The sequence below is a fragment of the Manihot esculenta genome, chromosome 3, assembly GCF_001659605.2.
Source record: "Manihot esculenta cultivar AM560-2 chromosome 3, M.esculenta_v8, whole genome shotgun sequence".
Taxonomy (NCBI): domain Eukaryota; kingdom Viridiplantae; phylum Streptophyta; class Magnoliopsida; order Malpighiales; family Euphorbiaceae; genus Manihot; species Manihot esculenta.
This window is the reverse complement of record NC_035163.2, coordinates 32,795,011-32,937,685: the sequence shown is the minus strand read 5'-3', so window position 1 is coordinate 32,937,685 and position 142,675 is coordinate 32,795,011. Positions and strand designations below refer to the sequence as shown.

At 41.5% G+C, this 142,675-nt stretch overlaps 9 protein-coding genes across 13 annotated transcripts; 4 read left to right on the top strand and 5 right to left on the bottom strand.

Moving 5' to 3' along the window:
* Positions 1 to 45,025: 45,025 nt before the first annotated feature.
* Positions 45,026 to 49,403, bottom strand: LOC110612011 (protein CHUP1, chloroplastic). The gene is made up of 7 exons (XM_021752630.2): positions 48,473 to 49,403; positions 47,857 to 48,288; positions 47,641 to 47,772; positions 46,062 to 46,243; positions 45,843 to 45,954; positions 45,493 to 45,636; positions 45,026 to 45,411 (listed from the first exon to the last, which is right to left on the bottom strand). Exons 1-7 carry the CDS (start codon positions 49,004 to 49,006, stop codon positions 45,298 to 45,300), a joined length of 1,650 nt encoding a protein of 549 aa, XP_021608322.2. The 5' UTR covers positions 49,007 to 49,403; the 3' UTR covers positions 45,026 to 45,297.
* A 2,270-nt stretch (positions 49,404 to 51,673) lies between these two features.
* On the bottom strand, positions 51,674 to 58,134 carry LOC110610559 (ABC transporter B family member 11). Its single transcript, XM_021750537.2, has 13 exons — positions 57,867 to 58,134; positions 57,096 to 57,451; positions 56,875 to 56,929; positions 56,609 to 56,784; positions 56,289 to 56,510; positions 55,965 to 56,203; positions 55,264 to 55,789; positions 54,800 to 55,073; positions 53,618 to 54,510; positions 53,177 to 53,443; positions 52,768 to 53,031; positions 52,380 to 52,673; positions 51,674 to 52,299 (listed from the first exon to the last, which is right to left on the bottom strand). The coding sequence occupies exons 2-13, from the start codon at positions 57,411 to 57,413 to the stop codon at positions 51,928 to 51,930; spliced, it is 3,900 nt and encodes a 1,299-aa protein (XP_021606229.1). The 5' UTR covers positions 57,414 to 57,451; positions 57,867 to 58,134; the 3' UTR covers positions 51,674 to 51,927.
* Positions 58,135 to 59,067: 933 nt separating this feature from the next.
* On the bottom strand, positions 59,068 to 66,131 carry LOC110610910 (ABC transporter B family member 21). The gene is made up of 13 exons (XM_021750982.2): positions 65,958 to 66,131; positions 65,182 to 65,484; positions 64,845 to 64,899; positions 64,495 to 64,670; positions 64,154 to 64,375; positions 63,828 to 64,066; positions 62,814 to 63,339; positions 62,268 to 62,541; positions 61,189 to 61,988; positions 60,700 to 60,966; positions 60,352 to 60,615; positions 59,961 to 60,254; positions 59,068 to 59,851 (listed from the first exon to the last, which is right to left on the bottom strand). The coding sequence occupies exons 2-13, from the start codon at positions 65,446 to 65,448 to the stop codon at positions 59,483 to 59,485; spliced, it is 3,753 nt and encodes a 1,250-aa protein (XP_021606674.1). The 5' UTR covers positions 65,449 to 65,484; positions 65,958 to 66,131; the 3' UTR covers positions 59,068 to 59,482.
* A 1,204-nt stretch (positions 66,132 to 67,335) lies between these two features.
* Positions 67,336 to 73,979, top strand: LOC110611344 (5'-nucleotidase domain-containing protein 4). 5 transcript variants are annotated; one of them, XM_021751609.2, is made up of 16 exons: positions 67,336 to 67,914; positions 68,020 to 68,117; positions 68,985 to 69,104; positions 69,182 to 69,387; positions 69,680 to 69,779; positions 70,264 to 70,335; positions 70,421 to 70,468; positions 70,553 to 70,630; positions 70,703 to 70,822; positions 71,165 to 71,270; positions 71,651 to 71,814; positions 72,260 to 72,412; positions 72,827 to 72,957; positions 73,388 to 73,450; positions 73,646 to 73,651; positions 73,756 to 73,979. In XM_021751609.2, the coding sequence occupies exons 1-16, from the start codon at positions 67,617 to 67,619 to the stop codon at positions 73,859 to 73,861; spliced, it is 1,869 nt and encodes a 622-aa protein (XP_021607301.1). In that variant the 5' UTR covers positions 67,336 to 67,616; the 3' UTR covers positions 73,862 to 73,979. The 5 variants fall into 5 exon arrangements, with proteins under 5 accessions (XP_021607301.1, XP_021607300.1, XP_021607299.1 ...); XM_021751608.1 differs by having other exon boundaries at positions 67,337 to 67,914; positions 72,260 to 72,394; positions 73,573 to 73,651; XM_021751607.1 differs by having other exon boundaries at positions 67,337 to 67,914; positions 73,573 to 73,651.
* A 594-nt stretch (positions 73,980 to 74,573) lies between these two features.
* LOC110611876 (G-protein coupled receptor 1) lies at positions 74,574 to 79,291 on the top strand. Its single transcript, XM_021752412.2, has 9 exons — positions 74,574 to 74,989; positions 75,554 to 75,585; positions 75,693 to 75,862; positions 76,081 to 76,175; positions 76,545 to 76,646; positions 76,733 to 76,789; positions 77,193 to 77,336; positions 78,004 to 78,074; positions 78,689 to 79,291. The coding sequence occupies exons 1-9, from the start codon at positions 74,810 to 74,812 to the stop codon at positions 78,792 to 78,794; spliced, it is 957 nt and encodes a 318-aa protein (XP_021608104.1). The 5' UTR covers positions 74,574 to 74,809; the 3' UTR covers positions 78,795 to 79,291.
* A 384-nt stretch (positions 79,292 to 79,675) lies between these two features.
* LOC110611874 (protein TRIGALACTOSYLDIACYLGLYCEROL 4, chloroplastic) lies at positions 79,676 to 82,556 on the top strand. The gene is made up of 5 exons (XM_021752409.2): positions 79,676 to 80,205; positions 80,342 to 80,588; positions 80,671 to 81,025; positions 81,445 to 81,782; positions 82,297 to 82,556. Exons 1-5 carry the CDS (start codon positions 79,928 to 79,930, stop codon positions 82,489 to 82,491), a joined length of 1,413 nt encoding a protein of 470 aa, XP_021608101.1. The 5' UTR covers positions 79,676 to 79,927; the 3' UTR covers positions 82,492 to 82,556.
* A 485-nt stretch (positions 82,557 to 83,041) lies between these two features.
* LOC110611875 (tRNA pseudouridine synthase A 1) lies at positions 83,042 to 85,447 on the bottom strand. The gene is made up of 6 exons (XM_021752411.2): positions 85,217 to 85,447; positions 85,016 to 85,136; positions 84,227 to 84,366; positions 83,785 to 84,147; positions 83,533 to 83,595; positions 83,042 to 83,404 (listed from the first exon to the last, which is right to left on the bottom strand). The coding sequence occupies exons 1-6, from the start codon at positions 85,292 to 85,294 to the stop codon at positions 83,165 to 83,167; spliced, it is 1,005 nt and encodes a 334-aa protein (XP_021608103.1). The 5' UTR covers positions 85,295 to 85,447; the 3' UTR covers positions 83,042 to 83,164.
* A 470-nt stretch (positions 85,448 to 85,917) lies between these two features.
* Positions 85,918 to 87,072, bottom strand: LOC110611709 (protection of telomeres protein 1a-like). Its single transcript, XM_021752094.2, has 3 exons — positions 86,943 to 87,072; positions 86,322 to 86,481; positions 85,918 to 86,226 (listed from the first exon to the last, which is right to left on the bottom strand). Exons 1-3 carry the CDS (start codon positions 86,948 to 86,950, stop codon positions 86,041 to 86,043), a joined length of 354 nt encoding a protein of 117 aa, XP_021607786.1. The 5' UTR covers positions 86,951 to 87,072; the 3' UTR covers positions 85,918 to 86,040.
* A 2,081-nt stretch (positions 87,073 to 89,153) lies between these two features.
* Positions 89,154 to 89,942, top strand: LOC110611708. Its single transcript, XM_021752093.1, has one exon. The coding sequence runs from the start codon at positions 89,154 to 89,156 to the stop codon at positions 89,940 to 89,942; it is 789 nt and encodes a 262-aa protein (XP_021607785.1).
* The last annotated feature ends 52,733 nt before the right edge of the window (positions 89,943 to 142,675 follow it).

Here is a 142,675-nt window from a genome sequence, read left to right as displayed (position 1 = left end):
AACTTGGACTTTCGGGGGCCGAACCTGGGTTCATCCAGAACTCAGTTTCGTGCATAAGAACGCCTGCCATCCGAACTTCAACCCTCCAAACATGCATCCAACCTCTCCAAACATACTCTAAACACTTAATCATGCATATAGGAGTCTTAAACACATTAAAACTCCAACAAATAACACACAACAACCACAAACAAAGCATAGGATCCATACACCCTAATATGCACAACTCATGCATACACATGCACAACTCCCCTTTCCCCTCATCAAACTCATTTAAAACATAATTAAAACCAAGGATTCACACTTACCTATTGAAGAACAAAGGCTGGCGTGACTCCTAACTTGAAGAGATGGAGATTCAAGCTTCACAAGCTCCTAAACTCCACAACTTCTCAAAACTCCCTTTAACTCACTTAAAACCTACTTTTCTTTGAAAGATTTGATGTAAAACTATGGAAGATCATTGAGAGAAAGCATGAGCAAGTTCCTGAACCAAAGGAGAGCCTAAGCACCTCCTTAGTCGGCCAAAAGCACCTTTAAAAGTGCACCACCGCTTCACGTTGGGTGGCCAAAGCTCCATGCAACACCTCACCACTTTAGGGGGCCGAACCTTAAGTTTAGGGGGCCGAACGTGGGGTACTTTCGGCAGCCGAACTTTAACTTTAGGGGGCCGAAAGTGGGAAAATCTTCCTTAGCCTTTTCTCTTAAAAACTCATTTCCTTTTCAAATCAAAAACTTAAAACATATCAAAACATTTTAGAAAACCTTCACTCTACCCTTCAGGGAAACTCTGACATTCAAAATTCCACCGGACGGTAGGAACTCCGATGTCTGAACTAGCCGGGTATTACAATCTCCCCCCCTTACAAAACATTCGTCCTCGAATGTTAAAAACAAACAGATAAGCAAGTAAAGCCTATCACTTCTCTCTAAAGAGAGAATCTATACCTCTATTCTCCTGATCTGAGTTTATACTCATAACCTTTTTCTGAACTCCACAGCTTTCGCTGCGCTACTCTGATCCTTATTCTTCTTTTCTTTCTCTTAACTAAACTAATCTCTTTGTGAAAACTCTCACTTTTAATTCTTAACAGATACAAATCTGTAATGATACCAATCCGTAATCACACTGGAATCACAACCAGTTTCCACTAACAGTTCCAATAGATCATCAATCTTTTCTACCAATCTGTATTACCAACCTTGTAATACTGATCCTTGCCCGCCTTTCTTCTTCTTTACTAAACTGACTTAATCTCTAACTCTCAACAGGTATTGCTCCAATCTGTACTCTGATCATACCAATCTGTAATCCAATCTTCTTTGATTAGAACAGTTAGTAGATCAATCAATCCTATCTAGGAACACCTGTAATTGCTTAGTAGTGACCCTGTTAACTGTAAACAGTTATAACAAAATCTCAAGAGTCTATCCTTCGTTTTCCACAACAACACTGGAATCTTCCAGGGTGAGGTACTAAGTCAGATACACCCTTTATCCACTAAGCTCTCTTATACTTTTCTGACTCTTCTGAACTCTCTCTTTCTCTGCAGGTGCCATCCTGTAGGGTAGAAGGAAAGAAATGATTCTGCGGCCAGATATCATTCTCATTCCAACCTCTAATTCTCTAACAGATGGTAAACCTGACAGATCATCTGGGAAACATCTAGAACTCTCTCTCTAGTAAAGGGTACTGAGGCTGATTCCCTGTCCTGACAAACTTGCTCACAAGAGTTAGAACCCTCTGACAACTTTTCCTGTATAACGATGAGCCTGCGGGACTGATATCAACTTCTAGGCATCTATACTGTACTCTATTCCTCTATACTCTGTCCTTTTTAAGGACTAACTATTGATCCATCCTGAGCTCTCAACTCTCCTACCTTGTCTTTGCGGACACAGGTAGTACTATGAGTAGCTAGCCAATCCGCCCTAGGTTGACATCATCAGTCACCCCTAGAACCATAAGGTCAGCTGGATCGCATCGCCTACTCTGTATAAACTCTGAACTAAACTGACTGACTCTGCATCAGATGGATCATATTCAGGTCTACTGACCCTGAGAAAAACACTCTAAGCCCAGAAGTCATCAAATCCACTCTATCAATGGCTCATAAACAACAAGGAAAGTGAAACACTGGGTCCAAAACAAACAGCATACACATCTGAACACTTCCAAGTGAACGCATCTGACGTCACCATGTATGATGTGTTTGCCTCCTACTGAGTCAGGGTGCAGATCCAAGCTAAAGCTAATGGAACTTCCCTCGGGAATTTACTGAAGAAAAGGCTCTCCCTTCTTCCTCAGCCTCACCACCATCTAATCCCAGACTAACTCTAGTCTCTTTCTGAACTTACCTTCCTTTTCTTTTCCTCTTACTCTGACCCATCTTATCCTTCTACTTATTCATACTTACTGTTACTCTTTTTACTTCTTGTTCTATTTTCTGCCTTATATACTCTTATTCTTCTTGAGAAATCAATTCTCACTATGCCTAGGTTTATGAAAACCTGAGATCCTAACATCTCATAATAACTCTCTCTTTAACTCTTCTTTGAAATTCTATCTATTTATCTTTTACTTCGATTACAACAAAAGACATCCTATCAGAATCCTCAAAACACATCAGAACATTCATAACAAAATGAACATACCTGGCACTACTGGGTTTGATGTGGCTGCCTCCTGTTGAACAACTCTACTTAAAAATGTCCGCTGAGACTGAGCTATCCAAGGTGCAGTACGACACTCACGAACTACATGTCCCTCCTGACCACACCTAAAACATGCTGTTGTCCCTGCAAGACAAACTCCCTTATGCAGCCTTCCACACCTCTCACATCTAAAGCTATCCCTATTAGAACTCGAACCCAACCCTGACTTTAACTTATTCCAAAACTCCCTCTTCTTTGACCCTTTAAGGCCTCTGACTTTCTTTTTCCCCCTTTTAGCAGCTGTACTCAAAATAGAGGGGTCAACTTCTCCTGAACTAGAGATCCTGGCATCCTTATTCTGGGTATCCTCTACAGACTCTTCGTCCATATTCACTTGCACTCCTATATCCTTTCTTTGCACATCTAATTCTATCTCTCTCCTTACATCCATTCTTTCCCTGTTTTCCTCAAAAGATCCTTCAGATGGGTCTGATTCCACAGAATAACTAGCTCCACTCATCCTAGTTCTCCTGAATAACAACACATCAAGAAACAAACATTAGCACACATGTTCATATGAAAACACATGAATTTACAATATATACATGCCTTACATAGCATAACATTAATACACATGTATATAAGCATGAGTATTCCACATCAGCATGCAAAACAACTTCCTATCTTAGTGGACATGATTTTACTTATTGTGTTTTGCCTTACTATGACCTCTAGACCAACCTCTTTCCGATGTAAAACATCGTACTAATGAGGAACCTCTGCTCTGATACCAACTGTAACAGCCCGGAAACCGGTACCCTCTTTGTAACGGCCCAAACTGCTCGGCACTAGGATCCAGATCGGCTTAAGGCCGCCGGGACCCGTAGTAAGCCTGCTATGAACTCTGTGTACCTGTTAAAATCCCATACATGATCCGACTGGACTATTACTTTTTAAAACTTGTCTTTAAAACTACCAGACTTAACCTTTAAAACACTGTCCTATAGGTCCAACCATATGAACCAAATGCTCAGATATACTAATCTGAACTAGCCCTCTGGCTATCTATAATACACCAGTGATGCTTTACCAAGTAACCTCCATACCCTATGCGCTCTGCAGCATAGAACCCACTCTGTAAGGGTCAGCATATCATAAGTTAACTTGGTTACCATAGAGTCACAGGAATCAAACCTGGTCTTCTCTAGTGGTCTACTCTGTGGATCACAGGAATCAAACCTGGTCTTTCCTATTGCACTGGTCTTGGGTCAAAGGAAGTAATCCCTGTCTTCCCTCACAGTTATAATTCACTGGGTTTTCGAAACACAACATGTTATTAAGCCTGGTTTGACTCATTGCTCATAATTAAACTGAAAACAGGATACATGCATAGACAAGGGATAAAACATACTATAGACAATAGGCAAAAGCACATTCTAATACATTTATACCTTAACTGACTAACTATTACATCACTTTACATATATCCTTTTACATACATCATGTCCACACTATGCTATACACAAACATACTGAAGCCAACACTCTGATGCTTCTGACTTCCCAGCTAACCCTGTACCTGCAAAACTGGGATTAAGGGAAAGGGATGAGCTTCTAAAGCCCAGTGAGTAGAAACATTGAAAACAGTTCATTCATACGCACTATATATGAAAATGCATCACAACACAAACATCTCAATATATCTTGGATTAGACATGACCCCAAAACTCCCTCGACGGGCTATTGAAGTCGCCTTGGTCCAATCCCCACTAAGGTAGACATGACCCCAAAAATACCCTCTGTCAACACTGGCCCCCCAAAGGAGCTACACAGGGCATTCCAACAAGTAATTGCCCAACTGACCTGACACAATGACAGGAGCCGAAGCTTAGGCTATTGGAGTCGCCTGGGTCCACCTAATCTCTGATCACATAATATGCAATGCTTCACATTCGTGATTCTAATGCAATCACCCTAATACATATCATAGCATTCATGATGCATGAACAATGCTAAAGCATTATGTTTCTTTAATAAAAGATTAAGTTTAGTTCTACTCACCTCTAGCCAATGCTTGGCTAACCCTGGGCTAACTCTGCAAACTCTGAAGCAACACTCACTGCTGCTCTCTCTGGTTCCTCTGTTCTGTGCCTACACAGATGGACTCAAGTGAGGGACCAACATACTCTAACATACCTCTAAACATCTCCCCTTAAGACCCCTTAAAACACCTCAAAACATGCATGCAAAACAAGCAAAGGAAAGCTGGACAGGGCACCTTCGGCAGCACCTTCGGCGGCCGAATGTTTCCTCCAGAGACGAAAGTCAGGCATGTTCGGCGGCCTAACTTGGACTTTCGGGGGCCGAACCTGGGTTCATCCAGAACTCAGTTTCGTGCATAAGAACGCCTGCCATCCGAACTTCAACCCTCCAAACATGCATCCAACCTCTCCAAACATACTCTAAACACTTAATCATGCATATAGGAGTCTTAAACACATTAAAACTCCAACAAATAACACACAACAACCACAAACAAAGCATAGGATCCATACACCCTAATATGCACAACTCATGCATACACATGCACAACTCCCCTTTCCCCTCATCAAACTCATTTAAAACATAATTAAAACCAAGGATTCACACTTACCTATTGAAGAACAAAGGCTGGCGTGACTCCTAACTTGAAGAGATGGAGATTCAAGCTTCACAAGCTCCTAAACTCCACAACTTCTCAAAACTCCCTTTAACTCACTTAAAACCTACTTTTCTTTGAAAGATTTGATGTAAAACTATGGAAGATCATTGAGAGAAAGCATGAGCAAGTTCCTGAACCAAAGGAGAGCCTAAGCACCTCCTTAGTCGGCCAAAAGCACCTTTAAAAGTGCACCACCGCTTCACGTTGGGTGGCCAAAGCTCCATGCAACACCTCACCACTTTAGGGGGCCGAACCTTAAGTTTAGGGGGCCGAACGTGGGGTACTTTCGGCAGCCGAACTTTAACTTTAGGGGGCCGAAAGTGGGAAAATCTTCCTTAGCCTTTTCTCTTAAAAACTCATTTCCTTTTCAAATCAAAAACTTAAAACATATCAAAACATTTTAGAAAACCTTCACTCTACCCTTCAGGGAAACTCTGACATTCAAAATTCCACCGGACGGTAGGAACTCCGATGTCTGAACTAGCCGGGTATTACAGGAGCGGGTTGTTTCTCCAAAATAGATCTAAGATCGGGGTACCATCAGCTAAGGATAAGGGATGAAGATGTGCCGAAGACAGCTTTCAGGACCAGATATGGGCATTTTGAGTTCCTGGTGATGCCGTTCGGGTTAACCAACGCCCCTGCAGCATTCATGGACCTCATGAACAGAGTGTTTAGACAGTACCTGGACCACTTTGTTATTGTCTTCATAGATGATATCTTAGTGTATTCCAGAAATGCAGAGGAGCATGCCCATCATCTGAGGATAGTTCTGCAGACCTTGAGGGAACATGGCTTGTATGCCAAGTTCTCCAAGTGTGAATTTTGGTTGAGGAGCATCTCATTCTTGGGGCATGTAGTGTCAGAGAATGGAATAGAGGTAGACCCCAAGAAAGTGGAGGCTGTGACTAACTGGCCTAGACCCACCACAGTGACTGAGATCAGAAGTTTCTTGGGTTTGGCTGGTTATTACAGGAGGTTCGTTCAGGACTTCTCAAAGATTGCAGCTCCTCTAACCAGATTGACCAGAAAGAACCAGAGGTTCGTATGGACCGACCAGTGTGAAGAGAGTTTCGAAGAGCTTAAGAAGAGGTTGACTTCAACACCAGTGTTAGCTCTGCCAACTAGCAATGAGGACTTCACAGTGTTCTGTGATGCATCCAGAGTAGGTTTGGGTTGTGTGTTGATGCAGAATGGCAAGGTGATCGCTTATGCTTCTAGACAGCTGAAGAGGCATGAGTTGAATTACCCCACACACGATCTTGAGATGGCAGCAGTCATCTTTGCACTCAAGATGTGGAGGCATTACCTCTATGGGGTAAAATGTGAGATCTTCACAGATCATAAGAGCCTGCAGCACATCTTGAGTCAGAGAGATTTGAATTTGAGACAGAGGAGATGGGTAGAACTGCTGAGTGACTATGATTGCAAGATTCAGTACCATCCGGGTAAGGCGAATGTTGTGGCAGACGCCCTAAGCCGGAAATCACTAGGCAGTTTGTAACAGCCCGGCCCCGTACGACCGGCCCTGTTACCGCTCACAGCCCGTTACACCTCCTGGGGGCGGCCACTGTGAGCAGCTCTTAACATCCCTTCACCCTCACGGGTTCCGGGCAGGATTTGTCCCTCGGGGGAGCCATTACGGCCCGCCCTAGCCCGAGTGGATTTGGCCCAATTCCTTCCTCTGGGAATTAGGTCGCCTCCCCCACTGCTCGAACCCTTGACCTCCCACTTTAAGGGAATAGTCTGGTGAGAGTGAGTACCAATTCTTCTAAGTAGAAGAATTGGTACTCACTCTCACCAGACTATTCCCTTAAAGTGGGAGGTCAAGGGTTCGAGCAGTGGGGGAGGCGACCTAATTCCCAGAGGAAGGAATTGGGCCAAATCCACTCGGGCTAGGGCGGGCCGTAATGGCTCCCCCGAGGGACAAATCCTGCCCGGAACCCGTGAGGGTGAAGGGATGTTAAGAGCTGCTCACAGTGGCCGCCCCCAGGAGGTGTAACGGGCTGTGAGCGGTAACAGGGCCGGTCGTACGGGGCCGGGCTGTTACATAAAAAGGCGCCTTTTTATGTAACAGCCCGGCCCCGTACGACCGGCCCTGTTACCGCTCACAGCCCGTTACACCTCCTGGGGGCGGCCACTGTGAGCAGCTCTTAACATCCCTTCACCCTCACGGGTTCCAGGCAGGATTTGTCCCTCGGGGGAGCCAATACGGCCCGCCCTAGCCCGAGTGGATTTGGCCCAATTCCTTCCTCTGGGAATTAGGTCGCCTCCCCCACTGCTCGAACCCTTGACCTCCCACTTTAAGGGAATAGTCTGGTGAGAGTGAGTACCAATTCTTCTACTGAGAAGAATTGGTACTCACTCTCACCAGACTATTCCCTTAAAGTGGGAGGTCAAGGGTTCGAGCAGTGGGGGAGGCGACCTAATTCCCAGAGGAAGGAATTGGGCCAAATCCACTCGGGCTAGGGCGGGCCGTATTGGCTCCCCCGAGGGACAAATCCTGCCTGGAACCCGTGAGGGTGAAGGGATGTTAAGAGCTGCTCACAGTGGCCGCCCCCAGGAGGTGTAACGGGCTGTGAGCGGTAACAGGGCCGGTCGTACGGGGCCGGGCTGTTACATAAAATTGGAACAATTGGTACTCACTCTCACCAGACTATTCCCTTAAAGTGGGAGGTCAAGGGTTCGAGCAGTGGGGGAGGCGACCTAATTCCCAGAGGAAGGAATTGGGCCAAATCCACTCGGGCTAGGGCGGGCCGTAATGGCTCCCCCGAGGGACAAATCCTGCCTGGAACCCGTGAGGGTGAAGGGATGTTAAGAGCTGCTCACAGTGGCCGCCCCCAGGAGGTGTAACGGGCTGTGAGCGGTAACAGGGCCGGTCGTACGGGGCCGGGCTGTTACAGCTCCGGCTAGCTGGTCGAATAGATCATCGATCCTTGGCAGAGGGTACCTATTCTTGGTAGTGACTTTGTTCAACTGCCTGTAGTCGATACAAAGTCTAAGGGATCCATCCTTCTTTCTTACAAACAGCACTGGAGCACCCCAGGGTGAGGTACTCGGTCGGATGAAGCCCTTGTCTACCAATTCTTGCAACTGTTCTTTCAATTCTTTCAACTCAGCTGGTGCCATCCTGTAGGGAGGGATAGAGATCGGTCTCGTTCCAGGCATTAACTCTATCTCGAACTCTATCTCCCTAGCAGGTGGTAAACCTGAAAGCTCGTCTGGGAACACATCTAAAAACTCATTAACCACTGGCACTGCGGCGGGCTCTCTAATCTGACTATCTAGCTCTCTCACATGAGCCAAATACCCCTGACATCCCCTCCTAAGCAACCTACGAGCCTGAAGAGATGAGATCAAACCTCTAGGTGTACCCCTCCTGTCTCCTCTGAAGACTACCTCTGATCCATCCTGACCTCTGAACCTGACTACCTTGTCCCTGCAGTCCAAGGTAGCGCCATGGGTAGATAACCAGTCCATCCCTAGAATGACGTCAAAATCTGTCAACTCTAGAACCACAAGGTCGGCGGACATGCATCTCCCCTCAACAAACACTGGACTACATTGGCAGACTGACTCTGCCACTGATGGATCACACTTGGGTCCACTGACCCAGAGAGGACACTCTAACCCAGAAGTCATCAATCCCAACCTCTCTACGGCCCTCGGAGCAACAAAAGAATGAGATGCACCAGGGTCCATCAATGCATACACATCAGAACAACCAATGATGAGATTACCTGCCACCACGGTGTTGGATGTGTTAGCCTCTTGCTGTGTCATTGTGAAGATCCTTGCTGGAGCTGACGGACCTTCACCTCTGAAACCCGCTGAAGAAGAGGCTGCTCCTCTCCCTCTACCTCTGCCACTGGCTTGAGTTAGTGCTGGGGCTACTGGCTGAGCTACACTGCCTGAACCTGTCTGCTGGGACTGTGCCATAACAGCGGCTCTAGGACAATCCCGAGCCATATGTCCCTCTTGCCCACATCTGAAGCAGGCTCTGGACCCATATAGGCACACTCCCCTGTGTGGCTTACCACACTTCACACATGCTACATTGTCTGCACCTGAGCTCGAGCCACTTCCTAATCCCAGACCTGACTTGATCTTGCTCCAGAACTTGTTCTTCTTCTGCTTCTTGGTGGTACTGCTCCACCTCTTACTACCTGAACTTAAAGAAGAAGGATCCACTTTTCCCCTACCTGGGGTTTTGGACCCGGAAGGCTGTGCTGCTGACTGTTTGACATTTCCCTCGATGATAGCACTAGCCTCCATCCTCCTAGCCATATCCACTATGGCATGAAAACTCTCTCTATCTGCTGACTGTACCAAGGAGGAATACCTGGGATGGAGCTTCATGATATACCTCCTTGACTTCTTCTGATCTGTATCAAGGTTCTGCCCAGCAAATGGCAGCAACTCCATAAACCTGTCAGTATATTCATCTACACTCATGTCATCAGTTTGCCTCAACTGCTCGAATTCTATCATCTTCAATTCCCTTGAACTATCAGGGAAAGCCCATCCTGCAAACTCATTTGCGAAATCCTCCCATGGAAGACTGTCCACCCTCGGTTTGATGTAGTTCTTGAACCACTCACGGGCCTTCTTGCATTTTAGGGTGAACCCAGCCATCTGAATGGCTCTACTGTCATCCGCCCCTATCTCGTCTGTTATCATTTTGACCCTTTCCAGATACACAAATGGGTCATCACCACTATCATATTGGGGAGCACCCAGCTTCATGTAGTCGGTCATCTTGACCTTGCTCCCTCTGGATGAGCTAGGTCTAGGTGGTTGAACCACTGGGGCTGCTGGTTCTGCAGGTGGTGGAGGTGGTGCAACATTTTCGGGGGTAGGGTTTGCTGGATTTGGATAGTAGGGTGGAGGTGGATACATTGGGTACTGAGAGTACGGTGGGTAGTATGGTGGGTATGGCATCTGTGTGGGATAAGGGGTGAAACTAGGATAATCCGATGTACCTCCCATCGAATACCCGGGATTCTGTGAGAAAGGTGGGTAATGAGGTGGCTGAACAAAACCCGAGGCCTGAGTGCCTCCTTGGGACTCTCCCATGGCTTCCTCTGGCATACTCATCCCCAAACTGCCATCCCTCCTCTGGTCCACATCCATGTCATCTCCCACATCTTCTGACATACCACCCTGAATTGTTCCTCGTACTGATCTGCTCCTACCCAGATCCAGAGACCTTCTAGGGTCTCTTGCTACTCTGTCCCTGTTGGACCTGCTAGACATTGCCCTAGGCAATGCTGGAGGACGGGCGCTCATGCCCTCATCCTCTGGTGGCACTCCAGTCAATCTTGCAGATCGACGAGTTCCTCTCATCCTGTTTTCTGAAAACAGTACATAACACATAGAATCATTAGCATCATATGGTTCATGTGGGCACACATGAACCCTCATCACATACATAGCATACATAACATATCATTTATGCACATGCATATAATCATGGCATATCACATCATCATGTAAGACAGGACTCCACATCCTATCCTAGTGGACATGACCTTTCCTATTGTGCTTGACCTTCTAGAACATCTATGAGCCCGACACTCTAGGTCCGATCATGTAAACCGAGGGCTATGATACCATTCTGTAACAGCCCAGAAATCCGGACCGCTACCGGCGCTAGGATCCAGATCGGCGTAAGGCCGCCGGGACCCGTAGCAAGCCTGACATATATCCTGTAGACCTGTAAATCCCATACATGATCAACAAAACTCATAAACCTGTAAACATTCTCATATAACAACCGAGCTCAACCTGTACATAAACATAAACATATCATAAACCTCCACTGGAGCCCTCATCAAATGCTCCAATGGGGTAACTCATCATACATAAGCTTGGTTGAAACATAACCTCATATCTCATATCATAAAGACCATGTACATGCAAGTGGGATTAACAATCTGTATTGGTCAAGCACAACTCTATCCTCAATATTCAAAATTTCACAACATAAATTAAAACTCTTTTACATTACATCATAATACAATTGTCATGTCCACAATCTAACTATTACATAACATCACTTCGTGCTCCGGCTAACCTCCTGGTCTACCCTATACCTGCACATCTGGGGTTAGGGGAGAGGGGTGAGCTATAAAGCCCAGTGAGCAGAATAGAGAAAACATATGTTAAAATATTTCATGCTTCCATGAAATGCAACACATCACAAACATATCACATAAGGATGGTATTGTCACATATAGTCCTCAACATAGTCCAATCGTGTCAGGGGCGTAGAATGGGCCTCACTGGTCTTTCTCTTACATACATAACATAACATAACATTCCAATATGCCAGGGGCGTAGAATGGGCCTCACTGGTCTTTCTCTTAACATAGTCCAGGGGCGTAGAATGGGCCTCACTGGTAATCCGTACCGTATCATCCTCATATCATACCATAGGAGGACTAGAGGATCATTCAATGACCCATCCGCATCCACATCATATTATGCAATGCAACATATTCGTGAATACTAATGCAAACAACCTAGAATATCGCATGGCATATATGATGCATGAACATGCTCCAAAAAGTTATATTTCATTTGATTAAAAACTTAAGGTTCATTCCACTCACCTCTTAGCTGAAGCTCAACAGACTCTGAAGCAGCTATCTCACTGCTGGGGTCCCTGATTTCTCGGGTCCGAACCTACACAGGTGGACTCAAATGAGGGACCGAACATACATAAACATGACTCATAAATACTCCCCAAAAACCCCCTAGAACATCATGAAAACACCACATAGAAGTATGCATGAAATGGCTGAACAGGGCACTTTCGGCGGCACCTTCGGCGGCCGAAAGTCCTGGACAGATCCGAAAGTCAGGCACTTTCGGCAGCACCTTCGGCGGCCGAAAGTCCCAGACAAAGACGAAAGTCTCTTTTCGGGGGCAACTTCGGCAGCCAAATGCTGCCTCCACAAAGGGGGTTCGGCGGCCGAAACTCCCTTCGGCGGCCGAACCTGAGCTTCTCCCGAAGGGCAGAAACTCAGCTCCTCTATGCACATTTTGCCTCCCAAGCTCAAATCATGTAAAAACTAGTTCTAAAACATGCATACCTCACATACATTACACCTAGGGGTCTCAAGCTATCATATACCCCAACTACAACACTTCAAACACACAAAAACAAGCTACATTGTTCATCAAAGCATCAAAACCCATAAACTCAACATATACCCTAACATGCATTTCTACCCATAGATCTTGCACAAAACTTAGTTAAAACACATAAGGAGCTTAAGATCGGCTCTTACCTCTTGAAGATCGAGAGGGAGACGACCTAAACTTGGAGATCCACGAAAATGAGCTCCTGAGTTCCCAAAGCTCCAAAACTTGTTTCAAAAGCTTAAATCTTCAAAACCAAGGGAAAACAAGTGAAAATCTTGAAAGATTTAGAGGAAGAACATCAAAAATGGGTGAGGGGCGGCGGAAAGCTCACCTTGGCCGAAAATGGGGAAAACTCGCCCGTTTTCGGCTAAGGGACCCTTTTATAGTGGCTGGCCAGACCACGTTCGGGGGCCGAATGTGCCTCCGCATGCATGCCATGTTCGGCGGCCGAACATGAGGTTCGGCGGCCGAACCTGGACTTCCCTCACTCATGCTTTCGGGGGCCTAACGTGCCTCCAAAATGCATGCATGTTCGGCGGCCGAACTTGCCTTTCGGCGGCCGAACCTGAGTTTTCCTCCAATGCTATTTTCATGTAAAAACTCATTTTCTTTTATACTTAAAACATTAAAATACATGAAAACATTTTATAAAACGTGTTCTTACCCTTCTAGAGATTTCCGACGTTCGAGATCTCACCGGACGGTAGGGATTTCGATACCGGAGTCTAGCCGGGTATTACATTGAGGTTCAGAGGCCGAACCTGGAAATGCCTCCATGGTCTTTTTCATTTAAAACTCAATTTCCTTCTTACTTAAAATCGTAAAATACTTTAAAACATTTTATAAAAACATGATTTTACCCTTCTAGAGGTTTCCGACATCTGAGATTCCATCGGACGGTAGGAATCTCGATACCGGAGTCTAACCGGGTATTACATGCCTTGCTGGAGAATCCAGGTTCGGCCACCGAACCTGCCCCTGAAGGTTTTAATCTTCGGATCTATAAGGGATCTTTGGCCGCCGAATATGCCGATGAAAGTCCCCTGCCCATCCTCTTTCAGCTCGTTTCCTACGTGTGTCCTTGTATGTTTATAGGGGTTTCTTGGAGGTTGTTTTAAGTATTGTAAAAGTTATGTTTGGTCTCTCATTTAAGTTCGTAGGTGTAATACCCGGTTAGACTCCGGTATCGGAATTCCTACTATCTGGTGGAATTTCGGATGTCGGGAACTTCTAGAAGGGTAAGGACATGTTTTATAAAATGTTTTCATGAATTTTAATGTTTTAAAGTATGAAACTAAATGAGTTTTGCATGAAAATAGCATTGGAGGGAAACCCAGGTTCGGCCGCCGAAAGTCAAGTTCGGCCGCCGAACATGCATGCGTTTTGGAGGCACGTTAGGCCCCTGAAAGCATGAGTTAGGGAAGTTCAGGTTCGGCCGCCGAAAGTCAAGTTTGGCCGCCGAACATTTGCATGGATGCGGAGGCACATTCGGCCCCCGAACGTGGCCTGGCCAGCCACTATAAAAGGGACCCTTAGCCGAAATGGACGAGGTTTTCTTCCATTTCCGGCCACAGCAAGCTTCCGACCTTCCTTATTCAAATCTTGTGTTCTTCCTCCAAATCTCTTCCATTTTTCTTGAGTTTTAAACTCACATTGCAAGTTTTGAGCATTTAAACCAAGTTTTGGAGCTTTGGGAACTCGGGAGCTCATTTTCGTGGATCTCCAAGTTTAGGTCGTCTCCCTCTCGATCTTCAAGAGGTAAGAGCCGATCTTAAGCTCCTTATATGTTTTAAGTAAGTTTTAAGTTGTTTTATGGGTAGAGATGCATGTTTAGGCTTGTTGATGAGTTTATGGTTTTGATGTTTTGATGAACAATGTATGTTGTTTGTGAGTGTTGTAGTTGGGGTATTTGATAGTTTGAGACCCCTAGGTGTGATGTATGGTGTTTATGCATGTTTTAGAACGAGTTATGCATGATTGATGAGTTTGAAGGCAAAAATGCTTAAGGGAGCCAAGTTTCTGCCCTTTGGCAGAAACCAGGTTCGGCAGCCGAAGGGAGTTTCGGCCGCCGAACATGGCTTGAGAGGCAGCTTTAGGCTGCCGAAGCTTGCCCCCGAAAGTTGGAGTTTCGGCTCTGTCCGAGACTTTCGGCCGCCGAAGGTGCCGCCGAACATGCATGAGTTTCGCCTCTGTCTGGGAGTTTCGGCCGCCGAAGGTGCCGCCGAACCTGCCTGACTTTCGGCTCTGGAGGGACTTCCGGCCGCCGAAGGTGCCGCCGAAAGTGCCCTGTCCAGCTTTTTCTTGCATGCTTCCTAGGAGTGTTTTGAGGTGTTTTTAGGAGGTTTTTGGGGGTATGTTTAGAGTTATGTTCTTGTTGTTTGGTGCCTCATTTGAGTCCACCTGTGTAGGTTCGGACCCGAGGAACCGAGACCCCCGGTTGTGAGATAGTCGTTCAGAGTTCGTTGTTAAAGCTTCAGTTACCAGGTGAGTGGAACAACCCCTTAAGTTTTAAAGTAAAGTAAATGAATAAATGAATGAATCATAAAGCATTGCCCATGCATCATCATGCCATGCAATATTTCAGGATGTTTGCATTAGAACTCACGAATATGCTGCATTGCATAAATTGATGTTGATGTGGATGGTTGTTGGGTGATCCATAGTCCTCTGATGTTATGCTATGATGATATGTTATGGAAGACCAGCGAGGCCCATTCTACGCCCCTGGCACTATGTAAGAGAAAGACCAGCGAGGCCCATTCTACGCCCCTGGCATAATGGAATGTTATGTTATGTTATGTACGTAAGAGAAAGACCAGTGAGGCCCATTCTACGCCCCTGGCATTTGGAGATGTTGAGGACTAATGGTGACAATACCATCCTTTATGTGATTAGCTGTGATGTGTTGCATTTCATGAAAGCATGAAAAAAAAAAAAAGTTAAATAAAATGATAAAATAATAATAATAATAATAATAGTAAAATGAATAATAATATACCTAAAAATGGAGGAATTAAAACAAATGTTTTTAGTTTCTGCTCATTGGGCTTTATAGCTCACCCCCTATCCCCTAACCCCAGTCTTGCAGGTGCAGAGTAGATAGAGAAGTCAGTAGAGTAAGAGAAGTTTATGTAATAGCTTAGCTGTGGACATGGTTTGTTGTTAATGTAAAAGTATGAGATGTAATGTAATGTAAGTTGATGATGTGCTTGACTAGAGTCTGTTGAATTCCCTGTACACATGGTCTTGTATGAGATATAATGTTTTTATGATGCCTATGTAATCCAAGCCTATGTTATGTTATGTTACCCCATTGGAGTATTTGATGAGGACACCAATGAGGGGTTTATGTTTTGGTTGTGCATGCACAGGCTAGGCTTGGCAAAGAAATGTTTGAATGAAAGAAAAGTTTTTAATTTTTCTGTATGTTGTTGACCATGTATGGGATTAAACAGGTTCACAGGATGTATGTTTGGCTTGCTACGGGTTCTGGCGGCCTTAAGCCGACCTGAATCCTAGCGCCGATAGCGGTCCGGTTTCCGGGTCGTTACAGATTGGTATCAGAGCCCCAGGTTCATATGGTCGGACCTAGAGTGTCGGGCTCATAGATGTGATAGAAAGTCAAGCACAATAAAGAATCATGTCCACTAGGATAGGATGTAGAGTCCTGTCTAGAATGAAAGTATGATATGCCATGAGATATGCTATGTATATGATGTGGGTTCATGTGTTTCCACATGAACCATTGGATGCTAATGTTTTGTTATCTGTGCTGTTTTTCAGTAAACAGAATGCGAGGAACTCGTCGATCAGCTAGATTGGCTAGAGTACCACCGGAGGATGAGGGCACGAGCGCCCGTCCTCCAGCATTGCCAAGGGCAATGTCAAGTAGGTCCAACAGGGACAGAGCAGTGGGAGACCCTAGAAGATCTCTGGATCTGGGTAGAAACAGATCAGTAAGAGGAACGGTTCAAGGAGGCAGGTCAGTGGATGTGGGAGAAGAGATGGATGTGGACCAGAGGAGGGATGGTAGTCTTGGTATGAACATGCCAGAAGAGGGCATGGGTGAGTCTCAGGGAGGCACTCAGGCCTCGGGGTTTATTCCACCACCCCAGTACCCACCTTTTTCACCATACCCCGGGTATTCGATGGGAGGTACATCGGATTACCCCAGTTTTAATCCTTACCCTTCTCACATGCCATACCCACCTTTCTACTCACAGTATCCACAGTACCCTATGTACCCACCTCCATCCTTCCATCCAGGCACAACAAACCCTATCCCAGGGGATGCCGTACCTCCACCACCAGCAGAAACCGCAGCTACAGAAACCCAAAGACCTCAACCTACCTCATCTGGAGGGAGCAAGGCCAAGATGACCGACTATATGAAGTTGGGTGCTCCCCAGTTTGATACCGGTGATGATCCGTTTGTGTACCTGGAGAAGGTCAAAACAATTACAGATGAGATAGGGGCTGATGACAGTAGAGCCATTCAGATGGCTGGTTTCACTCTGAAATGCAAGAAGGCACGAGAGTGGTTCAAGAACTATGTGAAACCAAGGGTGGACAGTCTGTCATGGGAGGAGTTTGCAAATGAGTTCGCAGGATGGGCTTTCCCTGATAGTTCAAGGGAATTGAAGATGATAGAATTCGAGCAGTTGAGGCAAACTGATGACATGAGTGTAGATGAATATACTGATAGGTTTATGGAGTTGCTGCCATTTACTGGGCAGAACCTTGATACAGATCAGAAGAAATCGAGGAGGTATATCATGAAGCTCCATCCCAGGTATTCCTCCTTGGTACAGTCAGCAGATCGAGAGAGTTTTCATACCATAGTAGACATGGCCAGGAGAATGGAGGCTAGTGCTATCATCGAGGGAAATGTCAAACAGACAGCAGCACAGCCTTCTGGTTCTAAGACCCCAGGTGGGGGAAGGATAGACCCTTCATCCTTGAGTTCAGCTAGTAAGAAGTGGAGCAGTACCACTAAGAAACCAAAGAAGAATAAGTTCTGGAGCAAGATCAAATCAGGTCTGGGAATAGGAGGTGGCTCAAGCTCTGGTGCTGATAATGCAGTGTGTGCAAGGTGTGGTAAGCTACACAGGGGGGTATGCCGGTTTGGGACGACAGCCTGCTACAGGTGTGGGCAAGAGGGACACATGTCATGGGAATGTCCGAGAGCAGTTCCTACGGCACAGCCCCAGCAGACAACTTCGGCTAGCGTAGCACAACCAGCAGCTTCAGCCGCAACACAGGCTAGTGGCAGAGGCCGAGGGAGAGGGTCAGCCTCTTCTTCATCAGTTTACAGAGGGGAAGGTCCGTCAGCTCCAGCACGGATCTTCACAATGACGCAGCAGGAGGCAAACACATCCAACACCGTGGTGTCAGGTAATATCATCATTGGTTGTTCAGATGTTTATGCCTTAATGGACCCGGGTGCATCCCATTCTTTTGTTTCTCCGAAAGCAGTCGAGAGGTTGGGTTTGATGGTCTCTGGGTTAGAGTGTCCCCTATGGGTCAGCGGACCCAAATGTGACCCGTCAGTGGCAGAGTCAGTCTGCCAGTACAGTCCAGTTTTCATAGAGGGAAGATGCCTATCCGCCGACCTAGTGGTTCTAGACTTGACAGATTTTGACGTCATTCTAGGGATGGATTGGCTATCTACCCATGGTGCTACCTTGGATTGCAGAGACAAGGTAGTTAAGTTCAGATGTCAGGATGGGTCAGGGGTTGTCTTTAGAGGAGACAGGGGGAGTACACCTAGAGGTTTGATATCAGCCCTACGGGCTCGTAGGCTGCTCAGGAGGGGTTGTCAGGGTTATCTAGCTCATGTGAGAGAGCTAGACAGAGATGTCAGAGAGCCCGCCTCGGTGCCTGTGGTTAGAGAGTTCTTAGATGTTTTCCCAGACGAGCTGCCAGGTTTACCGCCTCCTAGGGAGATAGAATTCGAAATAGAATTGATGCCAGGAACCAGACCGATCTCTATCCCTCCCTACAGGATGGCGCCAGCAGAGCTGAAAGAGCTTAAAGAACAGTTGCAAGAGCTGGTAGACAAGGGTTTCATCCGACCGAGTGCCTCACCTTGGGGTGCTCCAGTGTTGTTCGTGAAAAAGAAGGATGGATCCCTCAGACTTTGTATCGACTATAGACAGTTGAACAAGGTTACTACCAAGAACAAGTACCCATTGCCAAGGATCGACGATCTATTCGACCAGCTAGCAGGAGCGGGTTGTTTCTCCAAGATAGATCTGAGATCAGGGTACCATCAGCTGAGAATAAGGGAAGAAGACACACCAAAGACAGCTTTCAGGACCAGATATGGGCATTATGAGTTCCTTGTGATGCCGTTCGGGTTAACTAACGCCCCTGCAGCATTCATGGACCTCATGAACAGAGTGTTTAGCCAGTACCTGGATCACTTCGTTATTGTCTTCATAGACGATATCTTAGTGTATTCCAGGAATGCAGAGGAGCATGCCCATCATCTGAGGATAGTTCTGCAGACCTTGAGGGAACATGGCTTGTATGCCAAGTTCTCCAAGTGTGAGTTCTGGTTGAGGAGCATCTCATTCTTGGGGCATGTAGTGTCAGAGAATGGAATAGAGGTAGACCCCAAGAAGATAGAAGTTGTGACTAACTGGCCTAGACCCACCACAGTGACCGAGATCAGAAGTTTCTTGGGTTTGGCTGGTTATTACAGGAGGTTCGTTCAGGACTTCTCGAAGATTGCAGCTCCTCTAACCAGATTGACCAGGAAGAATCAGAAGTTTCTGTGAACCGATCAGTGTGAAGAGAGTTTCGAAGAGCTTAAGAAGAGGTTGACTTCAGCACCAGTGTTAGCTCTGCCAACTAGCAATGAGGACTTCACAGTGTTCTGTGATGCATCCAGAGTAGGCTTGGGTTGTGTGTTGATGCAGAATGGCAAGGTGATCGCTTATGCTTCTAGACAGCTGAAGAGGCATGAGTTGAATTACCCCACACACGATCTTGAGATGGCAGCAGTCATCTTTGCACTCAAAATGTGGAGACATTACCTCTATGGGGTAAAATGTGAGATCTTTACAGATCATAAGAGCCTGCAGCACATCTTGAGCCAGAGAGATTTGAACTTGAGGCAGAGGAGATGGGTGGAGCTGCTGAGTGACTATGATTGCAGAATCCAGTACCATCCGGGTAAGGCGAATGTTGTGGCAGACGCCCTAAGCCGGAAGTCACTAGGCAGTTTATCCCACATCACGGCAGAGAGGAGACCGGTGGTGAAGGAGTTTTACAAGCTCATGAATGAAGGTCTACAGTTAGAGTTGTCTGGTACAGGTGCTTTGATTGCACAGATGAGAGTGACACCCGTGTTTCTGGAGCAGGTGGCTCAGAAACAGCACAAGGACCCAGAATTAGTGAAGATTGCCAGGACTGTTCAGTCAGGCAATGATAGTGAGTTTAGATTCGACAGTAAGGGGATCCTCCGCTATGGGAACAGATTATGTGTACCAGATGACATAGGGCTTAAGGGAGACATTATGAGAGAGGCTCATAATGCAAGATACAGCATTCACCCCGGAGCCACCAAGATGTATCAAGATTTAAAGAAGGTTTATTGGTGGCCAGTGATGAAGAAAGAAGTGGCACAGTTTGTGTCCGCCTGCGAAGTATGTCAGAGGGTGAAGCTGGAACATCAGAAGCCGGCTGGAATGCTTAACCCGCTACCTATTCCAGAGTGGAAATGGGAGAATATAGCTATGGACTTCGTAGTGGGGTTACCGGCAGCGTCCAACAGATTGGACTCCATATGGGTGATTGTGGACAGACTCACCAAATCTGCTCACTTCATCCCTGTCAGGAGTGGCTATTCTGTGGATAAGTTAGTGCAGGTGTATGTAAACGAGATTGTCAGACTGCATGGGGTTCCTGTTTCTATAGTGTCAGATAGAGGGCCCCAGTTCACCTCCAGGTTTTGGCGGAGTCTGCAGGATGCCATGGGTACCAGATTGGATTTTAGCACTGCCTTCCATCCACAGACGGACGGACAGTCAGAGAGGACCATCCAGACCATAGAAGATATGCTAAGAATGTGTGTGCTGGACTTTGGCGGTTCTTGGAGGCAGCATCTACCTTTGGTGGAGTTTGCCTACAATAACAGTCATCATGCTAGCATCGGGATGGCTCCATATGAAGCGTTATATGGAAGGAAGTGCAGGTCACCTGTTTGCTGGGAGGAAGTTGGAGAGAAGGCCTTGGCAGGGCCTGAGTTAGTAGAGATCACCAGCAGGGTGGTACCCATCATCAGAGAGAGAATCAAGACTGCTGCAAGCAGACAGAAGAGCTATGCAGACGTCCGCAGAAGACAGTTAGAGTTTCAGGAGGGAGATCTGGTATTGCTCAAGGTGTCTCCAATGAAGGGAGTGGTTCGCTTCGGGAAGAAAGGTAAACTAGCCCCACGATACATCGGACCCTTTGAAATCTTGCAAAAGATTGGGAATGTGTCGTACAAGCTGGGTTTACCTGCTTCGATGGAGAGAATCCATCCGGTTTTCCATGTTTCGATGTTGAGGAAGTTTGTGTCAGATCCGAGCAAGGTTCTTAGTGAGCCTGATGTGGAGGTCCAAGAGGATCTCACCTATGTTGAACAGCCAGTACGGATCATAGACACCGCAGATCAGAAAGTTAAGAAACAAGGAAATCCCGATGGTGAAAGTCCTGTGGAACCACCACAACTTGGAAGAGTGCACTTGGGAGACACGGGAGTCTATGCTCCAGCAGTACCCTCAGCTCTTTTAAGGTTAGATCCCTATGTGTTGATGTGCTTAGTATGTATGTTATATGTTTGCCATGTTATGTGTTGTTGGTGAACATTCGGGGACGAATGTTCTTAAGGGGGGAAGAATGTAATACCCGGCTAGACTCCGGTATCGGAATTCCTACCGTCCGGTGGAATCTCGGATGTCGGAAACCTCTAGAAGGGTAAAACCATGTTTTATGAAATGTTTTTAATGTATTTTATGTTTTAAACAAAAAGGAAATTGAGTTTTTGAATGAAAAAGACCAAAGGAGGCTTTGCCAGGTTCGGCCGCCGAAAGTGAGGTTCGGCCGCCGAACATGGTGGGGTTTTGGGAGCGCTTTAGGCCTCCGAAAGCCTTGTTTGAAAGACTCAAGGTTCGGCCGCCGAACCTCATGTTCGGCCGCCGAACATGCATGAGATGTGGGGGCACGTTAGGCCGCCTAAAGGTGACAGAACCTGCCCTATAAGAGACCCCGTGACCGAAACAGGCGAGGTTTTCTCTCCCATTTCGGCCGACGGTAAGCTTTAGCCCTCCTATGATCATTTTAAGTGTTTTCCCTCAAATCCTTTAGATCTTAACAAGTTATATCTTGTTTTTGAAGAGTTTTAAAGTTTAAGCAAGTTTTGGAGCTTTGAGGTTCAAGAACTCGAATCTCCCCATCTTCGAGCTAGGATCGTTTCTCTCTCGATCTTCAAGAGGTAAGAGCTGATCTCTAGTTCTATATGTGTTTTAAGTAAGTTTTATGCAAGTTTTTGGGGTAGAAATGCATGAGTAGGCTTGATGGGTTTTTATGAAAAATCCATGGTTTTAATGTGTATTTATGTGCAATGTGGCTTGCTTGTGTGTTGTAGTTGGGGTTTAAGCTTGTTGGAGGCCCCTAGGAGTTTGTATGCTTGAGTATGATTGTTGTAGAATAGGTTTATGCATGATTGGTTGTGTAGGGGGTTGTTTTGGGCAAGAGGAACCAAGTTTCTGCCCTTTGGCAGAAACCAGGTTCGGCAGCCGAAGGTACTTTCGGCCGCCGAACCAGCTTGGGAGGCAGCTTTAGGCTGCCGAAGTCTGCCCCCGAAAGTTTGAGTTTCGGCTCTGTCCGAGACTTTCGGCCGCCGAAGGTGCCGCCGAACATGCATGAGTTTCGTCTCTGTCTGGGAGTTTCGGCCGCCGAAGGTGCCGCCGAACCTGCCTGACTTTCGGCTCTGGAGGGACTTCCGGCCGCCGAAGGTGCCGCCGAAAGTGCCCTTCCCAGCCTTTTCTTGCATGTTTTCTAGGGATGTTTTGAGGTGTTTTGAGGAGGTTTTTGGGGGTATGTTTAGAGTTATGTTCTTGTTGTTTGGTGCCTCATTTGAGTCCACCTGTGTAGGTTCGGACCCGAGGACCCGAGACCCCCGGTTGTGAGATAGTCTTTCAGAGTCCGTCGTTAAAGCTTCGGTCACCAGGTGAGTGGGATTATTCCCTAAGTTTTTAAGTAATGAATGAATGAACAAATGAATGAATCTGATAGCATACTCATGCATCATTAATGCCATGTGATGTTCAGGATGTTTGCATTAGAAATTCACGAATATGTTGCATTGCATAATTTGATGTTGATGTGGATGGTTATTGGGTGATCCATAGTCCTCTAATGTTATGTTATGATGATATGTTATGGAAGACCAGTGAGGCCCATTCTACGCCCCTGGCACTATGTAAGAGAAAGACCAGCGAGGCCCATTCTACGCCCCTGGCACTTTGGAATGTTATGATATGTATGTTATGTAAGAGAAAGACCAGCGAGGCCCATTCTACGCCCCTGGCACTTGGAGATGTGAGGACTAATGGTGACAATACCATCCTTTATGTGATTAAATGTGATGTGTTGCATTTCATGAAAGCATGTAAAGTAAAAGTTATGTTATTTAATGTTAATAATAAAATGAATAATAATATACCTAAAAAGTGTGGAACTAAATCAAATGATAATAATAATAAAATTAAGAATAAAATACCTAAAAAGGGAGGAATTAATATCATGTTTTTACTTTTTACTCACTGGGCTTTTTAGCTCACCCCTCTCCCCTAACCCCAGTCTTGCAGGTACTGTGTAGATAGAGAAGTCAGCAAGAGTAAGAGAAGTCTCTGTAATAGCATAGAAGTGGACATGGTTTATTCATAATGTAAAAGTATGTTATGTAATGTAATGTAAGTTATATAGTGTGCTTGACTAGAGTCTGTTGTAATCCCTTGAATACATGAGATAAATGTTTTATGATGTTTATGTAACCCAAGCCTGATATATGTTATGTACCCCATTGGAGTATTTGTTGAGAACTCCAATGAGGGGTTTATGTTATGATTATGCTTGCACAGGCTAGGCTGGGTAAAGAAATGTTTAAATGAAAGAAAAGTTTTAATTTTTATGTATGTTTTGGTTCATGTATGGGATTGAACAGGTTCACAGGATGTATGTTTGGCTTGCTACGGGTTCCGGCGGCCTTAAGCCGACCTGAATCCTAGCGCCGGTAGCGGTCCGGTTTCCAGGTCGTTACACTCATGCATCACGAATGCCATGTATATGTAATTAGATTGTTTGCATTAGAATTCATGAATATGATGCATTGCATAATTTATTATTATTGTGGATGGATGTTGGATGACCCACTAGCCCTCGAGTATGTTATGATATGTTATGACAAATATGGAAAGACCAAGGCTGTCCATTCTATGTCCCTGGCACTATAGATATGTTATGTTTGAGAGGAAGTCCTGAGGAGCACCCATCGTGGGCCGAGCACTATTGGAATCTGTAGAGGGTCATTGGTGACAAGTCCATCTTGATGTGAATTGTTTGTGTTGTGATGCATTCATGCAATCATATGTTTATTGAACTGTTTTTATGTTCTGTTCACTAGGCTCTTGTAGCTTATCCCTTTCCCCTAACCCTAGGTTTGCAGGATCAGAGTTAGCTCGAGAAGTTGGCTGAGTTACTGGTATAGTATGTTGTAATAGTATAGCTATGGACATGTATTAAATTATAGATTAGAATTGTGCTTTGCCTTAGTGTTATTCCTTGTAATCCCTATTTTATGATCCCTTATATGTAAAAGTTTTTAAGTATATGTCATGTTTGAACCGACCTTGAGGCATATTATGTTTACCATACTGGAGCATTTGATGAAGGTTCTAGTATAGGTTTATATGATTTCAGTTATGATGCATGCTCAGGTTGAGTCTTAGTTCATGATATAGATATATTTTTGTGGTTCATGTGATCATGTATGACATTATATCAGGTGTAACAGGATGTATAGTAGGTTTGCTATGGGATCCGACGACCTTAAATCGATCTGAAACCTAGCACCGACAGCGGTCTGGTTCTTGGATCATTACACCAAAAACCAACGTACACACTCAACATACATAAGGAACACTTAAAACTAACTTAAACCTCAAAATGCATCAACAATAATGCAAGAGAAATCATCCATTAACTCAAAAATCATAAATTTAAATTTAAAGCATAAAAGGGCTTGTATGCAACATCAAGCCATAGCAAAGTTGATGCCTCTTTTAAAAACTCCAAATAACATAAGAGAGGTGAGGATCAGACTTACCTCTGGCTGCAAACACCAACACAGCGACCACGAAGAGAAATTTGGGGGAGAAGAGGGGACGAGCTCTAAAGATTTCAAAGAGCTTCAACTTGAAAGGATGACTTCGATTCTTCAAAACCACAATTAGAATCCATGAGAAAGTTGCTTTAAAGGAGGTTTTAAGAGGACAAGGGTAGGGGACTCACCTCTAATCGAACTGGAGAGAAAGTTCTCTCCATTTTGGCGGCCGAAGAAGCCACCTTCGATGGCTGAAGAAGCCACCCTCGGCGGCCGAACCTTGGTGACTTGAAAAACTCTTCTTCTTTTTCTTCTTCTTTTTTTTTTAAAAAAAGAAACACGTCAAGAAAAAGTTTCAAATTCATTTTATAAAACCCTATTTTACCCTTCTAAAGATTCCAGCTTTGAGATTTCGGATTCTGATGGAGATTCCGATGAAAAGTTGAAATTCTGATGTCATAGTTTAGCCGGATATTACAAAGGTACTTTGATCAACTAAGTCTGCTATCATTGTAATACATGGCTAGACCCCGGCATCGAAATTCCTACCTTTCGGCGGAATCTCCGTTGGAATCCAGAATTTCCTCGGATGTCGGAAGCCTTCTAGAAGGGTAAAATAAAGGTTTTCTAAAATATTTTTACATGTTTTTATGGTTTGATCAAGAAAGAAAATTGAGTTTTGAAAGAAAAGAAAGTTTTGAAGGGAAATGCCAGGTTCGACCGCCGAACCTTACGTTCGGCCACCGAAGGTGGCTCTCTTTTGCTGCCGCCGAACCTCAAGTTCGGCCGCCGAATATGGTGGAGTTGTAGAAGCACCTTTGGCCTCCGAAGGTGGTCTGGCCAGCTACCTATAAAAGGCCCCATGTCCGAAAATGGGCGAGTTTTCTCTCTCCTTTTTCGGGCAAAGGTGAGTTCTTGACCCTCCATGATTGATTTTATGTTTTCCTTCAAATCTCCCAGAGTTTTTATGAGTTTTTACCATGTTTTGAAGATTTTAAGCTAAGATCAAGGTTTTAGAAGCTTGGAGACCTCCGAAGTTCGTTTCTCCACATCTCCAAGTTTGGGATCACATCTCCTCTCGATCTTCAAGAGGTAATTATAGATCCTCCTCTTCTTTCATGTTTTAAGTAAGTTTTAAGAAGGGGTTAAGGGTTTTAATGCATGTTTAGAGTAGATCTAAAATGTTAGGGTTTATGTACCCTTTATGTTAAATGTATGCTTATTGTGATGTTTGTTGGGGTATAGGCTAGTTTTAAGCCCCTAAATGCTTGAAAATATGTTTATGCATGCTTTTGTGTGAGTTGGTATGAATTGAGAGGCTTTGGGGTGGCTGGATGTGCATGTGAGGCTCGGGTTCTGCCCTTTGGGAGAGCTCAGGTTCGGCCGCCGAACCTGCCTGGAGGTAGCTTTAGGCCGCCTAAACTCGCTCCCGAAAGTTTGGACTTTCGGCTCTGGAAGGGAGTTTCGGCCGCCGAACCTGCCGCCGAAGGTTGTGACTTTCGGCTTTGGAAGGACTTTCGGCCTTCGAACCCTGCCCCCGAAAGTGCCTGACTTTCGGCTCTGGAGGGACTTTCAGCCGCCGAACCTGCCGCCGAAAGTGCCCTGTCCAGCCTTCCTTTGCATGTTTTCTATGAATGTTTTGTGATGTTTTAGGGGGTTTTTGGGGAGATGTTTAGAGTTATGTTAGAGTATGTTTGGTCCCTCATTTGAGTCCACTTGTGTAGGATCGGACCTGAGAGACCGAGGAGGTCAGCAGTGAGCTAGCTGCTACAGAGTCAGTAAAGCGTCAGCCAGAGGTGAGTAGAACACGACTCTTTTATTTTTAAAGCAAATAAACTTTTAAGCATGTTCATGCATCATGATTGCCATGTTTATAGGTTGTTGCATTAGAATCCATGAATATGATGCATTGCATTATTCATTGTTGATGTGGATGGATATTGGATGATCCATTAGCCCTCGATGTGATATGATATGATATGAGATGGAAAGACCAGGTGTGGCCGTATCGCCCCTGGCAATATGTATATGTAAGAGAAGACCAAGTGTGGCCGTATCGCCCCTGGCACAGTTGGACATGTTATGTTATGTTTAAGAGAAAGTCCTGAGGAGCTCCGTCGAGGGCCAGGCATTTATTGGATATGTAGAGGACTATTGGTGACAATACCATCTTAAGGTGATTTACTTGTGTTGTGATGCATTTCATGATGGCATACCTTTATAAATTGTTTTATTGTTCTGCTCACTGGGCTTTAGTAGCTCACCCCTTCCCCTAACCCCCAGGCTTGCAGGACCAAAGATAGCAGGGAGTCAGCAAGGGTAATGGCCATGGTTATGTCATGTAATAGAGTGTTAGTGGACATGTAATGTAATGAAATGTAAAATGATGTAATGTAAAGTATTGTAATGAGGATTAGTATTGTGCTTGGCCCTATTGTTTATTGTAAATCCCTGTTGTACATGATCTTGATATAAATGTTTTAATGATGAGACATGTTGAACCAGGCTTGACTTATGAGATGCTGACCCAACTGGAGCATTTGATGAGGGCTCCAATAAGGGGTCTTATGTATACAGTTATGGTGCATGCACATGTCAAGCTTGGTATATATGTGAAAAGTTTAAAGTTTTTATGTAATTGTTTGATCATGTATGGGATTTATCAGGTATGATAGGATGTATGTTAGGCTTGCTACGGGTCCCGGCGACCTTAAGTCGATCTGGATCCTAGCGCCGGTAGTGGTCCGGTTTCCGAGTCGTTACAATTATGGTAACACCAACCGGATAATTAGTTAGACCAGCCAATTTGAAACCATTCGGCTAAGGCACCCAAGGATCTGACCAAATTCTAGTGTTCCTACCATCTCCAATATTCATGTGCGCTCCCTTCTAAAGAATTTCTCTACTAGCTAACAAACTTTGCCATATCCACGAACTACGTCGCTTATGGGTAGCCTACCAAAAGGAAGATCATGGAAGATATACTCCTTTCAAAACCTGAACCCATAAGCGAGTTTGATTATGAAGAAGCCTCCAACATTGTTTTGCTAAACAAGTTAGATTGAAGTTTTCAAAATCTCTAAAACTTAAGCCACACCAAAACTTAGAGTAATAGGAACATTGCCAACTAACCCAGTGAATCTTTCTGGACCCCTCAATATCATCCCACCATAAGTTCGATAATAGGCTATTAAGCTTAGCTGAGAATTACTTAGGATATTGAAAAATTACCATAGATTAAATAAGGATAGCAGATAAAATCGATTGGATCATTGTAGCACAGCCAACTTAAGATAATAATTTCTATTTCCAAGCCTGAGTCTTTGATGGATTCTATCTTCCATAGTAGCCAAAGCCTGGTGACGAGAACGTCCTAAAATCACTGGTAGCCCCAAATATCTATCAGAAGGAAGCAATTCTTGCATATAAAACTTATGGAGAAGTTCTTACTTAAACACATTAGGAGTATGTTTACTGAAAAGAATATGAGACTTTTGAAAGTTAATAGATTGACCAGAGGCCATAGTATAGCTTTGAAGGACTTGGTGTAACGACCCGAAAATCGGACCGCTACCGGCGCTATGATCCAGATCGGTTTAAGGCCTCCGGGACCTGTAGCAAGCCAAACATTCATCCTGTGAACCTGTTTAATCCCATACATGATCAACAACATACATAAAAATTTTGAACTTTTCTTTCCATTCAATCACCAAACTCAACCTGTGCAAGAACTATTCATAAACATAAACATTAACCCCACCTTGGAGTCCTCATCAATGCTCCAATGGGGTGACATAATATAAATTAAGTTTGGTTTACAATAATCATCATTAAATATTAAGATCATGTACTAGAAAGGGATTAACATAATACTATGGTCAAGCACAACTCTAGACTTTCATAAGCATCATTACATAACATTTCTATATCACACTTTTACATTACATCATATCCATGTCCACAACTAGCTATTACATAATACATGACTCTACTCCTGCTGACCTCCTGGTCTACCCTGTACCTGCAAACCTGAGGGTTAAGGGAGAGGGGTGAGCTATAAAGCCCAGTGAGCAGAATAATTAAACATTCAATTTAATTTCATGCTTTCATGAAATGCAACATATCACAAACAATCCACATCAAGGATGAACTTGTCACCAATAGCCCACTACTCACTCCAATAGTGCCAGGGGCGTAGACTGGGCCTCACTGGTCTTTCTCTTACATTACATTCATAACATAACATTCCAATATGCCAGGAGCGTAGAATGGGCCTCACTAGTCTTTCTCTTACATAGTGCCAGGGGCGTAGAATGGGCCTCACTGGTCTTCCATACCATATCACATCATATCATAACGTAGTGCGACTAAAGGATCATCCAACATTCACCCACATCAACAACATATTATGCAATGCAACATATTCGTGAATTCTAATGCAAGCACCCTAGTATATCTCATGGCATTCATGATGCGTGTATCATGCTCAGAATTTATTTATTTACTTTGAAACGAAATAAGATATTCCACTCACCTCTGGCTGAAACTCTAACAGACTCAGAAGCAGCTGAACTCACTGCTGGGGTCCTCGGTTCCTTGGGTCCGAACCTACACAGGTGGACTCAAATGAGGGACCTAACATACATAAACATGACTCTAAAATACTCCCCAAAAACCCCCCTAAAACACCTTAAAACAATCACATAAATCATGCAAAGGAGGGCTGAACAGGGCACTTTCAGCGGCAGGTTCGGCGGCTGAAAGGCCCTCTAGAGCCGAAAGACATGCACCTTCGGCGGCACTTTCGGCGGCCAAAGGTTCCCTCCAGAGACGAAACTCATGCATGTTCGGCGGCACCTTCGGCGGCCGAAACTCCCTTCCAGAGCTGAAGGTCCACTTTCGGGGGCAGGGTTCAGTAGCCGATACATGCTACCAAAGGCAGGTTCGGCGGCCGAAAGAGCCTTCAGCTGCCGAACCTGAGTTCTTCCCAAAAGGGCAGAAACTCAGCTCAACATGCATAAACGCCTCCCAACTCATTCAATCATGCATTTTCCTATTCTACAACATGCATACTCAAGCATACAAGCTCCTAGGGGCTTCAAACTATCCTAAACCCCATCTACAACACATCAAACATGCATATCCAACATACATTGCTCATAAACGCACAGTAAACCCATAAACTCCACATAAGCCTACACATGCATTTCTACCCCAAGAAACTTTATAAAACTTACTTAAAACATTAAAGGAACTATGGATCTACTCTTACCTCTTGAAGAACGAGAGAAGAGACGATCCAACTTGGAGATGGGAGAGATCTCAACTCTTTGGTCTCCAAGCTTCCAAAACTCGCTCTTTTGATCAAATATCTTCAAATCAACATAAAGTTTGTTAAAACATGAAAGATCGAAGGAAAAACATCTAAAATGAACCATGGGAGAGCAAGAACTCACCGTGGCCGAGAATGGGGAGAAAACTCGCCTGTTTCGGCCATAGAGCTCTTATATAGGGGCTGGCAGACCACCTTTCGGCAGCCTAAGGTGCCTCCAAAACTCATGCAAGTTCGGCGTTGAACCTTTGAAACTTTCGGAAGCCTAACTTGCCCCCCTAAACCATCCCACGTTCGGCGGCCGAACTTGGGGTTCGGCGGCCGAACCTGAAAATGTCTCCTTGGTCTTTTTCATTTAAAACTCAATTTCCTTTTTTTGCTTAAAACCATAAGATACATTAAAACATTTTATAAAAACATGACTTTACCCTTCTAGAGGTTTCCGACATCCGAGATTCCACCGGATGGTAGGAATTCCGATACTGGAGTCTAGCCGGGTATTACATTCTCCCCCCTTAAGAACATTTGTCCCCGAATGTCCACCAACAAACACATGTCATAGGATAAAACATAAACATTCATACAAAGCACATAAAAACTCAACTTAGAAGAGATGAGGATATTGCCGAAGCATAGACTCACGTGTCTCCCAGGTACACTCTTCGATGTTGTGGTGATTCCAAAGGACTTTCACCATCGGGATTTCCTTGTTCCTTAGCTTTCTGATCTGGGTGTCTAGGATCCGTACTGGCTGTTCAACATAGGTGAGATCCTCTTGGATCTCCACATCAGGCTCACTAAGAACCTTGCCCGGATCTGACACGAACTTCCTTAACATGGAAACATGGAAAACCGGATGGATTCTCTCCATTGAAGCAGGCAAGTCCAGCTTGTACGATACATTCCCTATCTTTTGCAAGACTTCAAAGGGTCCGATGTACCGTGGAGCTAGCTTACCTTTCTTCCCAAACCGAATCACCCCTTTCATTGGAGACACCTTGAGCAATACCAAATCCCCCTCCTGAAACTCTACTTGCCTTCTGCGGATATCTGCATAACTCTTTTGTCTGCTTACAGCAGTCTTGATTCTTTCTCTGATTATGGGCACCACTCTGCTGGTGATCTCTACTAGCTCAGGCCCTGCCAAGGTCTTTTCTCCAACTTCTTCCCAACAGACAGGCGACCTGCACTTCCTTCCATACAAAGCTTCATATGGGGCCATCCCTATGCTGGCATGATGGCTGTTATTGTAGGCAAACTCGACTAAAGGTAGATGCTGCCTCCAAGAACCGCCAAAATCCAGCACACACATTCTGAGCATATCCTCTATTGTCTGGATAGCCCTCTCTGATTGTCCGTCCGTTTGTGGATGGAAAGCAGTGCTAAAATCCAACCTGGTACCCATAGCGTTCTGCAGACTCCGCCAAAACCTGGAGGTGAACTGGAGCCCTCGATCAGACACTATTGCAACAGGAACCCCATGCAGCCTGACGATCTCATCAAGATACACCTGCTCCAACTTATCCACAGAATAGCCACTCCTGATAGGGATGAAGTGAGCAAATTTGGTCAGTCTATCCACAATCACCCATATGGAGTCCAATCTGTTGGACGTTGCCAGTAACCCCACCACGAAGTCCATAGCTATATTCTCCCATTTCCACTCTGGAATAGGTAGTGGATTAAGCATTCCAGCCGACTTCTGATGTTCCAGCTTCACCCTCTGACACACTTCGCAGGCTGACACAAACTGTGCTACTTCTTTCTTCATAGCTGGCCACCAATACACTTTCTTCAGAACTTGATACATCTTGGTGGCTTCGAGGTGAACGCTATATCTGGCATTATGAGCCTCTCTCATAATGTCTCCCTTCAGCCCTACGTCATCTGGTACACACAATCTGTTTCCATAGCGGAGGATCCCCTTGCTGTCGAATCTGAACTCACTATCCTTGCCTGACTGAACAGTCCTGGCAATCTTTACTAACTCTGGGTTGTCATGCTGTTTCTGAGCCACCTGCTCCAGAAACACGGGTGCCACTCTCATCTGGGCAACTAAAGCACCTGTACCAGACAACTCCAACTGTAGACCTTCATTCATGAGCTCGAAAAACTGCCTCACCACTGGCCTCCTCTCTGCCGAAATATGAGACAAACTGCCAAGTGATTTCCGGCTTAAGGCGTCTGCCACAACATTCGCCTTACCCAGATGGTACTGGATCTTGCAATCATAGTCACTAAGCAATTCTACCCATCTTCTCTGCCTCATATTCAGCTCCCTCTGACTCAGGATGTACTACAGGCTTTTATGATCTGTGAAGATCTCACATTTAACCCCATAAAGGTAGTGCCTCCACATCTTGAGTGCAAAGATCATCGCTGCCATTTCTAGGTCATGTGTAGGGTAATTCAACTCTTGCTTCTTTAGCTGTCTAGAAGCATAAGCAATCACCCTTTCATTCTGCATTAGCACACAACCCAGTCCCACACGGGACGCATCGCAAAAGACTGTGAAGTCCTCATTACTAGTCGGCAGAGCTAACACCGGTGCTGAAGTCAACCTCTTCTTTAGCTCCTCAAAGCTCTCTTCACACTGGTCGGTCCACATGAACCTCTGGTTCTTCTTAGTCAATCTGGTCATGGGAGCTGCAATCTTAGAGAAGTCCTGAACGAACCTCCTGTAGTAACCTGCCAAACCCAAGAAACTCTTGATCTTTGTCACCGTAGTGGGTCTAGGCCAGTTAGCTACAGCTTCCACTTTCTTGGGGTCTACCTTGATTCCATTTTCTGACACCACATGCCCCAAGAAGGAGATGCTCCTCAGCCAGAACTCACACTTGGAGAACTTGGCATACAAGCCATGTTCCCTCAAGGTCTGCAGAACTAACCTCAGATGATGGGCATGCTCCTCTGCATTCCTGGAATACACTAAGATATCATCTATGAAGACAATAACAAAGTGATCCAGGTACTGGCTAAACACTCTGTTCATGAGATCCATGAATGCTGCAGGGGCATTGGTTAACCCGAACGGCATCACAAGGAACTCATAATGCTCATATCTGGTCCTGAATGCTGTCTTCGGTACATCCTCTTCCCTTATCCTCAGCTGATGGTACCCTGATCTCAGATCTACCTTGGAGAAACAACCTGCTCCTGCTAGCTGGTCGAATAGATCGTCGATCCTCGGCAACGGGTACTTATTCTTGGTAGTGACCTTGTTCAACTGCCTGTAATCGATACAAAGTCTAAGGGATCCATCCTTCTTTTTCACAAATAGCACTGGAGCACCCCAAGGTGAGGTACTCGGTCGGATGAAACCCCTATCTACCAGCTCTTGCAACTGCTCTTTCAACTCCTTCAATTCTGCTGGTGCAATTGTAACGACCCGAAAAATCGGACCGCTACCGGCGCTAGGATCCAGATCGGCTTAAGGCCGCCGGGACCCGTAGCAAGCCAAACATTCATCTTGTGAACCTGTTTAATCCCATACATGATCAACAACAAACATAAAAATTTGAACTTTTCTTTCCATTCATTTATTCTTTCATTCATTCACCAAACTCAACCTGTGCATGCACTATACATAAACATAGTCATAAACATTTACTCCTCTTTGGAGCCTCATCATTGCCCCACTGGGGTGACATACCATGTATTGAGTTTGGTTTACAATAAACATCAATAAACATTAAGATCATGTACTAGAAGGGATTTACATAATACTATGGTCAAGCACAACTCTAAACCTTCATAAGCATTATTACATAACATTTCTATATCATACTTTTACATGACTGTACTCAACATAACATATCAATATTTATCATGTCCACACTAGCTATTACATGACCATAACTTCATTACTCTTACTGACCTCCTGGTCTACCCTGTACCTGCAAGAAATAAATAAAAAAAGATAATGAGATAAGGAATCTCCTAGTCGAATATCTCTAGAAGGCCAAAAAGGAGTAGTGGGAACACCATTAACAAGAATAGAAAAACTAACTTTCGAAATACACTGTATAAATCAAATGGACCCATTGTGGAGCAAACCCCATTTTCAATAGTATCATACGTGAAAAAACCCTAATCAATTTGATAATAGGCTTTGTACATATAAAGTTTAAAAGTCATAGTATGCAGATGACTATTGAAAGTCTTTAAATAATGAAAGACCTCATGAGCAAGCACAATATTATCCTAAATGGCTCAATTAGAAATAAAAGCATTTTGATCATCAAGGATAAGAGAGTGCATCCATGGCTTTAGTTTATTTACTACTGTCTTGGAAATGATTTTATACACAAAATTGCACAAACTGATAGGACAAAAGATGAATTCCAAGTGGGCTGTGACACTTTAAAATAAGAACAATATTAGTCCAATTAATTTCTTTTAGCAAATACCTATTTTTATAAAAACTACTAATAGCACTGCATAAAGACAAATCCACTGTAGCTCAATTATGCTGATAAAACAAACCTGAAAAATCTGTCAGGACCTGGAGCTTTATTGGCACCCAATTGAAAAATTATTGTCTTTATCTCCTCATCAGACAGAGTGCCAACAAAGCCTTGTTGAGCTTTGGTGAGACTAAAGAGGGTATCAAGGTGAAAACTTGATCACAACCATGCAAAAGCTTGGCCTGATAAAGATCTTGAAAAAAGTTCCAAATAAGAAAAGTAATCTCAAAGTTCCGCTCAACCCAACAACCCGAAGCAGATTGAAGGCGATTAATACGATTTTGTTGACGTCGTTGTATAGTCGATAGATGAAAAAATCGAGTATTTTGATCTCCTTCCTGTAACTATTACATCAGAGATCTTTGCCTCCAATGTGCTTCATCCTAAAGCCAAAGATCATGAAGTTGAGTGACCAAATGAGCCTCAAGAGCATCATTATGTGAATCGAAAGGTCTGGCATACAAATCTTCCATTTGTTGCTAAAGTTGTTTCGTTCGACCCAAATCACCCATCAAGGCATGTCTATGCCAATAACTAAGCTTAGATCGATATGAATGTGACTTACGCATGAAAGAAAACATAGTAGAACCACGACTAGGAGCATTCCAAGCTCGCTATATCACATCTGCGCATTGAGGATGCTATAACCACTTTGCCTCCAAATCAAATAAAAATTTGTACTTACCAAAACAAGCATCAATCAATAGAACCAAAGGTTGATGATTTGACTCCAGCAGAGATTCATGAATGACTTATGCCCGTGAAAAACATTCCTTCCAGTCAACAGAAACCAAAGCACGATCTAGATGTTGTTGGATAGCCTGATCACCAAAGCGCTTATTACACGAGGTATAAGTAGAACCTTTCCATGTTAGTTCCATCAGAGCACATGATTGAATAAATTCATTAAAACCTTCCACCTAAGAATAGCGTACCTCGCACCTTCCTAACTTGTCCTCTTCAGTGCAAATAGTATTGAAATCATCAATACAACACCATGGCAAGTTGACTCGCGATTGTCGAAGCCGGTCAAAAATAACCTTTCTGGTTATCAACAATTTACAACTGCAGATAGTGGTGAAAGGATCGAATCCACAGAGAATTGAGAACTCACCTATTTCTCTTTTTATGACCAAGAAAATAAACTGAAACAATAATAAACTAAAAATGAGATAAAAACTGAAAGTGGGATCAAATGAGATAAACTGAAAGCAGAATAAAAATAAATTGCAATAAAAGTAAAATGGGGGGTTTGAGATTGATTGTAATAAACTAATAATGAGAAAAATAATGGAAAGCAATAATTAAATAAAAAGTAATCAATAATGAGAAAGCTCTAGTTGAAGTATTGGATCCACTTTAGTTGTTGGGATTGATCACAGACACTTTATTCTTTTGGGTTGATTCAATAGATTAGTTATGGAGATGGAAGACGCTTCTCACCACCATTATCTCTCCTTATTATTAAATTAATTAGGAGAACTCACCTATTTCTCTTTTTATGACCAAGAAAATAAACTGGAACAATAATAAACTAAAAATGAGATAAAAACTGAAAGTGGGATCAAATGAGATACACTGAAAGCAGAATAAAAATAAATTGCAATAAAAGTAAAATGGGGGGTTTGAGATTGATTGTAATAAACTAATAATGAGAAAAATAATGGAAAGCAATAATTAAATAAAAAGTAATCAATAATGAGAAAGTTCTAATTGAAGTATTGGATTCACTTTAGTTGTTGGGATTGATCACAGACACTTTGTTCTTTTGGGTTGATTCAATAGATTAGTTATGGAGATAGAAGACGCTTCTCACCACCATTATCTCTCCTTATTATTAAATTAATTAGGGAACGTCCTCTAATCAATTACTAATTAACAAATTGCCAAGGAACGTCCTTGGGCCATAGGCATCAAAATAATTGTCAATTGCATTAAAAAATAGAGAGATCCAATCCTAACTACCCAAACATATGGAGACAACGCTAGATCATGCAACTTCCTTGGTTTTTATGCCAAGTGTTCTTATGTAAGAATAACCTAAGCAATTACGGACTTAAATTATTCAAACTAATAAATAATTATTTTGTAATTAAAAATCAACGTAGATCTCAATAACAGAATAATATAAAAATTAAGTATGAAATTGCATGAATATTAAACACCCAAAAGTTAAATAATATTTGATCAAGTCTCACAACCCATTAAACAACTAAAGTTTCAACCAATTATCCAACTAGATTAAAGAAATTCAGCCACTGACTGAATTAAAAATATAAAAAAATAAAAATAAAAAAGAAAGGAAGGAAAGAACCGAAGAACTTTTGCCTTGCGCCTGCGGAATTGCCGAGGGAAAATTCGAGGTCATCTCTGTTTGTCTTAAGGCTCTTTATATAGAGTTGTAGAGGAGACGGCCTAATTGGGAAATTGCGATCCCGCGTGCGCGTGATTTGCCGTCCGTGTGCTAGGAATGGGCCGCCATGTGTGCGAAGGTTGTGAAGGCGGGAATGGGCCACGTGAAGAGAGATGCTGGAACGCCTTGGTCCACGTGAAGAGAGTGATGAAGAGCGGGTCCACGCTGGATGAACGTGCGGTCCACATGCGTGGGTTGAAGTGGGAGCGTGAGTGGCGGGCCATGTTGCAAGTGGAAGGTCCATGTGCGTTGGCGTGCTTGGGTTGTCCGCGTCCCTTGTGCGTGAGAGTGGGCCACTGAAGGGAATGGTGAGGTGTGAGCATGTATTTGGCCCGCAATTGTGAGGATGGGCTGTTTGGTCCATGTGCGGGTTGGTCCTCGTGCTTGGCTTATCCACGGTGAAGTGCTGGCCATGTGAAGGTGGCTGAAGTGAGCATTGAAGCGGCGGGGCCCAGGTGTAAGTGAAGATTGGTGAAGGCGGGCCATGCACGAGTATGGTCCGCGTGAAGTGAATTGGGCTTTGCTTTGTCCAATGCGTTGGCGAGAATGGGCTGCCCATTGCGTGAAGTGCTTGAATATTTAAATTTCCAAATATTTTCCTCATCCAGCTCGTTTTGAATCCAACTTAGCAGGCTTGCTCTCTTTTGCTTCAAATAAGGCGGTTTTAGAGAGATTTTCTCCAAATTGTCCTTTTACACCATTTTCTGCAAAATTATATTAAAAGCAATAAATTAAGCATAAATCATGTAAATATTCATTAATAATATTAATATAAAATGGACTAAGTTATGCTCTATCAAATACCCCCACACCTAGCCTTTTGCTTGTCCTCAAGCAAATAAACATAGTCAAATAAGTTCTCTTTCTCTAGATCCTTATTTCCACTTTAAGCTCTTACTCAAGACACCTATTTTGAAGCATTGCAGTGAAAAATATATGCATGAAGATTACTCACTTTCTTTCCTTGTTTTCCTTTACTCACCATGGCTAGGATCTGTTTTCCTCAAGAGAGACCATACATGCACATTTTTGTTAAGATTTTTTCTAGCTTTCGGAGTGACTTGCCCTTACCTTGAAGTACTTTATTCAGGCTTTTTGCACTTTTAATTTTGCTTGAACAAGTCACCAACCTTTTGACGTGAAGGTACATATTTGTGATACCCACCCCCAGTTATTCAGTTAGTCACCTTTCCAAGTGGCTACTAGCTCTGTTCATAGTCTTTTGACTATTGGAACAGTTTTTAATTTGTGCTTTTGAGGTCTTTGCCTTTGCTAAATTTTCTCTCTCAATAATTTGGGCAAATCAACACCAATTGCTAAATCAAATCATGTTAAGTTTATTCACACAACTTTTAATTTATTCTCATCAATTGAGGGTCATCAATATATTTTTCACCATGGAAAACTCAAAGATTCAATTCAAAAGGCAATTCTCAAACATGAATACAACCCACTGCAATTGATTCAACATAAGTTTAAAGAGTCATCACATCAATGGGGTCATGGAAAGAAAAGCTCATCTAACATAGTCAATATGATGAGTAAAGTATCTCAAAAAACGGAAACAAAAATAAAAAAAACTGTGGCTATTTGTGTGTGTTATTGAAAGCAAAAATGAAAAATTTCAACTGATGCAAGCAAACTAAAAATCAAAGCAAAAATAAACTCAAAAAGTAAAAATTCAGAAATATGCACCCCTACACCTAAATCATGCATTGTCCTCAATGTAATAGAAACATAAAAGAACAAAGGAAACTAAGTACTCCCCTGGGTGTGGTGTGCATGGTGCGATCCACTTGATCAAGGCTCAAGTAATTGGCGAAGGGAAAAGCGTCCCAACTGCATTGAGCAAAAAGTGTAACACTCCTTTTGATTTTTTCATAGCCCATCCTATTTTCTCCATGTACTCATGAAGTAACATGATTAGCTTCTCCTCTTTCAGATGAGGTGTGCCTCTAGCTCTTATGTTTGCATTTTTTAGCACTTCTAACTTCAATTGATATTTCTCCATAGGTGGCTGCAATTTGGCATTAAGTTTAGGCAAAATAAATTCTACCTTATCTGGAGGTTTGGGGAGGCATTGATCCACATGTTCCTTTGGTTTGGGCTCTTGGAATTCCATTTGTTTCTTGTGAGCATGGGCTGTTTGCATTGGATCTATGGCTGAATTGGTTTCAGATTGCTCCTTCTGCGCAGGATCTGACTAAAAGGGGAGCTGAAGAGGACTGATCTGCGATTGAAGTTGAAAGGACGCATTTGAAAGGCTTTCAGGTACTCCTTTTTTCGCAAGATTGGTCTAAAAAGGTGCGATTGGAAGTGTTGTAGGACTGTCTTGCTCAAGGTTGATCTGCGCACCAAGCTGAAGCGGTGCGATCTGCTTCTGTTCATTCTGTGCATGGCTGCAGTCCACCTGTTGGATGCAACAGTCAGTTTCTTTCAATTATGGCTCTTTCTGGCTCTCTTTCCTGCAAAGATTATTGCTCAGAATATCATCTTGATTTATATAAAAAACATCTTTGCTCAAATAATCAATGACATCTAAATCAACAACAAGTTTTGTTTGACCAGTTTGTTTGGACAAACAGTTTTCTGGTTGATTCTCTTCAGCAGCTTGTTCTTGTACTTGTGAGCTTTCATCATCTGTCTCATCATCTTGAAACTCGTCCTCTCTTCTTATCATGGTTGCACTCATTGAGGTGGTCAATTGTTCCACCTGCTGTTGGAGAGTTTGCACAGAAATCGCCAATGTCCTAATCTTCTCTTCAAGGTGTTGGTTGAAACTTGGAGGTTCTTCTTGGGCTTGATTTCCTTGATAATCCTGATAGTTGTTAGCTCCAGCATAGCCGTAGTTTGGATGGTCTCCCCAATTTGAATTGTATGTGTCATGGTAGGGATCATGTCTTGGTTGTTCATAGAATCCTCCAAATGCATGTACTTGTTGGTCCCTTGCATAGCCATAATTCGGATGGTCTCCCCAATTTGGATTGTATGTATTATGGTAGGGATCATGTCTTGGCTGTTCATAGAATCCTCCATATGCTTGAACTGGTTGGTCATCCTCATAAAGTGTAGGACATTGGGACGTTAGATGTCCCACATATCCACAGATCTTATATGGTTGAGACTGCTGAAGTCGTCGCTCCTGTAGAGCTATGACATAGCTTTCCACAATAGAGGTTAGGTCAGGAATTTGAGAAGGGGGATTATATGTACTTACCTCATCCATGAATCAATTCTGCGATGGTTTGGGGCGATTCCGGAGGTCCTCAAGCATGATCTGCGATAGTGTGCTCTTTTTTTTTTAATTCAGATCTGCTATATGGTGTTCTTTGGGTTACAGATCAGGTCCTGAAAGAGAAACAAATAAGTTAAATCAATTCCCCGGCAACGGCGCCAATTTTTGACTCGCGGTTGTCGAAGCCGGTCAAAAATAACCTTTCTGGTTATCAACAATTTACAACTGCAGATAGTGGTGAAAGGATCGAATCCACAGAGAATTGAGAACTCACCTATTTCTCTTTTTATGACCAAGAAAATAAACTGGAACAATAATAAACTAAAAATGAGATAAAAACTGAAAGTGGGATCAAATGAGATAAACTGAAAGCAGAATAAAAATAAATTGCAATAAAAGTAAAATGGGGGGTTTGAGATTGATTGTAATAAACTAATAATGAGAAAAATAATGGAAAGCAATAATTAAATAAAAAGTAATCAATAATGAGAAAGCTCTAGTTGAAGTATTGGATCCACTTTAGTTGTTGGGATTGATCACAGCCACTTTATTCTTTTGGGTTGATTTAATATATTAGTTATGGAGATGGAAGACGCGTCTCACCACTATTATCTTTCTTTATTATTAAATTAATTAGGAAACGTCCTCTAATCAATTACTAATTAACAAATTGCCAAGGAACGTCCTTAAGCTATAGGCATCAAAACAATTATCAATTGCATTAAAAAATAGAGAGATTCAATCCTAACTACCCAAACGTATGGAGACAACGCTAGATCATGCAACTTCCTTAGTTTTTATGTCAAGTGTTCTTATGTAAGAATAATCTAAACAATTACGGATTTAAATTATTCAAACTAACAAATAATTATTTTGCAATTAAAAATCAACGTAGATCTCAATAACAGAATAATATAAAAATTAAGTATGAAATTGCATGAATATTAAATACCCAAAAGTTAAACAATATTTAATTAAGTCTCACAACCCATTAAACAACTAAAGTTTCAACCAATTATCCAACTAGATTAAAGAAATTCAGCCATTCATTGATTGAATTAAAAATAAAAAAAAATTAAAAAAAAAAAGGAAGGAAAGAACCGAAGAACTTCTGCCTTGCGCCTGCGGAATTGCCGAGGGAAAATTCGAGGTCATCTCTGTTTGTCTTAAGGCTCTTTATATAGAGTTGTAGAGGAGACGCCCTAATTGGGAAATTGCGGTCCCGCATGCGCGTGATTTGCCGTCCGTGTGCTGGGAATGGGCCGCCATGTGTGCGAAGGTTGTGAAGGCGGGAATGGGCCACGTGAAGAGAGCTGCTGGAATGCCTTGGTCCACGTGAAAAGAGTGATGAAGCGTGGGCCCACGCTGGATGAACGTGCGGTCCACATGCGTGGGTTGAAGTGGGAGCGTGAGTGGCGGGCCATGTTGCAAGTGGAAGGTCCATGTGCGTTGGCGTGCTTGGGCTGTCCGCGTCCCTTGTGCGTGAGAGTGGGCCACTGGAGGGAATGGTGAGGTGTGAGCATGTATTTGGCCCGCAATTGTGAGGATGGGCTGTCTGGTCCATGTGCGGGTTGGTCCTCGTGCTTGGCTTGTCCACGGTGAAGTGCTGGCCATGTGAAGGTGGCTGAAGTGAGCATTGAAGCGGCGGGGCCCAGGTGTAAGTGAAGATTGGTGAAGGCGGGCCATGCGCGAGTGTGGTCCGCGTGAAGTGAATTGGGCTTTGCTTTGTCCAATGCGTTGGCGAGAATGGGCTGCCCATTGCGTGAAGTGCTTGAATATTTAAATTTCCAAATATTTTCCTCATCCAGCTCGTTTTGAATCCAACTTAGCAGGCTTGCTCTTTTTTGCTCCAAATAAGGCGGTTTTAGGGGGATTTTCTCCAAATTATCATTTTACACCATTTTCTGCAAAATAATATTAAAAGCAATAAATTAAGCAAAAATCATGTAGATATTCATTAATAATATTAATATAAAATGGACTAAATTATGCTCTATCACAAGTTCTGTGAGACAAAAAGGCATTTTAAATCATACCACAAAAGATCCCTACTACTCCTATCAGGATAACCATATACAAAAGTCATTTGCCATTGTAAGTCTGTATCAACGATTTGCACATGACAATCTACAAAATGCGGGAAAACAAGTTGTGGTGCCAATGACACAGAGTTATTCCACCATAATGATAAACCCCTTCCCATTCCAATCAGATCAATGAACATTGAAAAAGGATAGGGCATATACTTACATCAATTCTTAGACTCCATAAAGAAGACGATGGATGGTTGATATTTATATAAAAGATCTTTCAAAGCTTTCATTGCCAAGAGATGTCCAATATCCTGACAATTCCAAACTAAAGACATCATTGGAACACACATACACCAATATATACTTATTTATTTACTAAAGAAACTATGACCACGACCTAAAAGGATATAGAATGGGTATGATCACAACACTTTATTTGTAAAATGCTTGAAAAGAAAAGTTTTGATAGCCTTTGAAAATAAGAAAAGCACTAGACCTTTCATCAAATAGGTGGTAGACATATATAAGCCTTCCTTGTACTTTCTTTCACAAAAAATTATTATGCGGGCATTAAAAGGAGGTGCCCACGTTCTTTAGAGAAAACACATTATAGAAGATAAAAGCAACTCAACACACCAAATAATCACAAACTCTATCTATGTTGCACCGATAATCAATCAACCACAGTTAAAAAAAGCTCAAAAAACCTAGTACCATGCTCACCACACTCAGATTCTCTTCACCAACCTCAAATTGACATTACAAGCTCGCTTTCGAGTTGGTTAATCACTTCTCCACTTTCTCCGTCAACTTCTTGTTATTTGTGTGTTTCCACTTATCACTATTTAGTTTTTCTCCGTATTCTTATAGTTGGTATACGCATGTTTTACTTAAATTAAATCCCTAAATGAGAGGAAAAAATAAATAAATAAATTCTTTCATTCTAAATAAATAAATTCTTTCATTCTAAATAAATGAAATGAATAAATAATATCCTAATATATTTTATAGCTCCTCTCACTTGATATAAGCCTCGTAAAAGTAATCAACTTTAATAATTAAAATTTTTTTATCTTTTTACATGCAAAGGAGCATGTGGTTTGGTGCAGTGTAGAGGTAGACAGTGAACCATATGGATATGGTGTGCATTTATTCAATTATAACTGAAAACAACTAACAAAATTCACTTATTTTAATAGAGATATGTTTGATTCAATTATCACTTTATAATATATAAAAGAATTGATCTATGAAAATCGAGAGAATAGAATCCAAAATCTCTCAGATTTATTCAGATACATTTACCATCAGACTAAATCTGTGAGTACATAACCGAACTAACTTTATAATCAAATTTAAATTAATCTAATATATTTAATTAAAATTTTAATCTAACTTTATAATATATGATGAGCTTGTCATTCTCCTTTAGTTTTCTTAATGCAACTAGGGATCTTGAACAATCAGTGTTTTATGTCCATGCACTTCCAAAAGTGTTATTAAGATTGTCTTAGAAAGACCGAATCTTATTTCGATTTATATTTGAATTTGAGGCTTTGTTAGCTTTGTGTTTGTAATTGGTGTTCCGATATCTTTGGACTTTTAGTACAAATTAATTTATATGGTAAAAATAAAAACTAGCATAGTATTTGGGAGATTATGATTCTGAACATTAATTTTTTAAAAAATATATGTAAAAGTATTTTGATACATAGTAGATTTGTAATTCCCTTTGAAACAGAAAAATAGGGAGAGAAAGAAATAAAAATAGATTGAATTGAGAAAAGAAATAGAAAGGAGAGAAGTAATAGAGAGAATTAAAGAAGAGAGAGTAAAAATAGGGAGAAAGAGTTTATCTTGATTACTAATGGTTTGGATATTTTTCTCTATACAAAGTAAATTTCTAATTATGTTATTTTGGATCTCATAACTACTTTCTACTATTACAATTGACTTTTTTTTATTTATTTTTCAGGCATAACATTTTTTTGTTAAAGTGTCTAGGTGCATTAAAAAAAAGTTTGAAATGATATCTTGCATATTCATAAGATATAAAATAAAAATAAAATGGTACAGAACTTAAAAAAAAAAAAAAAAAAAAAGCAAAGTATTGATATTGAAGTTTGTAAACTAAATATTTTTTTCTCCCAAATTTAACAATATGAGCATCTAATTACTTATATCCCATATCCATATCAAAGGAACAATTTAAATATATTGCATATTACGATTTACTTATCTGCAAATCAACATATAATTTCGTCATCTCATTGGCCCAAGCAAATTATTGGTGTTTTTTCCGAAGAAAAAAAACAAGTTTGAGAGCCTCCTGTGCATCTTGGCCCAAGCAAATGAAGTATTCGTCTCTCTCCTATGGCTATACCCATCAAAACTCAACAACATGTAATCCGTCCATCGCTTGATCAACCAAAATCCAACCCCCTTTTTTAGCTCAAAGCTCTTGCAGTCTCTCTCAAGTACAACAACAGTTAACAATAGAACATAAGTACACAAAAAGAAGGAAAAGATGTTTGATTCATTTAATGCACCCAACTTGCATCTATGAATCAACCTGATGATGTATGTGTATAAATAAAAGTTTAGGGTCTCGGTGATTGCAGGGCAGCCACTTATTACATCAATGCAAAACGTCAATCAAGTACCCATCCTTCGTTTCAAGCTTCAGCATATTATAAATCATTTGAAATCCTGTACAGGTAAATTTGTTAGCCTGACTAACAAATTTTCTGATCCATAATTCTACCTTCTCTTTCAATCTACAGTACTTATTACATTAAAGTAAATGCATGTACCAATATCATCTCCACACAGCCATTCAAACCAAACAAAAATCACTAAACAAATGCTTAATCACAGATATCCTTCCAAAAATCTACTGTATCTCTCTAAAAGAAGTCCATCTTATCTGCCATCTGCCTTCTCATGATGATGCTACAGCAGCTAATAGCTCTCGAGATCTTCCTGTGTGTCCTGGAACTCGCCTTCTAATCTCTTCAAAAGCACATAACGTTTCTGAATCAAGACCTCCGGCAAACTGCACCTAAATATGTTAGACAATGTGTATATATATAAAGCATTGAACATCATATCATCTTAATAACAGACCAAGCATTACCTGATGTGTCCTATATGCAAAGTGCACACCTTGAAGCACCAGTGCTTCTTGATTGGATTCCCGATCCGAATTTCGGGCCAGTTCAAGCTCCATTATCACTCTCCTCATATACATCTTCGCCAGCTTCATAGAAGCATGTTTTATCTGCATGACATCATCAGAAACTCTTAATTCATCATAAATGCAAACTTCAAGTGCAATGCTGAAGCACAGATTAACACTGTTTAAAGAACAACCACACGTTCTAAAGAATAAGTATCTCTCAATGCAAACATAGAACTTCAAAATATAATATGCTAAATAACATGGCTGAATTCATTCAACAGGAAAGCCCATATAGAAAAGCATACCTTGCTTACTATTCCAGAATCAAGCATCCAATTGGTTGGTATTTTCCAATCCTGATAAGAAGGCAAAACTGAGCTTCGAAGTTTGGTCAGCCTTCCAATACCTCTCTCAGACCTTATATGAACAGAAGACAGGCCAGGAAGTCAACAAATATGACAGTTTAAAGGGCATATGCTTGGATGCACAAACAAATTACCTCCATTGCAGCATAATGTTCTTACTTGTCAAGCAAGACAGCCATCTTTTTCAAGGCAGCTCCACATGGAATGTCAGTTTCATCTTTGAAGGAACATATCTCACTTTCTAATAGTTTCAGTGCACGATACTCAATAGCAGCTTCTCTAATGGCATCAGCTTTCCTCTCTGGCCAATTGAAATGCTTTAACACAGCTCGCTCATCAGCCTGTAGACAAAACAGAATACAGGCTAACTACTGAGAAAAAGGAAATGTTCCGGAGTATGCTTTCTCAACTCTCTCACTCCAAACCTAACCAAAACATTTTGTTGTATCTTTAGTCTTTACAAACATAACGGAGATGTAGTTAACCTAAGCGCTACCGTAAAATAGAATGTGTACTACTTGTAAGGGCATTGATCAATAACAAAGAATTTTCTAATATCTCCTCAATTTCTATTCTCCCTCTTTTTTATCTCTATTATTCTTTGTTACTCTCTAGAAGAGGCTTTGGTGTAATGGTTGTTGTAACAGACACACACAATCACATTATAAAGAAGAGAGAAAATGAACACAAGATTTATGTGGTTCGATTGTAGGGTTACACCCACAGACAAGACAGAGATGAAAGTTCCATTATACTAAAAAGAGAAAGATACAATCTCTTCAAACTCTTGAGTTTTACACCAATTTGTTTCCTGAAACTCTAATAATATTGCACCAACAGACAAAATACAATATTTACCGGTTTGTACCATGGGGTGTGTTGCCCCCCCCCACACCCCCCAATGAGGTCAGTGGTGGGCTCCAAACCCAAGGTGATAACAAAGAACTTTTCAGACTGAGCCACAATTTGGATTCATGAAAAAACATATCTAGACTCACGTCACATAAAATAACAATGGTAAAGTTACTACATTTCTGACCCAAAGTTCACCGTCTCAAGCCATAGATAGTCTCTCAGCAAAAACCAATTGGTATGGTTGTATACACCAAGTCACCAACCCTCCTTAGAGCCCACACATGTTTTTGCTTCATGTATTAGATAAAACTTTTTTCAATCTCCTTCTCATCTTTGTTATTGCCAAGCCTCTCCAATTAGCTCAAGGCATAACAGGAGATTCTCGTGGAAAAATTTTCTAGAGAAACAAAACAGGTTTCTCACAAGGAATTTGCACAAGTAAGCCAATAAAATGTTCAAGTGAAAATTTGAAGGAGAGAAATTTGTTAGCAAGTACTTGCTGAATTACTCTACTGATTTTACACTTCTTGGTTTACATGAGAAGGGTTTGCTAGCTTTCTATTATAAGAAAATTATAAAGAAACTGGAAAGTTGTTGTAGGAAAAACTCAATGTAAAGTTCATTGTAAATGCAATTTAGAAAATGAAATAAAAAAATAAGTTCAAAAAATAGAAGAGGAGAAGCTGATTAATTAATGGTCTTAGTCTGAGACGCAATTTCCTTAATGCTTAGGTTCGGGATAGCCTTTGGACTACCAGTTACCTGCTGCTGATTGATAGGGTGCACACTTTACATGCCATAAAGCAGCAGTAAATTTAAACCTTCTACAAGCAAACTAACTTATCAGAAAGAAAAAACAAGATGGAAAAGAATTGAGAATTACCAACGTTGAGAGTTCACCATCAAGCCAATCCACAAATTTTAGGACATCTTCAATATCTGTATATGCCACAGCTAGCACTTCTTGGATAAGTCCGTTGATGAAGTCACCCTTTGTTTTGACATCAGCTTTTATCTGCAAATGTTAGCAACAGGTTATGGCTGGGGGGAAGAAAAGAGCACGATGCTATGGGAAGAATTGAAAAGTTTTAGTGCTCACAGCTAACAGATGAGCTGAACGATTTTGAATCTCTCCAACTATGCTGCTGTGTGCACTTGACACGGCTGATTTATACTGATTCCCTGGTCCTGGAATATCTCTCTTCTCCTCTTGCTTTCTCAAGGAGTGATAAAATTCTACAACTGCAGGAGTTTTTGGAGAAGAGGCTGCTCTGGCTAGTGGCCGCATTGGGGGTGGTGGTGGTGGTGGTGGTGGTGGCAAGGAGGGAAATGATGGAGCCTTTCTTTCAGCATCAACAGCTTTAGAAAGCATATTGTCTGCTGGGGGTGATGGTGGTGGTGGTAGAAGCGGCGTTTTAACTGTAGTTGGCCCATTGTACGCCTCCTTTTTAACTGTTGAATTTTCCAATTTGTTTGCAATGAGTTTCTGAATGTACTTAAATGTAGGGCTCTTGTGCTCTTCACTTGACTCCTTGATTCAAAATAATAGGAATTCATACTAATGATCATCGTGTAGAAACAAAGAAGTTATCTTAACATTTGTTGAAAGACAGTTGAAATGAAACACTGGATTCAAAAATAAAAATAAAAACTCTCTTCCCCTTAGCATTACTAAAAGAAAAATAAGAGGAAAAAACAAAGGAAAACCCTCTCACCTGGTCATGAGTGTTTAAAGCTCCAATCTTGACGGCAGCAGCGGAAAGATCCAGCGCCAGCTTCTTGTTCTGCGACTCTAGCTCCTTATTCAAGCTATGCGCTTTATCCAGTTCTGCCTTCAAAGCAGAAACTTCTGATTGCAAATCCTTAATCAAACCCTCTTTCAATACAAGCTTCTCCTGTAATTCCTTCGTGGCCTCTTGTTCATTTCTCGCAGCAGCAGAATCCACAGGCCGGTGCGGTCTTGGCCTAGCAAATTGCTCGACAACTGGGCGGTTCCCAGAGCGACCCACCACTCTAACATCCTCATTATCCCTAGCCTTTTGAGATCCTATGACATACTCTACAGATTTGGGTTTGTTCATCAGCAGAGACCTCCTGACCTTGGAGTGTGTCTTTACATCTGGCGGAACTGATTTTGCTCTTGCATGACTGGCTGGTGACAGCGACCCATTGGCAAGCTCAGGTTTTGGCGATTCCTTAGCTTTAGAATTGAGTCTGAAGCGGGATGGGGTAGTGGTGGGGTGGGACATGACGATGCGTTAGCAGTATAATTTTGTGGCTGTTGTTGGTGACTCTTAGAGGAGAATGGGTTCAATCAGAATAAGCCGCGCCATCAATCTTGGCAAGAATGGGAAGAAAGATTGGAAATTTGCATGCCCAGTGGAATATGTATCGTCGTCTCAAAGAATGAAAAGAAGACTAAAAAGTGAGGTGAAATGTAACAAATGGGCGGCGCAGTGCGACGGACTATAAACTTGAGATGATAAAGTTTATAACAGAGCTCACATTTTGTGAGAATTATCTGACAGTCTGACCGGCTGTGGACACCCGTGGAGCACTGTGTCAGAGCATTGACTTCATTCTGTCCATGAAGAGAAGACAAATACTAACTTCATCTTTGTCATACTAACCCACAAAGGATTCGATGGGCCTGGCCGAGCTTCCGATCAAATAATTGCAGATTAATTAAATTGATATTTTAAAATTTTTATAAATAACTAAAATTATAATAAAATACTTTCAATTTAATCAATTAATATTTATCTCATAGTAATAATTCTTTTTATTAATTTATAATTAGAAAAAAATAAGTAAAATAGAGATGATGAAAGTTGCTTTTGGAAATTTGTAGAAATAATTATTGTGTTGGATACTTGAGATTTGAACAAAATTAATTAAATTGTATATAATGAATATTTAATTAAATGGTTGTCAAGCTTATTTTGATTGAGTTTAAACCCTTCAAAACCTTACTTCTCACAACCTTAATTATTAGAAAGTATAAATTATATACTATCATTCAATATTTAATTTATTATTCCTCACATCCCACTTTAATGATATTAAAAAAAAAAAAACATTCCAATTTAAGTGACGTTTAAAAAAATTAAGAAAAATATTTTGAAACTAATTTCTTCTATCACATTTTCATATAAATGTAACAATTTCTTCTATCACACGTTTTCTCATCGGACAATTAGAAATGTAATGGATTTGGATTTCAACCAACTAAACTAAAGCACTCTGCCCAAGTGTGGGTTCTAAGTCACGTTACTCATTTCCTGTGTGGCCACCTCTATCTCTAGGAAGCTTTAGCTAATGGGTAACAAAAACACTCATTACACTCTTCTGTAGTTGGTAAAACTTCGTTTGGCTATAAATTGGGTAGGTTGTACAATTTGTTTAAATTGTTAACTTCCATCTCATCCTATTTTCAACAGGCATTTGGTGATACCAAATATGCATTAATTTAGACATCAACTAAATGGTTAGTTGTCCTAATCAAGAAAAGAATGTGGATAAACAGTAATCTCCAAATAATGTCAGACAGCAAATGGGTCCCCCCATTCAGATTTCCCAGATGTCAAAAGCAAATTACATTCAAATTCCTTGTGCGAAACAGATGACTCACAAGCCTATAAATTTTTCTTTTTATTTTTTAAAAAACAGCGGTGAATATTTCAAGCAAAAGATGGAAACTAAAGAATTAGGTAATGGTTCGTCCAAGTAGTAGTACAGAGCAAATTTGGTTTAATATCTATTTGTGTGAAAAGCCTTATTCTATAATCATCATGTGTTGGTATCGGTGATTTGGTGATGGCATTCAATTCTTATACACAAATCATCTCATGGTTGTTGGCGAACTCTTTCTTTCTTTCTAATTGATAAAAATTATAACCAAAACCAAATTATACCCTAAAAGTAAATTGTTAATTTATGGTTAGCTACCATTCATATGAATCCATACCTATAGTAATTAATGAACCATCCAATCCATGTCAAAATGGCAGTAGCCTAGCCTAGCCTAGCCTAGCCTAACCTAACCTAACCTAAGAGATGAGAATCTTCCTCCACTGACACCAGAACAATTAAGAGAGGCCAAAAAAAAAAGTAGAATTCGCAGAAGCCAGAATATATGAATGAGAAAAGATGGTTGCCAAACGCAGGGCCCACCCCTCTCCCCAGACAACTAAGGAATTGAATATTGGCTTTGAACTTCAATGCATGATTAAAAAGACCCAAAAAGAGAATATATGTATATGTGTGTGTGATGGGCACCATTATTTGATGATGAAGAGGTAACAAGTACTTGTTAATTAATTAATTGTTATGACTTTGATATACATGTTCATCTTGAGCTCTTTTAAAGTAACAGTAATGGCTTCACCAACGAATATATGTAAAATCTCTGCTCCAGGTCAATTATTTAAGAGCAAGTCTACAGTAATATTACCTGATTATGGATGATTCCTTCTCCTAGAGGCGTTGTTCGTCTTATTCATCAATCTGGAGCTAGAATAGCTAGTATTCGCAGGCAGCCTGCTGGTGATAGAACTGTAGGGAGTGCAGCGGTGGAGGAGAGATTTCCTTTGAAGTAACACATACTTAATGGGAAATTTAGGAAAAGGGCTCTATAGGTTAGGCGTTTCTGTCGGTTGGTTGCAACTTTGCATCATATCAAAGTGTCATTTTTAATTTAGTTTTGATGGAAACTCTCATATCCATCATTAGCTGTACATTTTATTTATCAATGATTGATTAGGCCTGCCCAGGGGGACCAATTCATTATTAATCAAATATACACGTGCATATATCCACATGAAAAGAAAGGTAAAATGGAAAATTTTATGGTATGGTTGCATAAAACAAATTCACAAGTGGTTGGTTGAGATATCTTTTCTGAGAGGCCATACATCTACGTATAAATTAGACAACCATCTTTAATAATGACTAAGCCTAAGATTAAAAGTTTATTTGAGAAATCCACTCGTCTAAGGATATATATATGGCTTTGCATTGCATATATAAAATCACTCATCATTAAATTAGGGCTGAGTTTGCTTAAATATGTAATATATTTGTTGTTTGCTCGTCTTCATGTTCTGGAATAATCCCCAATACTCTTCTCAGAAACAAGACTTGTTATTCATACGTGGTTTTCAGACGGTGATCATGTTAACTTTGCCTTCTGGGATGAAGCACTTGTGTGTAGTGCCACAATGGAAGCATAAACACCTTCCTTCATATTCATCAAAGTTTCGTGCTTTCCTTTCTCTGCAATCACTCCATTTTTTACTACAGCAATCATATCAGCATTCTTGATTGTAGATAACCGATGGGCTACCACCACAGTCGTTCTATTCTCCACAACTCTGTCCAGTGCATCTTGAACTAATCGTTCAGATTCTGCATCCAGAGCACTGGTCGCTTCATCTAGAAGTAGGATTTTCGGTGCCTTCACTATAGCCCTTGCAATGGCCACCCGTTGCTTCTGTCCTCCAGACAACTGGACCCCTCGCTCACCAACTCTTGTTTCATATCCCTGCAATATTTTTGAACTCAAAAATCATATGAAATTCGTTCTGTATCCAAAATGTGCTAAAAAAAGACTCGGCTAGTAACCTGGCGTAAGCTACTGATGAACTTGTGGGCATTCGCCAATTCTGATGCAGCTAAAATTTCAGCTTCTGTTGCATTCCCTTCCTTCCCATATATTATATTGGCTCTGATACTGTCATTGAATAACACAGGCTCCTGCCCTACCATGCCCATCTGCTGTCTTAACCACTTCACCTGCAGGTTTTGAATTTCAATTCCATCCACAGTTATGTGACCTGAATCTGGGTCATAAAATCTCTGCAATAATGAGATCACTGTTGATTTCCCGCTGCCACTTTCTCCGACCAGTGCAACTGTCTGATAAAACAAATATACAGGATACCTTACTAGATAATAGTTTGCATGAATTAGAGTATGGGACATGCATTAAAAGAAACTGCTACCCCGTTACCTTTCCAGCCTGAATAGCCAGGGATAGGTCCTTGAAAATTTGAATATCAGGTCTTATGGGGTATCTAAAACTCACATGTTGAAACTCGATCTGTCCTTTAAGATCTTCTATTACTATACCAGAATCATCATTGGAATTTACTTTTGATTTCTGATCAAGAATTGCAAATACAGAAGCTGCAGCACCTTTTGCTTTGCTGGCATCAGGAGCAAGGGAGCTTGATTGGGAAACTCCAACAGCTGCCATAGTGAGAGCACAAAATGCCTGCAACCAAACAGATGTACAAATGATTAACACATGAGAACTTAAAGAAGCAATTCTCTCACACCATATGTACTAAATCAGGAACTGTTTGAAAAGAAATCTTTTGATGCCTAAATTCACAGACATGAACCCAAAATGACTTAACTCGAAAAACCTCAACAAAAGTTGTGTTGCCAGCCTCAACAAGTTGGGCTCCAGCATAAAAACTGGCAGCATAGACAGAGTAAAGCAGGAAGAAAGATAGTCCAAATCCAAATCCACTTATCAACCCTTCCCTAATTCCTGTCCTCACAGGGCCTTCACATATCTTTTTGTAAAGTGCCATCACCTTCTCTTCAGCGCAAAAAGAAGCAATGGTTCTAATACTCCTTATTGCATCATTTGCAATTTGACTTGCTTCCTCGTACATTTTCTGCAACCATTTGAAATTAATTATTAACTGTAAAGATCTCTTTTAAGTATAAATGATAGTCTTTTTTACTAAATAAATGGAAAGCAAAGTAAAATTTGCTTGAAGTTCAGAAGAATGGATCATAAAAATATACAGTAGAAAAATAGATTGCAGCTGACGAAGTTCAGAACTAACTTTAGCATCTGCACTAAAACCTTCTATGAATTTCATCTGAACATATCCATTAAGTCCTAGAAGAGGTAGCATGATGAGGATGATGAAGGCCAATTGCCAGTTTGCTTCAAAAGCAATGACTAATCCAGCAACTGCTGTTGCAATGTTTTGAACTAGCAGACCAAGTGCATCTCCAACCAGACTTCTCACTGAGGCTGCATCTGCTGAAAGCTTTGCTCCAATTGCACCACTTGAGTGCCCAGGTTCATCAAACCAGCCTACTTCCATGTAAATAACTTTCTCAAAGCACATTGATCTGATCCTTCTAATCAATTTACAACCTCCCACTGCAAAAAAATATGACCTCATTGGATTAACCAACAAAGACATTGAGGCCAGACCAAGAAACATGAATGCCCAAAATCTTGAATCCTTCCGGAGTTGTTCTGCTGGCTCAAAGAAAGTTTTGATCATACTAGAGACTAATACTCCAAAGAGAGGTAATATTACACCATTGGTTGCTGCAGCCAGTGAACCTAGAAGCAACGCTGGGATCTCTGGTTTATTAAGATAAGCTAAGCGGCGCAGTGGGACTTTTGGTGGTGGGGGTGATGATGCTGAGACAAGAGTAATAGAGGGTTCTGCTAATGCTGTTTCTGGGACATTGATTCCAGTTGGCACACCAAATGGAACTGAGAATGAATGACGACTGCTATTTCCAATTCCAGATGACCCCTGGCTTAAGCTTCGTAAAATGGAAAACAGTTGACTAGAATGTCTTTCAGAATCCACAATGATTTCTGTCCTCTCTGCATCATTTAGAGCAATGTTTTGTGGCAGTGGACTCATTTCCTGCATTCTTATAAGCTGAGAAAATGCTCCATCAGGGTCCTTCGTTAGCTCCAAATGTGAACCTGATCAATTGAATGGATGATAATGCAGCAACGTACTCATAAGAAAAGTGAAAGGACTATAGTATTGTTTTTGAGATCTCAGGTGGAGGCATAGAGCCCAGATACAATCTAGAAAGGATTCTTGCGTAAAGCAATCAGAAAGGGAAAAAAAAAGCACGGATTGTTCAACAGTGGGTCATTAAAAATGAGAAATAATATTTTATGAATAACTGGTATATCATTATAAAGTGGAGCAGTTTTGACACAACACTAATCAGTTAAGAGAAACCACTATCTGCAAAAGCATTACCTCTTTCAACAATTGTCCCTCGGTGAATAACAGCAATCATATCAGCATTCCTTACTGTACTCAATCGATGGGCTACAACGACTGTAGTCCTGTTGATCATGATCCTGTCCAATGCCTCTTGCACGATCCTTTCTGATTCTGCATCAAGAGCGCTCGTAGCTTCATCTAAAAGTAGGATTCTTGGGTCTCTAAGGATAGCTCTAGCTATGGCCACTCTCTGCTTTTGGCCCCCAGATAGCTGAGTACCATGCTCCCCAACCATCGTGTCAAATCCCTGAATATATAAAGAGAAAGGAAAAGACAACAACAGATCCCATTACATAGGCAGGAAGATTATTGATTCAAAGAAAAAGAGGCAGAGACAATTATGAAATGAAGCAAATTCTATAAAATTTTTATCATCTTTTGAAGTCTGAAAAGAAGAACGTTATGTGTTTCAACTAAAAAGATTGTGCTAATTAGACCTGAGGCAGTTTATCTATGAACTTAGCAGCATTGGCAAGCTCTGCAGCAGCTACAATTTCTTCAGTAGTTGCATTCTCCTTCCCATAGCCAATATTCTCTTTAATGCTACAACTGAACAACACAGGTTCCTGGCTGACAAGGCCTATTTTTTGTCTAATCCATTTTAGCTGAAACTCTTTAAGGTTAACACCATCAATTAGAACTTCTCCAGCTTGTGGATCATAAAATCTCTCAATCAAACTGATAACTGTGGATTTCCCACTTCCACTCTCTCCTACCAAAGCTGCAGTTGAGCCACTAGGTATTGAGATGGAAAATCCACTGAATATTTGCTCTTCTGGTCTAGCAGGATAGCTGAAATAAATATCTCGAAATTCTATATCACCATGAATTTCGTTTAATGTCAGCCCATTGGTGTCATAAGCATCTATTTGTGGTTTCCTACCAATAACATCAAACATTTTGTATGCTGCAGCTTGGCCAGCAGAAAAAGCAGTCAAGCAAGGAGATGCCTGTCCTAGAGACCTGGAGAATAAATTAGAAGAACGAACATAAAAGGAAAAAAATGCCTTTTATTTTGGGATTCAATTGGTAGTAAGATTATTTAATTATAGCTTGCAGAAGAAAAAAAAAGTTACTTATAATTTGTGCACAACAGACTAATCCTTTAAAAAATGAAAAATGGCAGAGTGCTACTTACAAAGATCCAGTCAACACCACAAAAACAATACTAATGATGTCCCCTCCTTTATATCCTTCATTTATCACTAGTTTTGCTCCAAACCATACGGCCAACGCATAATTGGAGAATACAATAAATGTCACCACTCCAAAACCCAACCCTGCAGCCATGCTCTCTTGAACACCAGACTTGTACGCTTTGGTCAAGGATTTGTTGTATTTATCTATAGCCTGTTTCTCTCCATTAAACGATGCAACCTGTAAAACATTGATGATAAAAGCATCATGATCATTTTTCCAAAACGAACAAAAAGAATATCATACTTTTGTAAGTCTTGCATACAGTTCTGATTGAACCAATTGTCTGCTCTACCACAGTTGCTGCAAGTGAATAAGTAGTTTGTCCACGGGATGCAAGCTTTGATATATAAATAGACATGAGTGCACCAGAGAGGACAAGAAGAGGGATAGAAGATAACATGACAAGAGTAAGTTTCCATCCCTTGATAAATGCTATAACAAAACCTGAGATAAACGTTAGAATTAGCTGCAGGAATTTTCCAACCTGCAATAAAAATTAGCAAGTAAGAGCATATACTAAATTCCATTTAGTCAATATTTTTGCAGAAAATTGGTTTTTGGGATATTAATATTATTTCACACCTTCTCACCCATGGCATCCTGGATAAGAACCATGTCGCCAGACATACTCCCAAGAATTTCTCCTGTATCAATTTCCTTGTCAAAGAAGCCAATTTCTTGCTTCAAGATTGTCGATAAGTATAAACTTCTGATTTTTGCAGCTTGTCTCTGTCCAGTAACCATCCAGCAAGCCACCTCTGGTATATAGCAATCAATGTATTTCAGTTTCCACAAACGTAATTTTTATGGCATGAGTTTTCTCTAAGAAAGAAGCCTGATGAACTTACGAAGAAATCCAGCAACACTTGACCCTAGAGCCAAGTATACATACTTCAGAGACACCTGAAATATGATTGATCAAGCTATTAATTAGTACAAAGATGGGTTTAGGTGAGGTTGGAAGGTTCAGATTTTATAATTGAATATACAAGAACAGCTATTAAAGAATAGAACATTTTACTATAGATTCAATATAGATGAGCAGCTAACAGGCTTTAGTTGCCGATACCTTAGAAACTTCATGAACCACTCCTTTGGTATTGACACTATTATCTCCAAATGCGTTTACTGAATCTCCGAATAATATGGTCAGGAGGGGCATACAGACTCCATTTCCAGCAGCAGCAATTATGCCCACAAACATTAATAGGTAGTCAATGGAGTCAGCAAAGGAAAAAAGCTTGTAAAATGGCAATGTATTAGTGCTCTCCTTTTTCTTCTTGCTTTTCTCTATCGCTTCCTGTAACTCGACGACTTGTGGATCACTCATTGATGTTTTGGCTTGTTCTGTGGTTACTTCACCTACCAAACCACTTTCTTCAGCCATGAGGTCCACAATAATTGCTAGTAAGAAAGAAACATAATCTGTTCCATAACAATAGAAGATCAGAGCCAAGAAGACAGTTTCATTCAAACATTATTATGACAAGTTCTCATAAACTGATAACGAAGGGATAGAACTTCTAGTATTAAATATATATGAATTCTGAATTCTAGCATTCTTGAGTTCCCTGTAGAAGGATCAAATAGAAAAAAGAAAAAGACACTATTACGCTGGGCGCTGGCCATCGTAGAACGTCGTACAAACAGCAAGACTGGCAAACCGTTTAACCAGCTAAGCAAAAGCATAAGAAAACAACAACGAAAAAGGAAGGAACCCAATGCCCTCTAAGAGAAGGAAATTCAGAACTGACTAATTAACTACTTGTAAAGTTAAAGCATGGGTGCTGCACTGGAATATCATAGAATTCACCATAAGAAGTATGAAACTCGAGATTACCTCTTTGTGAGAAAGATAACTTGGCAAAGCTTTTGAACTTGACCCGTAAGAGTTTAATAACTTAAGCAAATGTCAATCTACACTTGCATGCCACTGGCATTTTCCATTTAGTTTTGCCTAATAAGAAGTCTCCCACAAACCCATAAGTAATATATATGCTGAAGTTCTTGGTTACGCTGAAATAATTGGTGGTCCAACTCAATTCCATTACCGATCTCAGGCTTTCAAGGTGATGGCAATATGCTTCCTACCCAAAACAATTGTTATCACTAAATAAATGATTGATCTGGAGATTACTGCATTGCATGTAAGTGGGAAGTTGGGACCATTGCTTCCATCACCTTATGTCTACATATATTATATAGGTATTTATATGCAATGATATAGTATTTTTTTTATATTAGGCATGAGTATGATGGGCATCTCGGTAAAGAAAATTCTATATACCTTCTCTACAAGGGATACTCGCACAAATGTACTCATAACTCGTTTATAGAAGGTCTCGTGCATAAAATTTCTATTTACCCAATAAAATCCAACCGAGGATACTACATGAAAGGCCAATATGAAAATTGAACGTCTCAAGATATTATATTTTGTAAAATAATTGGCTTCAAACTGAACGGATCGATTCATAACAAATCCAGATCTTATTCCAATTGCTTATTGAATCGATTCAATTCCGGAAACGGCTTGGGCGGAGTCTAGCTACAGCCCACAGGCTACAGGTTCCACGTCATCCCTGACGGAGACAGGGGTCATTCCAAAAACAAACCTGTCATCTGCATAGAAGAGCAAGACTTGTATCTAGAATGCAATAAGTATCTTTGACAATGTTTATTTTTGTTTGTCTTGTCTGGAGCAGCTCAGTTCAAATATATGGTTGGCCATTTCTGATAAAATATGCAAGTGAAAAGGAAAGAGCAATCAAAGGAATCGTTTACAAAGACAAAATATATCACCGCGCGCCATCGTACTAATTTTTTATTTGTCAATCGCATTTCTCTATTTAAATTGCCAAGTAAAACGTAAACATCCACCGGCCGGCTAGGCTTGTCTTCCTCCTGTTACAATAATAATTGTCCGGAAATTGAAGAATGCATTTTTTTTTCCACCAAATTATGTATGTTGCCATAGAATATATTTATAAATAAGGAGCATAGAGACATTAAGGAGTCAGATTCCGCCCCAATTATTGACATTTAAGATTGTACACATTCAACATATTCCCCAGTTCCTCCCACCAAATTCAACTCATTGACCATTTTGGACTTATCCCCTCCCCTCCCTGTTTCAACTCATTTGCATTACTTAATTAGATCCCCTTCTAGGGCAGGGCAGGGCAGCCCCACTCATGGACATGGAGAAGCTAATAAAAGTGCTGTCTTTTTAAATTTAATTATGAGAAAGGGAGAAGAAAGGCACGGTACAGTATTCAACTACTTCAACGTAAAGGTACCCTCTTCAACTTAATCGATGATGATAAGTTGGCTAGGCTTTATTCTCTGTGCAATTGCTATTATGCTGATACTTGTGTATTTGTACCTATATTTGGGAAATTCAACAAAATGACAAGAAAAAGAAATTGACACAAAATCAAAATTTTTTACACATATTCACATATCTGAATTCCCTTGAGCAGCATTTGGCTTGGGATCCATTAAGGAGGCATAAATTCCATTCTTCATGTTCATCAAAGTATCATGCTTTCCTTTCTCAACTATTACTCCATTTTTCATCACCGCTATCATGTCTGCTCCCTTAATTGTGGATAAGCGATGGGCTATGACCAGAGTGGTCCTTCCCACCATAACTCTTTCTAATGCATCTTGAACCACTCGCTCAGATTCTGCATCCAGAGCACTGGTTGCTTCATCAAGAAGTAATATTTTTGGAGCCTTTACTATGGCCCGTGCAATTGCCACCCGTTGCTTCTGTCCGCCGGACAATTGCACCCCTCGTTCCCCTACTGTAGTATCATACCCCTGCATTTTTCCAAACTTAAAAGCATCACATCCCCAAACATAGCAATGTATCTTTCATTCAATATTTATGTTCTTCCATGAATTTTTCTAACTAAAAAGTAGATAAAACCTGTTCTAGGCCACTGATGAAGCTGTGGGCATTGGCTAACTCTGCTGCGGCCATAATTTCTGCCTCTGTTGCATTTCCTTCCTTCCCATATGCAATGTTGGCTCGGATGCTGTCATTAAATAGTACAGGTTCCTGACTCACCACACCCATCTTCCGTCTTAGCCATTTTAAGTTTAACTTTTGGATCTCAATTCCATCTAGAGTAATTTGGCCAGAATCAGGATTGTAAAATCTTTGCAGTAATGAGATCAACGTTGATTTCCCGCTGCCGCTTTCTCCAACCAGTGCAACTACCTGATATAAATATTATTAGTTTCCGCAATCCAGTTGACTGTGTTATTTATACATTACAGGAAGAATTGAACAAGGAATCCAGACATGACATGATTACCTTCCCAGAATGAATAGTGATGCTGAGATCTTGGAATATTTGAATGTCAGGCCTTGTTGGATACCTAAAACTGACATTGCGAAACTCAATTATTCCCATCAACTTTTTTATTTTCATTCCAGAAGGGTCACTAGGATCTATCTGAGATTTCTGATCAAGGATGGCAAATACAGAAGCAGCAGAACTCCTGGCTTGACTTGCATCAGGTGCGAGAGAGTTTGATTGAGAGATCCCCAGGGCTGCCATACTGAGAGCAAAAAAGACCTGCATAACAGCAATTAAAACATAAACCAAACAGAACAGAACAAAAATTTAGACTGTCTGGCTTGGTGGATATAGCATAAGTACCCGAAAAACATCGGTGAATGTTGTCTTGCCATGATCCACTAGATAAGCTCCTACATAAAAACTGACAGCATAAACAAGAAAAACAAAGAAGAAGGATAGACCAAATCCTATCCCGCTAATTAACCCCCGCCTTATTCCTGCCTTAAGGGGGCCATCACATTTCCTCTGGTACAGTTGCAAAACCTTTTCTTCAGCACAGTAAGCAGCAACTGTTCTGATGCTGCTAACTGCATCACTAGCAACTTGACTTGCCTCCTCATACATTTTCTGTAAAATTTTAACGAAGTTTTCTATTAATAAAAGAAAATCAGTTGTACTGTAGCTATTTATAACATCTATATTTCTTGGTTCCTCCTGTCCTTCAATTACTTCTTATATTTGTTGTTTACTCATGAAAGAACATTTCCAGTTTCCCTTTTCAACTACTGTGAGGATGTTTAGCAAAAAGCAACGGTTAAGCTATGTTGCAGGGGGAAGATTGGAGCTAACCTTTGTATTTGCATTGAATCCTTCCATGGACTTCAATTGAACATATCCACTAAGTCCCATCAGCGGTAACAAAGAAAGGATTACAAGAGCTATCTGCCAGTTTGCGAGGAAAGCAATGACCAATCCAGCAATACCTGTTGCACTGTTTTGGATTAGCAAACAAAATGTATCTCCAACTAAACCTCGCATTTTGGCTGCATCTACCGATAGCCTCGCACCGATTGCCCCGCTTGAATGCTCTGGTTCATCAAACCAAGCTATTTCCATGTTGACTACTTTCTCAAAGCACATTGATCGGATCCGTTTTATTAATCTACAGCCCGCAATAGAGAAAAAGTATGTGCTTAGTGGCATAGCCAGTAAAGACACTAAACCAAGTAGAACAAACATAAATCCCCAAAATCTAGATTCTTTCTGGAGTTGGTCTTCTTTCTCATAGTAGGTTTTTATTATATTGGCAAGCAACAAACCAAAAATTGGTAATATTATTCCATTGGCCACAGCAGCTATAGCACCAAGCAATAACACAGGGATCTCTGGGCTATTAAGGTAGGCTAAGCGACGGAGAGGGCCTTGTGGAGGCAGTTTTGACTTCTCTGAAGTGGAGGTGCCAAGTGGTTTTGCAGTGACATTTTGGGAAATGCTAACTCTAGGGGAGGCACTCAATGGAACCCTGATCGAATGATAGCTACTGTCTGGATAGTTTATAACTTGTTGTTCCGGCTCTTCGCCAAATTCTTGCAACTGTATGAGCTGCGCATATGCTCCATCAGGATCCTTGAGTAGATCAGAATGCGAACCTGATAGTTAAAAAGGAGTGTGATGAATTATGAGAGTAAATTGGACATTTCATCATGATGAAGTTACAAGTGATGCAAAAAATGCCAAATTAGCAAGGTTGAAAGAAAATGTGTATCGCGACAAGAGGGTGGCTATTTGGAAAGAATATGTGGTGGGGAGGGGTTTCTGTTATTTGGAACTAATTATCGATAACATTTAAGAGTGGTTCAGAAGTTAAAGAAACAAATAAGCTCATGTTGGTCAATTTTGGCTAGAGTTCACTAGCAAAAATATTTCACCTATTTGAACAATATTTCCTTTCTGCATAACGGCTATCACATCTGCATTTCTCACTGTAGTCAAGCGATGGGCTACCATGACAGTAGTTCGGTTGATCATAACTCTGTCCAATGCCTCTTGCACAGTCCTCTCAGATTCTGCATCTAGAGAGCTAGTGGCTTCATCTAGAAGTAGAATTCTTGGGTCCTTCAGAACTGCTCTGGCTATGACAATCCTTTGCTTTTGGCCACCAGATAATTGGATTCCATGCTCCCCAACCAATGTATCTAATCCCTGAAACCATAATGAACAACATTGTCAAGAAAATGACTCTAGTTTTCAAGGAAGAATCTTCGTGATTAAGAATACATACTAATCACTAAAATTATGCTATCCTAAATAAGAATCCAAATACAATTCCGAATTCCCTATCTCTTAACAATGACTAATTGAAAAAGAATCATCCATTATATGTTGAGAAGCACATTTTTGCTATGAAAGAATAATGTAAGTGTTAGAACACTCTGTATTATCTTGCAAAAGGAATTGAAGGTCGAATTATAAACCTTGGGCAGCTTATTTATGAAGTTGGCTGCATTGGCAAGCTGAGCAGCAGCTCTTATTTCTTCAATACTTGCAGCTTCCTTCCCATAAGCAATATTGTCTCTAATGCTTGAAGTAAACAACACGGGTTCCTGGCTGACAAGGCCTATATTCTCTCTGATCCATTTTAATTGAAACTCTTTAAGATTGACACCATCTATACGAACTTCACCAGCTTGTGGGTCATAAAATCTCTCTATCAAACTGATCACCGTTGATTTCCCACTTCCACTCTCTCCAACTAAAGCTGTGGTTGTACCACTGGGTACTGAAAGAGAGAACCCACTGAATATTTGCTCATGAGATCTTGTTGGGTAACTGAAATAAACATCCCTCAACTCAATATCTCCATGAATGTGTTTCAATTTTAGTCTTTTGGTGTCAAAAACATCAATCTCTGGCTTCCTATTGATTGCCTCAAACATCTTAACTGCAGCAGCCCTTCCAGAAGCAAAGGCACTCATGCATGGAGATGTCTGCCCTAGAGACCTTGAATAAGTCCAAATAAAATTTTATATATCTAATATCTCTTCATCGTACAGAGCTCCACATTATTCAAAGAATGCTGAAAAAAGGCAATCATGTCCAAGTAGTTTTCTTTTTCCTTTTTTGTTAATTGTAGATGTAACAGGTACTGAAAATAAAATGAGAAAGTAGTTTAAGATGGTTTGGTCATGTACATGTAAAGAGAAAAATGCACAAATATGGAAGCGTGATAAGTCAGTAGGGGAAGGTGTGAGAAGGGGACTGGGGAGACCTAAGATCACATGAAAGAAAGTGGTTATAGAGAATCTACAAGTTGAAAATCAATGCGGAGTTGGTGTCTAATAGAGCTGAATGATGCCTAAGGGTCCACATAACTGGCCCCAACTAGTTTGAGATTAAGGCATAGTTGTTGTTGTAGATGTAGAGACGTTATTTTAATGCAGTAAACCAAAGGTTTTGGCCAAACAAATATGAAACAGCATGCAACTCACAAGGACCCCGTCAATAGAGCAAAAATCACATTGATGACTTCTCCTCCCGTGTAGCCTTTGTCAAGTATCATTTTTCCACCAAGCCACACTGCAAATCCATAACTGCAGAACAAAATAAACATTAGTGTACCAAAACCTAATCCAGCAGCCAAGCCTTCTTGCATGCCAGACTCATAAGCTCGAATCAAGGACTTGTTGTATTTATCAATAGCTTGCTTCTCTCCAGTAAAAGATGCAACCTGTGCAGAAAATGGCCATTATAGTCATATCTCCAAAGAAAAAGAAGAACAAAATCTTTTCAAAAAAAAAAAGAAATGGCACCATACAGTTCGGATTGAGCCAATTGTTTGCTCAACAATATTTGCTGCAAGGGAATAGGAAGTTAGTCCGCGAGATGCCAACTTGCTTACAACCTTATTCATGATGGCACCAGAGATGACAATAGGTGGAATTAAAGCTAGCATGACAAGTGTGAGAAGCCACCCTTTAGTAAAAGCTATTATGAAGCCTCCCAAAAAAGAAGCTAGCAGCTGAATTAAATTTCCAACCTGCAAAAAGGTAAATAAAATGCACAAGGGAACATTACAGCTTCAATCCAGTGAGGAATCTGATGATCAACCGAGTAAATGACAAATAATTGCATAGTTTCTGCACATGGCAGCAATACCTTCTCCCCCATAGCATTTTGAATAAGAACAATATCACCTGACATCCTCCCGACTACTTCACCAGTACTAGTTTCCTTATCAAAGAAAGCAATGTCCTGCCTCAGTATTGTCTTCAAGTATAAACTTCTTATTCGAGCAGCCTGCCTCTCCCCTGTGATCATCCAGCAAGCCACCTCTGGAATATAGCAACCATGTGGACCTTTTACTTAATTTTCTTTGATTGAAGGCATCTCAGCTCTCAATTCCAACCCCCCCCACAAGAGCTTAGTTTTCAATAATTTAAAAACTGCATCATGCTACGCAACCAGAAAGCTGAAGTTTTAGCGTTCTAAGGGTGCAATGAACTTACGAAAGAATGATGCAAGACCAGACCCCACAGCCAAATAGACAAACTTCAGAGACACCTGAAGTTTCAGTTCATCAAGCTATTAGTACCACATAACTACTAAGTTACTATAAATCAACTCCTAAAAAATACAAATGATGAAAACTTTTTAGCATATGACAGTATAGTTGAATTAGCTGTTTGTCAACAGCAAGGCACATGCATGGAAAGAAATGCAATTGATTAGAGAGAACCAGTAGATAAACTTTCAAGGAAATAGATAATCTTTTCCCATATTAATGATTCAAGGTTTAGTAAAAGCAAAAAGAAACAGTGGTTTAAAGTTATAGTCCCAGGATACCTCAGAAACATTATGCGCCACAACTGTCATGCTTGCAGCTTTGCCAATAGAGTCAATTAATTCTCCTAACAGTATGGTCATAAGGGGCATGCAGATCCCATTCCCAAAAGCAGCAATTGTACCAATGAACATTAACATAATGTCCAAGGAGTCTGCAAATGAGAACAACTTGTAATGAGGCACTGTATTTGTGACTTTCTCATTGCTCTTGTCTGGTAGGTTGCTAATCTTTGGCACTGATGAATTGACTGCACCTTCTTTGTTCATATCTTTACTTGTAGCTTTGTGAGAACTTGATCATAGCTGCAAGAATAAGATGCAGCTTTTTGTGTTAATAATTTTTAGTTAGAGCTTGATATGCTAATATTGCATGAAAAATACATGTATTCTATGTAATTGAGGCTCTTCAGTATAAAAGTGCTTTCTTCACGTGAAGATAGTTTTTAAAAAAAGAGACTGTCGATTTTGGTCTTGAATTCTCAAATTATTAAGCAGAGGAAGGATGAAGGTGTAATTCTTGAAGCATAACGGGCCAGAAAGCCAATACCTTTGTCCCATTGGAATTCCAGGGAAGAGATGCTAGAAATGTGATTTTTAAGACTTTTTCGAAGAAGGAACAAAAAAATCAATTATCATGCAAAGAGCAGCAATTTTGAAATTAAATAATAAAGTTGAATCGACTTTAAAAAGGAGAAGAGATATCAAAAGGAAATGAAGCTACATGTGCAATATAATATCAAGATTCACTAGTGAAGAGAGAATGGTGAAAAAATTACATTGTTATCATATATGTGACTGAACTTGAAGGGAACGCAAGGATAAATAGTGGTGGAGGAAGTAGGCCTGGAGTTTGTGCGAAGAAGTAGGACAAGAAACAGGAAATTTGTAGAAACAGCAGCAAGTCGCCTACTAAGACAGTATAAATGATGAGTCACAAAAAAGAGTTATAGGCAGAGAACATGTTAACGACAACGGTTGATGCTTCCAATGGGACAAGCCAACATCATAACATCATAGGATTCTTGTGTTTAACAATGATACATCCAATGTGATTCTTGTTGCCTGTTTGTTGTTTTTGGAACTCAAAAACATATATATTAGACATTACCAATTTTTTCTAGCTATTTTTGGATTTGAGTTTTACAGGCAGACTACCCACTTTGGGTACTGATGTCTACAAATCTAATAGAATGAATTTAGGAAGTTATAATCGGATTTGGGATGGATTCGGGTTTTAAAAATGATATCCATTGTGGATTCGGATTAAATTCGGGTTTTACTACCCACTACCCGAATTTGTTTATATAAATAATTAATTTAATATAAAAAATACATTTTATAATAATATTTATAAATTTTTTATATATATTTTTATTTAAAAATTTAAATTTAAATATTTTTTAAAAATATTAAATTTTTTAAATGAAAATTATTAATGAAAAATATTTTTTATATAAATTATTAATTAAAATATATAAGATTACACCGCTTCGAATTTTATTCGGATAATAATAATTGAGTTTGTGACGGATTCGGATAGTTTAAATTAATTTTTAATCGAGTTCGAAACGGGTTCGAATATTACTAATATAAATCAGATTTGGGTTTGGATAGTTTAATTTTCGTAGGTATCCTACCTGTTATATCCCTACCACTATTATTCAATCCGTTTATATAAATAATTAATTTAATATAAAAATATATTTTATAATAATATTTAAAAATTTATTTATATATTTTTATTTAAAAATTAAAATTTAAATATATTTTAGAAATATTAAATTTTTAAATGAAAATTTAAATTAATTTTTATTTAAATTTAAAATAATTTAAATATTACTAATTTAAATGGAATTCAAGTTTAAATGGTTTAATTTTTATGGATATTCTATGTTTATATGCCTAGTATGGACCCTAGAAGCAATCAGCCATTCAAGGATGGGTCTGGTCTGGACTGGTTTTCTCCAAAGTGAAAGAACAAAACAAAAAATCCCATGCAACTGTGAAGCATTACAGTTTGAGTTGGAAACAATTGGGCCCTGCAATTGCATTTACAGGCTCAAGTGGAACAAGGAGATGGGCTCTCATGCTCTGCTGTTGTTAGCTAAAGCCCATTTTGATATCATAGACTTGTAGCCGTGTGCCTTTATGGAATTGGGAAGGGGATTGTCCGTTGATGACTAGGGTTTACCTCCTGCTCATACGGATACCACACAAACTGACAGAGACAAACATCTAAAGAAAAGTGAAAGTGCAAGAGAGTCATCCACAAAATCCTGTTTTTTTTTTCTCCCTTCATATATCTCAGCCAAAGATATGTTTCACTTTCACTTTCTCATCCCCTTCCTTTATAATTAAGAATCGCTATAGATATTTTTGTTCCTACCAGAAGCTGCAAGCACGTGATAATTACACACCCAGAGCGCGAAGCCAATATGCACATGGTAGCAGAGCTTTTTGGCAAAGGATCCTTCTCCTTCATCCATAGAGAGACCTTTGGTGGCCTTCTAATGGCTGCTCCAACCAATTATTCTCTTCCGCTTGGACCCATTTCTCATATCAGCTTCCGACCTCCTTTGTCAATGTGTCGGTGCACCCTCGGTTCAAAGTCCCCCTCCACCGTTGGAGAACAAGTGTTTTCGGTTACTTCGTCCAATAAATACGAGTTTGATTATTTGGGACAGAGCACCAAAGGGGATTTGAATCTCAACTATGATCATCTTGATTCTATTGGTAGCCTACTGTTGCTATTGCTACTTGTAAATTATTCATTAAGCTATTATTAGCTGGTTTTCCGTTTTTAATTACTATTCCTGTTGATCTTTCCTTGCCTCATAGGGATCAATCCGCAGATAACTTTAGAAGGTCCAATTGAGGAGGTCGCTAGGTTGAAAGCTCAAGAAGCTGAGGACTTGCTTAGAGACTTAGGCATACTGGTGCTGTGAGCCCATCCTTCTTTCCACTTTTGTTGCCTTTCTTTTCTATTTTTGCACATTCAAGTTGCATAATGCAGCTGTATTAGTTGCACTTTGTTTTTAGGCGATGATCGTCTGGATGAGATGTGTCCACTGTTCGAGTTTTATTAGTTCTTTCAAGTTACTTCCTGGTTCCTGCAATACAGGAGATGGCTAAACTACTATATGGGTTTCAAATAGCGAACCCTTATGCAAATCGTAGCACTGGTTATGCAGTGTGCTCCAGACTTAGAAGATTATCTGTGAAATCGTCATCATTTCTTATTTTTATTTTCTATATATTTTTTCTTTTTCACAGTAACCTTATTCTTATTTATTCCCTTTTTTGTAACATTGGTTGCGCACACATTTTAAATATGATTCACTGGAAGCTGTTTATCAGCCATTTGTAAGCTACTGACGTGTACTTATACAAGCTTTGCGTATTGAAATGGATAAGACAATTTGCACTTTTAAGACTTCAAAGTTTCCTACTTTCTATTGTGGTTCTGATGTCAGTTGCATGGGTGAAGCTAAAGAAAGCACGTACTTATATGAGTATAAAGCACTTTATGAGTATTAGCTTTTAGCCATTGATTATGCATTGGGATGTGTTTATTTAATAAAAATGAATACTTCTGCCCATCTCATACATAATCAATAGCCAGAAAGTTAGTGCTCATATGAGCGTGTTTTTCTTAACCTCTCCACAGCTGCATGAGGTGATGTACTAGTGAGGAGCCACCACTTTTTATTTGCCTAAAATGCTTAAATGTTTCCTACTTATTTGGTTCAAAACATAGCAATGCTATTCTCTCTGTTATGACAACATCTATGATTAATTTGCAGAGTCCTTTTTCAGCAAGGAATTCACCTCGTGGTATATTTTGTAGCCGTACTTTGAATCTTCGGTCGATCAGTGCCATTGGATATGACATGGACTACACTTTGATACATTACAATGTTATGGTAGATATCCGTTCATAATTTATATTAAATTACTCGTTAATAAAAATTAATGAGAGTAATGATTTACACAATCACAGGCTTGGGAAGGGCGGGCTTATGATTACTGCATGGATAATCTAGAAAACATGGGTTTCCCGGTTGATGGACTTGCCTTTGATCCTGACTTGGTAATTAGGGGTCTTGTCATAGACAAAGAGAGAGGCAATTTGGTTAAAGCAGATCGATTTGGTTATGTAAAGAGAGCTATGCATGGCACAAAAATGCTGTCTACTCAAGCTGTCAGGTGTGGATTGAATTATGAATCTCTTCATTTTGTTTATTGATAATCATCTAGAGGGCATCTCGCTTGCCTGTCCTGTGGCAATGGTGGGTTCAATATTTGATTGATGAACAAGCAAGAGAATGAACTGAACACATCTATGCTCATGCAAAAATTTGTGTTAGATGCATGACATAATAATGCAATGAATGATTGGGTCTTCTTAGTTTTGTCAGAATTTCTATCTTATATGCTATATGTAGCAAAACTGGAGTAATATTTTCCGTGGTGGTGTTTAACTTTATGTGCATGGAAGTGAGGTGTATGGAAGAGAACTGGTAGACCTGCGTAAGGAGAGTCGATGGGTGTTCTTGAATACATTGTTCTCCGTTTCAGAAGCTGTGGCTTACATGCAGGTAGGCTATGCATAGTATCAGCTACAAGTTGTAAAATATGGTAACAATCAGTGTCATCATTGCTTGTGTTAGGCTGCTTAGCGTCATGCTTTCTATTGTGACAAGAGTATGTTTTTCATTTTAAGGAGAACATTGTTGATATTGTTAGCATTTCAATGTTCTATGTGTTCCATCATCTTATTTACTAGCCAAAAATATTAAGATGTTTAAGCTCCTACTGCTGCGTGAAATTGCATCATACTTTTTCCTTTTTCCTTCAACAAAATTTCACATTGTTTGCAAAATGCATGCGTCTTAAGGCTTATTGGGGAAATCCTCTTTTTTTTTTTTTCCTAATGTCGTGAGCATTGTGTTATTGTTGTGATCTCCATCTTTTGTGTGAAACCATTTAATTATAACAATGTTAATTCTGCTACTTTTCATTTTCTCCCATAGACTGAAAAGCATTTTAATCTGTTGCACTTCCTTCTGGTTCCACTCTTAGATGGTCGACCGATTGGATGAAGGAGCTATAGCAGCTGAACTTGGTCCACTTGATTATAAAGGACTTTACAAGGCATGCTCTGCAGATTATTTTATTAAAAGAACAATTTTGAGTTTAATTATATTTGTTATCTTTTGGCTCTTGATATGGTTTTCAGGCTGTTGGGAAGGCTCTATTTCGGGCACACGTAGAAGGTCAGCTTAAGGTAACTTTATCCAGGAGAGTTTTATTTCGTGTGTGAATAAGAGTTCCATTCAAAATAATGTACTGATCAATCCCTCCCTCACAGAGTGAGATAATGTCAAAGCCTGAATTGTTTGTGGAACCGGATCCAGAATTGCCTTTAGCACTTTTAGATCAAAAGGAGGTACCGCAATTGATTTGTAATATCGCATAATTGTGATGTTATTTTATTGATGTTAAGATTTTATGGTGACAGGCTGGTAAAAAGCTTCTGCTTATTACAAACTCTGATTATCATTACACAGACAAGATGATGAAGCATTCCTTTAACAGATTCCTCCCAAATGATATGAGCTGGCGCGACCTATTTGACATGGTAAGTGGAGCTCATTTGGCTATTCGACTGCATCTCAAGCTGCCTCACAGTAATTTGGCTATTTAACTGAATAACCTCTAATCTTTGCTCCTGGAAATGATTGTAAATATCACCATATTGGTGTTAAGACATCAGGGCACCATTCTTTCGTTTTAGTATACCTGAAACTTGGAGCCTCGTTTCTTTAACCATTAAGCAGTTGCCTCTTTTAATTTCACCTAGATCAAAGGAGTTGCCTTGATTTTGATGGCATATTTGGTTTCCTTTAACCGGCTGTAAGTTATGCCTTCACATTGTGTATGCCTTTGTGTTGTGATTTATTATTGTCCTTGGCTCCTATAGGTGATAGTTTCAGCAAGGAAGCCAGAGTTCTTTCAAATGTCACACCCACTCTATGAGGTGGTGACAGGTGAGGGTCTGATGCGCCCATGTTTCAAAGCTTGTACAGGTGATGTATGCTTTATATTTGTGCTCTTTTTCATGCCTCTTATAATTTTGATCTTCTCATTTGATTATGTGGCATACCCCTACCCATTCTATTTGTTGTTGGCGGAGCATGATTCAGCAATCTACTCGGAAAAAAAAAAATTAAAAAAAAGCTATTACTTCATTTTGGCCTCAAAGAAGTAGCATCCTAGAAAAAAGAGAAGGAATTACAAACTAGCCATGATTCCATTCCTTAAAACACTGTAGCATGGAGTAATTGATCCTGTGCCTTCAATTTGCCATCTCATATCTTTGGTTGAAATTCAAAGAAATTTACCATACAAGTTGATGACCCATTTTTCATGAAATTTTATGACTTTAAGTGTTCGTTTTCTTCTGCAGGAGGTTTGTACTCAGGTGGAAGTGCTCAGATGGTTGAGAACTCCTTAAATATACATGGAGATGAAATATTGTATGTTGGTGATCATATTTACACTGATGTCAGTCAGTCAAAAGTCCATCTACGATGGCGAACAGCATTGATTTGTCGAGAATTGGAAGAAGAGGTCAGGAAATTAAGTCTTTCTTTATATGTTTGTACATGCATTAGAGTTCAGACTTCCATTAAAATTCACTCACAAGTATTAATAGAATTGTGAAATCTGCTAGAAGCAGTATTTTCCAGAGCCCATCCTCAACTATCTTTTTTGTGCAACAAATATTATTCTTTTTTTATTTTAAAAATTGGCAAATTTTTTATTTAATGATAACATTGATATTTTGAAATATATCACAGTTTATTCCTTGAGTTATTATGTTAAACTACACTTTTTTGCTCAAAAAAAATTTTTTTTTTATCATTGTTAGTAACACATGGACTAAATTTCCTGTGTTTGAAATAATAAAGATTTTTATTCTATAAATTTGTCTTATGCATGACAGTTTTGATAGTCCAGACTAATTAAATTATAACCATGTTTTCTTATTTGTGCATTAAATTCTGAATTGCAGTACACTGCTTTGATTCGTAGTCGGGATCATCGAGCTGCACTGGTCGAACTTATTAATCAAAAGGAGGTTGTAGGGGATCTTTTTAACCAACTTCGGCTTGCTCTGCAAAGGCGAAATAAAGAGCGTCCTGCTCAAGTGAGCTTTGTTTTATGTGTAAACTCCCCACCACCCTCCCCAAAAAAAACACACAGACCCACCTATATATGTCTGCATATGTATTTGTGTGTCTAATAGCTTTCTCATTCTTGTAATTGCATTCTGTGATTCTATCCTCGTAGTTTTCTGGCTGTGTGATGTCTGTTATAGTTCGTGTAGCATTGTCATGTGTTAGATGTGTTTAGAAGTTTCTTGCACTAACAATGTGCTGCTGCTAGCAAAAAGGTGGAGTTTTAGCATAGGACCTAACTATTGCTTATGTCTATGTTTATAAGTTGATTGATATTGTTTACCTAAGTTATATATTTGTCAGCTTGAAGCACCAAGGAACAATAAAATGCCCTGTGCCTAAGCATGGACCCTACTATCTGTTTGCGCACTTTGATCATTAGCTTCTCCTGTTTCCTTCAGACCCTTGCTGCGACTAACATGGATGATCAAGAACTCACAGAAAGCATCCAAAAGCTATTAATTGTCATGCAAAGGCTGGATGAAAAGATTGCTCCCATGCTAGAAGCAGATGGAGAACTTTTCAACAGAAGGTAAGACTTGGAACAAGATTTTGCATTGTGGCAGTTACCCTAGGTAAACTCGATTCATGTCTCAAATAATGTTATGGTTTAGTTCCAGTTTCTTTACTGGATTTTGGTCGTCTTTGGACAAGTATAGGTTGGTTACCCAGCATCTTCTCAGATGACTTTAGCATTGATGAAGAACCATGAAAGAGAATCATAAATATAGAGGATGATAAAATAGCCCTAACCCTAGTAAGAAATTCAGTTACGCTAAATCGCTAAAATAACCAAAATAATGCAACATAACCATTTTCTAAATTACTGTAAGTAAAATCTTTAACCAGAGTTCTGCATCAGGCATTACCTGAAATTGAATGGATCATTTTGCTTCATAACTTCAATTCTTTGAAGACACATTTGAGCATCAAGTTAACCTGCTGTTGTCTTATTCCATTAGGTGGGGGTTTCTTTCGCGTGCAGGTCTGTGGGACAAAAGCCACTTGATGAGACAAATTGAGAAGTAGGTGTTTTTGCCCGTTAATCCAACATTAAATCATACAATACTCAGATTTGTTTAATTGCATTTAATGTCTTTAATCTCCAAAGTTTAAATGTGTATTTGTGTTTTTTGGGCAATGGCAGGTATGCAGATATATATACCTCTAGGGTCTCAAATTTCCTAAACTATACACCATTTATGTATTTCAACTCACAGGAACAGGTAATGTGGCAGACTGTCATTCTCGATAACCTTTTGGTGCTGATATATGTATCAGCATTTGGATAGATGACGGAAATGATGGAGCATTTTGTTGGGTTTTGCAGACGCTGGCTCATGATTCATATTCACACTACCAGTCACAGCATGGGAGTCATGCGGAGGAGGAGCAATTTCCATTGTGATGCTTACAATTGCTACAGTCATATTTAATCATATCATGTAATTGATAAACATTTTGGGGCGAATGATTGTGCAAAAATCGCATGATGTTGGTAAATACTTGTATAAACCTGTGATGAGAATGAAAAACTTCCATTTTCTTTTCTAACTCGGTGACCATTTGGAAGAAAGCCAAGCTTTCACGAGTGATTCAAAACGGGGGATAGGATTACTTGATAAATTTCCAATTATGTAATGTAAGTAATAATCTATTATCCCGAGTCTCAACTCGTTTACACTAGCTGTGTGGAGAAAGCTAAATTTTCATGTCCACAGTGAATTTGACTTTTTATAATATACATATGGAGAGAAGAGAGGGTTTATTTCAATGTGTTTGAACTGTGAGTTAATTGAAATAAAATAAATAAAAAGATGTGTACATTTAAGCTTCTTCCTTAATCATGTCTCCTTACCAAGGATCTATCATGCATATGAAAACCAAAACTCGTCCTGTAAGATTATCTTAATTTGGATTCGATTATTCGAGTTCTGAATCTTAAAATTATTTTACTTATTATTTATTTTCATGAATAATAATCAGTTAAATTTTGAAGTTGATTATTAACACACATCATATCATATCTTTTGAATTCTTGCTTAAATTATATAATTTTTAATTATAATATATATTTTAAAATATGAATGTATACTTATAATAAAAGATAATGCTGATTCTCGTTCTAATTTTAATTTAGTATGGACATGGAATATTCAGATTGATTTTTTTTTTTTTTTTAACAGAGAAATTAAAGTTGAATTCGGTGCAATCTTTCATTGATTTGGTGCGGTTCTTCCATTGTGACCCCTGACCAGGCGCCAGCGAGTTTACCTTCTTTCTTCCTGTGGATTTTCGTTGCTCACTTCTCCGTCTTCCCGCGAATTACTAATTTAGTGGCCAACTGCCTACTATAGTATTTATCAGAAACTTACAGATCGAGAATGGCGACGGTGCTTGTCGCCGGTAACCTCACGGCTCACGATCGGCAGATTCTTACGTCTGTGAACGCAGGAGCGTCTAGTCTTTCATTTGTAGGATCCAGCTTCATAGTTCTATGCTATGTCCTCTTCAAAGAGCTACGCAAGTTCTCCTTCAAGCTTGTATTCAATCTCGCCCTCTCCGTATGCTTTCTCTCTCCCTTACTCTCGCTGCCACACTTTGGATCTAAGTGTTCCATCTTCATCTTTTAACATGGTTGATTTCATCCTATGATCAGTATTTACTTGTCAAAATAACGTCTGCTTTATTGGCAAATGTTTTTCCAACTGTTTAGCAAGTGGATCTTCACCTTGCTGTTATAGTCCCTACTAGTTCACTTGCTATCTTGTGGATTTCGATCTAGGGTATAATATATGTAAACTTCTCTATGAATTAACTACCTGCAAATCTTATACATTTTCAATTGAATTTTGGACCCTCTGTTTGGTTTTGGGTACTAGTTCAATCAAATTTACTGAATGCATTATTTACTAGTTTCAAAATTGTGATGCTATATCCAACCAAGTTAGGTTTTCCATTCTAGCATCTTGATAATTGGAGCTAGTGCCCTCCATTACCGTATTACCTCGTATGTGTTGCAGATACTTGTTCTGTTTATGATAATATGATTCTAATTATTGTCTTTCTCGCATTCTTGCTTAACAGATTTTGAATTGTAAAAACTTGTTACGTTTTCTTGGGTGCAGGACATGCTTTGCAGTTTCTTTAGTATAGTTGGGTATGCCTCTTTCATAGAGCTTAATAATCCTGTTTCTTGTTCTTTTTCTCCCCTTCTATATTATCAAAGTCAGTTCCTTGTGCATAAAAAACTTTTGTTGTAAGCAGGGATCCGTCCAAAGGATTCTTTTGCATTGCTCAGGGCTACAGCACACATTTCTTCTGTGTAGCATCTTTCTTGTGGACCACGACTATTGCTTTTACTCTTCATCGTACTGTTGTTAAACATAAAACAGATGTTGAAGACTTGGAGGCCTTGTTTCATTTGTATGTTTGGGGTATGTATTTATTATGCCACAATAGTTTAACGAGATCCTATGTCATATGAACCTTTGGTCTCAATAAGAAACCATTTATACTTGATGCACTTGATGCCTGCATGAAATGTATCCTGCTGTGGCTTGAGTATTGCAAATATGTTTGGACCTCCATATCATTAGCCTTTTATTTTCGTCAAGTTATGGAAGCTGATGTAGAGTTTGACCACTTCCTGCAGGAACTTCATTGGTTATGACTGTAATACGGTCCATTGGTAATAATCATGGACATTTAGGTGCATGGTGTTGGGCAGAAATAGGGAGAACAAGAAAGGCAAGTACATGATATTTTCCAGTGCTTGTGTTTGTACTTTTATTTTGAAAGAGTGCCCAGGGATTCCTTGCAATTTAGTTGCTTTTAATTAGTTGGTTTTCATGTTATGTTTATGGTTCTATTATGTAGCTTCAATTGTTAAAGTCATTTTGTGGTTAAAGCTCTCAGACTTCAGAAAAGTGAAGCTGCAAGACATACTTGTATCTTTTCCATGTTCAAACCAATTTATTGTGTGCTAGAAAACCTGTTGATACCTGTGGATATTAGAAGCTCCCATGATAGAAGAATGAATTTCTTCAAAATTTCAGTTTTCTTTATTTATTCTCTGATGAGTTAGTCATGCTTATCTATCTACATCTACATATGCAGGCAATTCACTTTATAACATTTTATGCACCGCTATGGGGTGCAATACTTTACAATGGATTTACATACTTTCAGGTCATACGCATGCTAAATAATGCAACACGTGTATGTACAGAACTCTGATCTTTTCTTTCCCCTGTTTGACTGTGTACATGTTGAGGCAATACTTACACCACTGTCAGAAATTTCAGATGGCAGTTGGCATGTCAGACCGGGCATATCAATTTGATGCAAGGCCAGACATGAAGGTATGTTTCTTACAACTAATTCTTCGATTATAGTTTTCACAATTGTAAAATATGAACAGGAGATTGGATGTCATATATTATTCCAGTAGATGTTCATGCTTATTATCTTTCTTTACTTTATTGGGAAATGCAACTCCTATTTCAGAATTTTCCTTTTCCTTTCACCTGTGAAGTTGTTCTACTAACATCCCTGATAAAGCCTTAGTTCTTGAAAATCAAAAAGTTGTATCTTCTTTTCTTTTCTTTTCTTTTTTTCAATTTACCTCCATCATCCTTGTGATTCTCCCTCTATTTTTTACCCTTATTTCAAAGATGTTCTTATTCATTTATGAAGACTAAATCACAGGTAAAGCAAAACTAGTTTCCTCTTAGCAGCATTCCACTGATTTCTTTATTTGCATAGGCTTTGAACCGGTGGGGATACTATCCACTTATCCTGATAGGATCATGGGCTTTTGGCACAATCAACCGCATTCATGATTTTGTTGCACCAGGCCACAATATCCTTTGGCTCTCAGTTCTTGATGTTGGAACTGCTGCTCTGATGGTAATTCCAATGACCATTAACATATTCTCTTCTTATCACGTCTTTCGTGCCATATCATAGCAAGTGGTTACAATCTTTATGGTTACATTGGTTGACCACACTTTGACGAATATTTTACAGATCCAACTATCCAAATGCTATTTATCTTGATTGTAAAGGAACAGGGTCAGTAAAAGTTTTATTTTTTACTTGTTTCTGCATTTGGCAAATGACACTAGTTCTACGAAATTTCTCCCATGGAAATAATTAATCAATTTGGATAGTGTTATTATTTTATCTTCTGGTCAGATTTCTAACAAGGGATATACATTGCTATACCTTTTCATATTGCTGGTGGAGAGTAGATAATTTGCTAAAAAATTTTTTAGAATAAAAGGATTCTATGCAGTCAGGATATGGACATCCTAGAGGGCAAGTTTATTATTAGTCTAGGTTTCTAGTTTACATGGCTGCTGAAAATTCTGCACTTCCGGCCCTCTAATATGCGACTACTGGTTCAGAAGTGATGACATGGACTAAGATAACTCTATATACAAAGATAGGAACTCCTGAGAAATGGAAAGATTTTACAACATGACTGATATAGTGTTGTCTCTATAATGGATTGCTTTATGATTTTAAGTTCATAAAGTGCACATTGATTTGCTCTATTTTTCTTATGTTTCAGGGTCTTTTCAACTCAATAGCATATGGTTTGAACTCTTCTGTGCGTCGGGCTATATATGAAAGATTGGATCTGTAAGTCATGGAAAACTAATCTTCTTATTACATCTCAATAAAGTTTTAAGTTATTAGTTGTGAGGTCTGCGTAGTGTCTGCTTAATAATATATATTGGAATTCTGTATTCCATAATGTAACCTCCCTATCCATTAAACTTGTCATGTTATACTCCTAAGTCTACAGCTATTGATGCGCAAAATATGTTAAAAGTTGCTTGCAAGTTATTTATTGATAAAATATCACTTGTTTATTGAGATAGGCAGCCTAGCAAAGAGAAAGACAAATTGCATTATGTGAGTCCACTTCCTTTTCTTGATTGTTGTTAGAGGGAGGAAACAGAGATTTAACTCCCTTCAGCTTAGTTCCCACAGTGGTAGTTGCAATATAACTCCCCAAATTCTAACTTGTTTAATCAAATACAATGCTGATGACGTTGTCAAAAGTGAAATGTGATAGTTTTAATGAATACATGACTTGGAGACAGTGCAAGTTTCATCTTCCGTGGGCAAAGATCTTCGTTTGTTCTTTTTCTCTAATCTAGAAAAGAAAAAATAAACAAGCTTTATTTTATTCTTATTGATTCTTAAAGTACACCTATGCTAATTGTTTGACGTTTGCATTTCTTTTCTAGGGTCTGGCCAGATAGGCTGAGAAGATGGTTCCCTAATAGTTTAAAATTCAGAAATCAAGGGCAAGAGAGTGAACTAGTTTCCTTGAAAATTCAAGATCAGCAATAACAGCTTGGAGACTTCGCCTGCTCATTTTGACTGGGAATTCAAACATCTTGCCGGTGTCTGCTCGCTCTCAGATTTGCTTCTCACCTTTGTGCAAAGTCCATCAAATTCTTATTTTCCTTGTTTCAGGAAAGCAGGTACAACTGATCCTTTTGTTAAGGTAGATTTGATTGTGATATCCATAACCATCTTTTCCTGGAGTTGTATTACATGAAGGTGGAGGAGGACAGGAAAACTGAGGGCAGTAACATGAAATTGCATCAATTAGTCATTAGGCGCGGACAATTGTTGTTGATTAGAAATATCTTTTTTAAAAAAATTGACTTGCACTTTGGATTTGGGGATAAGGTTCTTGCCCCTTTGTTACTATTGTGTATGATATGTTTTTCTGTTCCTATGAAGGCATCACTTCTAGTGGATTACGGAAAATTATTATTGTGTAATGATATCATCAATTATTTTGCTCAGAATGGAAGAAATGGATGTGAGTTAATGATGTATACATCTGCTTTTTCTTTCACAGTGTCCTCTCCTCTCTCTTAAAATGCAATGCGAAAGTAGGGCCATTGAACTAGCGTGAGGTTGTTTCTTTTAACAATTTTAAAAAAGAAAAAGTGTGAAAGTAAAATGATTTGGTTGTGGTATTATTCTTTTAAAAGTAAATGGACTAATAACAGGGTAATTTATAATTCAATCCTTGAGGTATAACAAGAATCATGATTTAAACGTTTCCTTTTTTAAATAAAAAAAGTACATTATAAATTACACCTTTCAATCCAATTAAACATTAATATTTAAAAAATATTAAAATACCTTATATAAGTCACTAATAATACGGCATTTTAATTTTTTTATAAAATAAATAGACAAAAAAACGTTAATACTATGGGTGGAAACGAGTGGATTATCTTTATGGCAAAATGTCTATGGGCGCTCCAACCTCCTCGTAGCCGTCGCCATCTTCCAGCTGAATAAAAAGTCATCGTTTCTCTCCATTTCCGTCACTGGCTAAATTAAATTTTCAAGCAGTCGAAGCCAAAACGCTCCCAGCAGTGGTCACCTGGCCTGTGTATGCTGCTCTAGAGTTCTAGTTTCTTTATTGACCACAAAGGATTACAGAGAAGTTGAAGACGACAATGAAGAAGATAAGATGGGCAATGGACGGAGGCTTTTGGGAGCTAGACGTATCCACACCCGTAACTCTGGAAGGAGAAGCTCGGGCGGTACCTGGAGACCCGCTTCCACTCGGACTTTCGAGAGGCACAAAACTGTCGAGGTCAAAGCAGATCCATTTCTTCCAGCGTTTCATGTCCGCTCCCTTTATCCCTTCGTATTCGCCTGCGACACCTGCACATGGAGGAGGGGGTTTCTCTCTCCAAAGGGTCCTCGCAATCCCAATGTTCAATCAAAATTGGTAACCTTTTTTTTTGGGGGCGTCTGGGTTTATAATCATGTTTATTTGAATAATAAAGGAATTCAATTGAAATTGAGAGAAAGGGCAATCTTTGATTTGCTTTATTAGGGCTCATAGGGTTTTAAAGTTAATGCAGGTTTGGTACATTGCTTGGTCAATTCAATTTGCAAAAGTTTGTGTCATCTATTAATGAGAGTGGCGCTTTACGCTCCTCAGACTCTTCCCGCCTCCATACCATTTGTAGACATCTTCGTGATAAATCCCTATACGCTCTTGGTTTCTGTTCAGAGCTCTTATTAACTCCTGATGATACGCTCCTCTTCAGCCTTGACACTTACGGTCATAGTAGGACAATGCGTAAGAAGGCTATCCTTCATCACAAGGCATGTGTCGTTTTTAACCTTTTTATTCTGGCACTCGATTTTCTTGAAAAATATTATTATTGCTGTTGTTATTCCTATGTAGCTCCTGAATCACAATTTAACACTGGAAGCAGTTTCTCCTGGACTTTTTGTTGACAAGTCCGGTAACTATTGGGATGTACCTTTTTCCATGGCCTTAGACCTCGCTTCCATTGCTTCTGACTCCGGGGCCAGTTACCATTTGTGCACGCATTATAATAGGGGCTCCCCAAAGCTGTTTGAAGGTGGTCATACCCTGGAAGTTCCTGCTGCACTGCTTCCTGGTTTCTCCGTGAAAAGTGCTTTTTCCCTTAAGAAAAATGTAGATATTTGGAGAAGCAAAGCTCAGAAGTTGAAGACGGTGCAACCATTTGATCTGTTTCTTTCAAATCCTCACATTTCTGCATCAGGGATCATTGGTAATGATGCAGCCTCTTTAACTTTGGAAAGAATTTCTGTAAACTAGTAATGGTCCAATCAAGATGAAGGAAGATGGCTCTAGGTTGTTGCTGTGAAGTTTAGCCGTTCGCTCATTCATTTAGTTCATAATTATCAAATTGCATTTAATCTACCTTGCAAGTGACCTTCTGGTGGACCACAATTAAATTAGAAACTCCAAATTGCATCATTGGAAATGTGAATGTGCGTTTGGGAACAAATGCATGTACAAGTTCTGCACACGTCTATTAATGAAGTCAAATGCAGCTTCATGCCTTGGACATATGCTATAAAATTGATAGCTGCTACCCTGATAATTATTTTGTTATCGATTATTAAACACTTCTTGTTCATATGAAATATTTATCTTCAATCCTTGCTAACACTTGAATACATGCAGGTGCCGCTATGACAGCCTGCCTTGGAGATAACTCAGTTAGGTCACAAGAAGTGGATGATCCTCAAGGATTTAAAGGCTTATATCTTCATACTCCTGGAGTAAAATCTGCATTACTGGCTGATATATTTTCATCTGTTTCATTTACAGCTCAGCATGGAAACTTCCAAAGACTTTTTCTAGATCTTACTCGATTTCATGTTCATTTGGATTTTCCTTCTGGGTCCAAGTTTCTTTCTGGTGCCGCAAAATTAGCACAAGATTTTTTCAATTCTAAACAGCCTTCCGTGGAAGCAGTTAGGGAAATTTGCCCCAATGCAACCATTTCTCTTCAACAGCAGGTACATGCATCTTGCATATGATCTCTTATGTTTACCTTTACCAGATGTTTTCATGTCTAAGGTGTATCATATAAACAGACAGAAATATAAAGCAATGAAGTTGTTACAACAAATTTATTATTATTATTTTCTGTCATTTACAGTATGTTAAGTTAACCTTGAACCCACTGGTTATATTAGGAAGTGTGAAATTGGTTTGTTTTATTTGGCAATCTTTTGTGTTTGGCTTGCATAATTAGTAATCCCTTAACTTATTGAGCTGCGCCCAGTTGTTGCTGAGAACATTTCTGGCTTTTGATTCCAAGTTCCGATGCCACACTTTGATTGTGAAAGAAATTAGTTATTTCAACAAAATATTAAGAATTGTTCAGAAGGAGAAAAGGATTTAAAAGAGATATGCTTTAAACTCGATAGCTTATGAAAAGTTTTACATGCTTTTTAATGTTAAAGACATTTATACATGTCACAATTTCGGAAAGCAATATATAAGATTTTCTCATGTACCTCACTGCAGATTGCTGGACCTTTCAGTTTCAGAGTTGATTCTGGAATTGTAATTGATTGGAAGAACAAAGATTGGCATTTGCGAACGCATGATCCAGTGTTTGCCATGGAGTATGCATTGCAGGCCCTTGGTTCAGTGAAAGCTATCGCTTGGTATTCCCCAAAGCAACAAGAATTTATGCTGGAACTTAGGTTTTTTGAGTAGTAAATTATGGATGTCTATAGATTCCCTTTTCTTGATTCATTATAGAGATGCCTTTTGTTCCTGAATTTTTTTTTTTTTTTTTGCATTCAGATTTTCATAAATTTACTTCTTGTATTTGTACATCATTTGAGTGGATTGGACGTTTGATACCTCAAGCAAAAAGAAAGTGCAGTAGAAATATGAGATAAGTTGCTTTTTGGGAGAAGGAAATGGTTTGTAGAGTTGTAGTTTCCTGTGACAACGCAAGGAAATAAATCACCTAGAACAACCTATCAGTGACGGCCTATATATTCTCGGTCGATTTAAAGCGAAAGTCAAAGCATTCAACAGATATGTAATCCCTATGTCATCATGGTCAGATCAATTTTAGCATTCGAATCAAATCATGCCATATACTTTGTACAGCCAGCTGCTTAAGAGATGAATGTCTGATAACCCATATGGGCATGGATTCACATTAGAGCAAGGCCAAAACAGGCCCCTTTTGACGGGATGCAAATGGCAATTAGTTTTTCATCCAAGATGAAAGATGATGTGATCTTCAATTTGGTCATATGTCAAAATTTATAGCCTTTCTGAAAAAGCAAGAATTGATTTCAACTAAGAACTTCATCAACACATTCAGCTGTGCTGGACGATTTAAGGGTTCCTCTCATTTGGAATGAGGCATAGGTTAATACAAAGGAAGCTTACATTTCGTCACGCTCCTATGCCTACCAACGCTAATTCTGGGGCTTCCATCTGGGGGAAGCCGAAGGTGATCTTCGTTATACTTGACAGCTACAAGGCTCAGCCCATGAGGTGGGGCAGGCAAGGTGTATTTAGCCAGCTCCTTGCGATCACGAGTTGCCAAAATCATAGGGACAATTTCAGGAGGCATTGCTTCCTTCCCAATTTGAATTAGCAAAGCAACCTGCAAAAGTGGAGGACACAGAATTTGCTCACGCCTTCCACTAACCATCCAAATGTTTGACAAGATTTTGTTGTATCAAGCAAGGTCATTATCACTTGGCTAGTAGCAGAAAATTAAATTTCATTTACCATGTTCCGCACTTGTCTATACAAGAAGCCCGTGCCTTCAACTTCTAGCTGTAGTAGAGCTCCCTAACAGTACATACAATTGAATACTCAGTTTTTTCCTTACTCCATAATTGAGTAATCAGTTTTAAATTCTTTATCCATATACAACTTAATTAACAAAAAGGTACAGGCAATCTATGACAGCTCAAGCATCAAGCCAGAAATAAGTTCTAATAAGAGAAACCAGCAATCTTTAGGAGGAAGCTCTATTACCATTTCAATGACATCAAGACGAAAAATTGTCTTCACTGGATCAGGCACTCGATCATTGCGAGATGCATTGACAAAAGCAGAGAAATCATGCTTTCCTATAAAATGTTTTGCAGCTTGTCTCATGGAATCAACATTGAGCTTATAAGCAATGTGGTATGCATAGTGGCGATGAAATGGATCCATAATGGTGTCATTATATATCTTGTATTGATAGACCTTGCTCTTTGCCGAAAATCGAGCATGGAATTCAGAGACTGCAGGGCTAATTTCTCTTACTCGGATATCTGGAGGAAGGAGACCGTTGAGGGCTGCATGAATTCTATCCAAGCAGTCATAATTGAAAGGTGTAACAAAATGTGCCACCTGAAACCTTAACTGACAGTGAGTTTGTTTCTTGTCCACTAATGCTTGTCAAATCCTCAAAAGAGTAAGAAAATCAGACCTGGCCCCAGGCATGAACTCCAGTATCCGTCCTACTTGCACCAACTAAAAGAAGATCCTTCCTTTCTAGCTTTGTCACTCGCACCAAGGCTTTTTCCATACTGCACTGTATAGTTGGAGGGGATTGCTGAAATTGCCAACCTGATAATATAAATAACAGAGATAGCACAACTTTAACAAAGTTAACAAAGTTCTGACGAGTGACAATGACAAGGACTTTGTATGCATTTGAAGCTTGAAGTTCAAGATATTAACAGTCTCAAGGCATTCCCATTAGATAAAAGAAGCCTCCAACGCTAAAGTTTGGGGATTTTTAGATAGAAGTAGCATAGATCCCTACATGAAACAAGAACACCTACCTCGTCATAACACAAATGAACACAAAGTTTAGCAGATTTCATAAAGCAGCATTGACTAGCCAAAAGTATAGAGTTAGCAGATTTGACGAAGTCTAGAAAGAAAAAACTTTTACGCTAGGCCTTGATGAGCATGCTTCTAATATAAATTCGGATAGTAAGCTGAGCTGAAATCGTGAGATGTAGCAACAGGTATGTCAAAGAAAGTAGAGTTTTCAAATTGATTGCTAAAATCCGAAACTTTTCCACTTCGAGAAACAACTAGATAAAAGGGTTAATTTGTTCCTTTTGATCAATTTATAATGAAGCTAGCCCTAATTTTCAGGAACATGATAAACTTAATGCCTTGAAGAACTCCATAAAGAAAAAGGAAAAAGAATATGAAGAAAAATGGGAGAAATGAGCGGCAATCAATAGCAAGAGAGGAACCTTACCTGCGTAACGAGTGCCATCGTATGCTATAACCAAACGCCATTTAAACCCATCAAGGGTTGAGTTTTTGGCAGTCTGTATAGCCTCATCGGTGCAACCACTTCCATTTCCATTTCCCACATCCTGTTATAATGGGTTAAGAACAAAGCTTATCAGCTTCGCCACCATGCATGTGTCTGGGGAAAGTGTGGGAGTATCCTTACCAAGATATTATTGGATGAAGAAACACTCAAACTTGGATGTAGAGAAGAGGATAGGCTCAAAATCCCAAAAGTTATCATCTCCACATCAACCCTTCTTTTTGAAGTTGGAACAGAGTTCTAGGGGATGAAATGAAATGAAGAAGGGGGAACGGGAAAACGCAGAGGAAGATACATATCGTTTTGACTTCCAAAAACCTAAAAATGAAAAAATGAAAATACTAGAAAACGACTGTCGTTCGGGAAATGACTAGCAAAACAAAGTACAGCCCAAAAGCAAAAGGCCTCTCTCCTTAGTCCCCAGATTCAAATTGAACTCGGGAATATAGGTTGATCTGGTTTCCAAATTGACAATTAAAAAGTAATTAATAATTAAAATTTAAATTTAATTCTGTAAAACAAGAGGTCTGAAGGCTAAAATGCATTCACTATTTTATAATATGTCTCTTAGTTGACCTAGAGTTATAAAATGACAATCAATTGTCCTTGAATGTAATTTCAAATGATAAAATAATCGCATTCCGCTGCCAAATGCTTAGTTAGTTGTTTAGAAATGCGAATGGGAGGGAGCTCTTCCCTCTCCACTTTCTGGTAATTCAAGCAAGCAGCTTCCTTTTTGCTGCAACCACTTCTTGTTTCCCTTTTGGGCTAATTAGCTGAAACATGCTACATTACAAACTTCTTTTTTTCTTTTCCAAAACTTCAGAGACGAAACTACTATGCTATTTACTGTGATCATCATCAAGCAAGCACTTCTTATGACAAAAGTACCACAACCAAATCAAACATACAAGAACAACCTCCTCCTATGAACACAAACCCAACCCCTAGAATACTAGATCAGCCTGGTAAAACAAATGTAATAACGTGTGTTCCCAGCAACATCCCTTGTATCTATACAACACTTTATCAGTGGTGGATATCTCTGTCAAATTTTCATGTTCTGCTACTCCAAGTAATTTCTTCATTTTGGCATGCAGCAAATCCGGAGGAAAACCATTGAAAAATTCCACCTGAGATCATTCCACAGACCACACATCTCGATTAATTAACAAACTATTTTATATCATTCACATGGTATGAAAGTTTCAAGCAGATGCTGATATACCAACGCTTCCCCTAATAAATGGGCATGAATTCTTGCAGTTGGGTCCTCCAGTGTCAATCTCATCTCACTTTCACCCCTCTCATTACATGAATATACATCTTCAGCTTGAAGGGGATGGATTGCTACCACACGAACAACACAAAAATATATTGGCGTTATCCTGTAAATAACAGTTAAAATTCAGAACTAATATCAAGGCAATTTCAACTATCTTAAGGAAACAAGTGCATCAAATCATATTGCTACTCAAAACAGGAAAATGATTCCAAAATCCCCAATTGTTTATAGATTCCAAATAATATAGTTATTGTTAAAGTTTAGAACATAAAGAAAACCCAACAACAAAAATTGCCTGAGAACCTCTTCAAATGAAAGAATATCCATCAACGTCACAAATTGAACGTTGTCCATCTCCTTATAGGCTATCACTGAGCCCACAAAAAAAAAAAAAAAGCCAAATAAGATAAACAAGAAATGGAAGTTTATGCATTCCTTTCAAAATTATGTTATAGATACAGAATGATCAAAATAAGAACAACAAGATCAAGCCAAAGAAAAAGACAGAGAAAAGTTATCGCATTAAGCTACCAGTTAAGAAGTAGTGATTTGAACAATAAGTACCAGGACATTATGAAGGACAATCAAGTCGCTATGAGATTTTACGACGGGAAGATGCCCCACTTTCTCGGTGAAAATATTTACAGATAACTCCGGGCTCTGTCGCGAATGATCCACAATCTTCAATATGAACACAAAAAAAAAAAAAAAAACGACCAATCAATTCGAGGGGAAAAGGAAAAACAAAATGGAAATTTTTATTAAAAATATTACCTGTTACACAGCTCTTTCTAGGGAGAGAAAACTCTATAACAATACCTATCATGTTTACCTTTAATGACCGTTGGGTTTGGTTACCCTGGTAAGGGGTCGAACCCACATTGACACAGCCGGTCCAGAACCCGCGGAATCTCGCACATGAGAAGACCCGGCCCATTCGTCCTTGAGGTCGGGCTTCTCTCAGGACCCAACCTTCTCTTCCCGAACCCGGCCTGGAAGCCTAGCAAAGTGAGGATCACTGACCCAGTCTCAAATTGCTCGGTTAACCCGCGTGCTAGAAGGGAGAATTAAATGATCGTTACGCATGGAGCAGATGTCTGATATTTTCATACGACCGTATCCGTATGGCAGAGACAGGTGACCCAATGGCAATGAAGCCATTACACGTCACTGACAGACTAAGAAAAAGAATAAAAGGAGAGGAGTAACCTCCTCTCAAACCAAGCTTACTCAACCATTGTAAAGCCCTATTTTCTGGATCTCAGATCATCAATTGGTGCCGTCTGTGGGAACGAAGGAGATCTTTTCATCGCCGGAGTTCCACTCGTACAAAACCCACTAAGATCCACAATGGCTAACCATAACGAAAACAATATCGTCAACACCCCCAATGACCTGAACTCCGCCCAGAAGGGGCAACAGTTCTCTTTTTCCAGTCCCACAACTCCCAACAACCAACCACCAATCCCTTTCAATCCCTCGCCGAGCTTGGCAGGGAATATGCCTGGAAACACCCTATCTAACCAAGACCTCTAAGCCATAGCCCTCCAACTACAAAACACTGCTCATTGGCTGGGGCAGATTATGCAGCAGAGGGGCCTCAATACCCCGCTGAATATGTCGCCTGTGGTAGAAGAACCCCGCACCAATAAACCCTAGCCTACCTTTAACCACCCTCAAACAAACAACAGAGAAACCGGAGAAAGGGGGAGGAGGCCAGGTGAAGAGGAAGAGCCGGAGGCTAGAATCCGGGGAAGAAGGGTAAGGGAGTTGATAGAACATGATGAGGTAGAAAGTTACTCTGCCAGGACAACTCGGAGGACAGAATATGAAGAGCAAGAAGAAGAATATCGCCTGGAGAAGCGACCCAGGCAAGAAGAAGAGGGTGAGGATCAGAAGCTGCAGAAAATGAAGGAGCAGCTCCTGGCTGAGTTGGGGGCGAAGGATCACAACCAGACTCTCTTGCCCATCTCTTTACCTTTCTCGAAATGGGTGCAGCAGGAGACCATCCCCAAGAAGTTTATGATGCCACCCATAGCAGCCTATGATGGAATCGGAAACCCAAGAGAGCATGTCCTTAACTATAAGACTTTCATGGAGCTGCAGACTCTATCGGATGCCTTGATGTGCAAGGTATTCCCCACGATGCTCACGGGACCGGCACGGGCGTGGTTTAACAGTCTAGAGGCTGGAAGTATCAGAAGTTTTGGAGATTTGGCCAATATCTTCATCAGCCGGTTCATCGTCGGAGTACCAGCGGACAGAAAGACGAGCTACCTGGAGACAGTCAGGCAGAGGAGAAATGAGTCTTTAAGGGAGTATGTCGCCCGTTTTAATACGGAGGCTTTGCAAATCCCCGAGCTGGACGAGGGCAGAGCGGTGGAGGCCATACAGAAGGGGACGACCTCCCCAGAGTTCTTTGGCTCACTGAGTAGGAAGCCTCCCACCTCGCTGGCAGAATTGATGAAGAGGGCAGAGAAGTACATAAGGCAGGATGATGCCTTGGTAACAAGCAGATTTGCTAAGGAGTCAGTAGACAGGGGAAAAGCCCCGGAAGAAAGGAGGCCGGAGAGGCATGATAAAAAGCAAAACAAAAGACCTGAGCCGTACAGACGGTCCTAGGACCGAAGGGATCAAGGACCCCTCCCCCCTCGGGTTCCAGAACAAAGAACATTCCCCCTGCAGGTTTCAGAGAACCTAACACCACTCAACGCCTCCAGAGTCGAAGTGCTCATGGCAGTCCAGAATAAAGAGTTCCTCTAATGGCCGAAACCAATGAGGGCCGAGGCGAGCCAGCGGGATCCTGACAAATACTGTCAGTATCATCGTACACACGGCTATGACACCACCAACTGCTATCAGCTGATCAGCGAAATTGAGAGGTTGATAAAGAGGGGACACCTCAGAAATTTCGTGAAAAAACCAGAGGAAGAAAGGCCTCAGCCGAACCCTACAGCAGAGAGACCCCAGAGGGCGGGAGCAGGACCGGTGAACGATGGCTCCAGTGGAACCATCAACATGATCGTAGGGGGAACTGGAGGTCGGATGAGCCGAAGAGGAAAGAAGAGAGGCCGAGATGGGGAGGGCAGCAGTGCCGAGGTCATGCAGGTAGTTGAACATTCTCCAATGACCATCTCCTTCTCTCCGGAGGATGCGCAAGGCGTTCAGATGCCTCACGATGACGCTCTTGTTATCGAGGTCCACAACTACCGAGTCAGGAAGGTTCTCGTCGATAATGGTAGCAAGATGAACTTGTTGCCATACAGGATCTTCCAACAAATGAGAATCCCTGAAGAACAGCTGGTTCGGGATCAGGCCCCGGTGGAGGGGATCGGAGGAGTCCCGGTACCTATAGAAGGAAAGGTGAAGCTGGCTCTCACTCTCGGAGAAGCACCTTTGGCTCGGACGCACTACGCAGTGTTCCTGGTGGTGAAGCTTCCCCTAAACTACAATGCAATACTGGGAAGGCCAGTGATGTATGACTTTGAAGTTGTAACCAGCATAAGGTACTTGGCCATGAAGTTCCCGACAGAAGCAGGGGTGGGAATAGTCAGAGGAAGTTAGGAAGAGGCGAGAGCAGTGTACCTAGCCACGGTATCAGAGCCGAGCTCGGCAGGGGAAAAGTTTGACTCAGAGGTCCTGGAGGTCCAAGATGAGAAGAAAGAGGCCAGAACAAAGTCGGTTGGAGAGCTGGAAACCTTTCCCCTATCAGAAGTAGAGATAGACAAGGTTTTCAGCCTTAACGCTAGCCTAACTGAGGAACAAAAACTGAAGTAATGGCCTTGATCCGAGGTCATGCGTCAAGCTTCACCTGGAAGTCGTCTGAAATGCCCGGGATAGACCCAAAGGTGAGGACTCACAAACTGAACATTCTCCCGGAAGCCAGGCTGGTGAAACAAAAGAAGAGGGTGGTGGGAAGAGAGAAACAGCAGGCCACCAAGGAGGAGGTGCAAAAGCTAGAGGAGGCAGGGTTTATCAGGGAAGTGATGTACTCTCAATGACTAGCAAATTCTGTATTAGTCAAAAAAGCCAATGGCAAATATAGAATGTGTAATACCCGGCTAGACTCCAGTATCGGAATTCCTACCGACCGGTGGAATCTCGGATGTCGAAAACCTCTAAAAGGGTAAAACCATGTTTTCATAAAATATTTTAATGGATTTTATGGTTTTAAGCAAGAAAGGAAATGAGTTTTGTATGAAAATAACCTTGGAGGAAGACCCAGGTTCGGCCGCCGAACCTCAAGTTCGGCTGCCGAACATGCATGCATTTCGGGAGTGCTTTAGGCCCCCGAAGGCAAGAGAGAGGGAAGTCCAGGTTCAGCCGCCGAGCATGGCATGCATGCAGAGGCACGTTAGGCCCCCGAAAGTGGCCTGGCCAGCCACCTATAAAGGGGTCCCCATGTCCGAACGGGTGAGCTTTTCTCCCTGTTTTCGGCCAAGGTGAGTTCTTCGCCGTCCCTCATCAAATTTGAGCTTCTTCCTTCAAATCTTCATGATTTTCTTATGAGTTTTCACTTGGTTTTTGAAGATTTCAAGCTTAGATCGAAGTTGTGAAGCTTGGAGACCTCAGGAACCCATCCTCCCCAAGTCTCCAAGTTAGGTCACACTCTCTCTCGATCTTCAAGAGGTAAGAGTCGATCTTTAGCTCATTCTATGTTTAAACAAGTTTTAAGAGGATTCATGGGGTAGAAATGCATGTTTAGGTTAGTTGATCATTGTTAGGTTTTTATGTGAGTTTTGGACAATATAGGTTGCTGAGTTGCTTAGTTTGTGTTTTTGTTGGGGTTTAGGTTAGTTGGAGACCCCTATGTGTTGATGTATGTGTGTATGCCTGATTTGAGAGGGTTGGATGCATGTTTGAAAGTTTGGGAGGCATTTGTACATGTTGGAGCTGAGTTTCTGCCCCTTGGGAGTACTCAGGTTCGGCAGCCGAAGGGACTTTCGGCCGCCGAACCTGCCTGTGGAGGCCAACTTTTGGCTGCCGAACCCTGCCCCCGAAAGTGGACTTTTGGCTCTGGAAGGGAGTTTCGGCCGCCGAAGGTGCCGCTGAACATGCATGAGTTTCGTCTCTGGAGGAAACCTTCGGCAGCCCAAAGTGCCGCCGAAGGTGCATGACTTTCGGCTCTGGAGGGACTTTCGGCCGCCGAACCTGCCGCCGAAAGTGCCCTGTTCAGCCTTCCTTTGCATGATTTCTATAGTTGTTCTAAGATGTTTTAGGGGATTTTTGGGGAGTAGTTTAGAGTTATGTTAGTCCTTGCTTAGTACCTCATTTGAGTCCACCGGTGTAGGTTCGGACCCGAGGAACCGAGGACCCTAGCAGTGAGATAGCTACTTCAGAGTCATTAGAGCTTCAGCCAGAGGTGAGTGGAATAACTCTTTACGTTTCAAAGCAAATAAATAAATTTTGAGCATGATACATGCATCACGTATGCCATGAGATATACTAGGTTGTTTGCATTAGAATTCATGAATATGTTGCATTGCATAACTTGATGATGATGTGGATGGATGTTGAATGATCCTTTAGTCCTCGTATGTTATGGTATGATGATGATACGGTATGGATAGTCAGTGAGGCCCATTCTACGCCCCTGGCACTATGTTAAGAGAAAGACCAGTGAGGCCCATTCTACGCCCTTGACACTATGGAATGTTATGTTATGTTATGTTATGTTATGTTAAGAGAAAGACCAGTGAGGCCCATTCTACGCCCCTGGTACGATTGGACTATGTAGAGGACTATTGGTGACAAGTCCATCCTTGATGTGATTTGTTTGTGCTGTGTTGCATTTCATGAAAGCACGAAATTTAAATTGAATGTTCATTTATTCTGCTCACTGGGCTTTGTAGCTCACCCCTCTCCCTTACCCCCCAGGTTTGCAGGTACAGGGTTGACCAGGAGGTCAGCAGGAGTAGAGTCATGTTATATGTAATAGCTAGATGTGGACATGAATATGATGTAATGATGCTTATGGAAGTTTAGAGTTGTGCTTGACCATAGTATGTTGTTAGTCCCTTTCTCGTACATGATCTTAAATGTTTAATGATGATTATTGTAAACCAAGCTTAATGTATATTATGTTACCCATTAGAGTATTTGATGAGGACTCCAGTGAGAGGTTTTATGTTATGATTTGTGCATGCACAGGTTAGGCTTGGTGAATGAATGAATGAATGAATGAATAAATGAGAAAGTTTTAAATTTTTATGTAATTGTTGATCATGTATGGGATTAAGCAGGTATACAGGTGTAGGTCAAGGCTTGCTATGGGTCCCGGCGACCTTAAGTCGATCTGGATCCTAGCGCCGGTAATGGTCCGGTTTCCGGGTCGTTATAGGATGTGTATAGACTTTACTGACCTGAATTAGGCATATCCCAAAGATTGTTATCCCCTCCCTGATATTAATAAAATGGTCGACTCCACGGCCAGTTTTGATTACATGTCGTCTTTGGATGCAATGTCCGGTTACCACCAAATTCCAATGGACAGATCGGATGAAGAAAAGACCTCGTTCATAACAAAAGACGGAACCTACTGCTATAAGGCCATGCCTTTCGGGCTGAAGAATGCCGGGGCAACATATCAAAGATTGATGAATAAAATCTTCAAAGATCAAATCAGCAGGAATGTCGAAGTATATGTGGATGATATGGTGGTGAAGAGTCCGACCTTTCAACAACACTTAACAGACTTGAGGGAGGTGTTTGAAGTACTGGAGCAATATAGAATGAGGTTGAACCCGGCTAAATGTGCTTTCTTCATCAGGGGAGGGAAGTTCTTGGGATACATGGTGAGTGAAAAAGGCATTGAGCCCAAGCTAGAGATGTAACGACCCGAAAATCGGACCGCCACCGGCGCTAGGATCCAGGTCGGCTTAAGGCCGCCGGAACCCGTAGCAAGCCTAACCTGAACTCTGAGTACCTGATAAATCCCATATATGATCAAACATAAACATCAAAACTGACAAACTTTCCTTCCATTTACCAAGCTTGACCTGCATGCACTATGTCTGAATACATAGAACCCACTCTCATAGGGTCAGCATATCACAAGTCAGCCTTGGTTCGCCACATTTCTCATCAAGAAACGTAAAACAGGCAATAAAGATCATGCATCACAAGGGATTAACCATACACTAGGGCAAAGCACACCTCTATCCATTAACTGACATTACATCTCTATACATTACATTACATTACATATTAATTTACATCATGTCCACTACTCTATTACACAACCAACTTAACCTCAGCACTTTGCTAACTCTGATTCCCCATAGCTAACTCTGACCCTGCAAAATTGAGGGTGAGAGAGGGGGTGAGCTACTAGAGTCCAGTGAGTAGAAACAATGAAAACAATTCATTAATTACATGCTTTCATGGAATGCATCACAGCACAAACATTTCACATTTCGGATTGGACATGACCTCAAAACTCCCTCTGTCAGCGCCCGGCCCCCAAAGGAGCTCACACAGGTCTTTCCTTACTTAACAGATCTTGGGCTATTGAGGTCGCCTTGGTCCATCCACATCATCAGTAAATAATGCAATGCATCATATTCGTGACTACTAATGCAATCAACCTATTGCATACTTATGGTGCATGAAACATGCTAAAAGCATTTAATTTCTCAATTTAAAACATTAAGTTTAGTTCCACTCACCTCTAGCAGACGCTGGACTGACTCTGCAACAGCTAACATTGATGGCCTCCTCGGTCCCTCGGGTCCGATCCTACACAGGTGGACTCGAATGAGGTGCCAAAAACACTCTAAAAAACTCATAAACAACTCCCCAAAAACCCCCTAAAACATCCTCAAGCATGCATGGAAAACAAGCAAAGAAAAGCTGGACAGGGCATCTTCGGCGGCACCTTCGGCGGCCGAACCCCCTCTCCAGAGACGAAGCTCGGGCACTTTTGGCGGCACCTTCGGCAGCCGAAAGTCCCTTCTAGATTCGAAAGTCTAAACTTTCGGGGGCAAGGTTCGGCGGCTGAAAGACCTTCCAGAGCCGAAAGTCATCCACCTTCGGCGGCATGTTCGGCGGCCGAACCTTCCCTCCAGAGACGAAAGTCCCAACTTTCGGGGGCAAGGTTAGGCGGCCATCACAGCCATCCTAAGGGGTTCGGCGGCTGAATCCTTGCTTCGGCGGCCGAACCTGAGTTTATCCAGAACTCAGCTTCATGCACAAACAAGCCTCCCAAACCTTCCAAACACCCAAAACAGGCAAAGCACACTTCCACAACCTGCATATACTCAAGTATAGGCACAAAGGGGTCCAAAACTAACTTACAACCCCAACAAATAACACATCTAAACACATAAGCATGCTTTGACCACAAATCAACCAAAACCTCACTTTACCCTAAACATGCATCTCTACCCATAAACCTCCATAAAACTCACTTAAAACTTCATAAAAGCTAAGGATCTACACTTACCTCTTGAAGCACAAGAGTTGGTGTGACCCCAAATGTGAAGATATGGAGATCCAAGCTCCACAAGTCTCCAAGCTTCAAACTCTTGCTCAAAGCTCACAACTCTTCAAAACAAGGAGAAAACTCATGAAAACCTTGAAAGATTTGAAGAAACATCATGAAAACACCCCAAGGAGAGCATAAACCTACCCTTGCACGAAAAGAGAGTGAAACACACTCCATTTCCGGTCAACGGGGCTTTTATAGGTGGCCAACCGCCTCTCCTTCGGCGGCCTAAGCTGCATGCAAAATCATGCAACGTTCGGCAGCCGAACTTCACCTTCGGCGGGCGAAACCATACAATGTTCGGCGGCCGAACTTATCCTTCGGCGGCCGAACCTGCAATTTGCCCCCCTTGGTTTTTTCCCTTTCAAAACCCAATTCCTTTGCATTCAAAACCATAAAACACTTAAAAATATTTGGAAAACCTTTCTCTCTCTTACCCTGCAAAGAACCTCCGACATCCTCGAATTCCAGATTCCAACGGAAACCCGCCGGAAAATAAGAATTCTGATGCCGGCGTCTAACCGGGTATTACAAGAGAAGGTAGAAGCTATCTTAAAAATGCCTGAGTCGACCTGCGTGAGGGATGTCCAAAGACTTACTGGAAGGGTAGTAGCGCTCAATCGCTTCATGTCGAGGTCGGCTGAAAGATGCCTACCGTTCTTTAAGAAGTTGAGAAAAGTTCCGAACTTTGATTGGACCGAGGATTGTCGAAAAGCCTTCGAAGAACTCAAACACTATCTTAGCTCGCCACATGTGCTTAGTAGCCCGCTGAAAGGGGAAGAGCTCTTGATCTACTTATCAACCTCAGAGCAAGTTGTTAGTGCCGTACTGGTGAGAGTGGAAGGAGGAGAACAAAAACCAGTTTTCTATGTCAGCAAAGTGCTGAAAGATGCCGAAGTAAGATACCTGAACATTGAGAAAATAGCGTACGCTTTGTTGTTGGCGGTCAAAAAATTCAGAGTTTATCTAGAAAGTCATTAAGGAGTAGTGATGACAGACCAGCCACTGAAGAAGATTCTCCATAGACCGGAAACCTCAGGTCGAATGCTTGTTTGGTCCATCGAGATCAACCCGTATTGTTTGGAATATCGACCTCGCACTGCCATAAAGTCTCAAGCCCTCGCTGACTTCATAGCAGAGTGTTCTTTCAGTGAGAAACGAGTCGAGGACCCCAGCAGTGAGTCAGCTGCTTTAGTGTCTTGTCAGAGCTAGCCTAAGGTGAGTGGAATAACTCTTTATGCTTTTAAGTAAATAAATCAGTTCTTAACATGATTCACTGATAGAGCATATTTTAGCCCATATTTTCATGATCTTATTGATGTTTATTTGCACCTATTCTACCTAATTTTGTGGTTTTAATCATGTTTTGCAAATATTAGGTGTGAAGAGACAAATTGGAGAAAATGCTCTTAAAAACACCAAAAAGTGCCAAAAATGCAAAGAAGACCTTCGGCAGCACTTTCGGCCGCCGAACCATGCGTCCAGAGACGAAAGTCCACTACTTTCGGCCGCCGAATCTCTACTTTCGACTGCCGAACCTTCAGAACATAGCCGAAAGTCCAACCTCCGAAACTCAACTTAGGCAGCCGAAAATGCGCTCTATTGCACTCTTTCCTTATTCAAGAAGCCATATCCCAAGTTGCCATATTTGAGGAGCCAAATAAGGGATGTAACGACCCGAAAATCCGGACCGCTATCGGCGCTAGGATCCAGATCGGCATAAGGCCGCCGGGAACCGTAGCAAGCCTGACATAACCTGTAATCCTGTTTAATCCCATACATGATCAACAATACTCATAAACCTGTAAACCTTCTCATATAACAACCAAGCTCAACCTGTACATAAACATAAACATAACATAAACCTCCACTGGAGCCCTCATCAAAATGCTCCAATGGGGTATCTCATCATACATAAGCTTGGCTGAAACATAACCTCATATCTCATATCATAAAGACCATGTACATACAAGTGGGATTAACAATCTGTATTGGTCAAGCACAACTCTATCCTCGATATTCAAATTACATAACATAATTTAAAACACTTTTACATTATATCATAATACAATTGTCATGTCCACAATCTAACTATTACATAAACATATCTTCCATACTCTGGCTAACCTCCTGATCTACCCTGCACCTGCACATCTGGGGTTAGGGGAGAGGGGTGAGCTATAAAGCCCAGTGAGTAGAATAGAGAAAACATATATTAAATATTTCATGCTTCCATGAAATGCAACACATCACAAACATATCACATAAGGATGGTATTGTCACCTATAGTCCTCAACATAGTCCAATCGTGCCAGGGGCGTAGAATGGGCCTCACTGGTCTTTCTCTACATACATAACATAACATAACATTCCAATATGCCAGGGGCATAGAATGAGCCTCACTGGTCTTTCTCTTAACATAGTCCAGGGGCGTAGAATGGGCCTCACTGGCAATCCATACCGTATCATCATCATATCATACCATAGGAGGACTAGAGGATCATCCAATAGCCAATCCGCATCCACATCATATTATGCAATGCAACATATTCGTGAATACTAATGCAAACAACCTAAAATATCACATGGCATATATGATGCATGAACATGCTCCAAAAAGTTATATTTCATTTATTTAAAAACTTAAGGTTCATTCCACTCACCTCTGGCTGAGGCTCTACAGACTCTGAAGCAGCTATCTCACTGCTGAGGTCCTCGGTTCCTCGGGTCCGAACCTACACAGGTGGACTCCAATGAGGGACCAAACATACATAAACATAACTCTAATAAACTCCCCAAAAACCCCCTAAAACATCAGGAAAACATCACATAGAAATATGCATGAATTGGCTGAACAGGGCACTTTCGGCGGCACCTTCGGCGGCCGAAAGTCCTGGACAGATCCGAAAGTCAGGCACTTTCGGCGGCACCTTCGGCGGCCGAAAGTCCCAGACAGAGACGAAAGTCTCTTTTCGGGGGCAACTTCGGCAGCCGAATGCTGCCTCCACAAAGGGGGTTCGGCGGCCGAAACTCCCTTCGGCTGCCGAACCTGGTTTCTGCCAAAGGGCAGAAACTTGGTTCAAACGAACCTCTTGCCTCCCAAAACCTCTAATCATGCATAATCTTGCTCTACAACATGCATACTTCACATACATTACACCTAGGGGTCTCAACTATCATATACCCCATCTACAACACTTCCAACAACACATAAACAAGCTGCATTGTTCATCAAAGCATCAAAACCCATAAACTCAACATATACCCTAACATGCATTTCTACCCATAGATCTTGCATAAAACTTAGTTAAAACACATAAGGAGCTTAAGATCGGCTCTTACCTCTTGAAGATCGAGAGAGAGACGACCTAAACTTGGAGATCCACAAAAAATGAGCTCCTGAGTTCCCAAAGCTCCAAAACTTGCTTTAAATGCTCAAAACTTGCAATGTGAGTTTAAAACTCAAGAAAAATGGAAGAGATTTGGAGGAAGAACACAAGATTTGCAAAAGGAAGGTCGGAAGCTTGCTGTGACCGAAAATGGGAGAAAAACTCACCCATTTCGGCTAAGTGCCCCTTTTATAGGTGGCTGGCCAGGCCACGTTCGGGGGCCGAATGTGCCTCCGCATCCATGCAATGTTCGGCGGCCGAACTTGACTTTCGGCGGCCGAACCTGGACTTCCCTAACTCATGTTTTCGGGGGCCTAACGTGCCTCCAAAACGCATGCATGTTCGGCGGCCGAACTTGACTTTCGGCGGCCGAACCTGGGTTTTCCTCCTATGACTTTTCATGCAAAAACTCATTTTATTTAATACTTAAAAATCATAAAACACATTAAAAATTTTTTATAAAACATGATTCTACCCTTCTAGAGGTCTCCGACATCCGAGATTCCACCGGACGGTAGGAATTCCGATACCGGAGTCTAGCCGGGTATTACAAGGGAAGTATCTTGAGATCCAAATCTTCAAGATTCACATTCAATTATTGGATTTCAAGATCCCCCTTATTAAGGAAAGAAAATCCAAAGATCACATGTTTACTACTTAGTGCCATGCACATTCAAAATTCAAAAGGAGTCTCCACCTTCCTTATTAGTGCATGGGCAGCCTCTTAACTCTTAAGGCAACATCTTGAAGACCTAGGACAGCAATTAAAAAGACCAAAGAGCCCCCACTTGCCTTCTATCACATGTGACTCGTTTTTGCCTTCACTCATGCACAAACAAGGCACATGCAACACCAAGGACACTTTGGACAGCCTCTAAAAGTCTTTTGGACTTCCATGAAACCCTAGGCAGCCTCTCAAGACTTATTTAAAGGCTTCAAGAAGACAAGAAAGGCAGCTTTTCATCCTCCAAATTCGGCCAAGCAAGGGCAGCCCCTTCTCCACCTTAGTTCTTCATCTTCTTGCTTTCTTTTCTTTAATTTTCTGTTTTGGTTCAGCCATGAGTGGCTGAAACCTTCTTTCTAGTTGAAGTTTGGTTGAAACTAAGGTTGTTTAATGGGTTGTGAGATCTGAACAGAAACTATTGTCTTTGATTTTATTCAATATTCATGCAATTGATGCTTAATTCTAAGATTGCTTTGTTGTTTTGATCAAATTGGCCACTTGACTCTTAATTGCAAAGTTAATTGATTGTTGGATTAGGATATTTGTTAGTCCGTAATTGCTGGAAATATTCTGTCTATAGAACACTTGGTGTAAAAACCCAAGAAATTGTATGATCTAGCAACATCTCATGCGTTTGAGTAGCTAGGGTTTGGATCTTTCTTGTTCTTCATGCAATTGGCAATTGTTTTGATGCCTATGGCCCAAGGACGTTCCTTGGCAATTTGTTGATTAGTAATTGGTTAGAGGACGTTCCCTAATCAGTTTGTTCATAAGGATAGACATGGTGGTGAGAAGCGTCTTCCACCCCCATAACCAACCTATTGAATCAATCAAGATAACCGTGTTTCAATGATCAACCCAAACAACCAAAGTGGATCCATATCTTCAACTAGACTTCTCTCATATTGATTTCCCTCTTTTATTTTAATTACTTGCTGTTTTAATTGCTTTCAATAGTTGTTAATCAAATCATCTCAAAACCCCCTTTTTACTTTCCTTGCACTTGTTTCTATTTCTCTTTGATTACTTGCCTTCACTTGTGCTTTCAATTAGTTCTATTGGTCTTGATTGAGATAAATAAATAGGTAATCAATTCTCTGTGGATACGATCCTTCACCACTATATGCAGTTGTGAATTGTAGGTAACCAAGAAGGTTATTTTTGACCGGCTTCGACAACCGCTCCTGTCATTCACACATCATGAATGCCATGAGATATACTAGGGTGCTTGCATTAGAATTCACGAATATGTTGCATTGCATAATATGTTGTTGTTGCAGATGAATGTTGGATGATCCTTTAGCCCGCACTATGTTATGATATGATGTGATACGGTATGGAAGACCAGTGAGGCCCATTCTACGCCCCTGGCACTATGTAAGAGAAAGACCAGTGAGGCCTATTCTATGCCCCTGGCATATTGGAATGTTATGTTATGTTAATGTAAGAGAAAGACCAGTGAGGCCCATTCTACGCCCCTGGCACTATTGGAATGTGTAATGGGCTATTGGTGACAAGTTCATCCTTGATGTGAATTGTTTGTGATGTGATGCATTCCATGATATCATATGTTTTAAATATAATGTTTTATTATTCTGCTCACTGGGCTCTAGTAGCTCACCCCACTCCCTTAATCCCCAGGTTTGCAGGTACGGGATAGACCAGGAGGTCAGCTAGAGTAAAGTTATGGTCATGTAATAGCTAGTGGTGGACATGATAAATATTGAAATGTAATGTTTAGCACAGTAATGTAATGAATAGTATTAATCAGTTATGTAATGTAATGATGTTATTGAGGATAGAATTGTGCTTGACCCTAGTATGTTGTTAATCCCTTTATACATGATTTTTAATAATGTTTTATCATTGTTTTGTAAACCAAACTTCAGTTATGATATGTTACCCCATTAGAGCAATTGATGAGGACTCCAGTGTGGGGTTGATGTTTATGTTTATGAATAGTGCATGCACAGGTTGAGTTTGGTGATTGAATGAAAAGAAAAGTTCAAAATTTTTATGTAAGTGTTGATCATGTATGGGATTAAACAGGTTTACAGGATGAATGTTTGGCTTGCTATGGGTCCCGGCAGCCTTAAGCCGATCTAGATCCTAGCGCCGGTAGTGGTCCGGTTTCCGGGTCGTTACACAAGGATACTACTGGCCCACCGTCAAAAGGGAGGCCGAAGAATTCATCCGTAGATGTGATGTGTGCCAGAGGTTCGCCAATGCCATTAATGTACCAGCCACCCCTCAGTCCAGTATATCTAGCTTATGGCCGTTTTCATAGTGGGGCATAGATATCCTGGGGCCTTTTCCCAAGACCACAGGACAGAAGAAGTTTGTAATAGTGGCCGTGGAATACTTCTCAAAATGGCCAGAAGCAGAGGCAGTCCTTGCTATTACGGCAAGAAAGATGATAGATTTCGTATGGGGAAACATCATTTGCAGGTTTGGAGTACCAATAGTGCTCATATCGGATAATGGTAGACAGTTCGACTGCAAGACCTTCAGGGAATTCACAACAAACATGGGCATATGGCACAAATTCTCCTCAGTGGCCCACCCTCAAACCAACGGCCAAACAGAGGTCACTAATAAAGCTATCCTCCAGGGACTGAAGAAGCGACTGGATGGGTCAAAGGCAAATTGGGCAGATGAACTCAACAGTATCCTGTGGGCACTTCGAACTACCCCTCGAGCGTCCACCAAAGAGACACCTTTTACACTCGCGTTTGGCACTGAAATTGTAGTTCCAATTGAGTTGCAAGTCCCCACACATCGAGTCCAGTTTAGCGACGAGAACACCAACAGTGATAAGTTAAGAAGTAACCTGAATGCCTTAGAGGAAATCAGAGAAGAAGCTCAGGTTCGTACGGCCGCATACCAACAAAGGGCGGCTCGTTACTACAATCAACGAGTCAGAGAAAGAAGTCTAAAGGTGGGGGACCTGGCGCTGAGAAACTTGGAAGCCACGGGAAAAAGAGCTGCCATGGGAAAGCTAGCACCGACCTGGGAGGGCCCGTTCAGAATAACCAAAGTGGTCAAACCAGGGGTGTATCGGATTGAGGATATGCAAGGGAACCCAGAGCCTCACGCTTGGAATATCCAGCACTTGAAGAGGTACTTTCCTTAAAATCCCAACAAATGTACAAGGAACGGTTGTATTTCAAAAATGTGCAACTAAAATAAATATCATTGTCAAAATATGTTGTTTGCTATTATTATTTTTGCCCTCCTTAAAAGGAAAAAGAAAAAGAAAATAGGTGCGAAAGCGCAAGACCTCAGGGAGGTAGGTGACCGGGCTCCCCAAGCGCCCCCGGCACCACAAAACCGGCTGAGATGATGAAGCGATAGTAAGTCACAGCTGAGATGATGAAGCGACAGTAAGGCCAAAGTGCCTGAATCTTGCGCAAGACTTCTGTAATACCCGGCTAGACTCTGGCATCGAAATTCCTACTTTCCAGCGGAATCTCGGATGTCGGAACCCTTTAAAATGGTAAAATATGTTTTTATAAAATGTTTTTATATGTTTTTATAGTTTTAATAAAGAAAGAAATTGAGTTTGTTGTTTTCCTTCAATCTCTTCAAGTTTTTGACAAGTTTTCATCTTGTTTTGAAGTTTTTGAGCTAAAGATCAAGTTTTTGAAGCTTGGAGACCCCCGGAGCTCGATTTCTTCCAAATCTCCAAGTTTGGATCACTCTTCTCTCGATCTTCAAGAGGTAAGTGTAGATCATTCTCTTCTTTCATATTTTAAGTAAGTTTTAGAAGGGGTTAAGGGTTTTGATGCATGTTTAGGCTAGTTGAAAAATGTTAGGGTTTATGTTAGTTAAATGATAAATGTATGCTTAATGTGATGTTTGTTGGGGTATAGGCTAGTTTTATGCCCCTATGTGCTTGAATAAGTATTTATGCATATTTTAGAATAGTTGAATGCTTGTTGGGTTGTTGTGGGTGGCTGGATTGGCAAGGCAGAACCGGGTTCTGCCCTTTGAAAGAGCCCAGGTTCGGTCGTTTTGGCCGCCGAACCTACTTGTGGAGGCAGTTTGGCCGCCTAAACTCGCCCCCGAAAGTTTGGACTTTCGGCTCTGGAGGGGAGTTTCGACCGCCGAACCTGCCCCCGAAAGTTGGCGACTTTCGGCTCTGGAAGGACTTTCGGCCGCCGAACCCTGCCCCCGAAAGTGCCTGACTTTCGGCTCTAGAGGGACTTTCGGTCGTCGAACCTGCCGCCGAAAGTGCCCTGTCCAGCCTTCCTTTGCATGTTTCCTATGAATATTTTATGATGTTTTAGGGGTTTTTGGGGAGTTGTTTAAAATCATGTTAGAGTATATTTGGTCCCTCATTTGAGTCCATCTGTGTAGGATCGGACCTGAGGAACCGAGGAGGTCTGCAGTGAGATAGCTGCTTCAGAGTGTAACGACCCGAAAATCCGGACCGCTACCGGCGCTAGGATCCAGATCGGCATAAGGCCGCCGGGACCCGTAGCAAGCCTACTATGCATCCTGTACAATCGGTATAATCCCCAAGCATGAATAAACATTTCCATAAAACATTTAAAATTTTACCTTTAATCAGTTTGACCTGTGTATGCACTATGACTGAACTCATAGAACCCCTAGGGTCAGCATACCCTATGTCAAACTCGGTCCATCACATGCAACAACGTAAACTAAAACTCATGTATAAAGGGATTAACCAACTCGGGCCAAGCACAATACTATAACTCTGAACATATAACATAAAGTCATAACAATTCTTTTACATCTAGTCATAACAATTCTTTTACATCTTTACATTACTTTACAGTACATCATGTCCACTACTATTCTATTACATGAATCTGACCATAGACATAACCTGCTGATCTTCTGACTATCTCTGACCCTGCAAACCTGGGGTTAGGGGAGAGGGGTGAGCTATAAAGCCCAGTGAGCGGAAACCATACTAGCAAAATAGTTCATTTACAAGTATGCCATCATGGAATGCATCACATCACAAACATATCACATCAAGGATGAATTTGTCACCATTAGCCCTCTACATATCGTAATATGTCCAACTATACCAGGGGCGATGAGGCCACACCTAGTATTCGCTTACATAACTCATATCGTAACATGTCCAACTACACCAGGGGCGATTAGGCCTCACCTAGTGTTCGCTTGCATAACATAGTACCAGGGGCGACCTGGTCTTTCTATCTCATATCATACCATGGCATATCATATCATATTATCTCATCTCATACTGAGGGCTAAGGATCATCCAATATCCATCCACATCAACAACATATTATGCAATGCATCATATTCGTGGGTTCTAATGCAAAACAACCTAATACATATATCATGGCATTTTATGATGCATGGATCATGCTCTAAAAACATTTAATTTCTTAATTTAAAACATTAGGTTTAGTTCCACTCACCTCTGACTAGCTCTGGGCCGACTCTGAAACGACTGACACTGCTAAACACCTCGGTTCCTCGGGTCCGATCCTACACAGGTGGACTCCAGTGAGGTGCCAAACATACTCTAAACAACTCATAAACAACTCCCCAAAAACCCCTTAAAACATCATAGAAACATGCATACATAACACTCATGAAAAGGCTGGACAGGGCACTTTCGGCGGCTGAAAGTCCCAGACAGAGATGAAAGTCAGGCAGGTTTGGTGGCAACTTCGGCGGCCGAACCCTCTCTCCAGAGACGAAAGTCAGGCACTTTCGGCGGCCGAACATTACCTTCGGCGGCCGAACATTACCTTCGGCGGCCGAAAGTCTGCTTTCAAGCCCAAACTCGACTTTCGGGGGCAAGGTTAGGCGGCCAATCTCTGCATCATCAGGCAGGTTCGGCGGCCGAAACCACCTTCGGCGGCCGAACCTGAGTTCATCCAGAACTCAGCCTTTGTGCATTTCAAGCCTCCCAAACCTTCTATACACCCCAAAACAAGCACCCAACTTCTCAAACACATGCATACATCCTTAACCATGCACAAAGGAGCTCAACCAAGCTTAAACTCCCAAAAATAACATCTAAAGCATACATAGATAGTTTATGACCCACATAGGCCAAAACCATCAAAATAAACCAAACCTCACATACTCTCTCCCACATGCTCAAGGGGCTTGAAAACTAACTTAAACCCCAACACAAACATCACAAGAACATACATTATCAAACATTGGGCATAAAACCCACATAAACCCTAACATGCATAGCTACCCAAGCTCAATCATCAAAACCTCTTAAAACTCACTTAGAACTTCATGAAACATAAAAGGAAGTATAGATCCACACTTGCCTCTTGAAGATCGAGGGTTGGTGCGACCCAATGCTTGAGATGTGGAGAACCCAAACTCTTAAAGTCTCCAAGCTCTCCAAACTTTGATCCAAGCTTTAAAACTCTTTAAAACAACCATGAAGCTTATAAAACGTGAAGGATTTGAAGAAAAAGCATGAAAATGACTAGAGGAGGACATGAACACACCTGAGCTCGAGAATGGGGAGGAAACTCGCCCATTTTCGGTCTGAGGGGCTTTTATAGGTGGCCAGCCAAACCTCATTCGGCGGCCTAACGTGCATGCAAAACACCCCCATGTTCGGCGGCCGAACTTGAGGTTCGGCGGCCGAACCTGGTAAACGCCTCCTTGGTTCTATTCCTTTCAAAACTCAAATCTTTTTCATTTAAAACCATGAAATCAGTAAAAACATTTTAGAAAACACCTTTTACCCTACAAGAAGACTCTGGCATCATCAAAATTCCAGATTCCAACGGAGATTCCGCCGGAAGGTAGGGATTCCGATGCCGGAATCTAGCCGGGCATTACATTCTTCCCCCCTTTAAGAACATTCGTCCCCGAATGTTCAAACAAACAGGCACATGCATAGACATAACATAAGCACAATCATAACAACACATAAACTCTAGTCTATAAGAAATACGGTATTACTGGAGTAGGAACTCACGGTCTCCCTGGTGCACTTTTCATCTTAAGGTGATTCTAAGGGACTTTCACTATCGGGATTTCCTTGTTTCCACACTTTCTGACCTGTGTGTCGGCGGTCCGTACTAGCTGCTCAACATAGGTGAGATCCTCTATGATCTCCACTTCTGGTTCTTTCCAGAGCCTCACTCGGACCCGACACGAACTCATATACCGTGGAAACATGGAAAAACGGATGGGGCTCTTTCTTTGAAGTAGGTAAATCTAACTCGTGAAATACATTCCCAATCCTTTGCAGGATTTCAAGGGTTCAATGTATTTGAGAGCTAATTTACCTTTTTGCCCTTAACGAATCACCCTTTCTTTAGGAGACACCTCCAGCAAACCTCAACTTCCTCGAGAACCTCAACATGCTTCCGCGGCGCACTCTGACAAAACTCTTCTCGCTTCTGAAACCTTACATGCCTCTTGCGGACAACTTCATAACTCCCCTGCAAGAATGAGAAGAATTAGAACTGCTGACTCACAGCAGTTCTAATTCTTCTCATTCTTGGTTACTGATCTTCTTCTTACTGCACTAAGGGATGGGATAGCTGCCAAGTGGTTTCCGGTTGAGGGCATCTCTCAAAATATTTGCCTCACCGTAAAATGAACCTTGAGGTCATAACCACTACACAGTTTTTACCCATCTTCTCTGCCACCGGTTCTTCCCCCTTGACTCAAGATGTATTGCAAGCTCTTTCGACCCGTAAGGATCTACCATCATACCTTATACAGGCATCGCCTCCACATCTTGAGTGCAAAGATTATCATCGCCATCTCTAGATCATGTGTAAGATGATTCAACTCATGCTCCTTCAGCTACTTAGAAGCATAAGCAATCATCCAGCCACTTTACGTTAACACACAATCTAGTTCCACTCGGAACGCATCACAGGACACTGTGACATCTTATTAGTTTATTGCTTCTGTTACTTTAAACTCACGTGCTTGTCATGTGTTCTTATTTATTTATTTTTTAATTGCTTTAATTATCTCAGATATAGTCTTTAGGGATCTGAAGATTTTTTTTCCCTTCGTGCTTTCAAGCACTACTTTAGTTGTTGATTTTAGTTGCGTCAATTTCTGCTTTTCAGTTCAATTCATCACTATAAATGTAAAGGAAGAGTTCATGAATAAAGTAATCCTTTACAACAATCTTTCTCTTCTTCTTTCTGTTTGAAATTATTCAATATTTTTTGTTATAATTTTTGTCTTTGTTCTGTGTTTTCAATTGTTAAACTAACAATTGGTATCAGAGCCCTGTTCTTGAAGGGACTTGTGAGATGGAACCTGAGGGGAGTTTTCCAAAAGCTCCGATCATCTTTGATGGAGAAAATTATGAAATTTGGGCAATTAGAATGGAAGCCCACTTGGATGCTCTTGATCTTTGGGAAGCCGTGGAAGAGGATTATGAAGTTGCTCCGCTGCCTGCAAATCCGACCGTGGCCCAGATAAAAAACCACAAGGAAAAGAAAACCAGAAAATCAAAGGCAAAAAATTGTTTGTTCTCCGCTGTTTCAAACACTATCTTCACCAGAATTATGTCTCTCAAAACAGCTAAGCAAGTTTGGGATTATTTGAAGGAGGAGTATACTGGTGATGATAGGATTCGGGGTATGAAAGCTCTCAATTACATTAGAGAGTTTGAGCTACAAAGAATGAAGGAGTCAAAGACAGCCAAAGAATACTCCGAAAGACTTCTCGATATCGTCAATAAAGTAAGGTTACTCGGCACTACTTTTGACGATTCTAGAATTGTTCAGAAAATGTTAGTTACTGCTCCTGAACAATATGAGGCTTCTATTACCACTTTGGAGAATACAAAGGATTTGTCCAAAATCACTTTGGCCGAGTTACTGAATTCTTTTCAGGCACAAGAGCAGAGGAGATCTATGAGGCAAAATGGTTTCATTGAGGGAGCGCTTCCGGCCAGACATCATGAAAAAAAAGACTTTCCAAGAAAGCAAGCTGGTTCAAATGATGAGCAGAACGCAGATGATCAAAATTGTGGCAACGGTGGAGGATCAAAAGAATATTCAGCTTGTAAACATTGTGGCAGAACAGGTCATGCATCTTTCAAATGTTGGAGAAGGCCAGATGCCAAATGTAAGAAGTGTAATCAGCTTGGACATGAAGCTATAATTTGCAAAACCAAGAAGCAAGAAGCAGTTGTCCAAGTTGTTGAGCAAGATGAAGATCAGATTTTTGTTGCATCATGTTTCTCAGCAAAATGCGTTTCAGAAAGTTGGTTGATCGACAGTGGTTGTACACATCACATGACCTATGATAGAGCTCTTTTTAAAGATTTGAATCCTACCAAAATCAGTAAAGTCAGAGTTGGTAATGGTGTTCACATTCCAGCAAAAGGAAAAGGGACTGTCACAATTATAACAATGTCAGGTATAAAAACAGTGTCTGATGTTCTTTTTGTACCTGATATTGATCAAAATTTGTTAAGTGTTGGACAGTTAGTTGAAAAAGGGTTCAAATTAATATTCGAAGATGGGTTTTGTGACCTTTTTGATACAAAAAGAGAGCATGTTCTGCGAGTTAAAATGAGAGGTAGAAGCTTCTTATATGATCCAACACAGGAGGAGCAAGCTGTTTATGTTGCAGAAACCAACAATATCACTGAAGTATGGCACAAAAGACTTGGCCATTGTCATATTCAGCGTATGTTGGAGATGAAAAAGAAAGATATGATCAGAGATTTGCCAAAGCTTGCTGAGAAATTGCCAGATTGCTATGCTTGTCAATTTGGTAAACATAATAGATTGCCATTTCCTACATCAACTTGGAGAGCCTCACAGAAATTGCAACTAATTCACACAGATGTTGCAGGACCTCAAAGAACTCCATCCCTCCAAGGTAGCTTTTACTTTATCTTGTTTATTGATGATCTTACAAGAATGTGTTGGATTTTCTTCTTGAAGTATAAGTCAGAAGTGGCTGGAGTTTTTTGGAAATTCAAAAGTATGGTGGAAAATCAGAGTGGCTGCAAAATTCAGGTTGTGAGATCTGATAATGGAACAGAATACACCTCATCTCAGTTCAATGCTTTTTGTGAAGAAGCCGGCATTGAACATCAATTTACTGCTCCCGATACACCTCAACAAAATGGGGTCAGTGAAAGGAGGAACAGATATGTGATGGAGATGGTGAGATGTATGTTGCATGAAAAGAACTTGCCTAAGAGTTTTTGGGCAGAAACTGCCAACACAGCTGTGTTTCTCCAAAATCGACTCCCAAGCAAAGCATTGAAGGATCAAACACCATTTGAGGCCTGGTATGATTTTAAACCTTCATTAAAATTTCTGAAAGTATTTGGTAGTGTCTGTTTTGTCTATGTTCCACAAAATAAGCGTGACAAACTAGACAAGAAAGCTATTCCTGGTATCTTTGTCGGTTATAGCTTAGTATCCAAGGCTTATAAAGTTTATCATCCACAAACTGGAAAGATGACTATTACCAGAGATGTTCACTTTAATGAAGAGAAGCAATGGGATTGGAATGACTCATCAAAACTCCTACATGGGCTTAGTCTTCCTGAAGAGCAATCAAAAGACAACTTGCTGGAAGAAAATCTTGATGATTTACCAGTTAGAGGAACCAGGTCACTTTCTGAAATCTACCAAAGATGTAATATGGCAGTTTATGAACCAGCTGGACATGAAGAAGCTCTTGGAGATCCAAAATGGAAAAAAGCAATGGAGGAGGAGATGTCGATGATTCAAAAAAACAAAACATGGGTGTTAGTTGACAAACCTGCTGACAGAAAAATTATAGGAGTGAAGTGGGTGTTCAGAATAAAATTAAATGCAGATAGCACCATCAACAAACACAAGGCGAGACTTGTGGTTAAGGGTTATGCACAGATTTTTGGTGTTGATTACTCAGACACCTTTGCTCCTGTGGCTCGATTGGACACAATCAGAATACTTCTAGCTATTTCTGCTCAAAAGGGCTGGAAAGTATTTCAATTAGATGTCAAATCTGCATTTTTGAATGGTCTTTTGCAGGAAGAAATATATGTGGAGCAGCCTGCTGGTTTTGTTGTTCAAGGTGAAGAAGATAAAGTCTACTTGCTCAAAAACGCTCTTTATGGCTTGAAACAGGCACCCAGGGCCTGGTATAGCAAAATTGATGACTATTTGCAAAGCTTAGGCTTTAAAAAGAGCTTATCGGAGGCAACTCTTTATGTTAAACATAAAGAGAACAATGTTCTTATAGTCTCTCTTTATGTTGATGATATATTGGTGACAGGAAATAATGATCTGCTGGTTGAAAAATTCAAGCAAGAAATGGAGCACGTTTTTGAAATGACGGATCTTGGACTCATGAACTATTTTCTTGGTATGGAGATTACACAAGGCCAAAATGAAGTGTTCATTTGTCAGAAAAAATATGCCAAGGAAATTCTAAAGAAATTTCAAATGGAAGAATGCAAATCAGTTGCTACACCCATGAATCAAAAAGAGAAGTTGAGCAAAGAAGATGGAACTGAGAAAGTTGATGAAGGCCACTATAGAAGCTTGGTTGGATGTCTTATGTATCTTACTGCTACACGACCTGACATTCTATTTGCTGTAGGTCTCTTATCTCGTTTTATGCATTATGCTAGTGAGTTACATTTAATTGCAGCAAAGAGAGTGTTGAGGTATATTAAAGGTACAATCAATTATGGTGTCAAGTTTGGAAAAAGTGAAAATTTCAGGCTATGTGGATTCTCAGATAGTGATTGGGCTGGATCAGTTGACGACATGAAAAGTACATCTGGGTACTGTTTCAGTCTTGGTTCAGGTTTCTTCTCTTGGTGCTCAAAGAAGCAAGAGATTGTGGCACAATCTACTGCTGAAGCTGAGTTTATTGCAGCAACAGCAGCAGTTAATCAAGTTTTATGGATAAAGAAAATTTTGTGTGATCTGAATATGGAGCAGAAAAGTGGTGCTGAGATTTTTGTTGATAATCAAGCAGCGATTGCGATCTCTAACAATCCGGTCTTTCATGGAAAAACAAAGCATTTCAACATTAAATTGTTTTTTTTGAGAGAGATACAAGAGAATGGAGGAGTAACACTGGTTTACTGCAAAACTGAAGATCAAATAGCAGACCTGTTTACAAAGCCACTCCCAGTTAACAAGTTTGAGCTGCTTAGGCAGAGACTTGGAGTTTGCAGTAACGAAAGCAAGGAGGAGTATTAGTATATTGCTTCTGTTACTTTAAACTCATGTGCTTGTCATGTGTTCTTATTTATTTATTTTTTAATTGCTTTAATTATCTCAGATATAGTCTTTAGGGATCTGAAGATTTTTTTTCCCTTCGTGCTTTCAAGCACTACTTTAGTTGTTGATTTTAGTTGCGTCAATTTCTGCTTTTCAGTTCAATTCATCACTATAAATGTAAAGGAAGAGTTCATGAATAAAGTAATCCTTTACAACAATCTTTCTCTTCTTCTTTCTGTTTGAAATTATTCAATATTTTTTGTTATAATTTTTGTCTTTATTCTGTGTTTTCAATTGTTAAACTAACACATCTTCATTACTGGTGGACAGAGCCACCACTGGTACTGACATCAACATTTCCTTCGGCTCTTCAGAGCCTTCTTCATACTGAGTAGGCCACACAATCCTCTGGTTCTTCTTGATCCATCTGGTCATAGGAGCGACAACTCTAGAGAAGTTCTAAATGAACCTCCAGTAGGTAACCTGCCCAACCCAAAAAGCTCTTGATCTTCTTCACTACAATGGGCCTGGGCTAGTCAGCTACAACTTCAACTTTCTCGGGTCTACCTCACTTTCCTCTTTTTCCCGACATACCATGACCCAAGAAAGGTATGCTCCTCGACCGAAACTCATATTTGGAGAACTGGGCATCCAAGCCATGTTCTCTCAGGATCTGCAATCCTGATTTCAGATGATGGGCATACTCTTCTGCATTTCTGGAATTCGCCGAGATACCGTCAATGAAGACAATAACGGAGTGATCCAGAAACCGACTAAAACTCTGCTTATGAGGTCCATGAATGCCGTAGGGGCGTTCATTAACCCGAACGACACTCCTAGAAACTCATAGTGCCCATATCTGGTTCTAAACACTGCTCTCTGTACATCTTCTTCCTTGATCTTAACTGATGGTACCTAGGCTTCAGATCTATCTTGGAAAGGCAACCAGCTCCTGCTAGCTGGCTTAAAATAGATCGTCGATCCAAGGTAACAAATACTTGTTCTGGTAGTGACTTTGCTCAACGACTTGTAGTCGATACAAAGTCCTAGGGATCCATCCTTCATCCTCATAACAACACTGGAACACCCCAAGGTGAAGTGCTCAGTCAGGTGGGAACCCTTAACTACCAACTTTTACCACTGCTCTTACAACTCTTTAACCTTCGTTGATACCATCCTGTGGGGAGGAATAGAGATTGGTCCACTTCCATGCATTACTTCTATTTTGAACTCTATCTCCCTGACAGGTGATAGTCCTGGGAACTCGTCTGGGAAACATCTACGAACTTTTCTGATTACGGGCACTGAGGCGGCTCCCTGACCTGACTGCTATACATTCTCACATAGACTAGAAACCCCTGACAACCTCTCCTGAGCAACATACGAGCCTATAAGGCTGATAACAAACCTCTAGGTATCCCTACTCTGTCCTCTCTAAGGACTACCTCTGATCCATCCTGACCTCTGAACTTGACTACCTTGTCTCTGCAGACTTAGGTAGTACCACTAGTAGAAGAACCAATCCAACCCTAGAATGACGTCAAACAGTCAATCTAGAACCGCTAGGTCAGCTGGAGGGCATCTACTCACAACATACTCTGAACTATACCGGCAGACTGACTCTACCACTGATGGATCACACTTGGGTCCGCTGACCCAAAGGGGATACTCTCACCGATAAGCTATCAAGCCCAACCTCACAGTGGCTCACAAAGCAAACAAAGAAAGAGAAACATCAGGGTGCATAAAACATACACATCAGAACATACCAGAGTGAGATTACCCGATCCCATCGGGTTCGATGTGTTAGCCTCCTGCTGGGTCATGGCGAAGATCCGCGCTGGAGCTGATAGACCTTCTCCATGGGAACCTACTGAAGAAGGAGTTATCCCTCTTCCTCTGCCTCTGTCCTGCGCCATGGCTGGAGCTCCTGGTTGAGCCACTCTACCTGGAGCTGTCTGCTGGGACTATATCACCAAGGTCGCGGTGGGACACTCACGTGCCATGTGCCCCTCCTGTCCGCACCTGAAACATGCCGTTGTCCCCACCAAACAGACTCCCTTGTGCGGCCTACCGCACCTCGTACATCTGGAGTTACCCGAACCAGAGCTCGAACCATCACTTATACCCAGACCAGACTTTATCTGATCCCAGAACTTGCTCTTCTTCGATCTTCTGAGGCCTCTGCCTCCCTTCTTACTCTTTGTGACAGCCTCGCTTAGAGGGGAGAGATTAACCTCACTTGTCCCCGGGACTTGGAGACCCGAAGACTGTGCCACCGACTGCTTAACTGTCCCTTGAATGATGACACTAGCCTCCATTTTCCGTGCCATATCCACTATAGCATGGAAACTCTCCCTTTCTGCTGATTGAATCAACGAGGAATACCTGGAGTGAAGCTTCATAACATATCTCTTAGACTTCTTCAGGTATATGTCGAGACCTTGTCCTGCAAACGGCAACAGCTCCAGGAACCTGTCTGTAAACTCCTCTACACTCATCTCTTCCGTTTGCCTTAACTGCTCAAATTCAATCATCTTCAGTTCTCTGGAACTATCTGGAAATGCCCATCCTGCAAACTCATTGGCAAACTGCTCCCAGGATAAGCTTTCCAACCTTGGGTCCACATAGTTTTTGAACCACTCCCTTGCCTTCTTGCATTTCAATGTGAACCCTACCATCTGAATGGCTCTACTGTCACTTGCTCCCAACTCATCAGTTATCATCTTCACCGTTCTGAGGTACTCAAAAGGATCATCACCTGATTCAAACTTGGGGGCATCCAACTTTAGGTAATCTATCATTTTTACTTTACCCCCAACTGATGAACCAGGTTTGGGTATCTGGACATCAGGGACTATTGGTTCTGCTGGTGGAGGAGGAGGTGCAGCATTTCCTGGGTTAGGGTTTGCTGGACCTGGGTAGAAAGGTGAGGGTGGAAACATGGGGTACTATGGGTAAGGTGGGTAAAAGGGTGGATTGGGCATAAAGGCGGGATATGGGCTGCAATGAAAGAAATCCGATGTACCTCCCATCGGATACCCTGGCCCTTGCGGGTAGGGTGGATACTGTGGTGGAACAAAGCCCGAGGCCTGAGTGCCTCCTTGGGACTCTCCCATATCCTCTTCTGACATACTCCTGCCCAAACTGCTATCTCTTCTCTGGTTACCCTCCTCTGTTTCCATCACATCCGCTGACCTAACTTCATGAACTGATCTCCTCCGACTTGCATCAAAAGACCTTCTAGGGTCCCTTGATGTACCTTCCCTGATCTTCCTACAAGATCTTGCCCTCTGCAGAGTAGGGGAATGGGCATCCATGCCCTCATTCTCTGGCGGAGCTCCAGTCAATCTAGCAGATCGACGAGTTCCTCTCATCTTGACTTCTGAAAGCATAACATAGCACATAAGCATTAGCATCTTATGGTTCATGTGGAAACACATGAACCTGCATCACATACATAACATACATATCATAGCATAACATTAATGCACATGCATCTCAGCATGGCATTTCACATCATCATACAAAACAAGACTCCACATCCTATCCTAGTGGACATGATCTCTCCTATTGTGCTTGCCCTCCTATAACCTCTATGAGCCCGACACACTATAGGTCCGACCATGTGAACCTAGGGCTCTGATACCATTCTGTAACGACCCGAAAATCTGGACCGCTACCGGCGCTAGGATCCAGATCGGCATAAGGCCACCGGGACCCGTAGCAAGCCTACTATGCATCCTGTACAGTCGGTATAATCCCCAAGCATGAATAAACATTTCCATAAAACATTTAAAATTTTACCTTTAATCAGTTTGACCTGTGTATGCACTATGACTGAACTCATAGAACCCCTAGGGTCAGCATACCCTATGTCAAACTCGGTCCATCACATGCAACAATGTAAACTAAAACTCATGTATAAAGGGATTAACCAACTCGGGCCAAGCACAATACTATAACTCTGAACATATAACATAAAGTCATAACAATTCTTTTACATCTTTACATTACTTTACAGTACATCATGTCCACTACTATTCTATTACATGAATCTGACCATAGACATAACCTGCTGATCTTCTGACTATCTCTGACCCTGCAAACCTGGGGTTAGGGGAGAGGGGTGAGCTATAAAGCCCAGTGAGCGGAAACCATACTAGCAAAACAGTTCATTTACAAGTATGCCATCATGGAATGCATCACATCACAAACATATCACATCAAGGATGAATTTGTCACCATTAGCCCTCTACATATCGTAATATGTCCAACTATACCAGGGGCAATGAGGCCACACCTAGTATTCGCTTACATAACTCATATCGTAACATGTCCAACTACACCAGGGGCGATTAGGCCTCACCTAGTGTTCGCTTGCATAACATAGTACCAGGGGCGACCTGGTCTTTCTATCTCATATCATACCATGGCATATTGACTCGCGGTTGTCGAAACCGGTCAAAAATAACCTTCCTGGTTATCAACAATTTTACAACTGCAGATAGTGGTGAAAGGATCGAATCCACAGAGAATTGATTACTTATTTATTTTTCTCAACAAGACCAATAAAATGAACTGAAACAATAATAAATTAAAGATGAGATAAAAGACTGAAAGTGGGATCAAATGAGATAAATTGGAAACATAATAAAAATAAATTGCAATAAAAGTAAAATGGGGGGTTTGAGATTGATTGTAGTAACTAATAATGAGAGTAATAATAGAAAGCAAATAATTAAAATAAAAGAGTAAATCAATATGAGAAAAGCCTAGTTGAAGATATGGATCCACTTTGGTTGTTTGGGTTGATCATTGAAACTTAAATTATCTTGATTGGTTCAATAGATTAGTTATGGGGGTGGAAGACGCTTCTCACCACCATGTCTCTCCTTATGATTAAATTAATTAGGGAACGTCCTCTAATTAATTACTAATTAACAAATTGCCAAGGAACGTCCTTGGGCCCTAGGCATCAAACAATTGTCAATTGCATAAAGAAATAGAGAGATCCAATTCTAGCTATCCAAACGTATGGAGATAACGCTAGATCATGCAATTCCCTTGGGTTTTATCCCAAGTGTTCTAAGGTCAGAATATTTTCAGCAATTACGGACTAAAAATAATCCCAACTAACAATTAATTAATTTTGCAATTAAAATCAAGTGGCCAATTTGATCAAAACAACAAAGTAATCATGTAATTAAAGCATCAATTGCATAAATATTGAACAAAATCAAAGACAATAATTTATGTTCAGATCTCACAATCCATTAAACAACTTTAGTTTCAACCAATCCTCAACTAGAATTAAGAAATTAGCCACTCATTGGCTAAATTAAAAACAGAAAATTAAAAGGAAAAGAAAACGAAACCGAAGAGAGGAATTCTGCCTTGCTTGGAGCGGCGGAAATTGCCGATTCTGAAATGTGAATTGTCGGCCGCTTAATGTCCTTTAAATAGGTGCAGAGAGCGCCCTAATTAGGAAGATTGCTGGCACGTGAATGCCGTGCGGAAGGCTGGAGCGCGCGGTTCTTTGCAAGAGTGGCGGTGCGGGCCTTTGCGTGTGCAGCTTGGAGCGCCTTGGCGGGGCCCATGCGAAGTGGTTGCAATTGCTGGCCATTTGCGCGTTTTGATGGAGTGAATAGGTACAGTGCACGTGGGCGTCGAAGCGGGCCGTCCGTGAGCTGGAGTGAAGGTGTGGATCGGCGGGGCCCATATGAAGATTGGTCCATGTGCTTGAATGAGTGGAGGCGTGAGTGCATGAGTGTAAGTGAGCGGGCCCATGTGCAAAGAAAGAGCTTTGGTTCGCGTGAAGAGCTTTAGTTTCAATGGGCCATGTGCATGTGTTGTGAAGATTGAAGCGTTGCACTTTGGCGGGCCTTGCGCGCGGGAATGGTCCATGCGAAGTGCGTGAGTGGCTCCATGGGCTGTCATTGTGCGTGGGCTTGGTCATGCGTGCATCCATGGGCTGCTATGTGCGGGCCCAAATGTCCTTTTGCTGCCCAATTATTTCTTGGCTCCAAATAAGGCAGTTTTAGGGGAATTTTCTCCAAGTTGTCCTTTTATACCATTTTCTGCAAAATAATATTAAAAGCAATAAATTATGCAGAAATCATATAAATATTTATCAATAATATTAATATAAAATGGACTAAATTATGCTCTATCACATATCATATCATATTATCTCATCTCATACTGAGGGCTAAGGATCATCCAATATCCATCCACATCAACAACATATTATGCAATGCATCATATTCATGGGTTCTAATGCAAAACAACCTAATACATATATCATGGCATTTTATGATGCATGGATCATGCTCTAAAAACATTTAATTTCTTAATTTAAAACATTAGGTTTAGTTCCACTCACCTCTGACTAGCTCTGGGCCGACTCTGAAACGGCTGACACTGCTAAACACCTCGGTTCCTCGGGTCCGATCCTACACAGGTGGACTCTAGTGAGGTGCCAAACATACTCTAAACAACTCATAAACAACTCCCCAAAAATCCCTTAAAACATCATAGAAACATGCATACATAACACTCATGAAAAGGCTGGACATGGCACTTTCGGCGGCCGAAAATCCCAGACAGAGACGAAAGTCAGGCAGGTTCGGCGGCAACTTCGGCGGCCGAACCCTCTCTCCAGAGACGAAAGTCAGGCACTTTCGACGGCCGAACATTACCTTCGGCGGCCGAAAGTCTGCTTTCAAGCCCAAACTCGACTTTCGGGGGCAAGGTTAGGCGGCCAATCTCTGCATCATCAGGCAGGTTCGGCGGCCGAAACCACCTTCGGCGGTCGAACCTGAGTTCATCCAGAACTCAGCCTTTGTGCATTTCAAGCCTCCCAAACCTTCTATACACCCCAAAACAAGCACCCAACTTCTCAAACACATGCATACATCCTTAACCATGCACAAAGGAGCTCAACCAAGCTTAAACTCCCAAAAATAACATCTAAAGCATACATAGATAGTTTATGACCCACATAGGCCAAAACCATCAAAACAAACCAAACCTCACATACTCTCTCCCACATGCTCAAGGGGCTTGAAAACTAACTTAAACCCCAACACAAACATCACAAGAACATACATTATCAAACATTGGGCATAAAACCCACATAAACCCTAACATGCATAGCTACCCAAGCTCAATCATCAAAACCTCTTAAAACTCACTTAGAACTTCATGAAACATAAAAGGAAGTATAGATCCACACTTGCCTCTTGAAGATCGAGGGTTGGTGCGACCCAATGCTTGAGATGTGGAGAACCCAAACTCTTAAAGTCTCCAAACTCTCCAAACTTTGATCCAAGCTTTAAAACTCTTTAAAACAACCATGAAGCTTATAAAACGTGAAGGATTTGAAGAAAAAGCATGAAAATGACTAGAGGAGGACATGAACACACCTGAGCTCGAGAATGGGGAGGAAACTCGCCCATTTTCGGTCTGAGGGGCTTTTATAGGTGGCCAGCCAAACCTCCTTCGGCGGCCTAACGTGCATGCAAAACACCCCCATGTTCGGCGACCGAACTTGAGGTTCGGCGGCCGAACCTGGTAAACGCCTCCTTGGTTCTATTCCTTTCAAAACTCAAATCTTTTTCATTTAAAACCATGAAATCAGTAAAAATATTTTAGAAAACACCTTTTACCCTACAAGAAGACTCTGGCATCATCAAAATTCCAGATTCCAACGGAGATTCCGCCGGAAGGTAGGGATTCCGATGCCGGAATCTAGCCGGGCATTACACAGAGTCAGTTCAGTCTCTGCCAGAGGTGAGTAGAACATAACTTCTTTTATTTTTTTCAAAGCAATGAAATCTTTTTAGCATGATCCATGCATCACGAATGCCATGATATGTATTAGGTTGTTTTGCATTAGAATTCACGAATATGATGCATTGCATAATATGATTGTTGATGTGGATGGATTTGGATGACCCATTAGCCCTCGGTATGATAAGAAAGTCCAGGGCTGCCCATGCCACGCGTCCTGGAAATTTGTTATGATAAAGAGGAAAAGGGGGGTTATTGGTGACAAATCCATCCGTGATGTGAATTGTTTATGATGTGACGCATTTCATGATGGCATATCTTTATAAACTGTTTTATTTGTTCTGCTCACCAGGCTTTAGTAGCTCACCCCTTTTCCCCTAACCCCCAGGTTTGCAGGTTCAGGATAGACCGGAAAGTCGTCAAGGTTAAAGGCTATGTTAAGTGTAATAGTCTAGTAGTGGACATGATATGTAAAATGGTATAATGTAATGTTATGTAGAGATATGTTTCATGGATTAGTATTGTGTTGGCCCTAATGTATAGTTAATCCCTTTTGTACATGATCTTATGTTAATGTTTTAATGATGAGTTATGTTGAACCAAGTTTGATGTATGTTATGTTGCCCCACTGAGCATTTGATGAGGGCTCTAGTGTGGGGTTGTATGTTTACAGTTATGGTGCATGCACAGGTCAAGCTTGGTGAATGTAAAGTTTAAAGTTTTTATAAAATGTTGATCATGTATGAGATTTTATCAGATGTACAGGATGTATTGTAGGCTTGCTACAAGTCCCGGCGATCTTATGTCAATCTGGATCCTAGCGTCGGTAGCGGTCTGGTTTTCGGGTCGTTACAACCTCAGTTAGGTAGGTGACCGGGCTCCTCAAGTGCCCCCGGCACCACAAAATCAGCCGAGATGATGAAGCGACAGTAAGGCTAAAGTGCCTGAATCTTGCGCAAGAGCTCAGTTAGGTAGGTGACCAGGCTCCCCAAGCTCCCCCGGCACCACAAAACTGGCTGAGATGATGAAGCGACAGTAAGGCCACAGTGCCTAAATCTTGCGCAAGACCTCAGCGAGATAGGTGACCGGGCTCCCCAAGCGCCTCGGCACCACAAAACCAGCTGAGATGATGAAGCGACAGTAAGGCCAAAGTGCCTGAATCTTGCGCAAGACCTCAGTTAGGTAGGTGACGGGGCTCCCCAAGCCCCCCCGGCACCACAAAACCAACTGAGATGATGAAGCGACAGTAAGGCCAAAGTGCCTGAATCTTGCGCAAGACCTCAGTTAGGTAGGTGACCGGGATCCCCAAGCGCCCCCGGCACCACAAAACCAGCTGAGATGATGAAGCGACAGTAAGGCCAAAGTGTCTGAATCTTGCGCAAGACCTCAGTTAGGTAGGTGACCGGGCTCCCCAAGCGCTTCCAGCACCACAAAACCAGCTGAGATGATGAAGCGATAGTAAGGCCAAAGAGCCTGAATCTCATTCAAGACCTCAGTAAGATAGGTGATCGGGCTCCCCAAGTGCCCCCGGCACCACAAAACCAGCTGAGATAATGAAGCAACATGAGGCCAAAAGTGCTGACCTAAGATACATAAATCCGAGCTCGGAGGAATCAAGCAAGAAAAGAATAAAAAACCAGAGGGATAACGTGGGAGTCACGAACTCCCTCTGACCCAAGGAGCAAGAGGAAATATAAGGTATGAGCAGACAAGGCCCCAGCCTCAATTCCTATCTGCACAGAACTAAAAACAAAAAGGCCAGCTCTGCTCATCACTTTAAAAGGTACATGGTCCATTTCACTTTGATTACACGAAATTTATATATCCGATCTCAAATCATGAATTAATCAACAGAATAAAAAATCAATAAGAATACCTTTGCGAGATTAGAAGAACTTATAAGTTAGAAGTTCAACCAATTATTGGAGTACCAGCCCTGATCAGCTTTAGGGCAAGAAAATTGCTAATTGAACTGGTCAATCCAAGGTGACTGATCTCTTTGGAAAGTCACTGAATAAGAGTATAGCTTAAAAGTTTTGTCCTTAATTTATTGATTGAGCAAATTAGGCTTTTCACAGATTGAGCAATTTGATGAAGTCGGAAAAAACAAACAAAATGGAAATAGTTCAAGTGTAAACACAAGCAAAAGTTAAATTTCATTAAACAAAAATAAAATTACAACCTATTCTAATCATCTATGACTACTGGAGGAAAAATTATCCGTAAAGGACTTACATTTCTAGGAGCTTCACTATTTACATCATTATTATCTATACTACTGTCTCTGGGAGGCCCAGCACCCTCTTGCCCAGACCCCCCAGTACCCACAAAGGGCACTATCTCTCCTCTTTGAGGTCCAGCAACTTCCCTCTGGGACTCGGCACCTTCCTCTTCAGGCCCAGCGGTCTCCTGCCCATCTCCCTCCTCAAGCTCGATGCCCTCTCCAAGAGACCCAGTTGCAGTGTGAGGAACTCCTTTGGGCAAGGGTCTATCATCCTCCCCGTAATGCACCTCCTCGCCATCAGAGTCTACCTCGAGAGCTCGGAGTTCAGTAAGCAAGGTAGAAGGGGCATGCCTGGCTTCCCTCAAGCCCCGATTGAAACCGGAGACGAACATGCAAAGCCCTTGTGCCATATGGCATTCTTCATCTCGTCAGAGGTTTTGAACTCCGCAAGTCGCTCCTCGCAGGCCTCAACTATCTTAGCCTTCAACTCAGAAGAGTTCTTATAACTTTGGAGATGAGCTTCACAGGCCTGCTCGATCTCTCTTTTCAGCTCTGCCGACTCCTTATACTCCCTCAGTCGCTCCTCACACTCCAATAGGACTCTATCTTCGGCGTGCTTGGCATCCTAGAGCAGGGCTAAACATCTCTTCTTAAGAGCCTCGACCTCCTGGCAGAGATGCTGGTTTTGAAGTCTAGACGTCTCTGCTGCCAGGGCCAGGTCTTTTTCACTAGCAGCACGCTTGATCAGCTCTTGCTCGAGGACCACGATCTGAGCTAAGGTTTCATCTCGTTGGGCCATCACAACGTCGTAGCGAGTCCAAGCCCCCTCCAAATCCGCCTTCAGCGACTCATGCTGATGCTGGACCTCATCCCTTTGCCTCACGGCCTCATCCCTCTCCTTTCGAGCTTCTTCTAAAGAAGACAGCTGCTCCAAGGCCTCATCACAACGGACCTCAGCGGCAGCTGCCCTCTTATCAGCCCTCTCCATAGCTTCCCTGGTGTAAGCCAATTCTTCCCGAAGGGTCTTCAAATGTTCCTGGGCTGCAGCCAGGTGACCCCGGGCATCTCTAGTTGCAGCCAGGTTTTCTTCAAGGCGCGCCTCCTCTATCCGGCAGTCCACCGTGCTCCGAGTGGACTCATCGCGAGCGTCCACCTCCATAAAGAGGCCCATCAGCTAGCACGGAAAGAAAAACATTAGAATAAAGGACAATAGGATCCAAAAAGAAAAACCCAAAAATAAGAACAGCTTACCATAAGGAGCATCTCCCTAACTGTGTCCCCCAACTCCTCTCTGGTCCGAGCTTGGAAAGCTGCATGCTCTCGAGTAGAGCTGGCGAAGAGGCCAGTGAGAGCAAGCAGACGAGGATCCGAAGCCTCTGTGACCCCACCAAACATCTGCTCCCTGATAATTTCCGCGACCACTCTCGCGGGATACTGATGGATGATATCCTCTACGTTTAGGATGTCGTTATTAGGGGCAGAGAGCAGGGAAACCATCGGGGTCTTCTCCTTCTCGAGCGGAGGCAAAGCTGGGGCCGAACGTCTGGAGGCCCGAGACTTCTTGGGAACTGGGACAGGAGCGTCAGAGGGGAGAGGACGCTTGCCCTCGGTCTTTTCAGCAGCACCCACGGGAACGCCTGAAGACTCCTCTTGAGGAGGAACGTCCTCACCCGGCCTGGACTCAGCCCCCTCCATAAGGGTGCCCTCGATGATAGGAGTGCCCTCAGTAGCAAATCCCTGGACCCCCTCATCCGCAGGGATGACTTCCAGCTCGCCTTCAAAAGCCCTGCCACCAGCCAGAGAGGACTCCAACTCTTCTTCAGGGACATCCTCCAAAGATGAGGCAACACCCATCCTTGCATGCCCAGGATCCTCAACCGACCTGACAGTAACCCTGGGAGCCCTCTCAGTCCTTGCTTGTGATAGAGCATAATTTAGTACATATTTTCATGATCTTATTGATGTTTATTTGCACCTATTCTACCAAATTTTGTGGTTTTAATCATGTTTTACAAATATTAGGTGTGAAGAAACAATTTGGAGAAAATGCTCTTAAAAGTGCCAAAAGAAGCCAAAATTAGAGAAGCAACCTTCGGAGGCAACTTTCGGAAGCCAAAACTCAGTCACCTTCGGCGGCAACCTTCGGCGGCCGAATGAGGACTCCAGAGACGAAAGTGGACCACCTTCGGCAGCAACTTCGACCGCCAAACCATGCAGACAGAGACGAAAGTCCACTACCTTCGGCCGCCGAATCTCCACTTTTGGCCGCCGAACCTTCAGAACATAGACGAAAATCCAGCCTCCGAAACTCAACTTAGGCAGCCGAAAATGCGCTCTATTGCACTCCTTCCTTATTCAAGAAGCCATATCCCAAGTTACCATATTTGAGGAGCCAAATAAGGGAAGTATCTTGAGATCCAAATCTTCAAGATTCACATTCAAATATTGGATTTCAAGATCAAGCTTATTAAGGAAGCCAAATCCCAAGATCACATGTTTCCCACTTCACTCAAGTTTCCAAAGAAGGCTCCACCTTCCTCATTAGTGCATGGGCAATCTCTTGGACTTAATGTACAACATCTTGAGGATCTTGGACAGCTATGAAAAGACCAAAGTGCCCCCACTTGCCTTCCATTACATGCAACTCGTTTTTGCCTTCACTCATGCACAAACAAGGCACATGCAACACCAAGGGCACATTGGACAGCCTCTAAAAGTCTCCTGGACTGCCACCAAACCCTAAGGAGCCTCTCAAGATCTATTTAAAGGCTTCAAGAAGACAAGAAGACAGATTTTGGTTCCACCTCTTCTCTCCCAATTTCGGCAAGGCCTCTCCAAGGCTCTTCCCCACCTTAGTTCTTCATCTTTTGCTTTCTTTTCTTTTATTTTCTGTTTTGGTTCAGCCATGAGTGGCTGAAACCCTCTTTCTAGTTGAAGTTTGGTTGAAACTAAGGTTGTTTAAGGGGTTGTGAGATCTGAACAGAAACTTTTGTCTTTGATTTTATTCAATATTCATGCAATTGTGCTTTGATTCCAAGATTGCTTTGTTGTTTTGATCAAATTGGCCACTTGATTCTTAATTGCAAAGTTAATTAATTGTTGATTAGGATATTTGTTAGTCCGTAATTGCTGGAAATATTCTGATCTAAGAACACTTGGGTAAAAACCCAAGAAATTGCATGATCTAACATCATCTCATGCGTTTGAGTAGTTAGGGTTTGGATCTTTCTTGTTCTTCATGCAATTGGCAATTGTTTTGATACCTAAGGCCTAAGGACGTTCCTTGGCAATTTGTTGATTAGTAATTGGTTAGAGGACGTTCCCTAATCAGTTTGTTCATAAGGAAAGACATGGTGGTGAGAAGCGTCTTCCACCCCCATAACCAAGCTATTGAATCAATCAAGGTAACCATGTTTCAATGATCAACCCAAACAACCAAAGTGGATCCATATCTTCAACTAGACTTTTCTCATATTGAATTCCCTCTTTTATTTTAATTACTTGCTGTTTTAATTGTTTTCAATAGTTATTAATCAAATCATCTCAAAACCCCCCCTTTTTACTTTCCTTGCACTTTACTTTTGTTCTCTTGATCACTTGCTTTCACTTGTGCTTTTAATTAGTTCTATTGGTCTTGATTGTGATAAATAAATAGGTAATCAATTCTCTGTGGATACGATCCTTCACCACTGTCTACAGTTATTAATTGTAGGTAACCAAGAAGGTTATTTTTGACCGGCTTCGACAACCGCTCCTATCAAAAATTGGCGCCGTTGCCGGGGAGTTAATTTTACTTGTTTGTTTATTTTTGTTTTCATGACCAGGTCTGAACATAGGGACACTCTGCCCTTTGATCCAGAAATTGAACGCACCCTCAGAAGGTGTAACGACCCGGTAACCGATACCCCTCTGTAACGGCCCGAACCGCCACCGGCGCTAGGATCCAGATCGGCTTAAGGCCGCCGGGACCCGTAGCAAGCCAAACATACCTCCTATCACCTGGTCAAATCCCATACATGATAAAAAAACTTTAACATAAAAACTGGAACATCTGATGTAATTACCGAGCTCGACCTGTATACAACATAACTGAAACATAAAAGGACCCCCTACTAGAGCCCTCATCAAAACTCTAGCTGGGTCAACATAACATACATCCAGCTGGGATTACATCCAAAGAACTAGAACCTAACCTGTGCATGCCTCAAACCACAAACATAAGACCTCCTCTAGGGTCCTTATCCATTACCATAGCGTGGTAAACAACACATGCCACAAGATTAGTTCAAACATAACTCAACAATAAACCAAAACATACATCATGTATTAAACAGGGACCAACCAAGTCTCAGGGCCAAGCACAGTACTAATCCATAAATATAACTCCAATTAACCTCACATTTCAATAACTCAGTTACATTACATCATCTTATATTACATGTCCACTTCTAAAACTACTAAACTGTAACGTAAACATAAACTACCACATTACAAACACACGTCACTTAATCTTTACCCTGCTGACTTCTGAGCTCTGACTCAAACCTGCAACACTGGGGTTAGGGGAGAGGGGTGAGCTAAAAAGCCCAGTCAGTAGAAACATAGAAAACAGTTCATTAGTTACATGCTCTCATGAAATGCGTCATATCACAAAGAAATCACATAACTGTCTCTGGTCCGTCTCGGGGCTCATGCTATTCCCCACGGAATGTTTTTAGAGAGTTCCTTTTTGCTAGCATCCTTTACTCTCAAGGATCGGACATGACTTCAAAAATCCCTCTGTCGGTGCCCGGCTCCCCCAAAGGAGCTCGCATAGGCCTGTAACATACATGACAGGGTGCCCAGTCCACAGAGAGCTCATAAGGACTTTCCTACATGTACTTGTCCGGCTCTCGAAGGACTTACCCAAGACTCAATGACAGATATGGGCTATTGAAGTCGCCTTGGTCCAAACCTCCTGAAAACAACATCAAATAATGCAATGCGCCACATTCGTGAACTAGTGCAAACAGCCTACTACATATAATCATGATGCATGAACATGCTTTAGGCATTATATTTCGTACATAAAAGATTAAGTTTAGTTCTACTCACCTCCTGGCAGACGCTGACTGACTCTGCAACTGCTAGCACTACTGGCCTCCTCGGTCCCTCGGGTCCGATCCTACACAGGTGGACTCGAATGAGGTGCCAAACACACTCTAACAACTCATAAGCATACCCCCTAAAACCCCTCTAAACATCACTTAAACATGCATAGGAAACACCCAAGAAAAGGCTGGACAGGGCACTTTCGGCGGCACCTTCGGCGGCCGAAAGCCCTTTCCTCCAGAGACGAAACTCGGGCACCTTCGGCGGCACCTTCGGCGGCCGAAAGTCCCACTCCAGAGACGAAAGTCAGGCACTTTCGGCGGCCGAATCCTTCCTTCGGCGGCCGAAAGTCTGCTTTCTAGCCAAAACTCAACTTTCGGGGGCAAGGTTAGGCGGCCAAACCATGCATCCAAAGGCAGGTTCGGCGGCCGAAACCACCTTCGGCGGCCGAACCTGAGTTCTTCCCAGAAGGGCAGAACTCAGCTTCACATGCATTCAAGCCTCCCAAACCTTCCAAACACCCCAAAACAAAAACCCAACTTAACCAAAACAGGCATAAACACTTAACCATGCATAAAGGAGCTTAACAACTAGATTAAACTCCAAAAACAACATCAAAACATACCTAGATAGTTTATGACCCACATAGGCCAAAACCATCAAAACAACCCAAATCCTCACATACTCTCTTCCCATCATGCATACACTCTCCCTCAAGCTTAGACCTCCAACATAGCATCATACAAACATACATGAGCATCACATAACACACATTGGGCATAAAACCCACATAAATCCTAACATGCATATCTACCCATACTCAACCATCAAAACCTTCATAAAAACACTAGGGAAGCAAGGATCTACACTTACCTCTTAAGATCGAGGGTGGTGTAATCCCTAACTCGGAGGTGTGGAGGATCCAAGCTCCAAGCTCCCAAAACTCCTTTTAAGCTTTAAATCTTCAAACACAAGGGTAGAAATCATGAAAAACTTGAGAGATGGGTAGAGAAAACACGAAAACGACCAAAGGAAGGCATAAACTCACCTGAGCTCGAGAATGGGGAGAAAACTCACCCATTTCCGATCTGAGGGCCCTTTATAGGTGGCTTGGGCGAAGACCTTCGGCGGCCTAACGTGCCCCCTAAACTCATGCAAGTTCGGCGGCCGAACTTGACTTTCGGCGGCCGAACCTTGGCTCGTTCAAACAAGACTTTCAGAGGCCAAAGGCGCTCCCGAAGCCTTTCCATGTTCGGCGGCCGAACTTCACTTTCGGCGGCCGAACCTGGCAAAAGCCTCCTTGGTCTTTTCTCTTCAAAACTCAATTTTCTTTCAATTAAAACCCTTAAAATCATTTGAAAATATTTTTAGAAAACACATTTTACCCCTCTAGAAGCCTCTGGCATCTTCAGAATTCCATATTCCAACGGAGATTCCGCCGGAAGGTAGGGATTCCGATGCCGGAATCTAGCCAGGTATTCAATTAAAACCCTTAAAATCATTTGAAAATATTTTTAGAAAACACATTTTACCCCTCTAGAAGCCTCTGGCATCTTCAGAATTCCATATTCCAACGGAGATTCCGCCGGAAGGTAGGGATTCCGATGCCGGAATCTAGCCGGGTATTACAGAAGGCTTGGAATGCAGGCTACCACGCCTGAAGAACATTCTGCCCAACCTTCGGCCGCCGAAACTCATCAACCTTCAGCCGCCGAAAGTCCTGCACTCCAGCAACCAAATTTTGCACCAATGGCAGAACCTCAAGCACCAGCTGCTGCCCATGATGGACATGCTGTCCAAGGCCAGATAATTCAAGAGAATCAAGCAAATAGGCCACAAGCACAAAGGGAAAGAACCATGAGGGAGTTAGCAACTCCTATAGGTGATTATGCTCCACTTTGCATCACCTATCCACCTCTTACAGTTCCTTTTGAACTGAAATCAGGTTTGATTCATCATCTCCCTAAATTTAGAGGTTTGCAAAATGAAAATCCACATAAGCACTTAAAAGAATTTAAAATTATTTGCTCATCCATGAGACCTCAAGGGATCTCTGAAGATCATGTTAAACTAAGAGCTTTCCCTTTTTCATTAGATGACCATGCTAAGGATTGGTTATTTTATTTGCCACCTGGATCTATAACTTCTTGGGATGATATGGTCCAAGCCTTTTGGACAAATACTTCCCACCATCTAAATCAATTGGCATAATAAGAGAAATCACTAGCATAAGACAAAAACCAACTGAAGACTTATATGATTATTGAGAAAGGTTTGAAAGACTATGTACAGGTTGTCCACAACATGATATGTCAGACAAAGCCCTCATTCAGTTCTTCTATGGAGGATTGATTCCATCAGAGAGGAAACTCATAAATGTAGCCTGTGGATGATCTATCCTAGACAAGACACCAAGGGAGATGAAGGAACTAATATCCAATCTTACAGCTTCATCTAAGCAATATGAAGAAGAAGGGCAAACGCAAAGAGGAATCTATGAGGTAAGAACATCCTCTGTTGAATCTCAAAACTAACTTCTCTTGTGGAAAAGATCGCCCTTGGCCAAGTCCAACAAATACAAGCAATTCCACCACCTAGGCCATGTGAGATTTGTTTATGTGTGGGACACCCAACTGATCAATGTCCCACACTCCAAGAAGACCATCATCAAGCCAACGCCATTGGGAGGTACAACAACCAGCCTAGATATGATCCATACTCCAATACCTATAATCCAGGTTGGAGAGACCATCCCAATTTCAGCTATGGAAAGAGCAACACTAATCAGAATCACCAAGGTTACCAAAGAAGCCAAGTCCAACCAGCACCTCCAATGGACAATAACACTATGAATGAGGTAGTGAAGACCTTGCAAATGATACAACAACAGATGGGACAAATGGCCACCTCCATAAACAGATTGGAAGTGTAATACCCGGCTAGATTCAGACATCGGAATTCCTACCGTCCGGGGGAGTTCGAGGATGTCAGAGGTCTCTGGAAGGGTAAGAGAAAGTTTTCTAAAATATGTGCAAGTGTTTTAAAGGTTTAGCGTAGAAAAGGATTGAGTTTTGAAGAGATATGGCCAAGGAGGCATTTTGCCATGTTCGGCCCCCTAAGGTTAAGTTCGGCCGCCTAAAGTGCCCAATGTTCGGCCCCCGAAGGTTATGTTCGGCCCCCGAAAGTTGCATAGTTTTGCATGCGATTCGGCAGCCGAACCTGAGGCGGTTGCTCATCTATAAGTGCACCGAGTGGCAGAAAAAGGAGGAGGTTTCTTCTCTCCTTCTGACCTAGGTGAGGTCTTGATCTCCTTAAAGTATTTTCATGGTTTTTCTTCAAATCTTTCATGGTTTTTATGAGTTTTACCCTTGTTTTGAAGAGTTGTGAGCTTGAAACAAGGTTTTGGAGTTTGAAGCTTTTGAAGCTTGGTTTCTCCATATCTTTGAGTTTGGATCATCTCAGCCTTTGTTCTTCAAGAGGTAAGTGTTGATCCATGGTTCTTCTGATGTTTTTATGAGTGTTGTAAAGGGAAAAGGGAGCTAGGCATGAGTTTGCATGAGATGTGCATCATAGGGTTTATGAATCCTTTATGTTTGATGTGTGTCTTGTGAGCTTGTTTGTTGGAGTTTAAAGTTATTTGAAGCTCCCTTAGGCTTGTTGAAGTGTTTATGCATGTTTTAGAAGGGTTAAATGCATGTGTTGAGGTCTGAACAGGTGATGGAGGGACTGGCAGGCGTCCTTGTGCACGAAACTGAGTTCTGGCTAAACTCAGGTTCGGCCCCCGAAAGTCCAAGTTAGGCCGCCGAACATGCCTGACTTTCGTCTCTGGAGGAGACATTCGGCCGCCGAAGGTGCTGCCGAAGGTGCCCTGTCCAGCCTTCCTTTGCTTGTTTTGCATGCATGTTTTGTGATGTTTTAGAGGGTTTTTGGAGAGATGTTCCTAGTTATGTTAGAGTATGTTTGGTACCTCATTTATGTCCATCTGTGTAGGATTGGACCGAGGAACCGAGGAGGCTCCAGAGTTAGAGTTGGCCCAGAGTTAGCCAGCATTGGCTAGAGGTGAGTGGAACTAAACTGAATATTTTATTTTGAGAAATGACACGATTCTAGCATGATCCATGCATCATAAAATGCCATGTTATGTAATAGGTTGTATTGCATTAGAATCCACGAATTTGATGCATTGCATAAGTTGTTGTTATGGTGTGGATGAACGTTGGATGATCCTTAGCCCTTGACATGAGATAAGATACTACTACAGAGATATGGCATGAGATAGCCATTCCAGGTCGCTCCTGGATAGTCCAGGTCGCTCCTGGTACTCAGTTACAGATAGACATACAGCATAAGAGAAGACTGGGTGATGGCTCCGCCTCCCTAGCATTATTGGATTTGTTGTGATATGATACAGTACAGAGAAGACTGGGTGATGGTTCTACCTCCCTAGCACAGTTGGGTATAGAAATCTAGGTGATGGCTCTGCCTCCCTAGCAAGTAGGGTATTTGTTTATAGTAGGGGGCTATAGGTGACAAGTTCATCCGTTTGATGATTTGTTTGTGATGTGACGCATTTCATGATAACATGTAATTAATGAACTGTTTTACTGTTCCTCCTCACTGGGCTATAGAGCTCATCCCACTCCCTTAACCCCAGTTTTGCAGGTTCTGAGATAGCTATGGGAAGTCAAAGTCAGCAAGAGTACAGAGGAAAGTTGTGCTTGAATGTATGTTGTAATAGCGTAGTGGACATGATGTAATTAAAAGAGTAGATGTAATGTAATGTATAGATATGTACTGTCGTATACTGGATAGACTTGTGCTTTTCCTAGTATCATTGCTATAGTGTGATGTATGATTAATCCCTTGTACATGAATCCTGTTTTACGTTTCTTGATGAGAAATGTGTGAGTTAGGCTTAATGTATGGCTTTGACGTGATACCAGTGGATTGTGTTACAGAGTAAAAGGGTTTCAATCCCTTGATCCACAGCAGATAGTAGTCCCTGGTATAGGCCCTGAGGGCCATTTCAGATTGATATATCTGAGTAGCAGTAGTTAAGCCTACAGAGTTTTACAGGATTGTTGAGTATCTTTGTATCATGTATGGGATTTATCAGGTACACAGAGAGTATAGTCGGCTTGCTACGGGTCCCGGCGGCCTTAAGCCGATCGGGATCCTAGTGCCAGTGATGGTTCGGGCCGTTACAGAGGGGTACCGGTTTTCGGATCGTTACAGATTGGTATCAGAGCATAGGGCCTCAAGAGTACGGTGTGTTGAGCATCTTTGCTCAAGGATTAGAGATATCCCACATCGGAAAGAGGTGTTGTCTTGTATAGGAGGGGAAGCACAATAGGTAAAATCATGTCCACTAGGATAGGATGTGGAGTCCTGTTTTGCATGCTGATGTGAAATGCCATGATGAGTTGCATGTGCATTATTGATATATTTAATATGTGCTAAGAATTCATGTGTTTTCACATGGATCATTTGATGATATTTTTGTGTGATGTTGTGCTTTTCAGAGGCAGGATGAGAGGAACTCGTCGATCTGCTAGATTGACAGGAGCTCCGCTGGAGGATGAGGACATGGATGCTCATCTCCCCGTTCTGCAAAGGGCAACATCAGATAGTATAAACAGAGAAGGTACATCAAGGGACCCTAGAAGGTCTGATGATGAGAGTAGAAGGGGAGTTGTCCAGAGTGGTATGTCAGGATGTATGAGAGAAATAGAGGAGAATGAGCAGAGTAGAGATGGTAGCTTTGGCAGGAGTGGGTTGGGAGGAGATATGGGTGAGTCCCAAGGAGGCACTCAGGCCTCGAGATTTGTTCCACCTCAGTATCCACCCTACCAGTGGGGGGCAGAGTACCCGATGAGAGGTACATCAGAGTTTCCTAGTTATCACCCATATCCCACCTTTATGCCCTATCCTTCCTTTTATCCGCCATATCCACCGCCACATCCACAGTATACCATGTTTCCACCCTTCTTTGGTTATCCAAGTTTAGCAAACCCTACCTCAGGGAATGTTGCACCTCCTCCACCACCAGGAGAAACAGTAGCCCCAATTGTCCAAACACCCAAGCCTAGTTCACCTGGGGAAAGTATGGTGCAGATGACAGCTTATTTGAGGTTGGATGTTCCCAAATTTGAGACTGGTGATGACCCTGTTGAGTATCTTAGAATGGTTAAGCTGATAACCGATGAGTTGGGAGCTAATGAGAGTAGAGCCATACAGATGGCAGGGGTTACATTGAAATGTGAGAAGGCAAGGGAATGGTTCACCCAATATGTGGATCCGAGGGTAGAAAACTTATCCTGGGAACAGTTTGCTATAGAGTTTGCAGGATGGGCTTGTTCAGATAGCTCAAGGGAGCATAAAGAGAGTGACTGTGAGCAGCCAGGGCAGACAGAAAACATGAGTATAGGAAATGACCCAGAGACTAGTGATCGTTTTCCTTTGGGTGAAGCTGCTGCAAAGAATAAAAAGAAAGTGAGAGGCCTGAAAGGGTCAAAGAAAAGAGAGTTTTGGAATAGGGTAAAGTTTGGCATAGGTTGTCGCGAGGGTTCGAGTTCTGGTTGGGATAGTTCTAGATGTGTGAAGTGCGGTAGGAGGCACAAAGGTGTATGTCGGGCTGGGACAACAGCATGTTTTAGGTGCGGACAGGAGGGGCACATGGCACGAGAGTGTCCCATTACGGTCATGTCAGCACAGTTCCCACAGACATCCGCAGACAATATAATGCCACCAGAAGCTCCAGCCTCGATACAGGGCAGAGGTAGAGAAAGAGGGGTAGTCCCTTCTTCAGGAGGTTCCTTCAGTGGACGTCCGTTAGTTCCGGCTCGGATTTTCACCCAGGATCAGCCAGAGACAGACACACGGAACACAGTGGTGCCAGGTAAACTCACTTTTGAGTGTTCTAATGTGTATAGAATATCAGTTGATGTGAAAATAGTAAAGTGTACTAGAGTTAGATGTTCAGAGCCAAAAGGTCAGAGATAAAGGTTTAGAGACGAGTGAGTCGCTACATGTTAGTGAGCCAGGAAAAAGCTCGAGAGCTATAGCCGTATGGCTTTGAAGTCCAGGTAGAGAGAGAGTGATCTCTCATCTCTGAGTGTAGACCTTAAGTAAAGAAAGAAGGCAGAGAATAGCGGAAGAAAGTGAAGAGTAAGAAAAAGAATAAAAGTAAGTAAGAGAAAAGTAAGGAAAGAAAAGAGTAAATGAGAGAAGATAGAGCAGAGAAAGAACAGAATAGACTAAATGTAAAGTAAGAAAGGTTAGAAAGAGATTTCAGTTTAGTCTGGGATTAGATGGCGAGTGAGCTTTAGTTCAGATAGTTCTGGATCCGTGAGGCGTGGAGGTTACACAAAAGTAGTCTGATGGTATGGGACTACGGCATGTATAGATGCGAGCAGAAAGGACTCATATTTTGTGAGCGTCCTACTGCGGCCCAGATTGGCACAGTCCCAGCAGATGACTTCGAGTAGTGTAACTCAGCCTGTTGCTCTAGCCATGTTTCAGGACAGTGGTTGACGCAGGAGAAGAGAGTTCTCCTTTTCTTTGGTCGGTTCCCGAAGGAAGATTCGTTAGCTTTAGCTTGGATCTTCATCCTGACTTAGTAGGCGGTTAACACATTGAACACGGTGACGTCAAATACGTTCACTTGAGGGTGTTCAGATGTGTAGGTTATAGTGGACCCTGATGTTTCTTTCCCTGTTGTTGTGAGAGCCATAAATAGAGGAGGGGTTGATAACTTCTGGCTTAGAGTGTTCTCTTTGGGTCAGAGGGCCCAAGAGTGTGATCCATCTATGGCAGAGTCAGTCTGTCGGTTCAGTTCAGAGTTTGGTGAGAGTAGTAGATGCCGTCCAGCTGACCTTATGGTTCTAGGGGTGACTGATGATGTCAACCTAGGGCGGATTGGCTAGCTACTCGAGGTACTACCTACGTCTGCAAAGACAAGGTAGGACAGGTCAGAGTTCAGAGGCTCGGATGGGTCAGAGTTAGTCCTTAGAGGGGGACAGTTTAGCATACCCAGCAGTTTGATATCAACCCTACAGGCTCGTGAATTCGTTAGGGAAGTTAGTCAGGAGTTTTCTTGCTCTTGTTTGAGCGCATAGCCAGGTCAGGGAACCAGCCTCAGTATTCATAGATAGGAAAAGAGAAAGAGTGTTAGATGTTATTCCAGACGAGTTAGCAGGTTTACCATTAGTAAACCCAGTGGAGTTGAGACTAGATGTATCTTCACCTTTTCCTTTGGAATGATACCTGTAGCATATAAGAGTTGAAACCTATAAGAGCTAGAAAAGCAGTTACAGACTGAAGAGCGATAGTAGAACAATGTGCACTTGGTAGTAAAGGCTTCTATCCGACTTAGTACTACACCCTGGAGTGTTCCAGTATCGTTGTGAGAAACGAAGGATGAAACCTTGAGATTTTGTCACAACTGTGACTAGTTGCACAAAATCACTACCAAGGACAGGTGTTCCCATGCAGAATGGATGATCTATAGGACCAGCTAGTAGAAGCTGGTTGTTTTCCATAATAGATCTAAGAGTTGGGAACTATATGGCCAAAGTCAGTTAGAGAAAAGTCAATTTAGCAGTTGCGTAGAGGTGAGATCTTTATGATAGTGAAGAGTCTAAACCAGAGGGAAGGGGTAAAACTGCTCAGCGACTCTGAGTATACAAGACAAGATTTACTGGGTAAGACTTAGCTGCCCTCAGTCAGATGTCGCTTATCAGTTTATCCTATAGAAACAGATAGCGAGAGAGCTAGAGATAGTCTAGCCATGTTAGAAGGGATCAAAAGAGAAGAAGCCAGTATAGTAAAGAAGACTAAAGACGGGCAAGGATCAGAGTGCGCAGCAAAATCGTAGAATAGTTTAGAGAAACAGAGAAGCATGCCCGATATCTACGAAATGTTGTAGATTTTCAGAGAACATGGCATAGAGGTCAAGTTCTGTAAGCTGAGTGCAATTTCAGGGCATGTCTGTTTCATTGTGATGTGTCACAATATAACATTGAAAGTAAGTAGAGAGAGAGAACGTGATAGCCAAGTCATCTAGCATTTCCGTAGAGTTATAAAGCCGAGAAGCATCAAAGAGAAAGGAAGATCCGTAGTCAGAAGTACAGGTTAGTATAACCAGAGGAGTGCGAATAAGCTGAGAAAAGGCAAAGAAAAGAAAAGTTAGTAGTCATATGAAAGAGTCAGGTCGTTTGTGTACAAGCAAGAGTGGTAAACACTCAGTGTAGACACAGCTTAAGCAGTGAAGGGTCAGCAAAGTCAGACAGTATAGCCAACCCGAGAGTTTTACTCCAGGGGTATCTGTGTCTCGTCGTAGAGACCGATGGTAGGCTTTCTTCTTGTTTCCCTGTATGTTTCTTGTTGTTGTTTTAACATTCGAGGACAAATGTTTTTAAAGGAGGGAAGAATGTAATACCCGGCTAGATTCAGACATCGGAATTCCTACCGTCCAGGGGAGTTCGAGGATGTCAGAGGTCTCTGGAAGGGTAAGAGAAAGTTTTCTAAAATATGTGCAAGTGTTTTAAAGGTTTAGCGTAGAAAAGGATTGAGTTTTGAAGAGATATGGCCAAGGAGGCATTTTGCCATGTTCGGCCCCCTAAGGTTAAGTTCGGCCGCCTAAAGTGCCCAATGTTCGGCCCCCGAAGGTTATGTTCGGCCCCCGAAAGTTGCATAGTTTTGCATGCGATTCGGCAGCCGAACCTGAGGCGGTTGCTCATCTATAAGTGCACCGAGTGGCAGAAAAAGGAGGAGGTTTCTTCTCTCCTTCTGACCTAGGTGAGGTCTTGATCTCCTTAAAGTATTTTCATGGTTTTTCTTCAAATCTTTCATGGTTTTTATGAGTTTTACCCTTGTTTTGAAGAGTTGTGAGCTTGAAACAAGGTTTTGGAGTTTGAAGCTTTTGAAGCTTGGTTTCTCCATATCTTTGAGTTTGGATCATCTCAGCCTTTGTTCTTCAAGAGGTAAGTGTTGATCCATGGTTCTTCTGATGTTTTTATGAGTGTTGTAAAGGGAAAAGGGAGCTAGGCATGAGTTTGCATGAGATGTGCATCATAGGGTTTATGAATCCTTTATGTTTGATGTGTGTCTTGTGAGCTTGTTTGTTGGAGTTTAAAGTTATTTGAAGCTCCCTTAGGCTTGTTGAAGTGTTTATGCATGTTTTAGAAGGGTTAAATGCATGTGTTGAGGTCTGAACAGGTGATGGAGGGACTGGCAGGCGTCCTTGTGCACGAAACTGAGTTCTGGCTAAACTCAGGTTCGGCCCCCGAAAGTCCAAGTTAGGCCGCCGAACATGCCTGACTTTCGTCTCTGGAGGAGACATTCGGCCGCCGAAGGTGCTGCCGAAGGTGCCCTGTCCAGCCTTCCTTTGCTTGTTTTGCATGCATGTTTTGTGATGTTTTAGAGGGTTTTTGGAGAGATGTTCCTAGTTATGTTAGAGTATGTTTGGTACCTCATTTATGTCCATCTGTGTAGGATTGGACCGAGGAACCGAGGAGGCTCCAGAGTTAGAGTTGGCCCAGAGTTAGCCAGCATTGGCTAGAGGTGAGTGGAACTAAACTGAATATTTTATTTTGAGAAATGACACGATTCTAGCATGATCCATGCATCATAAAATGCCATGTTATGTAATAGGTTGTATTGCATTAGAATCCACGAATTTGATGCATTGCATAAGTTGTTGTTGTGGTGTGGATGAACGTTGGATGATCCTTAGCCCTTGACATGAGATAAGATACTACTACAGAGATATGGCATGAGATAGCCATTCCAGGTCGCTCCTGGATAGTCCAGGTCGCTCCTGGTACTCAGTTACAGATAGACATACAGCATAAGAGAAGACTGGGTGATGGCTCCGCCTCCCTAGCATTATTGGATTTGTTGTGATATGATACAGTACAGAGAAGACTGGGTGATGGTTCTACCTCCCTAGCACAGTTGGGTATAGAAATCTAGGTGATGGCTCTGCCTCCCTAGCAAGTAGGGTATTTGTTTATAGTAGGGGGCTAAAGGTGACAAGTTCATCCGTTTGATGATTTGTTTGTGATGTGACGCATTTCATGATAACATGTAATTAATGAACTGTTTTACTGTTCCTCCTCACTGGGCTATAGAGCTCATCCCACTCCCTTAACCCCAGTTTTGCAGGTTCTGAGATAGCTATGGGAAGTCAAAGTCAGCAAGAGTACAGAGGAAAGTTGTGCTTGAATGTATGTTGTAATAGCGTAGTGGACATGATGTAATTAAAAGAGTAGATGTAATGTAATGTATAGATATGTACTGTCGTATACTGGATAGACTTGTGCTTTTCCTAGTATCATTGCTATAGTGTGATGTATGATTAATCCCTTGTACATGAATCCTGTTTTACGTTTCTTGATGAGAAATGTGTGAGTTAGGCTTAATGTATGGCTTTGACGTGATACCAGTGGATTGTGTTACAGAGTAAAAGGGTTTCAATCCCTTGATCCACAGCAGATAGTAGTCCCTGGTATAGGCCCTGAGGGCCATTTCAGATTGATATATCTGAGTAGCAGTAGTTAACCCTACAGAGTTTTACAGGATTGTTGAGTATCTTTGTATCATGTATGGGATTTATCAGGTACACAGAGAGTATAGTCGGCTTGCTACGGGTCCCGGCGGCCTTAAGCCGATCGGGATCCTAGTGCCAGTGATGGTTCGGGCCGTTACAGAGGGGTACCGGTTTCCGGGTCGTTACAGATGCTCAAGGAAAGTTGCCATCCCAGACTGAGGCAAATCCCAAACAAAATGTAAGTGCCATTACTTTGAGAAGTGGGAAAGAGCTTCAAGATGCAAGATTTAAGGAGGAAAAGCAAGTTGAACCAAAGCATGCATCATCTGAGACACCCTCTGCACAACATCCAAGGCAATTCGAAGCCTCTTCATCGCATTCTGCACCACCTCCTGTGCAAAGGGCTGACTCGAAGGTAAGTTTTCACATCCCACCTCCTTTTCCAAAAAAGATTTGAAAGAACTCAAAAAGAAAAAGAAGAAAAGGAGATCCTTGAGACCTTCAGAAAAGTGGAGATCAACATACCACTGCTAGATGCTGTCAAGCAGATTCCAAGGTACGCAAAATTTCTGAAAGAGTTGTGCACCAACAGAAGAAAGCTAGCTGAAAGAGAGAAAGTAAGTGTAGGTGAAGTAGTTACTGCTGTTATTAAAAGAGAACTCCCTACCAAATGCAAGGACAAAGTTATGTTTGCTATCTCTTGCAAGATTGGGAATGTTGGTATAAAGAAAGCCATATGTGATCTTGGTGCATCTATCAATGTCATGCCTCTCTCCATCTATAAATCTCTCAATGCATGTGCACTAAAAGAAACAAGAGTTGTGATACAATTGGCTGATAGATCTGTGGTATACCCCATAGGTGTTCTAGAAGATGTCTTAGTCCAAGTAGATGAACTTGTCTTTCCTGCTGATTTTTATGTGATTGATACTAAGGAAGATAGTTGCAATACTAGTTCTGACATTCTTCTTGGACGTCCTTTCTTGAGTACTGCTAGAACTAAAATTAATGTGCATGATGGTACTCTTACCATGGAATTTGAAGGGGAAGTAATCAAGTACAATGTCTATGATGCCATGAAATATCCTCATGATATGTCCCCTGTTTATGGTCTTGATATTATTGATTGCTTGAGCCAAGATGTGTTTAATGAAAATCAAGATTCTGTTTTAGATGATGATCTTTGCAGGATTGAAAATCAGAAACTGAAAGAAACCATCTGCAGCATTCAGCAGATTGAGGTTGCGCAGACAGAAGACATTCGGCCGCCGAACATAGACACCTTTCGACCGCCGAACCCTACTGACCTTCAGACACCAGATTCTGTTGCGCCACTTTTGCAACACATTGCGCAAAATGAAGAACTTCGGCCGCCGAACATCTTTCGGCCGCCGAACCCCACTTACTTGCGGAAGCCGAATCCATCGCCACAACTCACTCCGCAGACTGAAGAAATTCGGCCGCCGAACTCAGACACTTTTCGGCTGCCGAACCTCTCCCAGCAGCCACCATCACAAGCAAGCTCCTCTAATCCATCTTTGCAACAACCTTCAAATCTGAAGCTTCTTCCAGGCCATCTGAAATACATGTATTTGGGAGCTAACAAGACACTACCAGTAATAGTGTTCAATGAATTAAGCCAACAAGAAGAAGCAAGCCTCTTGAAAGTACTACAAAAACACAAAGGAGCCATAGGATGGACCATTGATGACATCAAAGGGATCTCTCCCTCCACCTGCATGCATAGAATTCACATGGAGGATGAGTGCAAGCCAGTCAGAGATGCTCAAAGAAGACTAAATCCACCTATGATGGAGGTAGTGAAAAAAGAGATAGTCAAGCTCCTTGATGCAGGCATCATATACCCAATCTCTGATAGCAAATGGGTAAGCCCTGTACATGTAGTTCCAAAGAAAACTGGAATTACCATTGTTCCAAATGCTGAAGGAGAACTTGTTCCCACAAGAGTTCAAAATGGATGGAGAGTATGCATGGACTATAGAAAGCTCAACGCTGCAATAAGGAAGGACCACTTCCCACTCCCCTTCATTGATCAGATGCTAGAAAGGCTTGCAGGTAAATCTCACTATTATTGTCTTGATGGTTATTCAGGTTTTTACCAAATTTCAGTTGCTCCAGAAGACCAAGAGAAGACTACCTTCACTTGTCCTTTTGGCACTTTTGCCTTCAGAAGAATGCCATTTGGACTATGCAATGCACCTGCCACTTTTCAGCGATGCATGATGAGCATATTTTCTGACTATGTGGGTAAGACAATTGAGGTATTTATGGATGACTTCACTGTTCATGGAAATTCTTTTGATGAATGCCTTAACAATTTAGAAAAGATCTTGCAAAGATGCATTGAGACTAACCTTGTGCTTAATTATGAAAAATGTCATTTTATGGTTAATCAAGGTATGGTCTTAGGACATGTTGTTTCAGCTAAGGGCATTGAAGTGGACAAAGCTAAGGTGGATACCATCAAAAACCTACCTTACCCCACAAACGTTAAAGACATTCGATCATTCCTTGGCCACGCAGGATTCTATAGAAGATTCATCAAGGATTTCTCAAAAATCACTTTGCCATTATGCAGATTGCTTCAACAAGATGTAACATTTGATTTTGATGCAAATTGCAAAAAGGCGTTTGATTTGATTAAAGAATTGCTTGTGACTGCCCCAATTATTCAAGGGCCTGACTGGAACTTACCATTTGAAATAATGTGTGATGTAAGCAATTATGCAGTAGGAGCAGTCTTGGGGCAACATGTGGGAAACTCCCCCCATGTCATTCACTATGCCTCTCGCACATTGGATTCTGCACAAAGCAACTATACAACAACTGAAAAAGAGCTCTTGGCAGTTGTATTTGCTTTGGAAAAGTTCAGACCATATCTTTTGGGAACCAAAGTCATTGTCTATTCTGACCATGCAGCCTTGCGATACTTGATCAAGAAAAAAGAAGCAAAACCAAGGCTCATTAGGTGGATCCTACTTCTACAAGAATTTGATCTAGAAATAAGAGACAAGAAGGGCAAAGAGAATCTTGTGGCAGACCACCTCAGCCGACTTCCATATAGTTCTACACCACGCCCAGTCAAAGAAGAGTTCCCAGACGAACATCTGTTCGTCACTCACTCTGCCTAGAAGATCATGCCATGCACACCACACCCCAGGGAAGTACTCAGTTTCTTTTGTTCTCTTCTTCTCTTCTCCTCCTCTCTCTTCTTTTACATTGAGGACAATGCATAATTTAAGTGTGGGGGTGCATATCTCTCCCTTCTTCCCTTCTCCCTTTTCCTTCTTCTTCTCCCCTTCTCTTCTGCGATTTCTCATGCTTTCAGATTGCAAAATTTTTTTCTTCTTCCTTTCAGTCTTAAGCTAATTAGCCACAGTTAAATTTTAATTTGTTTATGCTTTCAATAAAACACACACAACCACAACCTTCTTCTTCTTCTTTTTGTTTTGCTCCACTCAAAACTGATGAACTATGTTGGAAGAGTTTTTCTTGCCATGACCTGTCTCCGGCTCAGTTAATCACATAACCGGGTAGGGGGTGTTACATGACCCCATTAATGTGATAACTCTTTAAACTTATGTTGAATCAATGGCAGTGTAACGCCCCGAAAATCCGGACCGCTACCGGCGCTAGGATCCAGATCGGCATAAGGCCGCCGGGAACCGTAGCAAGCCTGACATGACCTGTAATCCTGTTTAATCCCATACATGATCAACAATACTCATAAACCTGTGAACCTTCTCATATAACAACCAAGCTCAACCTGTACATAAACATAAACATAACATAAACCTCCACTGGAGCCCTCATCAAATGCTCCAATGGGGTATCTCATCATATATAAGCTTGGTTGAAACATAACCTCATATCTCATATCATAATGACCATGTACATACAAGTGGGATTAACAATCTGTATTGGTCAAGCACAACTCTATCCTCAATATTCGAATTACATAACATAACTTAAAAACTCTTTTACATTACATCATAATACAATTTTCATGTCCACAATCTAACTATTACATAACATCACTTCATACTCTGGCTAACCTCCTGGTCTACCCTGTACCTGCACATCTGGGGTTAGGGGAGAGGGGTGAGCTATAAAGCCCAGTGAGCAGAATAGAGAAAAACATATATTTAATATTTCATGCTTCCATGACATGCAACACATCACAAACATATCACATAAGGATGGTATCGTCACCCATAGTCCTCAACATAGTCCAATCGTGCCAGGGGCGTAGAATGGGCCTCACTGGTCTTTCTCTTACATACATAACATAACATAACATTCCAATATGCCAGGGGCGTAGAATGGGCCTCACTGGTCTTTCTCTTAACATAGTCCAGGGGCGTAGAATGGGCCTCACTGGCAATCCATACCGTATCATCATCATATCATACCATAGGAGGACTAGGGGATCATTCAATAGCCAATCCGCATCCACATCATATTATGCAATGCAACATATTCGTGAATACTAATGCAAACAACCTAAAATATCACATGGCATATATGATGCATGAACATGCTCCAAAAAAAAAAGTTATATTTCATTTATTTAAAAACTTAAGGTTCATTCCACTCACCTCTTAGCTGAAGCTCAACAGACTCTGAAGCAGCTATCTCACTGCTGGGGTCCCTGATTTCTCGGGTCCGAACCTACACAGGTGGACTCAAATGAGGGACCGAACATACATAAACATGACTCTAAAATACTCCCCAAAAACCCCCTAGAACATCATGAAAACACCACATAGAAGTATGCATGAAATGGCTGAACAGGGCACTTTCGGCGGC

What these genes read in the sequence shown, in the direction of transcription:
- LOC110612011 (XM_021752630.2), bottom strand. Translation starts at nt 49,006, where the DNA reads ATGTCCCACCCCACCACTACCCCATCCCGCTTCAGACTCAATTCTAAA. An exon ending in ATGGTGAACTCTCAACGTTG is followed by an intron (nt 46,244 to 47,640) that starts GTAATTCTCAAT and finishes TTTTGTCTACAG; the next exon opens with GCTGATGAGCGAGCTGTGTT. An exon ending in ATGGCTGTCTTGCTTGACAA is followed by an intron (nt 45,955 to 46,061) that starts GTAAGAACATTA and finishes TGTTCATATAAG; the next exon opens with GTCTGAGAGAGGTATTGGAA.
- LOC110610559 (XM_021750537.2), bottom strand. Translation starts at nt 57,413, where the DNA reads ATGGCTGAAGAAAGTGGTTTGGTAGGTGAAGTAACCACAGAACAAGCC. An exon ending in TGGTTCATGAAGTTTCTAAG is followed by an intron (nt 56,930 to 57,095) that starts GTATCGGCAACT and finishes ATCATATTTCAG; the next exon opens with GTGTCTCTGAAGTATGTATA. An exon ending in AAGTGTTGCTGGATTTCTTC is followed by an intron (nt 56,785 to 56,874) that starts GTAAGTTCATCA and finishes GCTATATACCAG; the next exon opens with AGGTGGCTTGCTGGATGGTT.
- LOC110610910 (XM_021750982.2), bottom strand. Translation starts at nt 65,448, where the DNA reads ATGAACAAAGAAGGTGCAGTCAATTCATCAGTGCCAAAGATTAGCAAC. An exon ending in AAAATGCTATGGGGGAGAAG is followed by an intron (nt 64,376 to 64,494) that starts GTATTGCTGCCA and finishes ACCTTTTTGCAG; the next exon opens with GTTGGAAATTTAATTCAGCT. An exon ending in TCACTATTCATTCTGGGAAG is followed by an intron (nt 60,255 to 60,351) that starts GTAATCATGTCA and finishes TATTTATATCAG; the next exon opens with GTAGTTGCACTGGTTGGAGA.
- LOC110611344 (XM_021751607.1), top strand. Translation starts at nt 67,617, where the DNA reads ATGCACATGGTAGCAGAGCTTTTTGGCAAAGGATCCTTCTCCTTCATC. An exon ending in TGATACATTACAATGTTATG is followed by an intron (nt 69,105 to 69,181) that starts GTAGATATCCGT and finishes ACACAATCACAG; the next exon opens with GCTTGGGAAGGGCGGGCTTA. An exon ending in GGCGCGACCTATTTGACATG is followed by an intron (nt 70,823 to 71,164) that starts GTAAGTGGAGCT and finishes TGGCTCCTATAG; the next exon opens with GTGATAGTTTCAGCAAGGAA.
- LOC110611876 (XM_021752412.2), top strand. Translation starts at nt 74,810, where the DNA reads ATGGCGACGGTGCTTGTCGCCGGTAACCTCACGGCTCACGATCGGCAG. An exon ending in AAATAGGGAGAACAAGAAAG is followed by an intron (nt 76,176 to 76,544) that starts GCAAGTACATGA and finishes CTACATATGCAG; the next exon opens with GCAATTCACTTTATAACATT. An exon ending in ATGCAAGGCCAGACATGAAG is followed by an intron (nt 76,790 to 77,192) that starts GTATGTTTCTTA and finishes TTATTTGCATAG; the next exon opens with GCTTTGAACCGGTGGGGATA.
- LOC110611874 (XM_021752409.2), top strand. Translation starts at nt 79,928, where the DNA reads ATGAAGAAGATAAGATGGGCAATGGACGGAGGCTTTTGGGAGCTAGAC. An exon ending in CCAATGTTCAATCAAAATTG is followed by an intron (nt 80,206 to 80,341) that starts GTAACCTTTTTT and finishes AAGTTAATGCAG; the next exon opens with GTTTGGTACATTGCTTGGTC. An exon ending in AGGCTATCCTTCATCACAAG is followed by an intron (nt 80,589 to 80,670) that starts GCATGTGTCGTT and finishes ATTCCTATGTAG; the next exon opens with CTCCTGAATCACAATTTAAC.
- LOC110611875 (XM_021752411.2), bottom strand. Translation starts at nt 85,294, where the DNA reads ATGATAACTTTTGGGATTTTGAGCCTATCCTCTTCTCTACATCCAAGT. An exon ending in GAGTTCATGCCTGGGGCCAG is followed by an intron (nt 84,148 to 84,226) that starts GTCTGATTTTCT and finishes TTAAGGTTTCAG; the next exon opens with GTGGCACATTTTGTTACACC. An exon ending in GTCTTGATGTCATTGAAATG is followed by an intron (nt 83,596 to 83,784) that starts GTAATAGAGCTT and finishes ATGTACTGTTAG; the next exon opens with GGAGCTCTACTACAGCTAGA.
- LOC110611709 (XM_021752094.2), bottom strand. An exon ending in ATTTATTAGGGGAAGCGTTG is followed by an intron (nt 86,227 to 86,321) that starts GTATATCAGCAT and finishes GAATGATCTCAG; the next exon opens with GTGGAATTTTTCAATGGTTT.
- LOC110611708 (XM_021752093.1), top strand. Translation starts at nt 89,154, where the DNA reads ATGAGGGCCGAGGCGAGCCAGCGGGATCCTGACAAATACTGTCAGTAT.